Source organism: Squalius cephalus (assembly GCF_949319135.1).
Source record: "Squalius cephalus genome assembly, chromosome: 2".
NCBI classification, from domain to species: Eukaryota; Metazoa; Chordata; class Actinopteri; order Cypriniformes; family Leuciscidae; genus Squalius; species Squalius cephalus.
This window is the reverse complement of record NC_137123.1, coordinates 57,291,213-57,435,391: the sequence shown is the minus strand read 5'-3', so window position 1 is coordinate 57,435,391 and position 144,179 is coordinate 57,291,213. Positions and strand designations below refer to the sequence as shown.

General features: G+C 38.8%; 3 protein-coding genes across 3 annotated transcripts; 2 read left to right on the top strand and 1 right to left on the bottom strand.

Annotated features, from left to right (window-relative positions):
• Nucleotides 1-49,698: 49,698 nt before the first annotated feature.
• On the top strand, nucleotides 49,699-52,818 carry LOC307149539 (zinc finger MYM-type protein 1-like; the record flags this gene model as incomplete). The annotated part of the gene is made up of 3 exons (XM_079855893.1): nucleotides 49,699-50,174; nucleotides 50,276-50,375; nucleotides 52,291-52,818. The coding sequence occupies 3 exons, from the start codon at nucleotides 49,699-49,701 to the stop codon at nucleotides 52,816-52,818; spliced, it is 1,104 nt and encodes a 367-aa protein (XP_079712019.1).
• A 17,194-nt stretch (nucleotides 52,819-70,012) lies between these two features.
• LOC307149530 (interferon-induced protein 44-like) lies at nucleotides 70,013-76,073 on the top strand (the record flags this gene model as incomplete). The annotated part of the gene is made up of 6 exons (XM_079855883.1): nucleotides 70,013-70,095; nucleotides 74,579-74,783; nucleotides 74,933-75,079; nucleotides 75,171-75,342; nucleotides 75,697-75,797; nucleotides 75,903-76,073. 6 exons carry the CDS (start codon nucleotides 70,013-70,015, stop codon nucleotides 76,071-76,073), a joined length of 879 nt encoding a protein of 292 aa, XP_079712009.1.
• An 8,667-nt stretch (nucleotides 76,074-84,740) lies between these two features.
• On the bottom strand, nucleotides 84,741-140,038 carry LOC307173218 (caskin-1). The gene is made up of 21 exons (XM_079896165.1): nucleotides 139,446-140,038; nucleotides 117,756-117,807; nucleotides 115,375-115,472; nucleotides 114,349-114,494; nucleotides 114,155-114,250; nucleotides 111,549-111,670; nucleotides 109,850-109,958; nucleotides 106,217-106,325; nucleotides 105,867-105,961; nucleotides 104,864-104,978; nucleotides 96,631-96,732; nucleotides 94,637-94,827; nucleotides 94,434-94,515; nucleotides 93,861-93,970; nucleotides 92,969-93,079; nucleotides 92,755-92,856; nucleotides 92,254-92,392; nucleotides 88,844-89,787; nucleotides 87,979-88,612; nucleotides 86,883-87,702; nucleotides 84,741-86,736 (listed from the first exon to the last, which is right to left on the bottom strand). Exons 1-21 carry the CDS (start codon nucleotides 139,537-139,539, stop codon nucleotides 86,640-86,642), a joined length of 4,368 nt encoding a protein of 1,455 aa, XP_079752291.1. The 5' UTR covers nucleotides 139,540-140,038; the 3' UTR covers nucleotides 84,741-86,639.
• Nucleotides 140,039-144,179: the final 4,141 nt, after the last annotated feature.

Below are 144,179 nucleotides of genomic sequence, written 5' to 3'. Positions count from 1 at the left end.
CCTGTTAGTCTCAGCCTATTTATACCATGTTCACTCATTCACTCGCTGCAAAGTTTTATATGTTGTTGTACTGCATTTCTGAGCGGTTTCCCTGGTTTCATGTCTCTTGGTTTTTGCTGGCATCACAGTGAAGACACAAGGTCCCCCTCTGCTTCTCTCTATGGACGAATTGGGAATATTAATCGATATTAATTAATCAGATTAGCTCCCTCATGTTCAGTCACTGCATTATATTTGTCATTCTACGAAGGCTTTGCGTTTCATTGCTTTCTTCAACACTTTACTAAACTACGTGATTAAACAATGCCTGTCATGTGACGTTCTATAGACCTTCAATCAGTTAATCATATTCATAGCAGGTTCAAAGTAGTAGCTACAATTAGTTCCAAAATGGTATTTGTAGTAGAAGCACAGTAAAAACAACACTTACCATGCTTTTAACCTCAGTAACCTTAGTTTTACTTTGATGGGTGTAGTAAAGGACAGTAATCACAAAACTTGCCATGCTTTTACCACATTATTGGTAGTTTTAATGTGATATTTGTTGTAAATGCACAGTAACCACAATACTTACCATGCTTTTACCACAGTAACTTTAGTTGTACTGTGATAGGTGTAGTAAAATGATAGTAACAACAAAACTTAACATGCTTTTACCTCAGTTTTGGTAGTTTAAAAGTGATATTTGTTGTAAATGCATAACCACAACACTTACCATGCTTTTAATGCCTAATAATGTAACATCCAATATTTGTCAGGTAAATCAGTACTTTTTCCTTTAAATAATCTTATAGGGGCCTATATTATACATAATGATATTTTCTTTTCTCTTTTTTCAGCTGAAAAGACCAAAAGGGCCTTTCGGACTCAGTCAGCCCATTATTGTTTGAGGAGAAGTAAATGGAGGAGATGGAAAGCTACAGAGGCAAATATTCGCAATGGTATGTATGTGTTGGTTTTAACCATTTTATCAAGCAATTGTAAACCTTTTTTTTTTTTTACAAAACCCATAGCACAATCAGTGCGAACATAGACTCAAAGTCTTAATAATTCACAAGATTTAATACGTTTTCAAATTCGTACGATACTAGTACATAATTGTATACTCGTACATAATCCTGCAGCTTTAAACGTACAGTATGTCATTTTTTTTCGCCGCTAGGGGTCACTAACCTCCTACAATAACAAAGGCGTAGTTTGGTGACGCAACATTTGCTAAGAATTATGGATCTTGTCGTCAACGTCAAGCCGGCCGATCTAATAATGTTTATGGATGACTGAATACATCGATGCTTTTATCATGACTGTGATATGAAGCAGTTCGGGATTGCTAAGAGACAGCTACCAGTTCCACAAGCGACGCGAGTCCCGCGGATATAAAAGGAATGGACATTTCATTCTACCGAACTACACGCGAGTGCAGAATTACTACTCACAGGTCAGTTTATTAGACAAATTAAACTTGTGAGGTAACGCAGCGCTGTTTCACCTGGTCTAACATTACACTAGCACACTAAACTGCATTTGAATGTGTTGAAATGTATGTGTTAATTTGTCTGTATGAGACTAGCAGTAAACTAGATCAACATTAGAATAACATACAGATAATATTCTAACATTTTATCATTGTTGAACTATATAACATTGATTAGTTATATGTAAATGTGCTCACCTGTTTAATAAAGTACATGTAGAAGTGGTCGAAGTCTCGGACGTGGAGCTCTCGTTTATATACTGTCTATGGGAGCTCTCGGCATCTCGAAAACACTGCGCTGATATTGATTCTCTTTTTAGTTCTCCTTTTTTATCCAAAGTCTGCTTGCCATGGTCCATAATGTTTGAACGAAACAACAACAGCGTGCAAATAGACATTGCTAACTACATTGTCCATGTCTGTCGCCTTGGTTACTATCAAACGGCTCTGGTTCATAGCTCTGGTTACCATGGCATTACGAGCGGAAACCAGGGACAACGCGGATATGACGCCATTGACTGCGACAAAACGGAAATAAAGAAACGTGCCGTGTCTTCGAATTAAATTAAAATTTCTCCTGGTTTGAAAGTTGTTGGAAACAGTCGGGATAATGTAAGTACACAACTAAAAAAATATATATAACATAGATATAGTGATTTTTGCTATTTTTAAAGCAAAAAAAGTTACATATTGTGCCTTTAACTCCTACTGCTGTCATTGGCTTAATTGCCTCAATTACTGAACATATTTATCGCAATATTTGTAAATCAGTTGTGCCCCTTCTTGGAAAGTAGTCGGATTTCCCACACACTGTCAGAAAGTTTATATTATTGCATTGTATTCTTTAAAATTATTACAAATTGGACCCTGTCTGTTCATGTTCCAATGATACATGGTGTCTCTCCACACCTCATAACCTACTTCTGCTTGCAAGAGTGGAAAAGCTATAACATAACATCAGTTATTCAATTATTTTGTCATAATCAGAACAGTTACACTGCTGATAACTGTCCTGTTTGCATGTAAATTGTGTTATTTTTAAACAAATTCATATGAATATTGCTTGCTATTAAAGACATTTATTCATAGAAATGCCCACATATCAGTGAACTTATTACATAAAAAAGCATTTTGCATTTAATTAAGTTGATTATCGGATTCAGATATTGCGTCAGATTAGTGACGACTAATATCTGGTGTCAATGTCAAGTGTACTTGGATGCAGAGACGAGTTATTTTCCGTCTAGAATCAGCAAATGCTGTAGATTTGGGTGCGTCTAATTAATTTAATGTTACTTTAGATAAGTGTACGTGGAATGCCACGATCTTGGCCAAGCCAAAGCCATTTTAAGGGAAGTGAAGTTGATCGACTAACGTCTTTTAATGGTAGTCAAGACCTCTACTAAAGTAAAACGATTGAATTTAGTTCAAGAGGGGGTACTCCAAGGGGGCTATTTACATATCTTCAATTGTGTACATGTGAATACGGCAAATCCCAGATATTTAGCCAATTACCTCTGTTTTGATGATCGGGACTGGCGAAATTGTGCGGTGAGGCCTTGCAAAAAAAAGGTACCTCAGAGCGACATAGTTTCCTGGTCTAAGCGGGTAAAATATAATCAGAGTTTAAAAGAATAATCAAATATTCGTTCACGTTTAATGATGCACAGACATCATTAAAATCTTTTTGATTTATGGAGTCAGATGAAATAACGAGTCAATACATGTGAGAAAATATATTGCATTTAATCTTGTTGTGTTGCAAAAAAGGAAAAACAAGTAATGCGCAGAGAAACCTTCCCCATATTATTGAAAACCCTCATTGGACCAATAGACGGGCTTACACCCCTCTCCCTCCTCCCTTCCTCTCCCCCTGAGTCAAGTCACCAAAAGTTCACTAAGAATGTCTATATATCACATATGATATATCTTGTGAATCTATTGTTTTTCTTTTCATGTTTGGTATCATTTTAAATGTCTCTGTGCGATTGGTAAAATGGTCTTAATTTCATTGCAGTCATGGGTATAATGAGAAAGATTGAGAACTTAGGAGACCTGTTCTCCTCTTTGTGTGATGTCTCTTCAAGATATCTCCCCTCTCCCCCGAAACCAGGTGCTACCCCCTGGGGTACATGAATTGACCCAAAACAAGCCTAAAAAATATTGGTATATCCCTTTTGTTCTGGTCTGGGTATTTAAGGGTAGGTGACAGAGCAGTCTTTGGGAACCTGTAACCAGGGAAAACCCCCATGCATTGCTGTGTCAGTGTTTTCTCAAGTCTTACACTTTGAAAACACTTACACACCACTGCATGTCTCTGTCAGGAGTGCATTGCTTACTTTTAGAGTCATCTTTGAGTAATTGATGTCATGTATTTATTATTTCTGAATTGGCTTTTAATCACTTGTGTAATTGGCATGATATATTTTACCTGACAAATAAATGTTACATCTTGATTTATTCTTAAGTTTTCTGAAATCATTCTTCCTAGTAGATTAATGTGCAGTCTGGTGTTTACGCGAATCTCTGTCCAGGATAGATCAAACCGAAGGCACTATGAATGGAGCATGGGGCACCTCATTAAGGAGACCTTCCGATTTCTGACTATCACTGACTTGGCACGTTGCAAGCTCGCAACTATTAAAAAAAATTACACCTTTGTTATGAGTCAGCAGTGAGTGGCTGCTTAGGGTAAAATAGTTGCACTGCACACTCTGACTATAACTGGCTAGTTTGTGATCGTGAGCACACATTCGCGACGTGATGTCTAAAAGCGACACCACGTCCCTAATGAACGGATATTTGAAATTATGGGATACCAAGAGTAATCAAAGATCTAAATTACTACATAATCAATATTTATGATTATTTTATAATAAGAAACACAATCTAAATTTGGTTATCATTTGAAATTGGAGTCTGATTAAGCGTAAAGCTAAAGTAATATTGAAACTAAATTCCAATAAACTAAGTGAACTTCACTGGAGCGCTGAAAAGACATACACGTATTATCCCTTCGCCCATACCGTTGGATTTCCGTCGTTGGGCCAATGGGTGGTCTTTACCAAATAAATCCTACAATTATATATTGTTATGTAATATGCAATTATTCTATTATAATTATGCCTTTTGGTATATGAAGTACTTATGGGTCATAGTAAACCACAATTGTAACTGTATTAAGAAAGTGGTTTTGTAAAGAAAGACACCAGTTGTTGTTGTTAAACAATTTATTAAGAAAGTGTTATAATGTAAGACGCTTGTAATAATCAATGTAACCATATATTGAGAAAATGGTTTATGAAGAAAAACACTGCAATTGTTGTTGTAAAATCATTTATTGAGAAAATGGTTTATAAAGAAAAACATACCACACTGAATGTTGTAAGCATTTATTAAGCATATGGTAGAGTAGAGAAAAATTTAAAATGTATTAGAAAGAGCTTTGCCAAAGAAAGAAGAAAAATGCAATCATTACCGTCTATGTGTTGCGGATGAGATACAGAAGATACTGTGATGAAGAAAAGGTCCAGAAGAAGGAGGACGAAGAGGCAAAGGCTTTAATGACCAAGTCCTAGGGGGTTTCCAGGAGGGAATATACTAATGGACAAGTTTTAGGGAGTTTCCAGGAGGGGATTTCTGAAGATGTCAAAAATTGATGGACTTTAAAAAGAGTTGGAATGACATGTCCAGTCAGACGCTGATTCACCAAGGATGGCCTCTCCGGTGTTAGATGCCTTTCCATTGTGCCTCATGAAGTTAAAAACTTGTAAATTGTTTAGTTTTGATTTACTTTTATTTTTATTTTATAAATTAATACCTTTTATGTAAACTAGTTAATCTGTATTCAATAAAAAATGTATATAATTGAAATTAAGAAGCTCGTCTGCCATAAGTCTCTGTTTTACAAAAGATTGAGCTGAACTGACCACGGAGAAGTCTTCTGTGATCTAAATACTGTAAGTATGGAAATTCAAATGCTTATTATTTAGGACAGATTTGACTTTACCTAACCTGAGAATAATTAAAATAAGGTTAAAGGTGTTTAAAATTACGCACCATAAAACAATATAAACTGACTACTTTCATGTAATGTAATAAAATTACCTTCCTTTCTGTCTTGCAGGATTACAGATAACTTAGTCCTTTTTTTAAGATTTCTACAATATCAAAACTCAACAGCTCTTTTAAGAGCTGTAGCATCTGGACCAATCACACACACACAAATTATTCATTTATTTCATGAATAATCCAGCAAACTCACTCTCCCAACAAAGGCCTGTGAAACTTCCCCAAAAACTAACATCACAAGTGAAGCTAACACACTGGCAGAACGCGGTGTCTTGTTACAGGACACACTGAGACTGATAAGAGTTTTACGACCAAAAGGAATTTCCAGAGAGCTGCGACTCTTACTTAAATTCTTGCAGAGGAAGAGAAATAAACCCTGTTAAACCTATATATTCTATATATAACCACTTGAGAAATGTGTAAACATGTATCTAATTTTCCCATCTCCTGATTTTCCTTTTATGTGGTTTAGCTTATATCCTTGTAAACTCTATTGGGTTAATGTTTCAGACTTTGCATATTATAGTTAATCCTCTCATTGGCTCTTACACCTCCAGAGGGTGTGACATCTTCACACTTTAAAAAGTCACTAATCACAAGATCAGCTCTCTCTCTCTTACTTTTTCTGGAATGCTGACGTGAAGATGATGCTGAACTAGAAGTTTCTAAGGACCCTCCAAGTTTGTGCCAGGCTGCGGCCTTGTCTTTCCATTCACCAAAGATACCCTGACTACCACTGGTTCTCTCTAATCAAGACCAAATCAGCAAAGATCAACTGGAGCCTCAACAAATTGCATCAGGACTGTTTAATTCAAATGGGCGAGACATGCAAGTATCAAACTTAGTCTCATTATTAGATACATTAAGTATCCTTACCCCTTTTAAAGAAGGGCGTGTTAGAACTAAACTGATGGTTTGCTCAAGGCTGTTGATCTGCTGAATTTCAAGCAATGCTATAACTTCTTGCTTTCCTGTATTCTGCTTCAGCTCTCTTTCGCTTGGTAAACTGTATACATGTATGTGTGTGTATGTTAGAATAGTTTAAGTGTTTAGACTAGTTAATAAAATCTTGTTCATGTCACACGTAAAGTTGTCCGTGTCTCAAGCTAATTCACTAATCATATAGATTTTGGCTACTTCTCTTATACTGTAAAATAAGAAAGACATTTCCCATGCCCCGGAAATGTACATTTCTTAGAGTTAATAAACAATTAATCCTGCAGTGTTCACGAGACAAACAGGTTAATTGTTATTATTGATTATTATTTCATACAGCTAATTTGCTACAGACCCAACCCTCACAAGAGCTACTAGTGAGTTGCAGCGAATCTTGCTGTGATCAGCCCTTCCCAGACAAAGTTTCTAGAAGTAAATCAGTATTTACTCATCCAATGCTCTCTCCTGAATATATGGTAAATTAACTTATTTATTACTGTTGTGGGATTACAAATTTAAGATCTGCTGATCCTACATGCTTAATAATATCACATGAAAAATTAAGGTGAACCACACTGTATTGGGCACTCAAGGTGAACATGATGGCATCAATTCACTGATTAGGAGTCAGTTGCAAGTCAGCAGTTGGTCTTTGACCTTCCTACTAAGAGTCAAACCAGGTGTGAATGTTTACATAACTTTAGTTCTTGTGACCATGTGATGTGGATACAAGTCTGGAGTACCATTTGTTTTTGACTCAATCACATTATCACAGTCGGGGTAATTATCTCTATTGTCTTTATGATTAGATTTAGTGGTCATCTCTAAGACTGTGTCTAAGGTCAACATTTTAAGAACTGCCCACTGAATGCCTATAAAATACCATGTAAAGTTCCCTTTGTCAGACTTGGAAGAACACTACAGACGACACACAGCGAAGATCCCAATAAATCACTTCTGCTTATCCCAACGTCTCCTGGTCTTTCTTCGATAAAAGAAAACTTTCCAACACTGTCTTAATTGATATGTTTAAGAACAATAGTAATTATTGTTTTACAGCAGAGAAGGAAGACCAGTCCTTATATAAAAGGCAAGCTAATCGAATAAGTCCTTTGTTTAGGGTGAGGAAGGAACATCTGGTGCCCAAAAAAGACAGAAAGGTGTGTGTGGCCATTGGTATGTCTTGTATTGAAACAATGCTGTAATATGTAGTACATAATTTGATTTTGACAATTTTACATTTTACAGGTTATCACTTGGTTTTTGACCAAGTGAAGTTCTTTAAACAAGTAACAGAAGAGTATGTTGTCTTGAAAGAAATCAAGCATCACTGGCAAAGGCTCAAAAGAGACCATGCCTTTCTAAAAGATCTTTTAAAAATAGGTTAATGTTGATATGGGTAAAACAGCTTAAATTATGTGCTGCAATATTATTATATATTTAATACTTAAATGTGTATGTTATATAATGTACTGACTGCTGCTTTGAAAATTTAAATAAGGAACAGGCAACTCTGGCTCTTTTGTGTTCTCCTTTTTGAGGTGGAGAGTTTACCTCCAACCCTAATTGAGCACACCTGAAAATTGTAACCAAAGTTTTCAGGTTTACTTCTAGACAATAGGCAGGTGTTTGAGGTTGGACCTAAATCTGCAGGACATTGGACGCTGAGGGCCAGAGTAGCCCATCACTGCTTTAAATCATGCAGAACATAAGCTGACCTGACTGTCCATTTAACAACTAATTTGAATTGTTTGTGTTTTTTGTTTTACTTTCAGACCAGGGGGCTGTTCCATAAACCAAGATTAGAGTATAAGCCAGGCTTATTTTGGTTAGTCAGGCTTATTTTTGGTAGATTCGGTTTCATAAAGCAAACTTAAAATAGTTCAAACTCAGTTACCCTGGCAACTTATGCTGGGAAACTAGCCTGGTCCAGGGCAGGCTAACTGTCAGGCTAAGCCTCAGTTGTTACACAGATCCTCTAACACTGACCAATAGGAACACAATGATATTACCACTGACACTCTCTCATATCATTATTGGACTTTATTAACCACTATTAGTCCAAAAATAAATACACAGTATACAAAAAAAAAAAAACTTAAATAAGGCTACAATGATAAATTAGACAATATAGACTTATATATATAGATAGATAGGCCTAAATACAATATATGTACTACAGGTTTTTTTACTGGCTGAATGTTTTGTGCCCAAAATTTAATTAGATTGTTTTAAAGATTTATGAATACATTTCTCTCTGGTTTTGTTTGGCAGCTGTAGTACATGTTTATGATTAGAAGAACATTAGAACACAATCTGAAAAAAGCTTTGTAAAGCAGAAGTTAAAATCACAAAATTAAAAATAAATAATTACAAAAGCAGAGTATAAATTTTAACTGGTAAGATGAATCTGAGCTTAGTAATTGACAGTATATTAGCCTCCATTTGATTTACCCCATTACAATAGTCCCTTTACAGTTATTGCTATCATAAAAATATACACACAGGTTTAAAATTCTAAATAAGGCACATCTAATGTCCAAATAACAAATATTTTAGTATATATATATATATATATATATATATATATATATATATATATATATATATATAAATAATGTACTTTATTATGTCTTTCAATTCAAACACATTTAACACAATTATACAAATTGACAAAAGACATCATATTTTCCCCCAATAAATATTCCTTATTTTTCCTTCTACTTTTTTTCTTTTGTGATAATACCCACCAACACATAGCCTAAAAACACACATGATTAGAACAATAACCAAAAAGTACATAGACACTTTTACATATGATTTAAGGGGGAAAAGACAAAAAACAATAAATAAATAGTAATAAAAATTTAACATTAACATATTTATATCAAACTCTTATAATGACACATAATTCCTAACAGTTATTCAAGTAATATTATTTGAATATCAAATATTCAATATTAAATAAGTAAATAAATAAAATAACAAATAACTAGAAATAAAAGGGCCCTCCCTTTTATTTCTAGTTATTTGTTATTTTATTTATTTTAGGGTTATTTAGGGTTATATAAAAATGTAGTTAATGTAGGCTAATATATATTCCTTTATTTTATGGAATATTCTTTGATTTTAGAGTTGCACATATCTTTTCAAAATGTATACATTTGCTCTTAATTTAATGTTATCCTCTCCATAATGTACTTTAGAAACTAAATCTACTCATTTAAAACTGGGGATTCTTGCTTTCTCCAAAAAAATATTGCATTAAAAGCTGTAATTCTCAGCATTCTAAATAAGTATACATCATCTTTATTAAGTAGCATAGGTCCTATACCCAAAACTATATTTTGTATCTTTATATATTTAGTTTCTTAAAAAAAATCTTCCCTGAATTATAGGCTACTTCACTGAAGTACTTCTGTTCGCTAGAAGTTCACTGCAACTTATCCAACATCCTAAAGATAAATTATTATAATTAGAAGATATTTCTAGTGTTATAAAATATCGCATATTAATTTTCCAAGCAAAATGTATATTTTAGTCAGAATTATTGCGCTCCTATTTGGCGCGCATGCGCGCAGCAGCGCTCGTTCAATATGAAAATTAGCAGCAAAATGGATACATTTGCATGACTTTCGAACATTTACAGATGGAGAATATAACTGTAAAATGTCAGTTTTGAACTAAGGGGGGGGGGGGGGGGGGGGGGGGGGGGGCATGTCACAAACGCATAAAACAGCACAAAATATACGCTGTTTGATGGTGGATCGATTTGATCCACGATCGACCTCTAGGGCTGCTTAAGAAACGCGTGCACACGCAATTATCTAGACTAGATAAACCTGGATCAAATTAGTGAGATTGCGTGAGCTTCAATTACCTTTTATGGAACCACTTTAGCCCCAACTCATTTGTTAGGCTCATTCAAGTCCGGTTTTGGAGTTTAATCCCCGCTTTTCTAAGCGGCTTTTATGGAACAGCCCCCAGGACTGGAGAACGTCTGACAATGGGATATTGAGACTTCTTCCTCTGGTTGAGAAAAAGCTACACCGCATCAGTGATCACATCCACAATTTAACAAACTGTTTAGACGAGGAAGAAGAAAAATGAACATGACAGAGACATTTACAGGGAAGAGCAAGAAACCAGTTTAGCTGTGATAATGATTCACTATTTTCCTACACAATATCAAATCTGTTTTCTGTATCATAGGTGACTGAATGGGATTCTGTGGCACTCACTTGTGTGGCTTCAGCAGCTGTCAATTGATTAAAGGGACACTAGGTAACTTTTTAACCTTAACTGAACAGCTTCGGAGTCAGTGGAATGGTTATATTACTCATTTCGGGTTGAATGGTGGTGGTTTCGCACCCCCCTGGTGCCCGAGAGCGGAAAAAACTCACTTGCAACTTTGGGACGCGGGTCGGTGTCAGGAAGTCTCGCGTGATATCAGGTCTCGCGATGTAACGAATTGCTTGACGGCACTGCACACGTACACGCCCCTATCCAAGCACCGGCGGGCTAGCTATAAGCAAAGGGCAACGATAGATTGAGTTATGGCTGAGGCTGAGCCTGTAAAAAAGAAGCAGAAAGCTAGGAAATCTTTGTCTGAGGACCAACGAAAGAGGAAACGGGAGACTGACCGAGCAAGAAGTCAGACTCGAGTAAATATATCGGACCGGCTTTTTCAGAATGGTGAGAACTGAGAGAAACAGAAGCCTGCAAAACGGATGCTGACCTGGCTGCTGTTGCACTTGTAAGTTAAGTATCTTTGGAATAAACTGTGTTTAATATTTAAATTTCAAGTAATTGCGACCTCAGGATGTTTGCTATTGTCTGTAAAGGTTTTTATTATGATCGCTGTCTGTTAGGGGCTTACTAGTACGCTAGATACTATAACTTTGATGTTAGCATTGTCATTAGCAAACACGTTTGATTTCTGTTAGTTGTTTGGCCATTCCTCTGTCGGTTTTATTTGTGTAACTTACACTTTTATTTTATGTCACTAAGTCAACGCGTCTGATAGTAGGCAATATCAGACGCGCAAAATGTTGCACATATCATGATCGAGCTAGAAAAAACGTTCTGATGTTTTCTTAGACAAGCAAAGGTAAACCATCATTCTACCAGATGAACTTATAGACCTTGCTAATATAACTTTAGACAAATATTAGCCTCCGATATATATATATATATTTTTTTTTTTATGCTCATGCCCATTCTCCCAAAAACAAACAAACAAACATGAAAGCAGTAGTTCGCCTCGTTCATATCGTTCGTTCCCGGTAAAAATACTAGTATGCATGACAACACAATAAATAAAAAAATCGCCATCAGTTGGAAAGAAAGTATTGCTTTACTTGCCTCGGTAGACATAACTGGTTTTGAAATAGCCGGTTCCTCTGCTCAGCTAGGTTGACAGCTGATCAGCTGGGTTGCTCGTGGCGAGGGGGGAGGGACAACAGTTCGTTTTTACGACAGAGTGTTTGAAAGCATTATACTACCAGACACTAGGGGGAGCTCGTAGAGAAAAAACACTCAGACTTGCATAATGCCCCTTTAATATGATAATGAATGTACTTTTGATGACCCATTTTTTATTTATCTTGAATCTCATTTGTCTTTATCCTACTTTATCAACTTTATGCTGTGTCCTCCAATAAAGTGTTGAGTAATAAAGTATGGTAAATATTGTATATTTTATTTGGGAAATTTTAATTTCTTATGAGTTTAGTTCATAATTTAAAAATAACTACATATAATTAATTACCATGATTCTTTTACTTAGGACCTAAATATTTTGATCTGGTTAATGATGTTTGGGACAACAATGCAACAAATGTTACACATACATTCCACCCCAGGGGCCCTGCAACTGCCCCGGAAGAGCAAACAAATGCACAATTCAAGTCCGGTTAGTGTATCAAAGACAAAATCGGCAGGACAACTGCTTATGCTGCCTATGTTTACTAAATTATGTTGGGCACAGTTTTCAGACATATATGGAAAGCTGACATAAAGGTTTTCTCTCAGTAAAATATAAAATTTCAGACTGTTGCTCAAGTATGTCATAAAGGTTTGTACAATGAACATATTTAGATATCCAGTTGTCCATTAAAGATATTATTTATTTAACATTTATTGTTTCAGTACCACATATCTCTGTCATTCCATCAATGGAAAAGGAAACATGGTGCTGTAGTTCATTGAAATGTGCAGACATGCTTAGGGTTAGGGTTAGGTAAAGGAGCAATTTTTCACAACATAGAGACACTTTATAGTTAACTTAATGTATAACTAACGTAATAATAACACCAAAACATACTTTCTAACATGCAGCACCATTTTATATGGGTTAAAATATATAAAAGAATGTCACAGCCAATGACAACCCATCTGAACAGATGCGTCACACTTACTGTACTTGCCCATTTATGGTAAATGATGACAAATCTCTTCTGGTTCCGGCTGCAGGGATAGATACCTTAAATATTTCATATTTGGGCTGTTAAACATGTATTCCTTCTAATTAAATAATAAAACTCACATTTAAAAACCATCCAAAAACGAGTCTCATGATCAATGACACAAATTTGCTTATTTAATTAGACTGATGCATAAATACATTTAAAAGAGAAACTTTTTTCTAAGCAATGGCCTACAGCAGGGGTAGTGTACTAAAGTGCTTCTAACATTTACAGTGCATGTATAATATATCAAAGGTATGTCAATTATATTCAAATAAATGTAACAAAAGCATAATGAATGCACACAATTTTGAAAGCATATTCCAATACGTAATGTCAAACTGTTTAAAGACAAATGTAGTGCCCAAATTACTGCACAACAGTATAAAAATCAGTTAATTATATAAAAAGAATAAGCCAGATACAGAGGCAATCTATTATACAGTGCGTGCAGAATTATTAGGCACGTTGATTTTCTGATAATATTTTTTTTTCCAGTTACATTTTACCTTCCAAACCACATTAATCATAATAACTACTATTCATTTTGTATTTAATCATTTATAAGTGATATAGCCTATATTAAAATTGTAAAGTAAATATATATCTCCATAGGATACAGTAGTCCAAAAATGTACAACACCTTATGTAATGGCTCATGTGAGTATGATCACTGCTACCTTACCTGTTTCAGACACAATATCAAGACAAATAGCAGAACAAACAGCAAAAGACACAAGAGTTACAAACTGTTGTACAGAACATTCATACTGATTGGCCAAAAGGTTCCTGTGCAAAATATTACCATATCAGGTCAGAGTTGAGTATTGCAAATGGACGACTGCTAAGACAGAACAGAATAGTGATTCCGCAAACTCTACGTCAGGAAATGCTTACAAGGATTCATGAGGGACACCTTGGAATTGAAAAATGCAAAAGGAGAGCAAGAGACACTGTGTATTGGCCTGGCATCAATCAGGACATTGAGAAGATGATAAGCAAATGTGAGACCTGCCAGAAACACCACAATAAACAAGCAAAAGAGCCTATGAAGGTGGCTGATCTGCCAACAGCACCATGGCAAAAGGTTGGTATGGATCTCTTTCATTTGAATGGTAAAGACTATTTAATTGTGAATGACTACTATTCCAACTTTCCTGAGATGGCACTTCTCACCAGCATCAGAGCAAGCAGTGTCATAATACATGTCAAATCCATATTCGCCAGACATGGAATTCTAAGGATTGTCGTCAGTGACAATGGGCTATGCTTTAACTGCAAGGAATGGCAACAGTTTGCAGGGCACTATGACTTTCAACATGTCACATCAAGTCCCTTGTATGCTCAGTCCAATGGCAAGGCTGAGAAAGGCGTCCACATTCTAAAGCAATTGCTGAAGAAAGCTACAGACAGCAAGTCTGATCCATATCTTGCTCTGTTGAGCTATCGAGCATCGTCTCTGGACTGTGGTTCATCGCCTGCTGAACTGTTAATGGGTCGTAAGTTACACACCACACTACCCTTCTGGGTAAAGGAAAAACAGAACAGACAACTGAGACAAAGACTCCAGCTGTTAAAACAGAAACAGAAATCACATTATGACAAGTCAACTAGAAGTCTCAAGCCACTATCAAAAGATGATGTTGTCAGGATTGAGGATCAAAATGCTTGGAACAAGAAAGCCACTGTTCTTCAGGAAGTAGGACCACGGTCTTACACTGTCAGGACTGAGGAAGGACAGATACTCAGGAGGAATTGCCTTTCCCTGCTCAAAACACAAGAGGGATTCCAGGAGCACACCAGTGACACACTTGAGTCTTCACACTTACCACCAGAAGACTCAAATGACACACGTCATCATTCAGAGACAAACGCACCAAACTCACCTGTGTTGAGGAGATCCACACGTGTAGTAAAAAAACCTGAGACTAAATCTTTAAAAAGAATAAATACCTAAATAGAATGTTCATGTTGTTATTGTTCATGTTGTTACTTACACTAATGCAAACGCATTCATATGTATGATAGAAAACTAAGTTGTGTTATTGATGTCATCTTTATTATTTCTTAGAAAATGTTGATTACTGTGTTAACTCAAAGGAGAGGGGAAGTAATGATATTCAGTAACATGTAATATATCCATGTAGACACAAGGTGGCGCTGGGATAATTTACTGTGTTAACTCAAAGAGAGGAACTGGGACTTTTATGTTATCACAGGGACAGGATGTTTTAAAAGATAAAATAAATGACTAGCACAAGCTAGCTGTTCATCACAACAATGTGTCATCATTGAAAAAGGAATGAACATTACACCTAAATAGAGGTCGTAATGTGCCTGACAGGAAGTTAAAAGAAGAATCTATGCCCCTTTCTTTTAAAATCCCTCCAGAAAACTTGACACTGATAAAATAACTAGGAAATAATACAATAAAGAAATTTTAGCATTATTATGCATGCAAAAACTAACCAACTATAATAGCAACATTGGCTCAACCAATGGCATGTGTTTGGGGTGGGGCTATCTGTTTTTCCAACCAATGGAAGATGGGGGAGTGTTTGGGAAACCTTGTATTCTAAACAGTGTTTAAGCTAATTCTGAATATTATTTTTGGAAGACAATTGCATATTATTATGCATATTTTAAGCTACCTCAAATAAAACCATAAAAAGTTTCATAACATTCCTTTAATATGATTCAAACCAAAATATAATGTGATATAATATATGGCCAATAATAAAATATTTTACAAAACTCTCAGATGTCACTATGGTTATATTCATAACAATTTATTTATATTAATTCCACATATTCTCAATGCTTTTTACATGGAAGAGGTCTTTGATGATTTTTTCACCAGGGTCAGACAAACACATTAGCCATCTGAAGGTTTACACAAAATAACAACTAATTATTACACAGTTTTACACTGTAAAAGATTTTATACTCCAACATCTATTCCATTGACTTTGCAGGGTCATAATCAAGGACAAAATTGTCATGATTGTCGGAAAATACTCAGTTATGTTGTATCCCAGATGGCTGGTTTTAAAGTATTACTTATAAAGCTAAATTAATAACATGGTGCATGGATCAAAAATATTGCTCTGTAGTCTTATACATCTTGCAATGACAGTATTAAATGATCTAATTTTAGCCACTTGTATGGAATATGCAACTTCTTCTGTCAGCAAGTCTTTTTTGTTTGCATGACAAAACAGGAATAATTGCACTGTCCAAGAGATCAATACTCTCAGCCCTTACAAAAAGTACTGAGCTGGTACTGTGGTATCAGATGGTAATACAACAGTACTTGGTACTGTACCATGGTACTGTATGATCACCATATTCATGTACTGTAGAATATACAATACATGGTCATCCAAGATACTTCAAAAATACCATGGTAGCATGTCCAAAAACATGGTACATTTTTGTAAGAGAAGACAAACATACTATCTCTTTCCTAGAACTATAAACACACACTTCCTTATTCTCTCACTCTCAAACAGACCTCCCCTCCAAACACACAAACAAACACACACATAAACACTTATTAGAGCACATTAGGAATGAGCAGGTGTCTGTATCATTCCATATTGATGCATTCCATACTCTCTAGACTATCAATGATAACTATAACCTATATGTCATTTATACACTACTCTTTTCCAGCGTCTTATTCTGAATTCTGTCTATATCTATGTATTACACCTTGGGCAGGGTGGGATTTGTCAATGCAAAAACTACACTACACAGTCAAACATTCACACACACTGACAACAACAACAACAACAGCAACAACAATAACAACATAGATTACAATATACCTCTTTAAGTCCAAAGCTTTTCGTCATTATACTTCAAGGGATCAAAGAAATAGTCCAAAAAAGTCATAATATTTTCAGGGTCATAAATGGGACTGTGCTCCTCAATTTTTTAGTCCAAACCAAGTGTTTTTCAGTAACTTGTCCAGCTGAAGACCACAAGGTGAAATTCAAAGCTCCCCTTTACTTGTGGACAAGCTCTCAGCAGAGATTTGGAAAAGAGCAATAGAGCTTCCTAACATCATCAAAGAGAATATGATATACATTTACTGCTCTAAAGTAACTCTCCAGAGTTAGATAAGTCCATACATGCCATTTTCATCTCCGTGCCGTAACTCTGTCTGACGCACCCACCGCTAGCCTAGCTTAGCACAAAGACTGGAGGTAAACGGCTCCAGCTAGCATACTGCTTAGAGCCTTGCACGGGGCAAAAAATCCAGCCCTAACCGAGACCTGGCCCGTGGTGTTCAAGCCCTAATCCGGCCCCAGCCCGAACCCGACCCGAGACCAACATCAATATCCCTTTAAGCTCTCTCTGACGTGCGCTCTCTGATGCGTGCTGTCTCTGCTAGACGCACACACATACACACACGCTACTAGGTAAAATTTTATTATAGGCCTCAAACATAACTACCACCACCGACAATTATGCCCACAAATATTAATTCAGACTGCCCATTACAGAGAAGCATAAGCATGCAGTAGAGAATATTATATAGCCAAATGTGATCCAGCAGTAAATAAAGATTTACGGCCTACCTTTTTTTGATGTTAAGTAACTTTACTGAAGAACAACGTTTCAAAGAACTCTTCGCCAACTGGCTAACGTTAAATAATAATAAAAATATAATAAATAAATAAACAAGTAATAAAAACTCGGTGAGTGTTTTAGCGCAATTTTCTCACCTCATGGGATCACAACACTAAGAGATAGTAAATCTTTTCCTGGATTTTTTTTGTGCGTTCCCAAGATTAGACCTCCCTTAACATAATGCCGAAAACCCGAAGTCTCTAGGTGGTCTGGTTGAGGAGTAGATAGAAGTGCAAGATTGGTGCGCACAGACGCACAGAACAGAAATCATGAGTTAACAAGCGCAATTTTGTACGGTGGAAAATTGCGCTAAAAATCCGTTGAACTCTGCATAGTCAACTGTCACCTAATGCATTGCACGTGCGTCGCGTTACTCGCGTAATCGCATATTGCGTTGCATATTTATAATATTATCAATATAACAATATTTCATACAGTAGTCTGCGCTCTGCACGTATATTATGGGCACGATGAAAGGAGAAAAGCTAAATGAGCCCGAGTCCAACCAAAGCCCGATCTGTAAAAAATGACCCGACTGCTCCCAATAAGTGACAAAACAACGCCAACATTTTCCTATTTACATGTGATTTGTATAGTCACAGCGTGTACAAATAACATGGTCACATGAGACACAGACATCTTCTAACCGTATACATGGGAACTATATTCTCTGAAGGCGAAGCACTGCTACTTGGGCGGAGTGATTTGCTCGCAGCACCTGAGAAGCCCCGTGGTGAGGAGCAGAGAGTTTGCTCAGAGTTGGAGTAAATCACTCCGCAGAAGTAGCAGTGCTTCGCCTTCTGAGAATATAGTTCCCAGTATGTATACGGTTAGAAGATGGCTGTGTCTCATGTGACCTTGTTTTTCGTACACGCTGTGACTATACAAATCACAACATGTAAAAAGGAAAATGTTGGCGTTATTTTGTCACTTATTGGGAGCAGTATGCTAGCTGGAGCTGTTTACCTCCAGTCTTTGTGCTAAGCTAGGCTAGCGGTGGGTGCGTCAGACAGAGTTACGGCACGCACGGAGATGAAAAGGGTATGTATGGACTTATCTAACTCTGGGGGATACAGAGTTACTGTGCTTTCTTCTATCTGGCTCTCCTTGGTGGGAATGTCTGCTTCTGGAGATTCACTCAGTCGTTTGACAGCTAACATCAACTTCTTCTGGTGTCCTAAGTGGGAAAGAAAAAAAGAGGTGGACAGTAATTATTTTTGTTTGTTACTTTTCCCTGATGAAAAGACCAACATAAATACTAAGGGTGGATCAGTGTAGTCATATTGTTTATTTAGGAAAAAAAAAAAAAGGACTTATTTTCATTGTTATTTTACCAGCATTAATGGCACCTGGTACCCTGACATTGGCATTGGGCACAAATGCATCTTAAACATTAAAACAGATATATGTAATATTAGACAAAAACATCATGCATAAAAGAAGACTCAAAGAACCCATATCCCTATTAACATTCAGTAGACGCTATTATCATCCTTCTCACAAGTGAGGAACATTAACAGTTTTTCACACAAGATCCAAAAGTACTCACAAAACCACAATGCTACATTTTTTTTTTTTTTAAATTAAAACATCTAAAGCAGAAGTAAAATTACATAACGTAAGAGAAAAACATTTAGTTTAGTAAGTGCTTTTGATTGTGGTTTAAGTAAGGGCTGAGGGAAGATGTGTGTCAGCTTCTTCTTGAAAGTACTCGTGTCACCACAGAACGTTTTAAAACGTAAAAGAACGTTTTAACTTTATGGCCACATATAATATTCAACTTGTTTCATTTCTGTGCCCCTGAGCGTTTAAATGTCCTCTTATTCCTCATGCTATTCAATACGGCCATGCTTGGCCATATCAGCACATGCATCCCCCACTAGAGAACATCATCCAAAACATAATATACTAGTGACCAACTATGCCAGAGTAATATCACTAATGAAGTCCATATTGTCACACACACACACACACACACACACACACACACACACACAGAGAGAGAGAGAGAGAGAGAGAGAGAGAGAGAGAGAGAGAGAGAGAGAGAGAGAGAGAGAGAGAGAATTTACATTTATAAGTGAACTATTCCTTTAAGTTGAAGAACTATTTGCAAAAATGAGTACAGTATGTAACTATTTTGATTATTATTATAATGCACAGTGGCCCCAAAAACAATCTGGACCACTTAAGTCACTCTCCAAAATATAATTATATATTTTGAGTGTTAAAATACTTTTTGAGGCCACTGTATTTTGAAAGATGGCAGCTGTTTATGGTGGTAAAATATAGCAGAAAAAAAAAATGGATGACTAAATATAGAATGAAATATTTATTCCATCTTTAATACAATAAATAATTGATCACTTTGTTTATTTATGGAATGATGATTGACAGAGTTTATCTTAGTGTTGTGCTTACCGTGTCATTCTGCTAATGGTCTGCAGGTCATAACCAGCAGTGAGAAAGTTTGCCGTGTAGAACTGCAGCTGTGCACTAGTGAGCCATTCAACAACAGCCTCTGAGCTCTACAACACAAACACACACACACACACACACACACACACACACACACACACACACACACACACACACACACACACACACAAACAAACACAGTATGGCAGGGAAAGACGGAAACACATCAATAATTCAGACATTGCTTTGACAGTATCATGATTCCAAGTCCTAGAATGAAAGTGTGTTATGTAGTACACACTAAAACCACTGTGTGGCAGCAAAAAATATTCTTGCTTCAAAATCATAAATCACTAACCAAACATACCATATTAATACAGTGATTTTTGGATATGTTCTTTGAAACACCTTAACGTAAACCCTGATATATCTGAATTGTAACGCTTAAACAGACATCATGCACAAGTGACAATAAAGACATGTATAATCATAATGTTGTAAAGGATTTCTATTTCAAACATGTTATATTCTTTTGAACTTTCTATTCGTCAAAAAATCCTAAAAATGTATCACGGTTTCCGCAAAAAACCTAGCATAACTTTTTTTTTTTACATTGATAATAATAAGAAATGTTTCTTGAGCAACAAATCAGAATAGAATGATTTCTGAAGGATCATGTGACACTGAAGACTGGAGCTTTGCATCACAGGAATAAATTACACATAAAAATATATCCAATTAGAAAAGTGGTGGTTTGAATGTTGGTTTTAATGTAGCAAACATGGAATCAAAAACAAGAAGGACGAGAAAGCCCAACTGGACAGAGGAACAGTGTTTACCGTAAGCCCAGTTAGTGGATGAACACAAGGCCATCCTTAAAGGAAAATTCGGGCCGGGTGTCACAGCACGGGGCAAGAAGCAGACGTGGGAGCCAAGAGGTTGTGAAAGTGCTGTAATTGTTTGTGTGAGCACTCTGCTTACAGAAGGTTGTGACCCAAATCATCACTGCTGCACTGTTGCATTTTCCCAGTTGCCAAATATCTTAATGTAGTGATTACTTTCATTTCTGGTGCTATGGCATTTCTGCGCTGTGTCGGAGATGTTAGCGCGTCTCTAATAAGATCTGTCACAAACATGATCCCTGCACGATCTAATCTATAGTGTCTTATAAAATCACTGTCATCCATTGTCTCCAACACGTCTTCTCCTTCGTCTTTCTGCCATTTTCTCCTCTGCTAAAGAAACTCTTAAGCCTCTTAAAAGTCCTCGTCCGTACTCCTAACAAATTTGACCTTAAGACCTCTTTTAAGGGTTAAGATGCTTTCTAAATGACTTTTTTCTTTACTAAGATTTTTATTTAATTTTAAGAGTAAACACCCATATTTCATAGAATTTTGTCACTAGGAGCTACGTACTCTTTGCATTAAGATTTATGAAAACATGCCCTGGTCTTTTAGCGTTGTGGCTCCCAGGTTGTGGAATGCTCTTCCTCAAGACATCCGTCAAGCATCCATCCTTCTCATAAAAAAATAAAAAAACTCTTAAAATCACTTTTTTTTTTTTCTCTGAATATTACTCTTCAGCTCACAGTCTGTAAACTCAACCTTATTATATGTTGTTTGTTTGAATCCCTCTTTGTTTGTATCTTTAGCCTAACTTTGTAAGTGACCTCTGTATTACTTTCTGCCCTTTGCAGTCACATCTTTTTCAATAAGGGACAATATTTGCAAGTTCATAACAGGCAGCATTCCCTGGAAATAGAAACTGAAAGTAATTTGGAAGTAAAATGGCTTGACTTTGCACAATCATTCTGTTTGCAGTTCATCATGATTCAGTTACAATAGAAAATTAGTATTTGATTTAATTTGTATGCAAGATGTCCTTATCTATTTCATAGATGAAATTAGGTTGATAAGTGTAAAACTGAAATGTAATTTTTTGGGGTATTACCCCTTTATGTTAATAGAAGAACACAGTCAATGCAACCAATACCTTAGCAAAGCAAAGTGAATGATCGAACAATTTGAAATGTTAAATTGTTCCTATTGTTGTTCCTCTAAATCTGACTTGATTTTCCATTTTCCTGCAGTTCACGATGAGCTCTCAAAATACCAGAGAAATAATACATTAAATTAACATTATCAAATGAGTATTTATTTAATAATATAATTCAATTTATTAAATAAGATAATTCACACAGAAATTAAAATGTACTCATCCTCACCCAAATAAAATGTTTGGGTCATTCTACCCCTTTAATCTTTTAGGGTAAAATCAGTGACAAAAAAAGAATATACTCATGGTATATATATTATATTCATAGCAGACAATGCTTTATTAAAGTTACAAGCTAGTTTAGAGGTGATCATGCAGAGAATACATTTCAACATGAATTTCAAGAAAGTCATGCTTTTTCTGTCAATCTAAATGTACACATTGCTCCAAATTCACTGTTTTTGGGACAGGCTAAATACATGTATTGTCAAGAAAAATGAACAATTCAAGATTAAATAGTATTTATTCAACAGATCTCAATAAGTAAAAGTTATTTTGTTCATAATTGTTCTAAAGAATCTAAAAGAGTGTCACTGCATTATACCCACATTACTTATTTGTGTAATTTAATAGTTTTAACTTTTTTTAATGTTGAACGATTTTTACTTCATAACTTTTCATTTCTAAAAAAAAAAAAAAAAAATCTGAATCTTTCAATTAATTTTCAGGTTTACATTAGATTTTTAGTCCCAGATATTCATTGACTTTGAACCCCACTGTACATTTATTTATAAAAGTAAACAGAAAACATAATTCTCTATAGTAATTTTAATTAGGGATGTCCCGATCAGGTTTTTTTGCCCTCGAGTCCGAGTCATTTGATTTTGAGTATCTGCCGATACCGAGTCCCGATCCGATACTTAATACATAAAAAAATAATAAAGAAGAGCGAAAAAACAGATCCAGGATGTTCCTTATTTTTTATTTAATTCACCTTATTTTAACATTCAACAACTCTGTTAACAAACAGAGCACTTCTGTGAGGTAGCTTGAACAATCAAGTAATACATAAATTCTTCACTTTTGGACTTAATGCAACAGTAAATATAAAAAAAGTCTAATATATAAACAAATAGCAACTCAACTTAAAATACCCGGCAGGCATGTAAACAAATAAAAAATAAAAGTGCTTCAGTGTTTGCAAAGCCAGTAATGTGCTTTTAGGAACTGCACTCCTAACGGTGCGTTTCCACTGGCGCGTTGCGAGCGGAGCGGAGCGAGCGTTTTCAATTCATTCCTATGGAAGTTGAGCTTCACGCTCGCGCAGTGCATTTTGGGATTGCCAGCGGACCGGAGAAAGCGTTGAGAGCGACCGAGAGCGTCAAAAAGGTTGGGCAGTTTTTGACTTTATGCAAATATCAAGCGAAAAACGCGGTCGGCAGCCAATTGCTGTGAGGTTCGTGATGTGACATCTGTTTTGAGAGTTTAAAATTATGCAAATTTTGCTGGAGTTTATGCTGGATTTAGTGCGTAAATCATTTTGTTTACAAATTAGACGCTTTGCAGTTGTTATATATATGTTAAAGATTTTATTTTGGATGTGTTCATTGTGATTATATTGGCTGGGTTTATAAAAGTTTATAAAATTGAAAGGATCTTTGCTTGATGCATTTGGAAACAAAGCTTGTCTATTTGTAAATGTAATCGCGTGCATTTCTGGTGATTATACTGTCCGTGTGTTGAAAAAAACTTCGATTAAACACACTCGCAATGACACACCCCAAAGCGGAGGCGTTATAGCGTTACCAGCGGCACTGAGCGGACTTTTGCCGCTGTAGTGGAAACGCACCGTAACTCTTACGCCGGTTTCACACTGCACTGTTAGCAGAGCGTGCAGCGCGTATTTTTTTTTTCGCCGCCCATGTTAACAGATTAAACCAAGCTTTAGAGCATTCACACCGCGCGCAGAGGCGGCGCGGCAGTGCGTAGTAGAGCAGAGCAGCAGTGCCGCGATCGTTTCGGCGCCGAGTCTATTTTTGCTGCGCCGCTTTTGCTGAATTAAAGTGACAATACATTGATCATGGCCAAAATACACCGCAGTTTTATCCAAAAAGTGCATTGATGATATCTATTGTGTTTTAAACAGTCAATCAAATGACCAACAGCAATTTAAAAAGAAAACAAATGTCCAAAAACAAACTTGTTGCCATAACAATAAAATCAAAGATGAAACAAAAGTTATATAAATGAAATTATTAATAAAATAAGCTTCTTGACAAGTCTTTTCTCTTAAATGTATTTGAAAACGAAAAAAGCAATGCCAACTTATCCATTATGGAGTACTCTGTCTGTAGCCTACACAACCCGCGGTTCAGCCGCGCGTAACAAACGCTGCCAGTGTGAAAGCAAAACGCACGTGTCCTGTTCCTGCTCACCGCTCCTGCGCTGCTTACTAACGCGTGCAATGTGAAACCGGCGTAACTCTGTGCCACCGCATAAATATTGATGTGTTAAAAAATAATGAGAATATATATATATATCCGAGTCCTGATCGGGAGGTAACGTCCGATTCCGATCGAGTCTGAAAACACGTGATCGGGCCCGATTTCCGATCATGTGATCGGATCGGGACATCCCTAATTTTAATCCACAATCTTTCTTAAATGATAAATAAAATGTATCACATTCAAAGAATGACCCACTCCAAGTGCATCAATAACTGTATAGATGTGATTTCTGTCAGGTACACTATCGTCAAATACGACTGCCAATTAGCATACAGTTTGGATTGGCGGTATGGTTCTGTTCTGGGCATGAACTCTCTGCGCATCCATGCAGCGCATGGATAAGAGCAGGGAGAGCAGCAATTACCACCTTATGGTAAACAGAACATAACCAACTTGAATATATTGCAGATATATTAGATATATATTGCAGGAGCTGGGGATGGAGGAGGGTAATTAGCTCCTGAGAAACACGATAGCTGCTGATAATACTGAAAAAGCTTATATAAATACAATGATATGCTTCGTATTCCTATAGGTAGACGAGGATCAGCTGAGAGTCAGATGATGCGAGCTTGACTAACGTGACCTGCCAGAACTGACGTTATACGCTTGATTTTTGTCAGTAGCTTTCATTGTCCACCAATCTATCATTGGCAATATAAACAATCTGTTCAAGTGCCTTTAGTATCAGAGCATCAATGTCATCCTTTGTGTCAATCTCTTTATGGTAGTTCTTCACTGGGAAGATGTTTGACAATGGCAAACCAGTTTTGTGACTGCACATCTCCATCTGGACAGGAGCACAATGTTAGGTCAGAAAATTAGATATTAGACAAAATCAGTTCAACATGGGCAATACTTGCAATATGTAAAATTGAAACGTGTATGTCTTTGGATATCACATACCTTCTCTTTGATCTTCTTGCTGGTGTAGATCTTCCTTAGATCCATGCTGACCAGCGGACATGCTTCATCCACTTTGGTCATGACAACCACTTGAGGAATCCCTACAGCAAATGCAGAGGCAATGTAAAGGTTCTAAAGCCTTTTGAAAGTTGTTTTCCTCAACAAAATTGAGCACATTTATGGCAGTTTGTTGTACATCTACATAACTGACCCACATACATTGTCTGGGTCATATAAATAATTAGGCAACAAAGTTGAGCCTTGTAACATGCCCTGTTTGCACTTGGCATTAAAATGCAGCCTGTATCTGGATTTTGTATCTACGCATTGAAAATACACACACAAACCCAATTCGCTTTATGCCCACTTCTCCCCTGTGTAAAGTAATGTATGTGAACTTATGAATAAATTTAAACATTCAGATTTACCCTTATCACGAATTCTATGGCGGATGATCTTCAACTTGTCAAAAAGTTTATCATCTGTGAATTGGACTGTATCTGCGGGTATGACGTACACCAGGCAGAAAGCCTGATCGGAGAGGTTAGGGTCACTGGTGTAATGTTGATCCTTATAAGTGAGTGCCTTCTCCTCATCGAACTAAGATTGGAAATTCAGAAAAATATGTTAAACATCAAACCTATTGTACACACACAAACTTTGTCAAAATATTAATTTAGTGGTTATACTTTATAGCCATCCTTCACGTGTCCAAACACAGTGTTGATGATGTCATCTGGTTGTGATCCAGCCAACACTGCAGGTTCTAAGCCCATTACGTCCTTGAGGGTGAAGGGCAAAGTTTTTCCCCCACTTCTGATGGTATATGCTTTGAGCTAGTGAAGACCAAATAGAAGCACAAATTTTTGTGAACAATTTCCAAGAAATCCTCATACAACAATTAGCTAAAATGCTGAAAGCACGGTCACCAGACATGTCTGGGTCTTTTAGAAAACATTAAACTACTGTATATGTATACCTCTTTTGTGTAACTACGACTGCAACCAGAAGATACATTAACTAGCGCTCTAGCGATGATCCGTCCTTGAAAGACACTATCGACTGAGTTAATAAAGCTGGACTTTCCTGCTCCAACTTGTCCAGCTACCAGGATCTTGATGTCCTTTACATTTGGATCACTAGGAGAGAAGTTTTCCAGGTCTTTTTTTAGAGCTCCTTTTTTTCTGTCAAATCAAAACACAATTTTACAGAGCAGAACTCAAAGCAGATTTGTTTTATGTGGCACAATGGAGTCTTATTTGGAATAGCATTACCACTTTACAGTTTTTGAAATTAAATGATATAATGCTAATTTCGTTTAAGAAGTAACAAAATGTTGTACTTCTTTTGGGATTTTAGGTCATTTATACCTTTTTTTAGATCTTATGTAAATTTCTCTATTTCACCACTGTTTGAATAAGCAAGTGTGCAAACTTTTGGAACTTCACTACAATAAAAATGTAAAAAAAAAAAAAAAAAAAAAAATTCTCAAAGAAAATATGACAATTTCTCATTTATGTGGGCCAAACTGCTGCTATTTGGTGAAAAAAGAAAAGAAAAATAACTTCACATCAGGTCAAAATCATGTTGTGACAATAATGGCCAGTAGATGGCTCAAGTGTTCTGCGTTCATCCTGTGCAAGAGCTCTGAACTTTCATGCTTAAAATTTACATTTGAATATTTATTTTTAAATTATATATTTAAATTAACTTTCATTTAACAAAGTTTGGTGCATTTAATAATAATAATAATAATAGTTTTGAATCTTTTTTGTGCAGTTTTTGAAGTTCTGTCTTTTTTGCAGTGGCGCATGCAGACATTGACATTAATTTCCCTTTCTCTGTGTAAGTGTGTGTGGGTGTACTCTGGATGTTTTAGTCTCACTCCTACATTTATGTGTGTGTTCATTCGGCATTGCTGCTGATATATACATTTTACTCAACTTATATTACATATAAAAAAAAAAAAGACCAGACTCATCAAATGAAATCCAGTTTTTATTTTTCAGATTGCATATTAAGGTATTGAATCACTCAAGATGAGGAAACCATTTTTATATGAGCATATTCATCATTCATTAGGCTAATAAATTTGATTATACTATGTTAAAAAAAAACAAAAAAAAAAAAAAAAACATTGACCTCAAAACATAAGAACCATGTCTTACTGTGTTTTGAGGTCAATGGTTTATTTTTATTTAAAAAAAAAAAAACTGAATGAAGGGATTGATATCACTTATTGTTACCAAATTACTTATCTAACAGTTTCAATGCCAACATTGTCATTATTAATAAAAACTTCTGATAGTCATTAAATTGATCAAATTGACCCTTTTCTACTTTTTGTTATTTTTACCAAGTAAAATGTTGGATATATTTTAATGATAAAATAATTAATAAAATTATTTGTTATAATATCATATGTTAAAAAATTGCACCACACATGATCATCATGGCCAATCATAATTTTTCACTTCCAAGTGCTTGAGTCCCCTTTAGTGCCTTGCTATATACAACTCAAGACTTGAGCAGAATTACTTCAAGTATATTGTTATGCACAAGATTTTGGTGCTTCTTACAACAAATAATTCTAATTGGTAAAATGTACGGGGAGAGATACCAATAATATTTTACAAGGAAATAAAATTCTTAGCTTACACAGTATTTGCACTTTTATCTGAACAGATTACTGTTTTGACTGCTATGTACATAGATAATATATAGCCTGCATAAAAACCAAATAAAGTATAATAGTACTATTAGACAATACTGTTTCCCAAATGTAGGGCGAACCCCGAGAGCAAAACTTACATGGTGTTGCTTTAATTATTCAATTCAATGTTACTTGTATTTCTTCTATTAAATCTGATCCGGCCCTACTCTTCCTTCCTTTTATTGCCATTAAAGCTGCAGTTGAGTCTGAGCATATTACTCTTTTACCAGTACCATTTTCCTCCACCCATCCAAGGGCCCATAAAATAGCCATAAGCTCTGTAGTAATGACACATTATCTGAAACTCGTTTTCCATTCTTTATATTTAAGTTTTTCTATTAATTGTGTTAATTGATCCATCTACATATATTTGCATACTCTGTCCAATTACTTTTTAAATAATTGTTAATTGTTAAGGACTATGAGACAACAAAAGTTGTTGTCAAATGTTTGCATCGGAATGGACTATAAGTACATAATTTATTAAGTGGAGTTCTTCAAGTGGTCTGTAGAGGGCAGCAAAACGTCTTAGATACTTGAAGTCCTGCCGCAAATAACAAAAGAAGAAGGAGAAGAATAACTCCACCCCACCACCTCTATCTGGAATGAAGTGACACAAGCAGTTCGGAGCATCTCTGCTTATTCACGATGCAAGGGTAAATAAAGAACTGCTTCTTTCAATAAGTAACGTTACAGAGTTTTCTTTACTTAGTTCAAGTTCATTTATAGCACATTTACAATAGCCACTAGGCTGACCAAAGTGCTTTACAGAACAACAGGATTAAAAGAAGATAACATAACAACAAACAAATAAATAAAAACGAGAGCAACATAGAGTAACCATAAAACAGGAATAGCAGTATCAGACTCAAATATAAATTAGTAAAACCAACCGAAGAAAAGAATCAATATACTAAAGAAAACAGGTAGGTTCTAATCTCTAGAGGCAGGGCGTTCCAGAGTCGTGTTTTGTACAAGCTGAAGACGAGCAATTTGAGACTTGGAGATACCGCAATATAAAGAATTGCAGTAATCTAGCCGAGACGTAACAAAAGCATGAACAGCCATTTCTAGTTTTCGGAATGAGAAAGCCTTTGATTTTAGAACAATAAACGAAGTTTATATAAGATGGATCCGATTACTGAGGAAATATGTTTGTCATACAGTAAGTCTGTAGTAGGCTAAGTCTTAATATATATATATATATATATATATATATATATATATATATATATATATATATATATATATATATGTAAAGCCACAATATCAAATTTGATGCTCTGCATTAACTTTTTAATTTTACGTGGTCGGTCAATTTTGACCGTGAATATCCAAGAAGTGACTTTTTTTTTTTAATGACCGCTTAGACTCATCAAATGAAATACAGTTTTTATTTTATTATTTTCAGATTGCATATCTAAAAAATTATTGAATCACTCAAAATGAGGAAACCATTTTTATAAGCATATTCATCATTAATTAGTATGTTAGAGTATTACCCTGTTAAAAAAAAATAATAATAATTTTCAAAAATATAATCAATATTGCCATTAATGATCTCAACATCTGAGGATAAAATGGATAATTTTCTACTTTTTGGCATCTTCACAAGTAAAATGTTGGATAAATATCCATGCTAAAATAATTTTCCACTAAACATATTTTACAGGGAAATAAATTCTCACCCCACACAGTATTTTCAGTTTTATCTGAACAGATTAGTGTTTTGACTGCTGTGCTCAAAGACATGCCTGCACATAAAAAAGAAATAAAGTAGGCTACTGGTCTGCATACAGAATCGCTTATGCACATGTAAGGCTTACCCCCAGTCAAATTCCCTCCATGGTGTATCCAGTTCTATGGAAACACATTTAGCAATTAATTTTAACAATAATTTAGTAGTATCTCTCTGAGAATGTATCTATATGGAAGAAAGACCCTCTCACCTGGATCTGGTGACGCTGGGTTTGAGCCTCCATTTCCCATTTTGTTTTTGCTTTTTTTCACCCCCTTGAATATAATTATATCAGCTCTCTCCTGGAGTACAGTTGACTTGTATTAAGCAAGGGAAATCAGAGCCGTTATATACTGTAGGCTACATTTCAATTTCACTTTCATTTTTGCAAGCATACATGCATAATTAAAAATGCCCACACCCATTCTTGTTCTTTTTGTCTATGCTGTTGATCACACATTGATATGTATATTATTTCAAAGATACCACACATAAATATGAGTCTAATGATGCACTGTGCACATTATGTTGTTACAGCCTTATGCTTAAATTATTTTTCACATCAGTCTACACTCTACCCATAATGACAAAGCAGAAAACTGATTTGTTGATAACTTTGCAAATTGATTAAAAAGAAAGAAACAGAACAGAGCCAACATATTTGTATTACATTGATCTTGCAGACACGTCTCTTTGTAACCTTTTTAAATAAAACAGTTCTAAATATAATTTCATATGTACTTTATAAGGAAAAAACAAACACTAAAACACTATTGTCTTAGAACAAACACTAAATTAAAAAAATACAGATGAAAGCTGTTGAAAAAAAAAATATATACAAGCAGAGGGAACTATGGAGTGCTGTGTTATCGTGAGTTGGTGATAGTGAAGAGCAACAGCAGTGTAGGAGTAATCAGTGGATTCATTGTAATGGGCCTGGTTTATAATCTTGCACTTGGAAACACTTTGGCCAGGACAACACTTGATGATCACTGGTGAACGGTTCTGTGTGGAACCTGCTTATCTCAAACAAGCCTAATGAGTGCCATCATGAGCTGGATAAATCATACATAAACTGCAGCCATTTTACCCTCAGATATCCCCCAAAACACTACACTTAGTGTTATATTACCTTGCAGGCCCGGGGTGGGTAATCGGGAGAATTCCCGGTGGATTTTTTATTTTATTTTTTCACATTGGTCACGTTAGTTACATTAGGCTACACACGTTCCGCATTCTGACACCGCAGCGCGCAGCCTCTGTATGGGTTGTACCATGTGAGGGAGTTCTCCCCTTCCCTCCTATAGCCCGTCTTTTCCAAAACGTTTTCTCAGATAGGCTTCCGCGGGCCGCGACACCGCCGGCGCCTACCGATAGCTGGGCCGGCCTTACCTTAACGCGTCAGGGGTAGAGGCCAGGAGGTATGGAAGCTTGTTTCCGCCACAGAATAAAACATTTTAAAAGATAATTGCGACTTTTTATCTCACAATTGCGAGTTTACATCTCAATATAAAGTCAGAATTGCGTGAAATAAAGTCGCAATTTCGTGTTATAAAGTCAGAATTGCGAGATATAAAGTCAGAATTGCGTGAAATAAAGTCGCAATTGCGTGTTATAAAGTCAGAATTGCGAGATATAAAGTCAGAATTGCGTGAAATAAAGTCGCAATTTCGTGTTATAAAGTCAGAATTGCGAGATATAAAGTCAGAATTGCGTGAAATAAAGTCGCAATTGCGTGTTATAAAGTCAGAATTGCAAGATATTAAGTCAGAATTGTGTGAAATAAAGTTGCAATTGTCAAGTCAAGTTTATTTATATAGCGCTTTTCACAAGAGGCCTACAGATTGTATCAAAGCTGCTTCACAGTATTAAATTAAAATAATACATCAATGTTTGTTTCTAGTGGAAAACGTCCACGTTTGGTAATGCTGATCAATAGTATTGTTGATTGATTGATTAATTAAATTAAATATCCCCAACTGAGCAAGCCAAAGGCAACAGTGGCAAGGAACCGAAAAAACTCCATCAGGTGACCTGATGGAGAAAAAAAAAACCTTGGGAGAACCCAGGCTCAGTCGGGGGCCAGTTCTCCTCTGGCGTCTATGAACTAGAGGTCGGATTTAACTGTAAGATTAAAAGTATTATATGAATTCCTGGTTGAAGAGATGCGTCTTTAATCTAGTTTTAAACTGGTTTAAAACTTTTTCAATTGCTTCTTATAAAGTCTAAGTGAATTATTATTTAACCTTTACATTATTTGTTGAACCATGGTATTAATACAAACTACACAATAGTAAGAGCTGAACTGTTGCTTCATTTATCCAATTTGGAAAAAGTGCTAATTTGGAATTCCACCATGGAAAAAGTGGGCCGGTCTTGGGCCTGAAACTCCCGGGCTGAAAAGTGGCCCCACTCCGGCCCTGTTACCTTGGCATTAAATTGCTTGCATTTCTTACAGATTAAACAAACCAAGACACTATTTGGCTAATAGTAAGTGAATAAGTTTGTAATAATAATATGACTTAAGAGTTCCACAGAAATGTTCCTTACTTGAAATCTGGCTCATGTCTCGACACAGACAAAAAGAAGTCCTGAGTTTGTGCCATAATTAAACAAACAAATCCAGCATTTTGCAAACAAACTCGATCTGCTTTGCAAAGGAAAACTCGACTGGCAAACAAACAGAAAGCAATGTGCAGGTACAAAGGTCAATTTGAGTGAAAATTATTATGGCACAATATTAACATGCCTAAAAGAGTTCTCTGTGAGTGATCCAGATGTGCAGTTCATAAAGATCCTGGTAGCTGGAGAATTTGGAGCAGGAAAATCCAGCTGTATTAACTCCATCAATAACGCCTTTCAAGGCCGGATCACTTCCGCAGCTCTAGTTGATGCAGCTGCTGGCTCTAGTCACAGTTTTACACAAAAAGTAGGTATTACTGTCTGTCAAGTGTCAAAAAGATATCAAAAAGATAACAAGGAATGTAAGGATAATTAGAAATGTTTTTTTCTTTTTTAAAGTCACAGTAATCACGGTTGAATCAGTAGTATGAGCTTTGCATTTTGGTTACAAAACTTACATATAACAGAACATTAAACAATACAAAATAAACAAATACAACAAAATAAAATAAAATTATATTAACAAAACAATGAAACTAAGTAGAGGGTAACGAATGGTATATTGCACCACATAAACAGGATAGTATCCACACATCTATTATAACTGATGTTATGTGTGTACATGCACTTCAGCAGTCCTTTTAAAATAAAAGTCAGGTTACAATCCACTTTACATTTTACTATGATACAGCAAATGTAATCAATAGACATTCAGCTAAATAGCACAATGTAAAGTAACTGTGGTACTACATCATATTACGGCTCAGTAATAACAGGGTAATACTATGGTAATATCTACATTATTACTTTAATGTTTCCCCTACAATGTATTAAGCAGCGGGGCAGCGAAAATCTTCACATGATCAGTAATATCACAACATTCACTTACACACCTAAAAACACTGAAACATGGCGACCGGCGGCGCAGCTAATTCGATGGCTCTGAATCCACTTGTTGACAAGAAAGGAGGAAAGAGCCACAAATGGAAATATTTTTGATTAGGCTAATGTCACTTTGCCATAAGGGGCCGTTCAAATTCATGTTCACATGCAAATATTTCAAATGTGGGCACGCGGCAAGCGCGCTCATAATAGAACCGACACGGCGCGCTTGTTTTCTGGCGGGCCTCTGTTCATGGTTGCATAGCAACGACAGACGTGGCGAGCAAGTGCTTGTGGAAAGGAGAAAGCGGTAAGAACTTCTCCGTTGAAGTCTATGGGGTCGCTGACGCGGTGTTCATTTTTTTTACTGTCTATGGAAAATATGCTGTCTCGCCCCTCCGTGTTCGGCGATCAGGTTTCATTCTCGCGCAGCTTCTTTAGTAACTTCACGTGGGGGTCTTTTCCGCTCCGTGTTTGTGTGTGAGTGTGTGTCGGCTCAGTGCTCAATGTTCCGCTCCATGTTTGCGCTGCGCGTTCTGCTCCTTAACGGCCCAAACGCTCCAATCATGTAGGCTACCGATCATGCACTGGAAAAGCAAAGTCCGCTCAAATAACGTGAAATTTCTCAGTAGTAGACTTCTGTTTGCTGAGCTGGCATAGCCATGCTAGGCAACAATGGTAAAATGACCTGCTCTGATCACATGCTCTGGTAATAATAGCTTTGTACTTTATTTTGATAATTAGTCAAAAAATAAATCTGTTAAATCTGAGTATGTTGCAATATATAACTGAATGAAGAATAATATATTGATGTTTTATATTTTAATATAGGGGCTTTTTTCTGTCCAATTTGTGTGGACATTTTTATATATATATATATATATATATATTTATATATTTTTTTTTTTTACATATTGCCCCTTTCTTACATTTGAGCCCCTGCCCCTGATGAACTCTTTGCACGTCCCTGGAGGTTAGTGAAGTAAAATAGGCTATGCAAGCGAGTCACCTTTTAAACTAATGAAAAGTTTAATTTGGATTTTAATGTTCAAAATGTCTACAGGATAAAATAAATGAAAGTACTGGTTACATGATGATGTATCTAAGTGCTAAAGTGTGTTACAGAAAAAAAGATCAGTAGTGCAGGTGAGGGAGGAAAGAGTTTCATTTTTCCACTATCAATTTCTGCCTTACAGCTGAAAATTAACACAAAAGAAAAACATGAATAATCCTGTCCTAATCCTATTTGTGACCAGTTCAAGGTACGTGCTGCAATAATCATGCCTTCTGTTGATGGTATGTCAAATTTGTATGTCTCAAAATGTCCATTTCTATCCACAAAACTTGCCAGAAGTCATGGTTTAAGAAAAAATAAAACCCCACGAGCGGCTTGGTAACAACCTCCGGCACGTAACAGCACCGCTGCTGGAAAAATTTATAGGAGAAACACTGTACTTATTACATGGTAATAATGGAAATTGCATGTCATTTCCTAGGTAATAATGTAGATATTACCATGGTATCACCCTGTTATTACCAAGCTGTAATATGAAGTGGTACTGTGATGATAGCCCTTTCTAACCTTGAAGAACTGCGGCCTTTCTCTTAGATGTTTTCTGTTGCTCTCTCCATAATTTGAGCCGATGTCTTTGGTTTTGCTCATTCAACTTGTGAATTCTTTTCCTTCTTTCCTTTTTCTGCCTCCATCTCTCCCTTTCTTTCTGAAGATGTTTCTCCTTTCTCTCATGGTCTGCATTTAGTTGTACCCGACATTGCCTTTGTCTCTCAGCTGCACTAACTGGAGCCATCTAGCTGCAATCTGTATGAATTGGAATGATTACAGTCATCATTACACAAAGCTTACATAAATGATAATTATATCTGTATATTAATAATGATATAAAGTGCAACCTCAAAAGCAGTGCTACATTAGCCTAGGTAAAAGAGGGACTAAATTCAACAAATTTTGTATAAAAAGCTTCAAAAAGCATAAAAAGCTTCAGAATTACAGAGTAATGTCTATTTATTCAAATAATGTTTTACTATGGCATGCGTTAAATACATATGCTGTTAAATACTGTGTCACAGGACTGTCAGACCCTGTCACACAGGGATGTGATAGGGCCTGACGGTCGGCCATTTTAAACTGCCATTACTCAGCCTGCTAGCATGCTAGCATAAAAACTGTTAACATGCAAGCAAGGAATTTCAGTAACCTTTTTAGACATGTTTTGTTTTGGATTTAAAACATGTTCATTATTTTCTGGGATGTTTTACCATGACAGGGCCTGACCCTTTAGCTCGTCCTCCTCCTCCTCAAAAAAAAAACAACATACAAAAACAAGCTTAAAATCATACAATTCAATGAACTCACCCTTGATCAGTGTCAGCTTCACCTTGGTCGAATGATGTCACTTCCTCTGAGTCACACCCTTAAAGGTGTATTTGCACACATTTTAGAGTTTTATGTAACGCGACAGGACTGACCGAAAACATGGGGACAGTTGTAAAATAGTATTTAATTGTAGAATTTATGTAGAATTTCAGGTTTTTAAGACAATTAAGTGAATAATTCAATTAAAAGTTTTGTTTCTTCTTTTTTAATGTGTTTGTCATTTACTCCCCCTAATTTCATCTTTGAAACACAAAAGTAGACATTAAGAGGTAGAACCATCATCTCGTTATATGCATCATATTGAATACTCATTTGCTACTACTGTATAACTCATTTTAACTGTTATTTTGTATTTTGTGAGCCCAATACTTTTTGTGAACTGCAGGAGACAGGAATATGTCAAGTCATGCTTTACTTCCAAATCACTTTCAGTTTCCATTTACGGTAAATGCTACCTGATCCTGTAAATAGATAATGCCTCCCTATGATCTTATTTCCAGTAAAGTTGGGACATTTTGCTAAATGCAATAAAATCAATAATCTGTGATTTGTTCATTCTCTTGAACCTTTATTTAACTGACAAATATACAAAGAAAAGATTTCCAATGTTTTCACTGACCAACTTTATTGTATTTTGTAAATATAAACAAATTTTGCTTTTGATGGCTGCAACACAGACTAAAAAAGTTAGGACAGAGGCATGATAATCACAATGTCACATCACCTTTCCTTTTTTAATTACGCTCAGAAAGGGCTGAATGTTCACCTTTCAACAGGACAAAGATCTCTTTAGTGTTTCATTTGACAGTTGACTGATTGGTTGGATTGCAGAATGAAATCCAGTGATGGTTGGTTGGTTAAAAGTGTTTGAGACTTTGGACTTGTACACAAAGACATGTCTGTACATAAAAACGAATAAAGTATGTCTGCATATAGAATAGATTATGCACATGTAAGGTGTCACGTTCTGGGTTTTGTTTCTTGTTCTTGGTTCTCGTCTTGTCATGTGATTCCCTGTTTGTCATGTGATCCTGCCATGTGTCTTGTAATTGGTTAATCGTCTGATTATTATTCACAGGTGTCCCTTGTCTTGTCGTTAGTCTTGTGTATTTAAGCCCTCATGTTTGCCCTGTGTCTGGGTCTAGTACTGAATGTTTCTAGTTGTGTTTATGCCTTGTCCAGGTTCTTGTTTTGAGTTACCAGTTTACAGCCTTTATGTTTGATTTTGTTTATTATTATTAAAGTTGCATTTGGCCTGTCAGTTATCTCCATCTTGCCTCCAGAGGATTCATTTGTTACAGAATACTAGACCAAAACATGGACCCAGCAATTCGCCTGTTCCGTCTCTGCCAAGATAGCCGTCCAATGGTTGAGTATGTGGAGGAATTTTGCAGGCTTTGCCATGGGGTGGAATTTATTGATGGCGTTTTGAAAGATATGTTTCGCCATAATATGGACGATCCTATTTATTCGCTGATGCCTGCCAATACCCCTCACTGCACACTGATGCAATATATGGACATGGACATCGCCATAGATGGCTCTGGCCTGCACTGCACTCGAGATGGTGACAGGAGCCGAGCTCCACTGAAAGGCTTTCCTATTGGTTGTCGTTCGTGAAAATCGCTTCTCATTTGCATAAAGTTGAAATTTAGTTGCTGTGTGTGGTTGTTAAAGGGTAACTAAACCCTAAAACAACTTTTTTTAGTTAATGATCTGTAAGACTGGGGCTTTATTAATGCTGTTCATTGATTCAAGTAATTGTTTTGACATTTGTGTTTAAAGTGTTTTGATTCTACAATATATGGTGTAAAAACGTCTGAGTGCTGCCCTCTTCAGGTTGAATGGTGGCTACTGCAGTTGAATTTTCTTATTGAAAGTTGTGGTACCCTCTGACGTCAGAGGGCACCAGCTAACCACACCCTTGCCTACAGAGAGACACGTCTCAGATGCACATCCCCCTGCCAGTGGGTCACTTAGAAATCATGGAGGGGTCTGAAATTGTCATCGTAGGTGCATGTCCACTGTGAGAGACATAATCTAAAATCAAAAAATCCAGAAATCACAATGTATGATTTTTTTAACTATTTATTTGTATGATACAGCTGCAAATAAGTATTTGAACACCTGAGAAAATCAATGTTAATATTTGGCACAGTAGCCTTTGTTTGCAATTACAGAGGTCAACTGTTTCCTGTAGTTTTTCACCAGGTTTGCACACACTTCAGGAGGGATTTTGGCCCACTCCTCCACACAGATCTTCTCTAGATCAGTCAGGTTTCTGGGCTGTCGCTGAGAAACACGGAGTTTGAGCTCCCTCCAAAGATTCTCTATTGGGTTTAGGTCTGGAGACTGGCTAGGCCATGCCAGAACCTTGATATGCTTCTTACAGAGCCACTCCTTGGTTATCCTGGCTGTGTGCTTCGGGTCATTGTCATGTTGGAAGACCCAGCCTCGACCCATCTTCAATGCTCTAACTGAAGGAAGGAGATTGTTCCCCAAAATCTCGCAATACATGACCCCGGTCATCCTCTCCTTAATACAGTGCAGTCGCCCTGTCCCATGTGAAGAAAAACACCCCCAAAGCATGATGCTACCACCCCCATGCTATATATATATGTGTGTGTGTGTATATATGAAGAGTTCAGATGCAAAAGCCTCTAAATGCCATCTGAAATTTTCTTCTAGAATGATCATTTTTATGAAGCTTGTATATTTAAGTTAGCTATACGCTGATTTCACGCAGCCGTTATTTTGAAATCGAAAGCGAGGCTCCGGTGGGAAGAAAACCGGAAGTGTCGCCTTTAATCACAGGAGAGTCGTGAATGCGATGGCGTATTGTTGTGTTTAATGATGTTGTGTCAATTCTAAAACTGTACATACATTTCTTTTATACTTTAGACTATATACAGTGACATTCATTTATAAATAATTTTTTTTTATATATAATTCAGAAAGTAAAAAAAAGAAGCAGGAATGAACTATATACATATCCTATATTGATTATTAACATCCAATAGTGTAAATCGCGGCAGCAGCTTCAGGTTGGTAGTCCAAAGGCATTGTTGTTTATCTTTACTTCCGGGGTTTTTCCCACTGGAGCCTCACTTTCGATTTCAAAATGGCAGCTGCGTGAAATCAGCGTATAGGTGACACACCTGAATGAATGGCTCATTAAGTATGCAGGGATATTGTCTCATCAGGTGTGAACTACTAAATATGCATGATCGTTTACGCCCCATCCGCATATTGCCTTTCCAAACTAAAAGTGTTTCACAAAACTTAAATCAATGTATCGTTTTATGTGAATGATTAGGCAGGATGATTTTCACATCATTTTGAAGAAAAAACTCTAGGCGACGACATCCATCAAAATTCTTATTGACATATATTTAGTATGTGTTTTGTGGCCTTATTTCAGAAACTTTCATTTTTAGTTTTTTCAATAACCATGCATAAACATTATTCTCTCAAAAATGAAAACATGTACATACATGTGGCTCACATATATTGGTAGTCCTGTTTGTGCTAAATAGAGTGTAATTTTTTTTTTGCCATTGATATGTTTATAAGCAACTGAAAAAAGCACAAATGTCAGGGCATGTCAGAACATCTCAAGGACCCCAAAAACACCCCAGACCTCAGAGGGTTAATTAATGTTGTTGTATTTTTCCTTTTTTCTTTTATCTGTCAAACTGATTCATTGTATATTGTTTGATATGTTGTTTTACAAGTAAGAGTTAAAAGTTATAAGATAATCCCCTGGTTTCACAGACAGGGCTTAAGACTAGTCCTAGACTAAAATGTAAGTCTGAGCTGTTTCCACTGAAATAAACTTGCACTGACTGATCTTAAAAATATATCAGTGCCTTTTTAGTTTTAAGATGCACATCGGTAATGTTTTTTTCTGAGCATGTTTATAAAAATTACTTAAATGTCCTAATTGATCTATGGTCTAATCCTGGCTTAGTCTAAGCCCTGTCTGTGAAACCGGGCCAAAGGGTTTTAATTTCAAAGTCTTCAGTGCCATGGACCATGTTGTCAGTAGTTGCCCATTGACTTTTCATGGTAGTAACACATTGAGAAAGACGCAGTTAAGATTATCCAATATAATCTATTGCCTATAGGCTACTTTGTTCATTTTTACCATGATTTCATCTTCATTCTGAAATTTACTTTGCTGACTCCGCTGACTCTTGGGCTGCAAGACAGTGAGTTCCTCTAACATAACAAGATGTTGATGTTTTTTTTTTACTCTGATGAACTCTGATATATAAATTCTGTCATAGAGAGAGGTCATGTAAACACTGTTTCTAACATGCATTTTCACTGTCTCTCGTGCTCTCATCTTGTAAACATATTATTGAATAAAGCCCTAAAGGGGCATAAAGTGGTTTGCAGCATGGCATTATAATCGTCCAAAATCCTTGTTAATAGGCCTACATAAAGATTTCTGTATATATATATATATATATATACAGTGGTGGTCAAAATTGACGGCACCCCTGATAAATATGATAAAAAATGGCTGTAAAAAATAAATCTGCATTGTTTATCCTTTTGATCTTTCATTCAAAAAATTCACAAAAATCTAACCTTTCATTGAAGTAAAAGAATTGAAAGTGGGGGTAAATCACATTATGAAATAAATGTTTTTCTCCAAAACACGCTGGCCATAATTGTTGGCACCCTGTTATTAAATACTTTTTGCAACCACCTTTTGCCAAGATAACAGCTCTGAGTTTTCTTCTATAATGCCTGATGAGTTTGGAGAATAACTGACAAGAGATCAGAGACCATTCCTCCATACAGAATCTCTCCAGATCCTTCAGATTCCCAGATCCATGTTGGTGCTTCTTCTCTCCAGTTCACTCCACTCATCAGGTCAGGGAACTGGGACGGTCATGGCAGAAGCTTCATTTTGTGCTCAGTTACCCATTTTTGTGTTGATTTTGATGTTTGTTTTGGACCGTTGTCCTGATGGAAGATCCAACCATGGCCCATTCTAAGATTTCTAGCAGAGGCCGTCAGGTTTTGATTTTTTATCTGTTTGTATTTGCTAGAATCCATAATACCATGTATCTGAATAAGATGTCCAGGACCTCCAGCAAAAAAATAGGCCCACAACATATAAGATCCAGCAGTATATTTAACCGTAGGCATGGGGTACTCTTCATCCCTGTTTGCACCAAACACATCTGCTGGGTTTGCTGCCAAAAAGCCCTTTTTTTTTTTGTTTCATCTGACAACAGAATCCGGTCCCTTTTGAAGATCCAGTCGTGTCTGACAACTGAATATGCTGGAGTTTATTTTTGGACGAGCGAGGAGGATTTTTCTTGAAACCCTCCTAAACAACATGTGGTGATGTAGGGGTTGTTTGATCATTTTTTTTTTTTAGGCTTTCTGACCCCAAGACTCAACTAATCTCTGCAATTCTCCATCTATGATCCTTGGAGAGTCTTTGGCCACTCAAACTTTCCTCCTCACCGTGCATTAAGACAATATAGACACACGTCCTCTTCCTGGCAGATTCGTAACATCTTTAGTTGATTATAACTTCTTAATTATTGTCCTGATGGTCAAAATGGGGATTTTCAATTCTTTAGATATTTTCTTACAGCCACTTTCTATTTTGTGATGCTCAACAATCTTTTGATGCACATCAGAACTATATTCTTTGGTTTTACTCATTGTGATGGATGATTAAGGGAATTTGGCCTTTGTGTTTCCTCATATTTAAACTCCTGTGAAACAAGAAGTCATAGCTGGACAATTTCATGTTCCTAGTCACCCTGGTGTGCTAAAAAAGGTAAATATTAATGGGAATATACTTCAGAGATATTTTTCTCATAAAAAATTCTAGGGGTGCCAACAATTATGGCCAGCGTGTTTTGGAGAAAAACATTTATTTCATAATGTGATTTACCCCCCAATTTCAATTCTTTTACTTCAATGAAAGGTTAGATTTTTGCGAATTTTTTGAAGGAAAGATCAGAAGGATAAACAATGCAGATTTATTTTTTACAGCCATTTTTTATCATATTTATCAGGGGTGCCATCAATTTTGACCACCACTGTATATATATATTGTCACGGGTGAGAAATCACACAACAAGGTAGCTCAGTGCAATGGCCCCGGAGGGTGGATTTTATTTACACTTGAAGTGAAGGTGATGGGGAAAAAGGTGCTCGGCGTGATCGTGTCTGGTGTTTCTAAGGTGTCCTCGTGTCCGTGAAGGGGTGTCCAGGCGTGCGTGCTGAGGCCGTCGGTCACTCGCTGCCTTCTGCGTACAAAGAGAGAGAACGTTAGTACCAGAGCGATCTGCATGAGACGTGAGTCTGCTCGAGTGAGAGCGGCGGCGGCTTCTTAAGCTCTGTGTTGACGAGCGGCAGCTGGGACCGATCGGCCGGTGATGAAGACGTGCAGGTGCAGCGTGTTGGTTGCCAGGGCGACGCTGATGAGCCCAGAGACACTCGTCACATTCCCCCCCCCCTAAGCGTCGTTCTGGCCCTGGGAACGAAAGGAGATAGTAGGGGTGAAACAAGGGGTGGGTGGGGAATGACCTCTGACAGACCTGCGTAAGCTGTCCATATCCGCGAGAGCCCATCTGCGTTGGCGTTGGCGAACCTCGAAGTGGAAGTCCTGGAGCGCGAGGAACCAGCGGGTCACCCTGGCATTGGTGTCCTTAGCCCGGGCCATCCACTGTAGGGGAGCATGGTCGGTTACCAGGGTGAACTTACGGCCGAGGAGGTAATACCGCAGCTCCAGGACTGCCCACTTGATGGCCAGGGCCTCCTTCTCAACGGCGGCGTAGTTCTTCTCAGCCGAGGACAGCTTCCTGCTGATGTAAATAATAGGATGCTCCTCACCTTCCTGGATTTGCGATAGAACGGCTCCGAGTCCGGTGTCGGAGGCATCCGTCTGCAGCAGGAAGGGGCAGCTAAAGTCGGGGGCGCGGAGTACTGGTGACGAGGTAAGGGCTGTCTTGAGCCGGGCGAAGGCCTCCTCGGCGGCTGTTGTCCACTGTATCTTCTCCGGCTGCCCCTTCCTGGTCAGGTCTGTCAGAGGGGCGGCTAAGGAGGAGAAGTTGGGGATAAAACAGCGATAGTACCCCGCCAACCCCAAGAAAGCTCGTACCTGGGTCTTTGTCTGGGGCTGGGAAGCGGTAAGTATGGCCTCTACCTTCTTTTCCTGTGGTCGGATGAGACCACGGCCTACCTGGAAGCCCAGGTACTTCGCTTCGGAGAGCGCTAGGTGGCATTTTCGGGGGTTGGCGGTTAGTCCAGCCCGCCGGAGCTCCGAGAGCACCCTCCGCAGACGTTCCAGGTGTTCCTCCCATGCCTCGGAGTGCACGACGACATCATCCAGGTAGGCGGCTGCATAGGCCTGGTGGGGTCTCAGGAGGATATCCATCATACGCTGGAAGGTGGCGGGCGCCCCGTGCAGGCCGAAGGGAAGGGTCCGGTACTGCCAGTGCCCAGTGGAAGTGGAAAACGCTGTCTTCTGTTTGGCAGACGGGGTGAGTGGGACTTGCCAGTACCCTTTTGTCAGGTCGAGAGTGGAAATGTACCGGTTCCTCCCCAGCCGATCCAACAGCTCATCTACCCGAGGCATGGGATAGCCGTCGAACTCGGAGACTTCATTGAGACGGCGGAAGTCGTTGCAGAAGCGGAGGGTGCCATCCGGCTTGGGTACCATCACAATGGGGCTGGACCATGGGCTGCGTGATGGTTCGATTACCCCCAACTTCAGCATTTGTTGTATCTCCTCCTCAATAGCCTGCCGACAGGCTTCTGGGACTCGGTAGGGCCGTTGCCTGACGATCACTCCAGGGGGCGTCCTGATGTCATGCTGGATGACGTTGGTCTGCCCTGGTTGGGAGGAGAACACATCCTTGAACTGACTGACCAGGTGTTGCAGCTCGGTCTTTTGGGCAGCCGACAGATGGGGATTCATGTCGACAACCACGGGATCGGTGAGACTGAGGGCGGCCACCTGCTCGTTGGTCCCTTGCTTCAGTAGGTTAATGTGATACAGTTGCTCCGCTTGTCGTCGTCCAGGCTGTCGTAGTCGGTAAGTTACCGGTCCAACCTTCTCCACAACTGTATAGGGACCCTGCCAGGACGCCAGGAACTTGCAAGCGGAGGTAGGGACCAAGACCATCACCTTGTCTCCCGGCTGGAACTCCCGTGGTTGGGCTGCCCGATTGTAGTGGCGTTGTTGGGCCTGCTGTGCCTTGCTGAGGTGTTCCCGGACTAATGGCATGACCCGGTCGATCCTCTCCCTCATCTGCTTCACATGCTCGACGACCGTGCGGTGGGGTGCCGGCTGCTGTTCCCAAGCCTCCCGAGCGACATCCAGCAGCCCCCGTGGCTGGCGGCCGAACAGGAGCTCGAAGGGGGTGAAACCAGTTGAGGCCTGGGGTACTTCCCGGATTCCAAAGAGGACGTAGGGGAGCATGAGGTCCCAGTCACGTCTGTCTTCGGCCGCTACTCTACGGAGCATCCGCTTGAGGGTCTGATTAAATCGTTCTACCAGTCCGTCGGTTTGCGGGTGATAGACAGTCGTCCTCAATTGTTTCACCCGCAGCAGTCTACAGAGGTCTGCCATTAGCCGGGACATGAACGGTGTACCCTGGTTAGTCAGTATCTCGGACGGGATGCCGACCCGGCTGGCCAACAGAAACAGCTCCTGGGCGATGGCCTTTGCTGTTGCTTTCCGCAGGGGGACTGCTTCCGGATACCGGGTGGCATAGTCGACGATGACAAGGATGTGTTCATGACCTCGGGCAGACTTAGGCAACGGCCCAACCAGATCCAATCCGATTCGCTCGAAGGGCACCTCAATGATGGGTAAAGGAATGAGCGGACTGGGGGGAGGAGACCTGGGCGCGGTGCGCTGACAGGTAGGACATGCCTGGCAGAACCTCTTCACTTCCGCTTCTAAGCCTGGCCAGTGGAACCGGTCCCGGATGCGCTGAGCGGTATTCGTGGCTCCCAGGTGGCCCGCCATAGGATGGGAGTGTGCAAGTTCCAGAATAGTCTCCGTCTTGGTCCGTGGGACGACTAACAACTCCCTCTCCTCCCCCCTTCGCTGGGCGACGCAGTATAGCAGGCCTCTTCGGACGATGAAGTGCGGGAGAGGATGGGGCCGTGGGAGGACGTCCTTACCATCCACAGCGCGGACTTGCCCCCAGCAATGCTTCAGCCGATCGTCCTCCCGTTGTTCTTTGGCAAAAGAGCCCCCCTCACTGGCCTGATGGAAAACATCATAAAAAAGGTTAGTAGTTTGAGAGGGGGACTCACCATCTCTCCCGCTGTACGAAGCAAGCAGGGCCGGCCGGGAACGGGGTCTTCGTGGCCGCCTGCGGCGACGACGGTTCCCTTCCTGGCTGGCGGGCTGGGCGGCGGCAGCGAGCAGGCGGTCAAACCCGGGCCAATCCCGGCCGAGGAGTAAAGAGACCGGAAGGTTTTCCATTATTCCAGCCTCCACAGGCCAACTGCCATGAGCTGCAGCGACGTTGATACGACGAGCTGGAACCTGTTGGGTATCACCGTGCACACAAGTAATGGGTAGTAGACTCTTTTGGTTGTGATGTGGAGGGCACAGTCGAGCTTGGATGAGGGTGACCGCACTGCCCGAATCCAGAAGCGCCCGTACTGGTTTGCCATTCACGGTGACGTCCGCTTCTGGGGCCGCAGGTGGGACGCGCTGATGTACGATGCAACCCGCCAGCCAGGTTCGCGGAGACGTGTTGGGATCGGCGGTGGGCATTGGCTCGTCCATCGGTGAGGGAACCGTCGGCCTGCCAACTGCGCGCGGGGTGCCCTCCGGCGTGCGTCGCTCCTGGACCACCCTCCGGGGAAACGGCGGCGCTCTCTCCCCAGCCTCCCGGTGTTGGACAGCGTCCGCCAGCTCGATCGCCTCTATTAGGTCCCGGACAGTGGTGGGATTCCTCATTCCGACGGCTTGGCGGAGGGCTCGGGGCAGGGCTCGTTGGAGGCGATCGACCACCACACGTTCCACTACCTGGGCTGCGGTGGGCTCCCCTTCCAGCAGCCAGTGTTGGGCTAAACGGACGAGTTCGGCAGCCTGGGCTCGCGCTGGCACCCGGGCTTTATATTCCCACTCGAAGAACTGTTGCGCCGCGCAAATGGAGGAAAGCCCCAGTCGGGCAAGGATTTCCCGTTTCACCTCTCCATAATCATCAGCCCTCGCTGGGGGTAGCGAGAAGAACGCCCGTTGAGCCTCACCCATGAGAAGGGGTGCCAGCGCTGAAGCCCAGTCGTCCGATTCCCATCCCTCGCGGTGAGCTGTGGACTCGAACATTTGAAGGTAGGCTTCCACATCGTCATGCACTGTCATCTTCGGCAAGAGCCGGACCGCTTGCATCCGGGGGTCAGGTAGTGGAACGCGCGGGGCTGCTTGGGCGCGGAGGGCGGCGAGTTCTGCTTCGGTCCCGCCCTGCCGAGTGGCCAGATGTTCCATAATCTGTTGCTGGCGGACGCTGACTTCAGTAAGGCGTTGCAACAGGTCATCCATTTCCATGGGGAGAGAGGACGCCGACCGGTGCTGGGGAAAGTGAACAGAAAAATATATATTTTTTTTTTTTTTTTTTTTTTTTTAAGTGCGGGTGAACGCAAACACTTGTGTGTGATTTCTCATGCACTTGCCCGCATTCTCCACCAGAAGTCACGGGTGAGAAATCACACAACAAGGTAGCTCAGTGCAATGGCCCCGGAGGGTGGATTTTATTTACACTTGAAGTGAAGGTGATGGGGAAAAAGGTGCTCGGCGTGATCGTGTCTGGTGTTTCTAAGGTGTCCTCGTGTCCGTGAAGGGGTGTCCAGGCGTGCGTGCTGAGGCCGTCGGTCACTCGCTGCCTTCTGCGTACAAAGAGAGAGAACGTTAGTACCAGAGCGATCTGCATGAGACGTGAGTCTGCTCGAGTGAGAGCGGCGGCGGCTTCTTAAGCTCTGTGTTGACGAGCGGCAGCTGGGACCGATCGGCCGGTGATGAAGACGTGCAGGTGCAGCGTGTTGGTTGCCAGGGCGACGCTGATGAGCCCAGAGACACTCGTCACAATATACATACATATATATATGTCAGGGTTTTGAGATATGAACCCAAGCACAGACAGAATTAGGTGAAACAGTTTATTGTAGTGTTGAAAACAAGGAAAGCAAAACCCACGAGGGGGCAAAACATAGGCAGAGCAAACAAAGAGAAACAAAAGCAAAAATACTTTTCTAACAAATGTAACAAGTAGAAAAAAACTGTCATATTACAGTTTTTCTCAATTGCTTAAACACATTTCTTGAAACTATGCCTCGTATTATCAAAACTGTAAACACAAATCCATAACGTCTCACCCAATTCCCCAAACATCCTATTTTCAGGTCAAAATGAAGCTCTACACTCAAAACCATTCACTCTTGCTGAAAAACCAAACTTTGCCTTTAGACAGGACACACAAACCCTCAAAATCACACACACTACAACATAGACTTACACACTGGTGCAATAAATTCAAAACAACATTTCCAAAACTGGTAAGTTATGTTGCTTGTGGTTCCCCCCCTCACAAACCTTTTCACATGATGAACACAAAAGACACCACCAATGGATACATTGGCACATTTTTATTCATTCACGTACACGGTACAATGCAAAAAAAAAAAAAAAAAAAAAAAAAACTTTTTTCTCTCCTCTATTTTTTTTTTTTTTTTTTCATATTTACGCAAGATGTGTGTGACCATCATATGACAGTAAAAGAGCGCACACAAACCTTATTCTAATATGGAATTGTATTGGAATGGTAGAGTTGTTGGTAGGTGACAGGAGGGCCTCCACTCAAGAATACAATATGATGAACATGTCTAAGAATGTTCCACATATGGTTGAAATACCATCATTGGCCTAGAAAGATAACATTCTGTGAGTCAAGACTATAAAGGAGAAAGGATGCCCTCCCTTCACTGTCACACTCTGCAGCCACTCTGTATGACTGTATGACTGCTGGCATTTTCTTTCAAGAAAATAAACCTCATCAAAGACTATTGGAAATGTTTGTCTCTTATTCAGTGATAGAATTTTGTTTGCCACCACACCTCCCTGAAGGTTCTCGAGGCGACGGTAAAGCGACTCAAATTTGGCCTTACTCGTAGCCGAGCCTCCCTCATAGTCATACCCAGTGGCGGCTTGTCCATAGGGGGCGCTGGGGCGCCGCCCCCATCAACATTTCAGAAATTAACATGTGTAAAAACATTATATTAAAATTTTAAAAATAAAATAAAAAATAGTTTACTCATGTGCCGGCTGGTAGTAAGAGCCTCAGAATTTAATAAAAACTGTCTTTAATCGATTAACTATTTACTATGTTTTTCAATACGTTTCATGGGCGAGGGACGCCGGACACATGGGTGTCTATGTGAGTACACAAATTCTCGGGCAGCATGTGACCTGAAGCTGGTCTCTGATTGGTTTCTTAAAGATACTCCTCGGGGCGCAAGTCGTTGCGTCCCTGGCCAATCATAATTGGATACATGTTATTTTATCCAATCTGATTCTCCGTCTTGGTCCGTGGGACGACTAACAACTCCCTCTCCTCCCCCCTTCGCTGGGCGACGCAGTATAGCAGGCCTCTTCGGACGATGAAGTGCGGGAGAGGATGGGGCCGTGGGAGGACGTCCTTACCATCCACAGCGCGGACTTGCCCCCAGCAATGCTTCAGCCGATCGTCCTCCCGTTGTTCTTTGGCAAAAGAGCCCCCCTCACTGGCCTGACGGAAAACATCATAAAAAAGGTTAGTAGTTAGTAGATTTATCCAATCTGGTTCTCGTCACCTGTCATTCAACTGTACGCGGCGGGAAATAACCTTGCTTGCTACTAGGCTGATCATCACTCTTTATTACGCAATGGCAGCAGTTAATCCAAATTCTGTTATTTATTTACAAAAAAACCCTTTCTCAAGACTTTCGCTTGAAGAAAAAAAAAAGATTAAGGATCTCGGACCGGAACAACCAGATTTACACATCCAGCAGCAGGCAAGTGACAGAGGACGAAGCTACAAACGGAGCTTTACCCGCGCTTGTTACGAGAAACGGAGCTGGCTGACTGGATGTGACGTTAGCAATGCCTTGTTTTGTTTTCCCTGTCTTCTTTTTCAAAGTGTCGGCACTGAAGTTTTGTGGACAACTACGGGGGTAAGCGACCTCAAACATCTATCTGACAAATGCAAACGTCATGAAAGTAGCCGCAGCCATCTTGAGAATAGCGTGCAACTAAAGTTTTTGGGCAAAGTAAGCATTGCGGAACAACTAGACGAAGGCTACAGGATTGGCATTAGGAGGCACAACGAAGAGGTGACAAAAAATCGACACATACTGTCCAGGATAATAGACTGTGTAAAGTTTTGTGGAGCATTTGAGTTGGCTTTACGTGGTCATGATGAGAGTGAGAGCTCAGATAACCCTGGTATATTTCGCGGGTTGGTGGATTTTGTGGCCTCTCTTGATGGAGCATTGAAAGAGCATCTTGACAGTGCTACTGTATTTAAGGGAACGTCGAAAACTATACAGAACGAGCTTCTGGACTGTATGTTATCTGTTACAAGAGAAGAAATAATCAAAGAAGTCCAGACAAGTAGTTTTTTATCAATCCAGGCAGATGAAACCACAGATATTGCCACACTGGCCCAGCTTGTGCTTGTTTTGCGCTACATCGACGACAAAAATAACGTGCAGGAATGATTTTTTGAGTTCATCCCTCTGCAGTCAGCTACAGCTGAGTCCATTGCTACTGCACTAAAAGAGCGTTTTGCTTCTATCCTCCCTGAGGATCAGAAAAGTAAGCTCATCTGCCAGGCATATGATGGGGCCAGCGTGATGAGGGGTGCCACTGCAGGTGTACAGAGAAAAGTACAAGATGTGTATCCAAATGCCCACTATATCCACTGCTACGCTCAACCTGATTATGCAGCAGGCCACATCTCACATATCCAAGACGAGAATTTTTTTTTCTAACATTGGTGGATTTGCCAGCTTTTTTTCTAAGTCACCCAAGCGGACATGTTTTCTGGATAAAGTGGTTGCCCATAGACTGCCAAGATCCAGCAATGTCAGATGGAACTTTCATAGCCGTGCCATTAATACAGTTTTTGAGCACAGAGAGGATCTCATTCACTGTTTTGAGAGCATACAAGACTCAGGTGACTTTGACCCCAATACTGTCAGAGAAGCAGGTGCCCTGGCCATGCTACTGGAGGATGATGATTTTAAGTTCTTTCTGGAACTTTATCACCACATCATGCCACATGTAGACTTCCTCTATGCCAAGCTCCAGAAGAAGAACATTGATTCGGTCCATATCAAAGTGAGCATCCAACAGTTCCAACAGGAAATACAAAAGATCAGGTAACTGTATTTCTGTAATATGGTCATTATTTGGTTTCTCTTTCATTATTAACTCTATCTCTTTTGCCAATATTATAATAAATTAGCTTTGTCCTTTGCAGAAACTCTCTCCACTCCATTGGTGAACAAAGCAGTGGTTCTCAGCCAACAAAGAGACGGCGGGTGCTCAGTCCGGAAGAACGTGAAAGGATTGGAGCAGAGGTGAGTTTGTTATAGAAATCAGTCAAAATACTATTTTACAATATTGTTGTGCTGCAGAAATGTCCTGCCTGCATATCATATTCTACAGACTCAAGAAAACAATTTTAGTTTGGTATAAATCCTTACAAAAATCATCATTTTAATATTATACAACAGCATCCCAAAAATAATAAATTGGCAACATAAATATAAATGATCAAATTAGGGATGCAAGTTATCGATTAATTCATTAATCTTTAGTTGATTGACCTTATCGATCGATTAACGATTAACTGATAAGGGGCTATTTTCCTGAGAATGTAAATTTCTTACGGTATCAATAGTGTCTTAAACATAAAAAGCAAAATATTGTTTATATACTGAATAAAAATGCATGTTATATTGATGTTTTATGTTTTACAGATAATGGCATTTATGTAGTTTAAGAAAATAAATTTTGCACAGAAAATTAAAATGCATAAAAAATAATTGTGGACTGGCACCTGTTGCATGTGAAACATTAAACAACATAACATACATTTTAAATAAAAATCTATATGGGTTAGGGTTAGCCTACACAATATTAAAGGGGAAATGAAGCAGTCAATCAAGTTTACATGATTTACTAGATGGATTTTTACTTTAATCAACAATTATATAAGAAACATGACAATGTAAACATATAAAAGAAAAACTTTATATATTTCGCGACCAAGGAGCCGGCATTGTGCAGTATTCTAACCTATGACGTCACGGGGTTGGTTGGCTCAGGAATATAATAGGAATATCCCGTCATCAAACTGTCTACACCACGACACTTTGACCACAAACAACTAACGTTAGGTACAGTCATTATTAGCTAACAGCTGTAAGCATGAACTAACTCATGCTAACTTAGTGTTTAGCTAACTTAGTGAAGTTTATTAGTACCAGACAAAAACACAGCATGGTAAGTGTGTGCGCCATGGTGATGCAGGATTGACTGACAGCAGATGAACTCTGACACGGTGGGCATCGCAGTACAACAGCCACGTTACAACAAACACATGCTAACTTACGTGACGTTGAAGAGAGACAGGAATATGATGGCAGACATCGCAAACATATGTTTCAATGTGCAGTTTGTTTACATATAACGTTAGATGTCGTATTTTTGTCTGGTACTAATAATCTTCTCTAAGTTAGCTAAACACTAAGTTAGCATGAGTTTTATTTATTTAATATTTATTTGACTGGGACAAATGCATAGAACATTGCTTTATAAAGAATACAAAGTAGATGCCATGCATACAGGTTTATAGCCATGACTAATTTGCAACCCCTGTCCCTGGTTAGGCTTGTAAAAATAAAACAGAAATTACAGATTATTGAATTAAAAATGTATAACCATTAAAATACATGTAATAAATACACCCCATACATGAAAATAAGAGATGGGCTTAAATAGTTGTAGAAATCAATATAAAACTAGTCTAGACACATTTAACAATACAAAAACACAAAAATGTGCATATGTCTATGGCTAACAACTTTGTTTGTATGCATTGTTGTATACTGTACAGTCAGTGTTCACACAGTTGTTTTAAATGTGTATTAAAAACCTTGAGTTCTGTCAATGTTTTAATTTCTGATGGCAAAGTGTTTAGTTCATGCTTACAGCTGTTAGCTAATAATGACGTTAGTTGTTTGCGGTCAAAACACAGTTTGATGTCGGGATCTGCTGAACAGAAAGGAAGATATTTAGAAGAACGTCAGTAACCAGACAGTTTTACATGGAAGTCAATGGTATCTAAAACTGTCTGGTTACTGACGTTCTTCTAAATATCTTCCTTTCTGTTCAGCAGAAGAAATTAATTCATACAGGTTTGAAAAAAACATGAGTATATGATGACAGGCTACTACCTTACATTTATGTATTGTTTAATTATCTCTATAGGTCTGTGACACAATCCTGGGACACACTAGGGAGCGTTTCTCCTTCACAGACCACCTTGTCTGTGCCACCTTGTTGCAGGGGGACAGGTTTGACGAGTACAAGGATACCTTTCCTGACGATGCATTGAGCAGCACCATCAGAGCGTACCCGATGCTCAATGGAAGCAAGCTCAAGACAGAGCTCAGTCTTATATACAGCAAGCAAGAGTTCAGTGCCTGCCGTGGTGCTATGGACCTATTCCAGCTGTTTATGGAGAATAATCTCGAAGAGGTCTTTTCCGAAACTGTGACTCTCCTAAAAGTTATCATAACCACACCCATGACCACGGCTGAAGCTGAGAGGTGCTTTTCAACCTTGAAAAGAATTAAAACCTTTCTCAGAAACACCATGACCCAGGAGAGGCTGAATGCACTGGCATTGCTGTCCATGGAAAAGAGACTTGTCACAGAGATGACTGACTTCAATCAGAGAGAAATTGAGAAATTTGCTGGCCAGAAAGAGAGAAGAGCTAAATTTATGTTCAAGTAGGAAAGATGCTTTTTGGTACTGATTTGTTGATCTAAAATGTATATAAAGAAGAGCATTGTTTTATGTTCAAGTAGGAAACATGCTTTTTGTTGCTGCTTTGTTGGTCTGAAATGTACAGACCCTTTCGTCTGAGATAACGTAAATTCACTTAAGAGACCTACAGACCCTTTCCAAAAAATTAGAATATCATGGAAAAGTTAATTATTTCAGGAATTCAACTTAAAATGTGAAACTAATATATTATATAGGCTCATTGCTTGCAAAGTGAGATATTTCAAGCCTTTATTTGTTATAATTTTGATGATTATGGCTTACAGCTTATGAAACCCACAAAATCTAAATGTCAGAAAATTTGAATATTACATGAAATCACACAGTAGTTACACAGTAATCCCATGGTCATTGAACCAGGTTTTGGTTATTTTGGCAGTGTGGGCAGGTGCAAATCCTGCTGGAAAGTCATCTTCATCTTCATAAAGCTTTTCTGCTGAAGGAAGCATGAAGTGCTCTAATGTCCTGGAAGTCCAGAGTCAACGCAGCCGTCTACCAGGACATTTAGAGCACTTCATGCTTCCTTCAGCAGAAAAGCTTTATGAAGATAAAGATGATTTTCAGCAGGATTTTCACCTGCCCACACTGCCAAAATAACCAAAACCTGGTTCAATGACCATGGGATTACTGTGTAACTACTACTGTGTGATTTCATGTAATATTCTAATTTTCAAAAATTTTGATTTCGTGGGTTCCATAAGCTGTAAGCCATAATCATCAAAATTATAACAAATCAAGGCTTAAAATATCTCACTTTGCAAGCAATGAGCCTTTTTTATAAAATTAGTTTCACATTTTAAGTTGAATTCCTAAAATAATTTAGCTTTTCCATGATATTCTAATTTTTGGAAAGGGTCTGTATATAAAGGAGAGCAACATTATGTTCAAGTATGAAAACATGCTTTTTGTTACTACTTTGTTGGTCTGAAATCAAAATAGCCTTTTTGTTTCTGCTTTGTATTTTGCCCCCCCCCAAAAAAAAAAAAAGCGCCCCCCCAAAAATAATTATCACCAGCCGCCACTGGTCATACCATTGACTAAGACATGGGCAACTAGAGTGGCTTGAATTTCATCTGAGACTGCTTGTCTTCTTGCCCTTGCCCTTCCTCCTCCTCATTCTTATCCATCCTCAATCTCTTCCTTCATGTCTTTCTGGATCCATTGTTCCAAAACTCAATAAACTGATTTGGGCCCTTTTATCTATCTATTGAAGGACCTGATTGATGTGTGTTAAATTTTGACTCTTAGTGTTTCCACTTGGGTAATTGTGTGCTAACTGAGCTGAAGCTGTGCTGACTTGAGTGAACATTGAATGCTAGTGCTTTCTAAATGACAACATGGTGTAGGCAATGAGAAATGAAGGGATTTGTGTGTAGAGTTTTGCAGTGACAGTTCAACAAATCTGACTCATGTGTCAAAACAGGGAATAGTGTTTATAGTTTAGGGAAATGGGTGTGCTTTTTGATAAATGGCATTATGGTTTTGAAATTTTAGTTCAAAAGCCTGGTTATAGTGTTTAAGCAATCGAGAAAAACTGTAAGAACCTTTTTTTGTTGATAGTTAAAGGGATACTTCAGGATTTAGCATTAAGCTTTGTATTATTAGAAAACCTGTAGGATTTTCGAATTACCATGCTTTCCTCCCTCATGTCCCCCTGAGACGAGAGACTCCTGAAATTAAGTCTGGGTTACATTATACACTCTTAAGGGTATCATAAAGTAGACATGTAGGCCGGCTTTGTATTTGAAATGTCAATTTGTCTGATATAAATGGTCAGCATATTTTATGTAGCCTACTATATATAATTAATTTCCTATTATTTTTATATTTAGGTAAAGCAGATGGGATACTGATTGCAGTTTTTGCTGCATTTGAATACGCTACAGCGTATATTCAATAAGACACATTCTAAATTAGATCTATTCCCGATTTAATGGGAGATGGAGAAAATTTATGTAGAATATCGTGCTTTTCCAAAATAACCGTTTAAGCATGTCAAGTTTGTCAATAATATTTAGCCTCTGCTATATTTAACTTTAATAATACACCGTACATAACTTTCTAAATCAGCCATTGCAGTAATCACATGTGGACTATAGTTAGAGGATACAACCGAAGAATAGGAATTTAAACTAAGGTAAAAAAAAAAAAAAAAGTGTTACAACGTGTCTTCGACGTACAACACGGGAAGACGATCAGTTACTCGCACTTCCGACCGGTCGCCATGGGAACGCGTTAACAACGCGTAAGCACATGTAGGAACATGGTACATATGGGCCGTTTCTCAATATGCGTTCTTGTCTGTACTTCTGTTCTTGTGGACTTGTGAAACGTCATCAGTCGCTGCCCAAGTACTGTCCCAATACACAAGTTTGCATTTTGGCAAGAACGGTTAAAAATCCCGGAAGTGTTCATGACACGCCCATTTTACCGAGGAAGCATCGGTTGGTAACTTGTGTGAACTTAACGGCTGAAATATCCCAGCATGCATTTCGGCATTCGAAGAAGGAGGAGAGGCAGTCAATACAAGTAAGTCATTTTTCTACAATTTCGTACGCTATTTAATCACTAAATTCACTTCTGAGAACATTTGATGCGAGAAAGCAACTGTGTAGATTTCAAATATTGGCATTTTTACGAAAATTTATGGCGAATCGAAAATGTGCTCAAACGTTTTCGGAAGTGAGAATCTCCGTAAGCGCCTGCTAGCTTTAGCAGCTCACAGACTCGAGCAATAATGGCAGATGACAGAGCAATAATGGCAGAAGAAAGCCAGACCCACAACTGTAAGAAAGTTTTACTTTTCGTACCGCTGTTATTATGTAATTGCCTTCTGAATAATGTGATAACATTTTAATTGAAACCAAGGGACATCTGAGGAAACCGCTGTGTAAGGACATTAGCTCTAAGGGGAAATATTAATAATAATCCATAATTACCAATTATGATTAATTATTAATATTTGGGTCAGTTAATCAGATTAACTTTGAGGTAAGCCAAAGTAATATTACAATCAATTAATCAGTTCCAAAGAACTCTTTGATTATTCATTTATTCTAAGGACAATGTATTGTTCATGGTCGCTGAAAAATAATTATTCCTTATGTACAGCAATTAGCATGTAGCAAGATCAAAATCGTAAAAGGGACTTTGTATGCAAACAGAGGATCAGAAACCAAATTCATAATCGTGCACAAATTTTATTAACTAAATCACAAACATAACTAACACTAAACAAACATAAATACATTCATACATCCATACATACATGCATAGGTAAAGGGGTGAGTGGTGTGGAACAGGAAATAGAACTATGGAATAAGATCTCAGTATGAGAAGAAGAACCATCAGCTTATTTCATAGCAATCTCATCAAAGAATACTTGCATGGCAGTTGCAATCGTGGAAAATTCTTGGATTGGATTGGATTCGTTGATTGGGTCTATGGCCTTGAAGAAAAGCATGGTGGCTTCGAGCACATGGCTGTTGTGAGTCAAAGCCTGCTGTCCTGGCTTGAAGACCAGGAGTGGATCGTTGAGTCAGTGATGGTAAAGTTGCAGTTGTTTTCTAGATTGAAGAAAAGTCTGACTCCCTTTTTGGAGTATGAAAGCATGGCAGGCATTGCTCAGGCCTGTTTGGGCCCAGGGAGCTGGGCCCAAGTGGGGGGGGAAGGGGTCCAGCCCCTCCCCCAGTAACAGCAGAAGCTGCCTTGTTGTCGGATGAGAAGCGTTGAGAAGAGAGAACGGTCACTGTGGTCAGTCTCTAATAAAGCCTGAGAATGGCCACCCCTCTCTGGGTTTGCTGTACCAATGAGAAGGGTGGACTGTCTGGCGGGAGTTTCTTCTGTCACCAGGATTTACAAGCCTTTGTCTTAAGCGTGCTCACTCGGACTGGCATGCTGGATTGGTGTTTAATGACACTACTAAGGAAGATTCTTAGTAATTCTAATGTGTTGCACAGCTATTGGCATATCATGTACACAATCATTTCGATCTTCAAAGCACCAATTTATCGAGACCAAACATGGTTACATAGACAGTTGGTCTTGTAATAACTACATAGTATCAAAGAGATCATAGTATCAACAGAATTATTAAAAGACAAAACACACAACAGTAAATCATTCTCAAAATGTTCTGGAATGCCTGTTCATTTCATGTCAGTCAGTTCATCAATAAATGAATGCAGGAGAGTTTGTTCTGATATCTGTGGCAGAGTTAGTTACTTGTTAGCATTCCTGAGAGTCATAAAACATCCTATCTGATCGCGGCCATGGCAACCAGGCCCCTTTCACCCCGCCTGGGGGTTGGGACCCTGCTCTCGGATGGAAGTTTTAAAGATTGGTGTGTGCATATGGCAAATAATTGTGTCTGATTTGTCTCAGTCGCTACAGATTCCCCCCCTTTCGGTCGTTGTTGTCCCTCTCAAGGACAACCACGAACGATGTTGAAAGTGCAGAAAGATCAGACACTGTCATACAAGGCTGGAAGGCCATGGTGGCCTCTGGTTGCTGGTGTTTCCTGGAGCGGTGGTCGTTCCACCAGGTGTTGTAGACAGTAGCCAAGTACAGGTCTTTGAGTTGGTGCAGCAGGTGCCGAGGCAGCAGGTGCCTTGACAGGGTGTCACCGGTCATTCTGAAGTTAATTAGTTTCGGGGCAGGTGTTTGCCTGTGGTTGCAGGAAGGGGTTAGGGCTCTATGTAGCATAGAGAGGTTTTCAGGCCGACCTAGTGCTGGTGGCAGGAGGTCAGAAGGTAGTCTGAAGAATTGAAGTGTTGCTCCGTCCTTATGGCGGTGCTGATGTGAGCTTGCCTAAGCTGGGGTAGGCAAGGAGTCAGATGCTTGTATTTTACAGGACTCCTCGGGTGAGTCCTGTTCAGGGAGCTGGTTTGCGTGTGTCAGCAGCTCCTGTAGCTCTGAGTCAGGTGTGTCCAGCTGTCCTTGTGGAGCCTCCGATTGACACCTGTGTGAATGGTGTGGAGGAGGATGTTGTCGTTGACAGCCTATGGTCATTTTGTGGTGTTTGCAGGTGGAGGGTGCTGTCCTCCATGGCTTCTCCAAGAGCTTGACTGTTACCTGGGTTACCTGGACAGTTCTGCGCTGGTGCTGGGCATGCTCAGTCCAGCTGCGTTGAATCTGGTTTGAAACTCAGTCTCTAGCTGGTGTGTGAGGCTTTGAGCACAGGTCCGCTCCTTGTGGGACGCTGTGATCTTTATAGAAGGTTGTGTACCTTCTGTTTCCCACCCAAAAGGTGGGGTAAGGAGATGATACTCTTGATCAGCCTGGTGAGGCTATAACTCTGGCTTGGGTCATGGGTCGTTGGTCCTCTTCTCTCAAGGTTCAGTAACGTTTGGCTCTGGTGCTGTAGGATGTCAGCAGCCTTGGTGGAACAGTGTTCCTTGTGAGGGCTTGTCAGTTCTTTCGGTCTCCTGTCTGGTTAGGGTCAGATTGAACAGAGGATCTGCGACATTTTTGACACCCTAGGGGTGAGAGGCTAATGCATGACCCTAAAGAGTTCAGAGCTAAGGTTTGATAGGTTAGCTAGGTATGTAGCATAAAGCTAGGTGTTTATGTGTAGCTTGTCAAGTGTGTCTTGTATCCTTATCATCTTAGCTGTGGGTGTTAGTGTTAGTAGACCTTTTTTTTGAAAAGGGCATAAGCCAAGAGGAAATAAATGACTTAAGATGGTTCTTATGGCTAAATTATTTCTCTGGACTTAACTGGTTGTTCACAACGGGCTTGGCGAAGTGAATGATAGTAGGAAAAGGACAGTTTTCCTATTCAGATTATGCTTATTATCAATCCTCAGGACTATAGTTATGCCCTAGTAATCGTTGAGATTACTTGTTTTGCAGGGTCATAAAAATGAGTGCACTTGTTGAAAATAAACAAAATCACAAATAAAGGTGTCTCTGGTTCCTTTCTGGGCCCTATGGGGACTGGAACCACATTAGAACAAGAGGGGAAATGTAAATAAATCAAATAAATGAAAGAATAGACAAGTGAATAGCTGACGGCTATTATCAAAGTAAAATAATAAATAAAAAGGACTTAAATAAGTGATAAAAACAGCAGGAATCATCTGAAATTGGGAATAATCAATGGCACGAGTGGCTAAACTTTGCACTGTGCACAGCACAAGCTGTAGAAAAAGGCTTCAAGTAAATGATGCTAACCGCTAACTGTAGCAGTTATTATTTAGCTTGGTCTAAGCTGAACGGACGCTAGGTTAGGTTGGCTTAGCTCTCTAGGCTGATTTGTTTACAATATGACGTTATGCGTTTGCACTTCCTGTGACAAGTCGTTGTCAAGGGAACCATGTCAGAGCAATTCAACAGTCTATGACGAATGTCTGTACATTTGAAATGAGTCATACATGTTTAAACAAGTTAAAATGTGGCGCCTATACTTTGAGTCTTTCCAAAACTTGATGTTACATTCAGTAAAATGCAAATGTGGTTTGGCATTTGAAACTTTTACTCATGTAATGCTTCTCTTTACTTTAAACAACTTCTTCTAATTGTTTAAAAGTGAGGAAATGGATTTGCTGTAAGTTAAAGCTTGTCTAAGCATACAAGGTTACGTCCATCTCATGCATAAATATTGACTTTCAGCGAGTGAAACAATCTTGATCACTAAGTAGCTCTGCTTGTAGATGCAGCCCAAAATCTAGATGAATTACATCAATCTAACAATAATTTGTAAGGCCTTTACATTGTAGAAAGGAGGGGACATCACCCAAGTCTACGTGTATATAACACTGTACTGAGATTTCTTCGTCCGAACAGATTAAACAATGCTGCACTTTGGATTTCTCCAGTCAAGGCAGAATAATAAATACCGGCACAGCATGCCGCTGAGTTGAGCTTCCTTTGTCAAACAGACTTAAGCTTTAATGCTGAAATTGCCGATACTAGTTAAAAATCTATGACTTTTTATTCTTAGTAGAGATGTCGATTACAGCTATCGTTTTATCTGCACTTAAACAAGCCAGTAACTAGTGATCAAAGTGCGTATCGCAGGTTGTATCCTATTTGGATTGCAATGATCAAATGTCTGTATGGTTCAAAAGCAGTGCATAGTCTGTTGGCGCGTTGGGCTTACGTATGCATTCAAGATTTTCTTTAAGTCAGTAAAATTCTAATTTTACTAATGCCGCTTCCTGCTTCTTTTGAGCACACATTTTCATCTACTTTAAAAGTCCTATGTCCTATGCTGACTATGAACTTTGTAGCAGCGGTTTACATTATGGTCGGGCTTTGTGTCTTCTGATCTTTGCCGTTCAGAGTCAGTGGGGTTTATGAACCCTTTCTGATGAGGCCTCGTGTGTTAAAGGCATTCTGCGTCAGGTCACACATTGTTGAGTGGGCATTGCATGGAGCTGCCAGGAATGGTGACTAACTGGTTTTGGAGAAAAAGGTTCTTGGAGCATCGCTTCATGTGTCGTTTCAGGGTTTGTCTGAATTAAACCTTTTCCTCTGCGCCTGCAGAGCCTCTCAGGACACTGGCTGGTGACTGTCGAGCCAAGGGTTTGACTCCTCCCCCCCTTTGTACAGGGCTGGGGGAGCTTATGCGGCTGATGTGAAGTTTAGATTTAGCAAACTTTAGAAGTTTATGTGAAGTCCATTTGCAGGTGGTTGGACTGTTTCAGTTCTGTTCAGGGTCACATTCTGTTTGTCTATAATGTTGCAGCATTGTTGAGTCAGTGTTTGGACTTCAGCTCTGACTGGACACTGATGGCTTTAGTGTCTCTCTTTGAGCTCAACCAGTTTTTTAAGTTCATTTACCTCCTGTTTAAGGCCTGAGGGAGCGTGGCTAAGGAGAAGATGATGCTGGTCAGCTCTTGGTGACTCAGGCTGGGTGTCAGACGTCCGCTTTCGTTGTCGTCTAACGGTTCCCTTCTCTGCCTCGGCAGGTCGTTGTCTGCTTCAGGCTGGAGGATGTCGAGGACGTGGCTCTGCCGGTCTCCAGGTGGTTCTGGTGGGTGGCAGGGCTGGATGTCTGAGGCCTACTGGCATACTTTGTGGGAACACAAGAGAGAAGTGACAAAGGCCAATGCAAGTTTCTACAGAGGTGGCTCTGTGGGCCATTAAATTTAGTGTTGGTGAGCACACAACAAAAGGGTTTTGAGTATTCAAGTTGATGTGCTTTAAGCAGCATCGACTGATGACTGGCCTCTTACATGTCCTAAAACTATTACTCAAAACTGATGGTTCTTTTCACGTTTTACTACGAGAGTAGCAAATAGAGAAAAACAAAATAGAAACAATAGAAATCTGAAAGGGAAGGGAAGGTGTGTTCTACCTATTTAAGTTTAGCTAGGAGACATAGGTAAACAGGTGTCACGTATGGGTTAAGCTGCTGTAAGACGAAGCTAGCAGGGACACATCAAACATCAGACAAAAAGGTCAAAAGAAGAAGAAACAGCGGGAAGTGTCTCCCGTTCTGTCTTTTGCCTACTGTGCGTTTACATTAACCGTACTTCATGTACTTAACTTGGTGCTAAGGAGTAAGGAGGGTTAAAGCACAGACAGGGGTTAGGATTCTAATGACCTGGGTCGTTACAGAAACAACAGTTGCTATAATTACTGTAATCCTATAGAGAGAGGGAAGATGTCGATAGGAAGTACCTAAGATAAGGTATAAGTAAAGGTAGAATGTCCTTATAGCTCAAAACCAAAGGAAAGGGAAACAATTGATTTAGTTAAATCTCAAATTTAGTTAAACTTTATTTAGCTGAATATGGAAATTCAGGCTAAAATAAAGTAAGTAAATAAATTGAATAAAATCAAAATCAAAAGTAAACAGGGATTGTCCTCATAGCCCTGGTAACTAAAAGGGAAATTGAATAAGCAAATTGATTTAATTAAATCTCAAATTTAATTAAATTCAACTTAACTGAATAGGAATATTCAGGCTCATCAGGTGTAAATACACAAAATAAAATAGGGGTAGACTTAAGTCGAAATAAATGAAACACAAATAAAACCAAGGTATCTGGGTTTCAACTAAAGTGAAACCAAAAAGGGGGGGTCGAGAGAGAGAGAGAGAGAGAGAGAGAGAGAGAGAGACAGAAATAGAGAGAGGGCGGAGTAGTTTAAACCGCCTATGATACGTGCTTCGTGAAGCTCGGAAACCGGTGTGAATCATTTGTCTCAAATCAGTGATTCTGAGCATGTATCAGACTGTTAAAGTCACAGGATTTCAGTAAACGGGCTTTGTTGCGCGTCATAGATATTTAGAAATTATTCTAAATTTCAACGGTTCGTGAAACAATGTGTATTTGATTTCTATGTGATCTTGTATCACTTTATAGATTCGTACACATTTAATGACACATTTGATAAAAGGAAGAGGCGAATTTAATAGTCTCTTTCATAAACGAGCCCTACAGTTTATTAAATTATTGTGCCTTGAAAGACACCTCATAGTATTAGATAGTTTGTGCGTTGCTATAACATGCTTACACCTTTGATCAAACCTTTGCGATTGGTTTGTTAAAGGTGTTTCATTACGCTGAGTTCTCTACACTTACACTGTTCTGACCAGCAGGGGTCGCCAAAGAGGGCGCTTCAAAACAAAGAATCATTTGTGATGCAATTGACTCCTTTGATTCAAAGCCTCGAGAAGCTTTGACTCTTGTGTTCCAAACACTACCCCTTTGTTTCAAGGGCCACGGTCCAAAGTCTGTAGTCTTTGGTTTAAAGGTTACACTTTACGCTCGCACGTGTCTAAGTTTTAGTCAGTGCTAAAAGCTATCACTCGAGGTAAAGGGGCTTGTATGCGCGTAGGGTTGCTAGCGAGCTGGCTTTGGCTACACGCATTCACTTGTTTACACAAGGGGTCTGTGAGATTGGTGCTGTTCTTCACGTAAACAGAAGTGCCTGCTCGCACTTCAGACACACTGCCAACCAGCAACACAAGTCGAACGGAGCAGCGTTTGCATTGTGCTGAAGGTTTGCACTGAGTCAGAGATTGTCTAGTTTAGACACATGACGTTGCATGTAAGTGATTCTTTCACAAATCAAACAGCACCGTTCTTTCACAGACAATGGCAAATTCCTAGTTAGCTAGGCTAGAATTTATACCACTAAATCGACGCGATTGTTTCATATGTGCGGTTTAGCAGTTTACTATGAATACAATGACGTGACGAATAATAATAAGGCCTTAAATCGGTGAGGAGGAACATCGCTCAAACACCTTAAAAATTGCTGAAAATGGGGATTTCTTCGCCCATCTCAGACTAATTTGTTCTGGTACCATCTATACGTGCGGCTAATCTGAGATTTCTTCGTCAGAGAAGGCTTACGATCACTTTAGAACTGAAATTAGGGTTGCTTCGCTAATATCAGGAACCATTTATACGCGCGGCTAATCTGAGATTTCTTCGTCAGAGAAGGCGTACGCACGATTTATATCTGAAGTTAGGATTTCTTCGCTAAAATCAGAAGTTTCTTATTGTACGATTTAAACATGCATAGTAGCATTGAGAAACTTTCTGCCATTCGTAGGAAGGCATATTCAAGCAATAGTTTTGCTGATTTTATCAGAAACTTGTACGTGCATGTATGAGATGTTAATAAAAACTTATGGGACAACATATGATTGATTAATGTCTGCTTGCATACAATGTTTAATACAATGCCCGCATTCTCCACCATATGTAAGGACATTAGCTCTAAGGGGAAATATTAATAATAATCCATAATTACCAATTATGATTAATTATTAATATTTGGGTCAGTTAATCAGATTAACTTTGAGGTAAGCCAAAGTAATATTACAATCAATTAATCAGTTCCAAAGAACTCTTTGATTATTCATTTATTCTAAGGACAATGTATTGTTCATGGTCGCTGAAAAATAATTATTCCTTATGTACAGCAATTAGCATGTAGCAAGATCAAAATCGTAAAAGGGACTTTGTATGCAAACAGAGGATCAGAAACCAAATTCATAATCGTGCACAAATTTTATTAACTAAATCACAAACATAACTAACACTAAACAAACATAAATACATTCATACATCCATACATACATGCATAGGTAAAGGGGTGAGTGGTGTGGAACAGGAAATAGAACTATGGAATAAGATCTCAGTATGAGAAGAAGAACCATCAGCTTATTTCATAGCAATCTCATCAAAGAATACTTGCATGGCAGTTGCAATCGTGGAAAATTCTTGGATTGGATTGGATTCGTTGATTGGGTCTATGGCCTTGAAGAAAAGCATGGTGGCTTCGAGCACATGGCTGTTGTGAGTCAAAGCCTGCTGTCCTGGCTTGAAGACCAGGAGTGGATCGTTGAGTCAGTGATGGTAAAGTTGCAGTTGTTTTCTAGATTGAAGAAAAGTCTGACTCCCTTTTTGGAGTATGAAAGCATGGCAGGCATTGCTCAGGCCTGTTTGGGCCCAGGGAGCTGGGCCCAAGTGGGGGGGAAGGGGTCCAGCCCCTCCCCCAGTAACAGCAGAAGCTGCCTTGTTGTCGGATGAGAAGCGTTGAGAAGAGAGAACGGTCACTGTGGTCAGTCTCTAATAAAGCCTGAGAATGGCCACCCCTCTCTGGGTTTGCTGTACCAATGAGAAGGGTGGACTGTCTGGCGGGAGTTTCTTCTGTCACCAGGATTTACAAGCCTTTGTCTTAAGCGTGCTCACTCGGACTGGCATGCTGGATTGGTGTTTAATGACACTACTAAGGAAGATTCTTAGTAATTCTAATGTGTTGCACAGCTATTGGCATATCATGTACACAATCATTTCGATCTTCAAAGCACCAATTTATCGAGACCAAACATGGTTACATAGACAGTTGGTCTTGTAATAACTACATAGTATCAAAGAGATCATAGTATCAACAGAATTATTAAAAGACAAAACACACAACAGTAAATCATTCTCAAAATGTTCTGGAATGCCTGTTCATTTCATGTCAGTCAGTTCATCAATAAATGAATGCAGGAGAGTTTATTCTGATATCTGTGGCAGAGTTAGTTACTTGTTAGCATTCCTGAGAGTCATAAAACATCCTATCTGATCGCGGCCATGGCAACCAGGCCCCTTTCACCCCGCCTGGGGGTTGGGACCCTGCTCTCGGATGGAAGTTTTAAAGATTGGTGTGTGCATATGGCAAATAATTGTGTCTGATTTGTCTCAGTCGCTACAGCTGCATTAATTGCATGGCGAGCGGCCAACGAGGCTCTCTTGGTCGGAGGAATTCCTCCAAAAATGGATGGGAGTGAGTAACGTTATGCATAATCTGTGTTTGTACTACAGAATGTTTTATAAAAAGGTTTGTACGCTAGGGGTAGTTGGTCGATTGGTGTGTTTGGTTGTGTCTGCCAGCCTGTCAGAAGAGTTTTATGCACCAAAATGAAAGAAAACAAATAAATACTATAAAGCTAAGAAAGCAAATATAAAAATAATAATCAAAGAAGTTGTGTAAGTTACATTTTAGTCTGTTGAATAGATGTGATTTAAAGTGGGTTATAGTGTGGTATGAAACACTGCAAAATATTAGTGACAAGCAAAATAAATAGTACAGGTGACATTTATGATTTGGTTATGATATGAATGCAGAAAGTTATATGGAGGCAGTATTGCACTTAAGTGTATGATAGTACATGCATGCAGGGAGTAGAGGTGTGACAGTAATACAAATAATAATTATTGATAGTAGTATTATTAGTAATTGTGTTTAAGTTGTCCTCTCTTCTTTTTGCTTTTTTCAGAGTATTTGTGAACAAGTCTGACCTGGCTATCACAGCCAAACAAGCTATGAAAAAATGGAATAACCTCAAAGAAAAATACAAGGTAACCTACCATTTAATATATTTTTCAGTAATGTAGTGGGACTAATTTAAGCTAGATTTACCTAGTTAATATGCAATTATTTGTACAAGTGGGGTACAAGTATTATAGGGCAAGGACATCCGTTATCAAACACTTTTAGGAAATTGTAAACTAAACAACATATCCCAACTTTTTTTCTTTTTTTTTTCTGTGTAGAAAATTAATATTATATGTTTGGCATCAGTATTATAACTTCCATCATTATTGCAAGATATCTTAAAATAACTGTTCACTTAAAATAACTTGACATGAAGGGAATTTATACAGGATAGCATTGCAACAAACATTTGTGAAACCATTCAAACTGTGGAAACTTTTTGGGACTACAAATATGTTCAATAACAGTTTTCACCGTTTTCATTTATACATTATTTTTTAGGAACTTAGGGATCCTCCAACTAGGAAAGGGGTGGAGGCAGGTGGGGTGACTGCTGCTACCTGGCAGTGGTACAGTCAGATGGATGCTGCACTCCAGGGGCAGCACTCAATAAGTCCGCCCCTGGTAGTGTCAGCAAATCTGACTGCCACTACAGGTGGCGTTGTCACCTCTCCGTCCTCTGCCCCTCCCAAAGAATGGGCCAACCCACCACCAAGAAGAGGGCCAGGGTCAGTGAGGCACTCCTGGAATTTATGAAGGAGCAGGCAGAGAGGGAAGAGGAGAGAGAGCAGGAGGAAGTGGCGAGGGTAGAGGCGAGGGAAAGAGCAGCCTCTGACAGGGCAGAGAGATACTTGACTCTCTTTAAGAGACTTGTAAATAAATTGTAAATAGCCTGTATTATTTGTAATGTTCTTGGTTTTCGATTGTTGTATTGGATTTTCTTCTATAAATATTTTCGAAATTGAGTTTAAGTTGTAGTTGGTAGTGGATGGTAGTTAAATAAACATTTGTAGTACATCAAGTAGTAATATGCAGGAAAGACAAATAAAAAAGAGAAAGCAAATCTTACAACGGCAGTCAGAGTCATGCCTTCTTTTTGATATTATTTGTAGACAGCCATCAAATTTGGCATGTTTCTTTTCAACTAAAATAGTTGGTGATTTAATAGGTATTTTTTTTTATTGTCATTGCCATTCTGCTAGGTGTGTTAAAAAAAACAGTCAATGACCATATGCACAGTATTTTTTTAATTATTCATCAACTAAACATTTTTACAGTCTAACTTATTATAATGATACAAATAAATTTTAAAATAAATTCATTTTCATTTATTCACTATTTATTTGACAGGGACAGTGCACACTTTGCAACAGAGTTAGCTAGCAGCTCATTTGCATCTATTGTCCCTGGGCATTCACTCAGGTTTGTCCCCTCAATCGTAATCATGCTCCCTCAGACATGCAGGCAGCTCTCCAGGGGCAGACACCTGTGCAGCAAGTCTGGCACGGAGATTATTTCCTGAGAACTCCCTATCCTCATCAGGAACGTTCCCCCGATCTTCATCCTCATCGTGAAGTTCCTCCTCCTCCTCCTCCTCCAGGATATCATCTGTCGAGAGACAGAGGTTGTGGAGGATGCAGCATGCTGCAATAACTTTAGGGGCAAATAGAGGCCGAATCTCCAAAGCCCTCAGGAAGATGGCTCGCCAGCGGGTTTTTAGCATTCCAAAGGTACGCTCAATGATGTTCCTGGCCTTGGCATGGTGCTTGTTGAAGCGTGCTTCAGCTTGGCCTGATGATTAAAATACAGGTAATGTAAAAATATATGTGGTGTTTCAAATGCAAAGTAACAAATCCAATAAAAATTTTCTCTGTGTATTCTTACCCGCTACAGGCTGGCGGTATGGCGTCATGAGGGTGAGAGGATGCTGCAGACATGGGTACCCCCCGTCTCCAAGAAGAAAGAAGCCAGCTGGTGGATATAGGGACTCCTTGTACATTGGAGATCTCCGGAGGACAAGGGCATCATGGACTGACCCGGTGTTGCCAATGTAAATATCCAGAAATTTCCCTTTGCCATCACACACACCCTGGAGAACCACTGAAGGGAAGAGCTTGCGGTTGAAGTAACACTTCTTTTGTGGTTCAGCAGGTGGAAGTATTCTGACGTGGCACCCATCTATTGCTCCAGCCACACAGCGGAATGCCTCATGGCCAGCCAAGCGAGCAAAGCCTGCCCCGACCTCCTCCATCTCTTCTGGCTTGGGGAAATGAATCACCTTGTGAACAATGGTCATCATGTCATCCACTATGCTGTGGACTATTCTGCCAACTGTGGCTCTCGGTATGGCGAAGATGTCTGCTGTCACTCTGTATGAGGTGCCACATGCAAGCCAGTAGAGACAGACAGCCATCTCGATTTCGTGGCTCCATCCATGTGGCTTTTGCCGAGGCAACATCTGGACCAGCAGGTTGATGGTTTCTCTGGAGAGCCTAAAGGCTGGTTTTAGGTCAGCTTCAGAGAAAAACACTCTGAGGATTGGCACGTAGTTATTTATTTGTACATACCTCCGAGAAGGCATTTGTTTTATGGTTATGTTGCTCTCGTTTTTATTTTTTTTTTATTTGTTGTTATGCATGTTATCTTCTTTTAATCCTGTTGTTCTGTAAAGCACTTTGGTCAGACTAGTGGCTGCTGTAAATGTGCTATATAAATTAACTTGAACTTGAACTAAGTAAAGAAAACTCTGTAATGTTACTTATAGAAAGAAGCAATTCTTTATTTACCCTTGCATCGTAAATAAGCAGAGATACTCCGAACTGCTTGTGCCACTTCATTCCAGATAGAGGTGGTGGGGTGGAGTTATTCTTCTCCTTTTGTTATTTGCGGCAGGACTTCAAGTATCTAAGGCATTTTGCTGCCCTCTACAGACCACTTGAAGAGCTCCACTTAATAAATTATGTACTTATAGTCCATTCCGATGCAAACATTTGACAACAACTTTTGTTGTCTCATAGTCCTTAACAATGAACAATTATTTAAAAGGTAATTGGACAGAGTATGCAAATATATGTAGATGGATCAATTAACACAATTAATAGAAAAACTTAAATATAAAGAATGGAAAATGAGTTTCAGATAATGTGTCATTACTACAGAGCTTGTGGCTATTTAATGGGTCCTTGGATGGGTGGAGGAAAATGGTACTGGTAAAAGAGTAATATGTTCAGACTCAACTGCAGCTTTAATGGCAATAAAAGGAAGGAAGAGTAGGGCCGGATCAGATTTAATAGAAGAAATACAAGTAACATTGAATTGAATAATTAAAGCAACACCATGTAAGTTTTGCTCTCGGGGTTCGCCCTACAGTTGGGAAACAGTATTGTCTAATAGTACTATTACCAGCCACTTCTCTTTCCATAATATCTTGGGTGTCGAGTGCTATGAGGTCATGATTCGCTGATAAGAAGGGATTTCCATGGGTTTCCATAACCTCGGTAAAGGATTTGACATCCTTCCTGAACATGACTTGTAAGCTGTGTGCCTCTTCTTGATGAGATGTTGATGATGATGATGAGCTGCTATCATACACAGCTTGAAACTCTTGTACTAATCTGGCACAGTCAGGCCCTGCCAGCATGAAGAGCGTGAGGGCTTCAGGGTTTTCATAGAGTCCAGCTGCACCACCACAGGATTGCAGGATTTTGTTTGACTGCTCATGGGACTGATCTTTTGCAATCAAGCTGAACTTGCGCTCTGACCGCTGCACTACGAAGTTCCCCTTCATGAACTCTTCATAAACGGAAGGATGTTTTTCAGGCAGCTCAACCATGTCTCGCACATCCATCACATGAAACCAAGCACACAGTTCATCACAAACTTGAACATAAAGCTGAAAGTTTCCTTCCCGAAGTGACAGAATGAATCGACAGAGTAGGAACTCCACCTCCATGATGGTAGACCAATACTTGAACTGTGGGAACTCGGCTTAGATCGTTGGTCCCACATTTCGAATGTTTCCGGTGGGCCTAGAAGATCTGCACAGTAGGTAGTGTATGCTTTCTGCTTGAGAATATAAAGAGACATGAGTGACCTGGTGGGAGTACTGTGTTCGTTTGATATGGTGCTCATTGAGGACAGACTGAGCACGTCCTGTAGTTAGGACCTGTGCCTGGGAAAGGATGGTGGTCCAACCTGAATCACGGAGCAGCTTCCCCATCATAAGATGAGCTTTGTCTTCGATATGTAATGCTCCCATCATCAAGATGAGCTTATCTTCACCAAGTGTCTCAGGATATTGCCATTGGAGCTGATTTGCTATGGCATACAATGGTTGATCAGCACCAAGGACAGCAATCTGGCTGGGATTCAGGAATGATGTGCCTTCCTGTGCTAGCTCCATTGCATGCTTCATCATGGATTCAGAGGCTGCTTTGTCTGGGAATAGGGGATACACTCCTATCTCAGCACGGGGTTTCACTGTGTCATCATTCAAAAGGTGTGAGTTAAAACCTGACCATGTAATAACATCCTTTTCACCTAATGTATCCTGATCAAGTATGCTTTTGCCATGCAACAAACAACTCTCATCTTTCACTTTGGCTCCATGCACAAGATCATGCGATGGTCGGATAGGACCAGTGCCACTTCTAGGTGCCATTATATCTCCTTTATTGAGTTCTGCTGGCTTCAAAAGTGTATATGAGTCTGGAAGTTTGGGTGTGGATGAATCTTCAGAGTCTACCTTTATTTGAGGACGCTTAAGTCCCAGATTATCACGAGAGAGGTGATTTGTACGACTCAGTGCAGTTCCATGGAACTCGTCTTGTGAGAAGTTTCCTTGCTCTGGCCATCAAGGTTGTCAACATCATAAGTGGTAAAGACATGCTGACGAAGATTAGTAGGAAGAACAATGCCGTCTTCATTGTGTCGTTTAAATACTGCGCGTGCCAGTGACTGTTTCACTTCCATGATTCGTTTATATGACACCGAGAGCCCTTGTGCATGTGCTTCATCGATGTCCCCTTTCCGGCGTCCACTTCCATGCAATTTGAGGCCACAATAAAGTGGAAATGGCATCTCTCGTTCCTTGCTATGGCGAATTGCAGCAGTCTTGGAGAGGTGTCTGTTGCCGATATATGCATTGTACTTCTGACATTGGGTGATGAGGCATGCTATGTTCGTTCTCCGTTTCAGCTTGGCATCCTCTATATTTGCTGCACTGGGTTTGAGGAGCGCTGGTCCCTGAAGTATGATGTCATTGAACACTCGTAAGGGTTCAGTAACAGACGTTGTTAGACAGTTGGACGGGGCCATCGAATATGTAGCCTGGCTGTAAGCAATACTTGTGTAAGATCAAAGCACCCCTCATTAACAGCAATGCTTCATCCTGGTTTATCTGGTTGGAATCGTGAGCGGTAACTACTCTCTCAGACGCTTGCGATATATGTGTCCTTGCCTTTCCAGTGTACTGGACTCTGTCCAGTCAGGAAGATGGCTGAGGAGGTATTCCTTAAACCGTGTTGTGTGTGGCTCATAATAAAGACATGAATGCCTGTGGTCTTCCATAAGGTCCCTGTAGAGTTGTCGTAAATAGGAAATTGTAAAAGGATTATTTGAATGCTCAACTAGGGCAACTATTTGTGCAATGGTTAGATGGTCAAACGTTGTCCCCCACTCATTGGAAGATGGTTTCCCTCTGACACCCTGGAAGTGTCCTGAGATTGCCGCCTTGCTGTATCACGCAATCTAACATAGCATTTGGTGTGATAAACGTCTGCTGCGTGCACATCGGATGCTTGGGTAAGGAGTCTTCCAAGAAGCTTAAAGTTTTTACTGGTTTCTGCCCAGGACTTCAGATTAGAATTAACATTATCTGTTACTGCCTTGTGAAGGTAATCTGTATCCTTCCCCTCACATATCACACAGTGAATAGGCCTACCACCTGCTTTAGGCTGGCATGATCTAAGTTTTTTTGGACTCACTAAAGGCGGGGAATCATCATTATTTTGCACTCTTTTAACACGAGACCTACTGCAGTAGCTTCTACAGCGTTTATGATACTTAGCATTGTGTGTTTTTAGTGTTTCTGCAATACCTGATCCATTATTCATCTGATCAATAGTTACATTCACAGAAGAAGGGAGAACATTAGCAACATCAAGGAAACCTTTTAGATCCCTCTAATGATAAACTTCCTTCCTCTTTGGGTGTTTGCAGTGGTCCATTAGCTTCTTGTTGGCATAGGCAGCATAAGTCCCTCCATCAGCATAAGATGATGTTGCTGCTGGTAACATTACTACCAGAGGTAGAGGCCATATTGGTGACACAACTTCTAGCAGTGGTCAATCCCCTCCGTTCCATCGTCAAGTAATAAATGAGAGTGAGAGAGACAAAACTGTGTGTTATTCCAGTGGTCCTCCCTGTGTTGTCTGAGGATGCGCCACAGTCGTCATGGCAACTCTCAACTCCCAACTGCCACTCAGAATTCAGAAAATGCAACTGAACTGTTCAATGCAAACTCATTATAATTAAAGTAATTTTTAAATAAAACATATATATACGGATAAATTTGTGGGAATATTTGTACAGTATGAATGCTCAGGTAGTTGCTTTCTTGTAAATGCAAATGTGGGGTATAAACATAGGCAATCACAAATGTAAGCATTCCCGTGTGTTTGTCATGGTAAAAAAATTAAATAGACATTAAGTTTTCATTTGGTTGAAAATTTGTAGCCAAAACCGTTTTTCGGACAGCGGCCATATTGAATTTAGGAAATTTGGGGGGGTCCTGATATACCCAATCATAAATGTCAGTATTTCTATGGGTTTTCCATGGTCAAATAAGGTAAAATAGACATCAAGTTTGTATTTGTATCTCATCTGCCTCAAAAGCTATAGCCGAATCCCTTTCAGGCGGCGGCCATATTGGATTTGGCCACCATCTTGGTCTCAGGAACCATTGGCTCGGGCACCCTGGCTAAATCATTTCAGTTTCCCTTTAGCTACATCTGTGCCAAATTTGGTGCTTGTAGATGAATTTGCGCGAACAATGGGGTGTAAGGCCCCATACTACGGCCCAAACTGCTTTTTTGGACAGCGGCCATATTGGAATTGGAGGATCAAGGGGTCCAGATATAATACTGGGTCATAAATATAAACATTCCTATGTGTTTCTCATGATCAATTAAGCTGAAAAACATATCAAGTTTGTATTTGTAACTCATGTGGTTCAAAAGTTAAAGCCGGAAACCTTTTCGGGCAGCGGCCATATTGGATTTGGCCGCCATCTTGGCCCCCAGGGTCGCTGGCTCCGGCGCCGTAGCTAAATCGTGTCGGTATGACCTGAGCTACATCTGTGCCAAATTTGGCGCTTTTAGATGAATTTGCACGAAAATCTGCTTAAGGCCCCCAACTATAGGCTACTTTATTTTGTTTTTATGCAGGCTATTATCTTTGTACATAGCAGTCAAAACAGTAATCTGTTCAGATAAAAGTGCAAATACTGTGTAAGCTAAGAATTTTATTTCCTTTATTTAAAATATTATTGGTATCTCTCCCCGTACATTTTACCAATTAGAATTATTTGTTGTAAGAAGCACCAAAATCTTGTGCATAACAATATACTTGAAGTAATTCTGCTCAAGTCTTGAGTTGTATAGCTATAGCAAGGCACTTAAGGGGACTCAAGCACTTGGAAGTGAAAAATTATGAAAAGCCATGATGATCATGTGTGATGCAACTTTTTAACATATGATATTATAACAAATCATTTTATTAATTATTTTAGCATTAAAATATATCCAACATTTTACTTGATAAAAATAACAAAAAGTAGAAAAGGGTCAATTTTATCAATTTAATGACTATCAGAAGTTTTCATTAATAATGACAATGTTGGCATTGAAACTGTCAGTTAAGTATTTGGTAACAATAAGTGATATCAATCCCTTCATTCAGTTATTTTAATTTTTAAAAAATAAAAATAAACCATTGACCTCAAAACATAAGACATGGTTCTTATGTTTTGAGGTCAATGGTTTATTTTTTTTAATTTTTAATAATCAAATTTATTAGCCTAATGAATGATGAATATGCTCATATAAAAATGGTTTCCTCATCTTGAGTGATTCAATACCTTAATATGCAATCTGAAAAATAAAAACTGTATTTCATTTGATGAGTCTAAGTGGTCTTTTTTTTCTCTTTTTTTTTTTTAATATGCGTTGAGTAAAATGTATATATCAGCAGCAATGCCGAATGAACACACACATAAATGTAGGAGTGAAACTAAAACATCCAGAGTACACCCACACACACTTACACAGAGAAAGGGAAATTAATGTCAATGTCTGTATGCGCCACTGCAAAAAAGACAGAACTTCAAAAACTGCACAAATTTTTTTTCAAAAATATTATTATTATTATTATATGCACCAAACTTTGTTAAATGAAAGTTAATTTAAATATATAATTTAAAAATAAATATTCAAATGTAAATGTTAAGCATAAAGTTCAGAACTCTTGCACAGGGTGAACGCTGAACACTTGAGCCATCTACTGGCCATTATTGTCACAACATGATTTTGACCTGATGTGAAGTTATTTTTCTTTTCTTTTTTCACCAAATAGCAGCAGTTTGGCCCACATAAATGAGAAATTCTCATGTTTTCTTTGAGAATTTTTTTACTTTTTAATTTTTTTTACATTTTTATTGTAGTGAAGTTCCAAAAGTTTGCACACTTGCTTATTCAAACAGTGGTGAAATAGAGAAATTTACATAAGATCTAAAAAAAAAGGTATAAATGACCTAAAATCCCAAAAGTACATAATTGTGTTACTTCTTAAGGAAAATTAGCATTATATCATTTAATTTCAAAAACTGTAAAGTGGTAATGCTATTCCAAATAAGACTCCATTGTGCCACATAAAACAAATCTGCTTTGAGTTCTGTTCTGTAAAATTGTGTTTTGATTTGACAGAAAAAAAGGAGCTCTAAAAAAAGACCTGGAAAACTTCTCTCCTAGTGATCCAAATGTAACGGACATCAAGATCCTGGTAGCTGGACAAGTAGGAGCAGGAAAGTCCAGCTTTATTAACTCCATCAATAGTGCCTTTCAAGGACGGATCATCGCTAGAGCACCAGTGAATTCATCTGCTGGTGGCAGTCGTAGTTACACAAAAGAGGTATACCTATACAGTAGTTTAATGTTTTCTAAAAGACCCAGACATGTCTGGTGACCGTGCTTTCAGCATTTTAGCTAATTGTTGTACGAGGATTTCTTGGAAATTGTTCACAAAAATTTGTGCTTCTATATTTTGGTCTTCATTTGTAGCTCAAAGGATTCACCATCAGAAGTGGGGGAAAAACTTTGCCCTTCACCTTCAAGGACATAATGGGCTTAGAACCTGCAGTGTTGGCTGGATCACAACCAGATGACATCATCAACACTGTGTTTGGACACGTGAAGGACGGCTATAAAGTAATAAACCCCTAAATTAACATTTTGACAAAGTTTGTGTGTGTACAATAGGTTTGATGTTTAACATATTTTTCTGAATTTCCAATCTTAGTTCGATGAGGAGAAGGCACTCACTTATAAGGATCAACATTACACCAGTGACCCTAACCTGTCCGAACAGGCTTTCTGCCTGGTGTACGTCATACCCGCAGATACAGTCCAATTCACAGATGATAAACTTTTTGACAAGTTTAAGATCATCCGCCATGGAATTCGTGATAAGGGTCTATAAATAAATATCGATAAATAAACTATAGATAAATCTGAATGTTTAATTGTATTCATGAGTTCACATACATTACTTTACACAGGAGAGAAGTGGGCATAAAGCGAATTGGGTTTGTGTGTGTGTTTTCAATGCGTAGATAGACAAAATCCAGATACAGGCTGCATTTTAATGCCAAGTGCAAACAGAGCATGTTACAAGGCTCAACTTTTTTGCCTAATTATTTATATGACCCAGACAATGTGGGTCAGTTATGTAGATGTACAACAAACTGCCATAAATGTGCTTAATTTTGTTGAGGAAAACAACTTTCAAAAGGCTTTAGAACCTTTTGCCTCTGCATTTACTGTAGGGATTCCTCAAGTGGTTGTCATGACCAAAGTGGATGAAGCGTGTCCGCTGGTCAACAAGGATCTAAAGAAGATCTACAAGAGCAAGAAGATCAAAGAGAAGGTATGTGATATCGTTTAAATTTTACATATTGCAAGTACATATTGCCCATGTTGAACTGATTTTGTCTAATCTAATTTTCTGACCTAACATTGTGCTCCTGTCCAGATGGAGATGTGCAGTGCCAAAACTGGTTTGCCATTGTCAAACATCTTCCCAGTGAAGAACTACCATAAAGAGATTGACACAAATGATGACATTGATGCTCTGATACTAAAGGCACTTGAACAGATTGTTTATATTGCCAATGATAGATTGGTGGACAATGAAAGCTACTGACAAAAATCAAGCGTATAACGTCAGTTCTGGCAGGTCACGTTAGTCAAGCTCGCATCAGCTGACTCTCAGCTGATCCTCGTCTACCTATAGGAATACGAAGCATATCATTGTATTCATATAAGCTCTTTCATTTAATTCATATAAACTCTTTCAATGATTTTACAAGCTCAAATCTAATGTAAACCTGAAAATTACAGTTTTTCTCGATTGCTTAAACACTATAACCAGGCTTTTGAACTAAAATTTCAAAACCATAATGCCATTTATCAAAAAGCACACCCATTTCATAAACACTATTCCCTGTTTTAACACATGAGTCAGATTTGTGTCACTGCAAAACTCTACACACAAATCATTTCTCATTGCCTAGACCATGTTGTCATTTAGAAAGCACTAGCATTCAATATTGTCCACTCAAGTCAGCACAGCTTCCCCTTACGAAACATAAGTTTATTCAAGTGTGCTATTAGTATACTTCTTTTAAACCAAAAATAAGAAAGTATACTTTCAGTCTACTTTTTATGTACTTCTCAGAAATATAATTTATGTACTTCTCAGAAATATACTTCAAATTCAAGGATCACAAGCATCTCACAAACTTGTCCTTTGTCTCTGTGATACTGTAATTCTTGTTCTTTGTTGATATGAACCTGCAACCAGTCAAAATCTATTGAGCAGTCATACTGTTAACAAAGGGAAAGCACAGTGTTCAGGCCGTACAATTTGTTCATTGTACAGTATACAGCCTACAATGCACTGTACTACAGTATACAATACTAAAAGGGAAAAAAATCAAAGGAGTAAACATGTGATCAATGTGCTTCTTCTTGTCTTTGGGCTGGGTCAGTCCAGGCCAGAGCACCTCATCGACATCACAAGCAATATTGTCCCTCCTCCTTTCTTGCCCAGAGAGTCTGATCGAGAGATCATCACATCATCACATAGCCTTCACCATACCTAGAGATTGGCATGGGGTACTTTCCATAAGATCATCTCTCAATGCAAATCAAACTAGCTATTAGGCTAACTGAAATAAAACCATGCCAATCTCTAGGTATGGTGAAGGCTATGTGATGATGTGGGGCTATTTTAATTCCAAAGGCCAAGGGAACTTTATCAGGATGCATAGTATCCTGGATCCATGAAGTAACTGGCCATTAAAAATAAAAATCTGCCTGCCTCTATGGGAATTTAACATAGGGGTGTCCAAACTTATGCACCCTGTATTTTAAGGAAGAACATTTATTTATTTACGATACATTATTCATTCACAAAGAAAATTAGTGTCCTTAAAGGTTGGATTTTTCCTAATTTTTTTAATTAAGGCATTAAGTTCAGTTTCCAAAAGATGATTTTTTATTCCTCTTTTTAGTCAACTTTAGTATGGGTGTCTAAACTTATGCATAGCACTGTATTTAGCAGTTTAGATCTTTAATGGTAGCAGAAGACACTATAGCCAGGTTTAAATGCCAGATGCGCAGGCATGGGCACGTTTTAACTCGCCCACTATTAAAACTATAATATGGTATTCTATAATGTTAGCAATGCAGTTCACGGTTACAACTTTTTTGAAATTTTATTGAGAAACCATTACAAACAGGTGAATAAAGACTGGTAGTCAACATTGAATGTTCAGAAATTGTTATATCAGAATATTTGAAGCATCTCCTGATCTGAATATATATACAGAATATATTTTGTGTGTGTGTGTGTGTGTTCTTCATCTGTTTGCCCACATTGTTTTGTTTAGTTGTGTTTTGCAGTGTGTTCATAGTCAACCAATTTTTAACAAATGCCATTGTTTTATATGAAAAATTAATATTCTATTTTATTAATATTCTATTTTAATAATATTGTATTTTATTGACAAAATATTTTAGTTTGTCATGTATATATTTTATTTGATCAGATAACATTTTAAACTGTCATACGGTCATGTTACAACGTCTCCATATGGGGCATGTTGTCACCGTGCACTTCCATTCTTTTGGGGTAAATAAAGAAAAAAAAGTATAAAACAAGACCACATAGGCTAATTGTAGCCTACTAGACGTGTGAAATTAATGTGGGAACCTAAACATTGTAGAAAGATGGAGAAACGTTGCCACTAGGGGGCAGTTGAACATAGAACCGGAACAATGTGACGCTGAAGAATGAAGTGAAAGTCATGAACGCAAATAAAGAATACATTGTCCTTGTGTATGCTATTGACAAATATCAAATAGCAAAACCTTCTACAAACGCTTAATGTCACAACTGATTAATGCTGTCTGTCAGTTGCGTAAGTTATTCTATCCACCTTTTTACGATCCAGGACACTTAGCTATAGATATTCGTAATTTTACAGCCCATTCAGTCCAACTGACGGATAAGTATGATTTGTTGTAGCGCAACCTTATGATTTGTTTTTGTGAAGTGGAATTTCCCCAAACCGAAGAAAATTCTGCATTTAATGAAACTTCTTAAAACATTCTCAATAGCCTACTTCTATTAATATTATCACAGCGGTAGGTGTCTGTGTTGCAACACACAAGCCTGTGGATGTCACCGCTAGGGCCGAGAACAACCACCACTCCGGAGGAGCTACACCAAAGTACACCCACGAGGCAAGACAACGACGTGATATAAAAGCTTGATTCTTTTTATTGAATGTAAAACAAACATTTTAAGAAAATGTCACTGACACAGGACTCCTCGTAGGGGCCGCTCGTTGAAACAGGTCAAAGGGATCTTCAATGGAGGAAGACTCGGGACAGCCGGCAGTTGATCATCTCCTTTTACAGAACAGCATGTGAGGGGACAAAGGGCGTTGGCTTTCAGGTAAGTAGCAGCGGATGACTGAGTATCTCCGCTTGTAGGACCACAGTGGGGGAGATCTGACAGAGGACCAGGACCTTCCAATGAAGAGCAGCAGACAACAATATGGGGTGGGCAGAGAACAATGACCGTCAGATAAGGCACAGCAGACAACAGTAGGTGATGGGCAGGACACAAGGGACTACAGGTAGGTACCGGCAGACAGTGGGCTTTCTCTTTTCACAGGACAGCATCAGATAACTGAGTGTCACCTTTCTTTCACAGGGCAGCAGCAGGCAGAATGCAGCGGCGGATAACAGGATCTCTCTGTTCACGGAACAGCAATGGTGAGTGCAGAATCCAGCAGTTAATAACTGAGTCTTCTCTTATCACAGGACAGCAATGGCAGAATGCAGCGGCGGATAACAGGATCTCTCTGTTCACAGAACTGCAATGGTGAGTACAGAAACCAGCAGTTAATAACTGAGTCTTCTCTTATCACAGGACAGCAATGGCAGAATGCAGCGGCGGATAACAGGATCTCTCTGTTCACAGAACTGCAATGGTGAGTACAGAATCCAGCGGTTAATAACTGAGTCTTCTCTTATCACAGGACAGCAATGGCAGAATGCAGCGGCGGATAACAGGTTCTCTCTGTTCACAGAACTGCAATGGTGAGTACAGAATCCAGCAGTTAATAACTGAGTCTTCTTACCACAGGACAGCAATGGCAGAATGCAGCGGCGGATAACAGGTTCTCTCTGTTCACAGAACTGCAATGGTGAGTACAGAATCCAGCAGTTAATAACTGAGTCTTCTTACCACAGGACAGCAATGGCAGAATGCAGCGGCGGATAACAGGTTCTCTCTGTTCACAGAACAGCAATGGTGAGTACAGAATCCAGCAGTTAATAACTGAGTCTTCTTCTTTCTTTACCACAGCGGCATAAACTGGGACACCTGTACAAAGCTTTACCCACAGCAGTTCAAATTATTTCCTGACGCCCCACCGGGCTAAACGACCCCCGACAAAGATTTCAGAGTGCTGGTAGCGTTTAATTCTCCCATACTCGTGCATGCATCAAACCACTGTAAATCTTCACACGTTCTCACTTCAATCTTCAGACACTGCAATGACACACCACTTCACAGTGAAAAGTGTACCTTCACTCCATCTCGTCGGGGTCTGCCAATCCACCGTCGTGATCTTCAAAAAGGGGGACATCAGGTTGCACGAACGATCCAAAGATCGGGTCCCACTCGTCTGCCTTGAAGACACCCGCGCCTCAACCGCACTTTATCCTTCCCATCTCTGCTGCTGCCCCACCGCTTTTGCCTCTCTCCCCCTGCTCTCTGCCTTTTTGTACATCTTCAAGCCGCCACTTTCAAATCCCCCGTTGGAGACACGCGCTCCAATAGCTGCTTGATTAGCCGCTGCAGCTGCCGATTGTCAACACGGTCGGCCATGACAGGGAGCCTCTCTAGCTGTTCGGTCATATAGACGTTTGTTCTTCTTAGCAGCCGTGTCAAGATGATCAGAGACTCTCTGATAGGCGGCGTGGAGTTGTCGATGGTGTCGGTATGCCCATTCAGTAAGGTTCAGCTCTGGTCCGGGCCCACCGTACTTCTGGGCCCACGGAACACCCATAAACACAGGTGTAATTGGAAGCCGAATGGCTGGCAACTCTTCGTCCGCCATCGTGGGTCCCTGGCTGCTCCACTCCGAGTGGTATCCTGCCGACTATGCCAAATTTGTGTCACCGCTAGAGCCGAGGACAACCACCACTCCGGAGGAGCTACACCAAAGTACACCAACGAGGCAAGACAACGACGTGATATAAAAGCTTGATTCTTTTTATTGACTGTAAATAAAACTTTAAGAAAATGTCCCTGACACAGGACTCCTCATAGAGGCCGCTCGTGGAAACAGGTCAAAGGGATCTTCAATGGAGGAAGACTCGGGACAGCCGGCAGTTGATCATCTCCTTTTACAGAACAGCCATGTGAGGGGACAAAGGGCGTTGGCTTTCAGGTAAGTAGCAGCGGATGACTGGGTATCTCCACTTGTAGGACCACAGTGGGGGAGATCTGACAGAGGACCAGGACCTTCCAATGAAGAGCAGCAGACAACAATATGGGGTGGGCAGAGAACAATGACCGTCAGATAAGGCGCAGCAGACAACAGTAGGTGATGGGCAGGACACAAGGGACTACAGGTAGGTACCGGCAGACAGTGGGCTTTCTCTTTTCACAGGACAGCATCAGATAACTGAGTGTCACCTTTCTTTCACAGGACAGCAATGGCAGAATGCAGCGGCGGATAACAGGATCTCTCTGTTCACGGAACAGCAATGGTGAGTACAGAATCCAGCAGTTAATAAGGGATTCTTCTCTTACCACAGGACAGCAATGGCAGAATGCAGCGGCGGATAACAGGATCTCTCTGTTCACAGAACAGCAATGGTGAGTACAGAAACCAGCAGTCAATAACTGAGTCTTCTTCTTTCTTTACCACAGCGGCATAAACTGGGACACCTGTACAAAGCTTTTCCCACAGCAGTTAAAATTATTTCCTGACGCCCCACCGGGCTAAGCGATCCCCGACAAAGATTTCAGAGTGCTGGTAGCGTTTAATTCTCCCATACTCGTGCATGCATCAAACCACTGTAAATCTTCACACGTGCTCACTTCAATCTTCAGACACTGCAATGACACACCACTTCACAGTGAAAAGTGTACCTTCACTCCATCTCGTCGGGGTCTGCCAATCCACCGTCGTGATCTTCAAAAAGGGGGACATCAGGTTGCACGAACGATCCAAAGATCGAGTCCCACTCGTCTGCCTTGAAGACACCCGCGCCTCAACCGCACTTTATCCTTCCCGTATCTGCTGCTGCCCCACCACTTTTGCCTCTCTCCCCCTGCTCTCTGCCTTTTTGTACATCTTCAAGCCGGCACTTTCAAATCCCCCGGTGGAGACACGTGCTCCAATAGCTGCTTGATTAGCCGCTGCAGCTGCCGATTGTCAACATGGTCGGCCATAACAGGCCGCCGGAACCGGCCTAGTGTCGCACCGGAAGTCTTCCCCCGGGCAATTCGTTCCACTCTCATAGTTTCCTCTTTTTCACCCGGTGACATGGATGTGCGTGCATATGCCCTAAAGAACATATAAGAAAACGCAAAGAAAACATACATCAGAAAAGAAATGTGTATTATATTTGGAAGTAGATGTGCTATGTCATGCTGCTCAGCCTGATTAGGAGTGTTTTAAGATAATGCAAACATAAATAGGGTAGACTGTGTAGGCCTAGTTGAGACATGTGTACAGTTGAGACACCTTAAATAACTTGCGTTCACAGCAAGCACAAGTTGTGATTTTTGCTGTGCACATGCGTATTAGTGTCATCTTTGATCGTGGGAAATTTGAACAACGGACGCATCTCCGATCCGAAGATATCGGGAAAAGGTTTTTTTTCTAAGGTATGACGTTCACTTCACCATGCACTCTCCACAATGAATAGCTTATTATCCTTATGTGACTGTTAAACGTAACTGCTATCACAACAAACGTTATTCTGTGCCCTAAAAACTGGCATATTTCATGGTATTGTGTCATGCAAGGTAATTGCAAAATCTAGAGAAATGTGCGAGGTGGCCAGCGGGGGATAGTTAAGACACACGTGTATCAACTGTACCCCCGATAGAGTTCTATTAGGTCACACACTGTTTAGTTGTTCAGTGTTATGATAACAGGTTAAACGTTGTTATTAGCCAGCATAAGACGCAATAAAATTTGATATTTGTGATATTTAAATTGTATATTATTAATAAATATTGTTTCATATCTTGTTCCTGCTTTATACATTTTAACCAGTACTAATTTAAATAAAATTAATGAATATAAATGGACGAATAAACAAAAACGTTGCCCAATTGTTATTTTCTTTATTTGTCTTTATTTTTTTAATATATTTACAATGAATAGTTAGTTACCTTTACATCATTAAAAATGGGACAAAAAGCACCTTATTTTTATGAGCTAATTGTGGAAAATATAAACTACTTGTGGGTATTATTGATTGATAATATCTTAGTCTAATGAAGCTAATGAAATGTCATGTGGCATGTCATGTGGAAATTCACTTCTTTTCAGTAAATCAAAACACAAAAAGTGTCTCAACTGTACTCAGTCTACCCTAAATACTGAATGAATTAAACAACAAAATCTCACCTAATTCTGTTTCTGTTGATTGTGATCCTCCCATTTTTTTTATCTTTCTGTTTTTTCCTTTGTATTCTCTTTAAATACCAAGTCTATATATGATAAAGAGGTTATGTAAATTAAAGATTAGAGAACTCCTCTGAATGTGTTCTTCTGCTCCTCTAGCCTAATCATCAGGGGGCGTATTTATACCTTTAGGCCTGTAAACTTTCATTTTCACTTTTAAACACAACACAACAAACAATGTGTAGTACAAGAACATGATGCATAAAATTATGTCCAATTTACAGGGCACCCAAGGAGGGTGTAAAAATAGAAGATAATCTGGAATGCACATAGTAAATGTTGTTTAATACTTCTCTTTCTCTTTTCGTGCAGGATGAGTAACAAATCAATTGCTAATATAATGTTAGTGATCTAAGTTAAATATGCTTGGTAATAGCAGCCTAGGGAACAAATAATCTTTGTTCAGATGTGATGTGGAAATGTTGACACATTGTAGGGTGTGTGAACAAATTTGGGTAAAATTGTTCTGATCTTATCAACATCTATGAAGCTACTGTACGTTTGTAGGTGATTCGATTATAACATTGGCTGCTTCACAAGTCATGTTTTATGGTGTCATTCCCAAGCACTATAGCCAGGGGAAAATGTGAGAGTGAATACAGGCGGCCCAGAGCTATTGGGGGGGGCCACAACATTCATTGTGAGAAGATAACCCCATTATAGTTCAGATCACCACATTCAGTTCATTCAATGATGATCTTTCAGGTTGATTGAGACACCTTTACACAGTCATTTCATTGGCAAAAAGTATCCCAAACAACATTAATTCACACTGTATAAGTGAACTTTCCAAAGTGTACAGTTGTGGAGGTGACCATAGAAAAGTATATTTTAACTTTAACTGCTATTCCAATCTCCATTAGGGTTGGGTATCGTTTTTTTTTTTTTTCTCGATACCAGTGCCAAATCAATACTTTTAAAACGGCACCGGTGCCTAAACGGTGCCTGAACCGATACTTTAAAAAAAGAAGAGAGAACCTCAAAACGATGGTGAATGACATTAAAGAACGGCTTTTTTGTTGAAAAAATAAAAATAAAAAATCTTAAAATTTAATAGCCTATATTAAAATTGTAAAGTAAATATATAAATATCTCCTTAGGATACAAAAATGTACAACACTTAAATAGTGGCCATAATGACAGGAGGTTAAAAGAAGAATCTATGCTCCTTTCTTTTAAAATCCCTCCAGAAAACTTGACACTGATAAAACAACTAGATAATAATACAATAAAGAAATGTTAGCATTATTATGCATGCAAAAACTAACCAGCTATAATAGCAACATTGGCTCAACCAATGGCATGTGTTTGGGGTGGGGCTATCTGTTTTTCCAACCAATGGAAGATGGGGGAGTGTTTGGGAAACCTGGTATTCTAAACAGTGCAGAAATAGCACACTGCATGCAGCCACTTTTTATGGTATATGGATCCACAGAGTCTAAAGTTTTAAGCAAGAGTAAAACATCTAAAAGTGAAACTGATTCCGGTATTTTTGTAAGCTAATTCTGAATATTATTTTTGGAAGACAATAGCATATTATTATGCATATGTTAAGCTACCTCAAATAAAACCATAAAAAGTTTCATAACATTCCTTTAATATGATTCAAACCAAAATATAATGTGATATAATATATGGCCAATTATAAAATACTTTACAAAACTCTCAGATGTCACTATGGTTATATTCATAACAATTTATTTATATTAATTCCACATATTCTCAATGCTTTTTACATGGAAGAGGTCTTTGATGATTTTTTCACCAGGGTCAGACAAACACATTAGCCATCTGAAGGTTTACACAAAATAACAACTGATTATTACACAGTTTTACACTGTAAAAGATTTTATACTCCAACATCTATTCCATTGACTTCGCAGGGTCATAATCAAGGACAAAATTGTCATGATTGTCGGAAAATACTCAGTTATGTTGTATCCCAGATGGCTGGTTTTAAAGTATTACTTATAAAGCTAAATTAATAACATGGTGCATGGATCAAAAATATTGCTCTGTAGTCTTATACATCTTGCAATGACAGTATTAAATGATCTAATTTTAGCCACTTGTATGGAATATGCAACTTCTTCTGTCAGCAAGTCTTTTTTGTTTGCATGACAAAACAGGAATAATTGCACTGTCCAAGAGATCAATACTCTCAGCCCTTACAAAAAGTACTGAGCTGGTACTGTGGTATCAGATGGTAATACAACAGTACTTGGTACTGTACCATGGTACTGTATGATCACCATATTCATGTACTGTAGAATATACAATACATGGTCATCCAAGATACTTCAAAAATACCATGGTACCATGTCCAAAAACATGGTACATTTTTGTAAGAGAAGACAAACATACTATCTCTTTCCTAGAACTATAAACACACACTTCCTTATTCTCTCACTCTCAAACAGACCTCCCCTCCAAACACACAAACAAACACACACATAAACACTTATTAGAGCACATTAGGAATGAGCAGGTGTCTGTATCATTCCATATTGATGCATTCCATACTCTAGACTATCAATGATAACTATAACCTATATGTCATATATACACTACTCTTTTCCAGCGTCTTATTCTGAATTCTGTCTATATCTATGTATTACACCTTGGGCAGGGTGGGATTTGTCAATGCAAAAACTACACTACACAGTCAAACATTCACACACACTGACAACAACAACAACAACAGCAACAACAATAATAACATACGTAAAGATTACAATATACCTCTTTAAGTCCAAAGCTTTTCTTCATTATACTTCAAGGGATCAAAGAAATAGTCCAAAAAAGTCATAATATTTTCAGGGTCATAAATGGGACTGTGCTCTTCAAATTTTTAGTCCAAACCAAGTGTTTTTCAGTAACTTGTCCAGCTGAAGACCACAAGGTGAAATTCAAAGCTCCCCTTTACTTGTGGACAAGCTCTCAGCAGAGATTTGGAAAAGAGCAATACAGCTTCCTAACATCATCAAAGAGAATATGATGTACATTTACTGCTCTTAGCACTGCCTTTAAAAAGAAATATTCATCGAACTCTCACCCCACATATTGTACACACATATACACACACTCACACATATAAGCATTTCTCTGCTTAATGATATTTAGAAAGCTTGTCACATAGTCTCTCTTAAAATTGTGCTTATCTCTGGAAGCAGCAAGACAGCAGGCCGTATTTGCAGGTCAGTGTATGTACTTGCAGTACCTATTCTGGCCACTAGAGAAAGACAAAAAGCTGGTGGAGAATGAAAAGGTGGAGAATGATGTTAGTCAAAATTTAGATCTTAGGCTTTTCTCAGAGATGCTCAATTGTAGACTTTTACACACGTTAGAATGGAAGAGCTTAATTTGCCCTATCGAGATTCCAATACTGCTGAGGCATCAAAGTTGGTTTCGGTTGTCCACACTGAGAAAGTGAAGCTTGTGTGTTTCACACTTCCTAAGGAATCTAATATATTTTTTCATTTTTAATCTAACATGGCATCCAACTGGTCCGCAAGGTCATCAAACATGCTGCCAATGTCATCGAGAATGTTAACTGTGCTCTTGTTGTCCACAATGGAGCTGAAGAGGAAAAGAAACAGAAAGTAGAAGAAAAAGAATGGTGAGTTTCAACAAGTAACATCATCATCATGCAATGAAGAGACTGCTAAGTGCCAAGGAGGAAGAACATAACTTGTTTTAGTGTCTAGAAACATCTACTTTTATACCTGTCATCCTTCTTAATCTTCTCCTCCACTACCTCCAGAGCAGCAGCCAGGGACGCACTGGTCTCCTCCAGTCTGAGTTGCACCATGTTCCCTGAACCAGCTATCAATAACCCTTGGCTTTCCACCTCTGTTTTTCCAACTCCATCTTGTGGTTCACCCTCTACTTGTGTCTGTCTGGCTACGCCTACCTTCCTTCTTCTCATTACCACCGGTTCTGCGCCCTCCCCTGTCTCTTTGAAATGACTCCCTGCTGAGGAACCTGAAATCAGGCCTTGTTCACCTTGAAATGTTGGATCAACCTGTATCAGACCTGCCCTTTCCATTCTAGCAATTCCGACTTCCTCTACTCTTTCTTGCTTCCTCACTTCATCTTCCTCTCTCTGTATTTCTACTTCTCTAAGCCTCTTTTGCATGTCTACTCCAGGCAACTCCACTTCCAGAGGGCTTGGGATGTCCACTGAGAGACCAGCCATGGAGGACCTCGGGGGCTTCACTGGAGCTGAACCTGGTGTAGAGGGTGTTTGTGGGGTTTGGGGTGTCTGGGGTGTCTGTGGGCTCTGAGCTGGAGAAGTTGCTGGACGTGGAGACAGCATGCTTCCCTCCATTGGTTTTGGGGTGACCGGACTCAAAGTCTGTGGTAGATGTTCCAGTTGTTCAATTGAAGCAGGGCTGAAGGAGGCACTAGATGGGCTGAGAACATCAGCCTGAGGAGAGCCGGGAGTTCCAGTGGTATGGATTGGCTTGATTTTTACAGGTTTGGGCAGTGTAGGAGGTGGACTTGGCTTGGGAGATACTGGAGGGGGGATTTTCTTAATCTCCACTATAAAGAGACAAAGAAACCATGTAATGTACAACTTAAACCCATTCAGAAAATATATTTTACTACTTCAACCTGATATCAGGAAGGTCTCTGTTGATATCAAGCTAAACAGAGGACCTGTTTCATTGAACTACTGTCTAAAAACACCCATGAATTTCATGCATGCATGAATTTCTATGTTGGCTTGCTAGGCTGATTTATGCTTGTTTGCCAGTTTGCAGGACAAAGGGTGAGATAATATGAGGAACACAATGACCTCATAGATAACATTCTTACCTGGGCTATGTTGACCTTCTGGTCCAGGTAATGGAACCCTCCTTGAAGGAGTTGGGGGATCGAATTTACGAAGTGCCATTGCTGGTTTAGGTGAAACTGGGGGTTTCAGTATTTGTCTGGGAAGAGAGCCAAAGCTGTCGTGTTGCAGTTCTGCCTCCCTACCACCATCTCCAATGCAAGCTTCTGATACAGGTCTTCTCCGAAAGTTCTCTAGCCCATCTCCATCAGTGCCGTTACTCTGTGGTGGAGCCAATGCTTTGGGCCTTCGCTTTATCGTACTCGTTTCTGTCAGGTTAAAATGTTCACTATCTGAATAATGTGGTGGTCGTGGTCTTCTCAAAGTTGCAGTGGCATCCATCCGTGACCACTCCTCTTGTGGCAGAGAAGAAACAACTCCTTCCAGATGAGTGATCATGGAACGTGGACGTGGCTCAGGGGCCTGTTTAATTGGATGGGATTCACAAGGTGCTGGTCCATGATGTGCGAGGTCCTGCATGGCTCGGCTCATCTCAGCCTCTTGTACATCATTGTCAGGCTGCTTTTGAGAGTCGTAAAATTCACTGATAGTGCGGCGGCGACTATCTGCGTCGGAATTCAGAACTTCTCGGTTCTGCCGAAGGAGGTTTTGGCTTGCCTGAAGAACAGGTAAAACATCAAAACTTAGTTAGGCATCAATACGTACCTAAGCATGCGTAAAACATTGCTATTTAACTAATAAAAATGAGTCCAGGAACTTTTTAAGACAGTAAATAGGGACAATTCTGATGTCAGGTAGATTGAAAAAAATTTATCAGCAATAATTGCTCTGAATCTTAAAGTTGACCACAGAATGATTGTTTTACTTTGAGAGTAACTGTTTAATTACCTGCAAATAACCACTTCCTTTACCACTGCTTCCAATATTGGACATTTCAAGCATGGCAGCAATGTCTCTAACGCTGCCCCCAGATGAAGTTTTTTCAGAGGCAATTCCACAATCGCTACGTCTGCGCTCCCTGTATGTCACATTGAGTAGCAAATTGTTAGCCCTTTTTTCGCCAGACATTACATCATCAGCCACAGCCTCATCAGCCAGGTTACCAGTGGAAATGGAAGAGCACGAGCGTTTAGGTGGAGTTGGAGGACGAGTCCGTCTGCGAGGCCGAGCTGTAGCGAATGACTGACTGCGATTGACACTGTTGATGTCAAGGGATTCACCAGAGGCTTTCGCTGAACTGCAAGGAGTGACCCTGTGTCCACCTAGTGTTGCGTATTTCACAGAGGAGTCTGGCAAAGGTAAGTCATGCTCAGCATCAGTAACGATATACTGTCCACTTCTTGGCTGGGATGGAGTTTGACCATTGCCCTCTTCGGTTTCTCCTTCAGGTGGTAGGCAAAGTAATGGAACGCTACGAGCGTGAGCATGCGAACGGGGAGAGTCACAAGGCCCTCTGGCCCTGCTCTGTGTTTTTAATGGGGAGGAAGGGATGTGTGAAGGAGAATTTGAAGCAGAAGATGAGGTTCTGCCTTTAGTAGGGGTGTGTGGAGGTGTTGGGGTGGGACTCTCAATTGAGCTAGGTTTTCTCAGAGGAGGAGGGGCATTAGCTCTTTGTATGCCTCGCCCATGGGTGCTGTGCCGGGGAGAGCCACGGCCTTCTGTTCTTTTGCGTATTCGAACAGAGGGGACGGAGTTCACATCTGGTTCTGTGCTGGTTTCTAATGATTGTTTTGAGTCTGTGCTTTCTTCTATCTGGCTCTCCTTGGTGGGAATGTCTGCTTCTGGAGATTCACTCAGTCGTTTGACAGCTAACATCAACTTCTTCTGGTGTCCTAAGTGGGAAAGAAAAAAAGAGGTGGACAGTAATTATTTTTGTTTGTGAGGTTAAACCTGTAATCTTTTCCCTGATGAAAAGACCAACATAAATACTAAATACTTATTTTCATTGTTATTTTACCAGCATTAATGGCACCTGGTACCCTGACATTGGCATTGGGCACAAATGCATCTTAACCCTCTGAGGTCGGCAATCACGCCGGCATGATCTGCTCGCTTTTTTCCTTATCAGTTGAATTGAGACCCGAAATACTCTTTTGACTTTGATTTTACAAACAAGTTTCATACATCAATCGATTATGTTAAATGTGTATTATTTTTGTGTATACTCACAATAAAAACAAAGTGTTGTGCTTTTTGCCAAATAAAGAAAAATAAACATGAAGCGAGTTCTGCCTTCTCTCTGTCAGTGTAGTCCATTCTGAAACGCGTCCGAAAATGAACAATAACTCGGCGAATACTCAGTCAAACAGACATACAGACACACAGGCTTGAAGCTTGAATTCTCTTCTTTTAAATTAAGTAATTTATATAAAAAAACAAATATTCTCATCTTGTGAAATCTGTATTAAAAGAGAGCGATTCCAGTCGAGCTCATTACAGCTGATTCAAATGTAATGTGACACGCCCACGGAGAGCGCGCGCTATTCAAACGCAAATGGCTGAGGCAATCCTGCAAACCTGTGAACGCCCCCATATCAGCTCGAGAAACACAAGTTTATTCAGATCATTACTTGTTTACACCTTCTCGCAGCGCTGTGAGGAATAATAATAATGGAAAATGTCCCTCAGAAGTGCGGGTATTTCGAGGAGCAAGGATCAGACTGAGCTGAGGAATACAGTAGTAAGCTTTTTTTCCTTCTCACGTGAATCGGGTTTCTGTTTATGAATGAATGAACGGCAGAGATGCGCGCTGTTTACCACAGCTGGCAAAAAGACAGTTTAAATTTAAATCGCGTTTCTGTGTGAATGAATGATGATGTTTTAGCAAACTGTATTGCTATACTGAGATGAGTAAAAATCGACTGAAATATGTTGAAATAAAATGTAGGCTATTTGTATAAGCAACGTATTAAACTGCAAATTAACATTTATATGCCCTAATATTTCATAAAGACAACATTACAGTCAGGCGAAATATGAAAGACAACATTTTGTTGACTAGATTTGGGTACAGTTTTTACTGTAGAATATACTGTAAGATTACACTTCAATTGTTGTTGTAATTGTAACCTTTTTAATAAAAAAATATATTTACAAGGTAGATGTAAACAAACTATTAAAAGGTAAATATAATTTGTGTGTATATAATGTGTGTATGTATGTATATATATATATATATATATATATATATATACATATGTATGTGTGTGTGTGTGTGTGTGTGTGTGTATATATGAAGAGTTCAGATGCAAAAGCCTCTAAATGCCATCTGAAATTTTCTTCTAGAATGATCATTTTTATGAAGCTTGTATATTTAAGTTAGCTATAGGTGACACACCTGAATGAATGGCTCATTAAGTATGCAGGGGCATTGTCTCATCAGGTGTGAACTACTAAATATGCATGATCGTTTACGCCCCATCCGCATATTGCCTTTCCAAACTAAAAGTGTTTCACAAAACTTAAATCAATGTATCGTTTTATGTGAATGATTAGGCAGGATGATTTTCACATCATTTTGAACTACGTCACCACGTAGGCTCACTATTGGCCGACGCTGGTCATGTGTGTCATACGTGGTGACGTGCAACACAGACGCGCTACGCTTAAACACTACATGAAAAGACTCGAGGCCCAGATAGAAGGAAATGAAAAGTGGAATAAAGTAATTATTTTTGTTTGTTTTTGCGCACAAAAAGTATTCTCGTCGCTTTATAAACTTAAGATTGAGCCACTGGAGTCACTTGGACTATATTAACGATGTCTTTAATACATTTTCTGGGCCAGCAAGTTTCAGTCCCTTAGAAGCCTATGGAGGAGTGAGACAGCTCTCAGATTTAATAAAAAATATCTTAATTTGTGTTCCAAAGATAAACGAAGGTCTTACGGGGTTGGAACAACATGAGGGTGAGTAATTACTGACAGAATTTTCATTTTTGGGTGAACTAACCCTTTAAGTAAGGGCTGAGGGAAGATGTGTGTCAGCTTCTTCTTGAAAGTACTCGTGTCACCACAGAGGAAAAAAGAAAAAATTTTTGGCTAAAACCTGCATAGGATATACATATAATATCCAACTTGTTTCATTTCTGTGCTCCTGAGCGTTTAAATGTCCTCTTATTCCTCATGCTATTCAATATGGCCATGCTTGGCCATACCAGCACATGCATCCCCCACTAGAGAACATCATCCAAAACACAATATACTAGTGACCAACTATGCCAGTCTTTTCAGCAGGGATATCAAGAAAAAAAATATGTATTATAAATATTATTAAATATAAATATTTGTAGTATACATGCCTAGTTTAGTGATGCCGATCTCCTTTAGGTCCTCCAGAGTAATATCACTGATGAAGTCCATATTGTCGTAGCCGTTCTGAACCAGAGTCTGGTAATATTGATTCAGACCAATTGCAGACAGCCACTCAGCCAGACTGGGCTACAAAGTTACACAGATATTTAGTAACAGATTTGAACAGCAAGTTTGTACATGTGTATATATACATACAGTGGACTTTTCAAAGAAAAAAAAAAATATTATCAGCAAAACACTTTTACTCATATTTGGACTGTCCTTCTTTTGCTTCAATGACTTCACAAAATCTGAAAATCATGTTCTACAATAAACATCACAAATGTGCTTATTTGATGTGAAACAAAAATATTATACAGATACAGATTTTGTATTCATTTTCTCTTTTTTTTAAATAATAAAGCTTTCTTTTTTTATTTTCTTTTTATTATATGTTTAAATTATATTATGAGTTCCAGACTTCTGGAACCCGACTTTATTTCTCTTACTGGTTTCTCTTGAGGTATCCAGTCTGGGATGTTCATTTTGCTGATCTCTGAAAGCATTTTCTTCCTGTGCCCTGGTTTTGTCACCCCAATAGCAGTGAGGTCCTGTGGGGCACACACACACACACACACACACACACACACACACACACACACAAAAAACAGAATTTTAATTTAAGTGAACTATTCCTTTAAGTTGAAGAACTATTTGTATTACCTCTGGTGTCATTCTGCTAATGGTCTGCAGGTCATAACCAGCAGTGAGAAAGTTTGCCGTGTAGAACTGCAGCTGTGCACTAGTGAGCCATTCAACAACAGCCTCTGAGCTCTACAACACAAACACACACACACACACACACACACACACACACACACACACACACACACACACACACACACACACACACACAAACACAGTATGGCAGGGAAAGACGGAAACGCATCAATAATTCAGACATTGCTTTGACAGTATCATGATTCCAAGTCCTAGTATGAAAGTGTGTTATGTAGTACACACTAAAACCACTGTGTGGCAGCAAAAAATATTCTTGCTTCAAAATCATATCTCACTAACCAAACATAGTAATACTGTGGTTTTTGTATATATTCTTTGAAACACCTTAACGTACACCCTGATATATCTGAATATAGTAACCCTTAAACAGGGACGTCATGCACAAGTGACAATAAAGACATGTATAATCATATTGTTATACAATATTTAAAATTAGTAATGTTATTTTGAACTTTCTATTCATCAAAGAATCCTAAAAATGTATCACGGTTTCAGCAAAAAAAAGTAGCATAACTTTTTTTTAACATTGATAATAATAAGAAATGTTTTCATCACAGGAATAAAATACACATAAAATATATATCCCATTAGAAAAAAAATATTTTAAATTATAATAATACCTCACAATATTACTGTAATGTTACTTTAGAAAAGTAGCCTATCTGTTTATAAGTGATTAATCCATTTTTTTTTTGTAATTTTTGTTGTTCAAAATAAAAATAAATAAAGAATATTTATTCTCATTAACACACTAACAAATATAGACACATTATGATTCACATAAACAAATCTGTGCCACCACACACACACTTGCCTTGCTCTCTGCTGAAACTTCATCTTTCCTCTGGAGCAATGGATCCACAAAGGGTTTCTTCTTTTGCTGGCGCGGGGCAGCAGATGCACTCTGAGTGCGCTGAGAAGACACTACAGCAAAAAAGTAAATTAAATAAAAACCAATTAACGATTCATATTTTTAATTAACAGGACTTTGAATACACATATGGGCTTATTAAAACATTTGGAGGCATAGAACAATGGATATATGAGATGTGTACAAATGAGACATAATGAGACAAACCTGTATTCTAAGATCAGTCTAATATTTGAATGTAAATATTTAAATGCATAAAATAAAATATAAATTACAATGGCTCCCAAAAGTATTTGCACACACATTTAAAATTGATCTTATGGCATTTTATAGCAAAACATCAAGCCAGGGGCATTTATTTGAAAGAAACAAAGTGCAAACACACTCTTTGAAAAATTAGAAATCAGTAGATTGTTTTGCTGACTTCATACATCCTCTAAAATTCACTTGGACACCAGTAATCGTACAAGAAAAGTGAAGTTAGATCTGAGATTGTTGGTATACATTTCGTAGTACCTGAATTAGGATCTAAAGACTGTGATTGGTCCATAAGATGTTCTTTTGCTTTGGCTGACTGGGACAGCACCGTGGCCAACAGCTAAAACACACGCAAATGCACACACATGATCAGTAATGTGAGAAATAGAAAGAAAGACAGACAAAGAGAGAATTTACACATCTGTCCTCGTGTGCATCTATGGTCTTTGTGTGCGCCGCACCTTCACGCCCTCGGCCTGAGCATGCAGTCCCGGCACATTGAGGCCATGTGTGTTAACTCCGGGTGAGTGTGTGGGGGTGGTCGGCACGGGCACTGGTGAGTTGGTGAGGTGAGCGTTGGCATTACTGCTTTGTCCGCTAGTAGATGAACGTCCACTGGTCAGACTGCCTGTGCTGCCCATGCTGCCCCCTGCTGGCAGGTACAAGTTATCATGCAAGAAACCAGAAATAAAAAAAACGTTGAGTATGTCCATGTTTGTGCGTATGCTTTATTTCGATCGATAGACATTCTACTAACTGTAAGTAACCTTGCAACTACATGTCAACTAGCAGTCATTACAGTATAAGTTGACTGTCACCCCTAACCCTGACCTAACAGTCTTCTAATACTAAGTTGCAAATAGTCAATAGTCAGTAGAATGTCTAAAGTGGAATATTGAAATAAAGTGTAACCGTATTTAGGTTGTTGACAGATAACTTAAAACAAACTTCTCTGAATTTATATGACTGTATAAGGTAAAGTTTTTGGATCTTCTGTAATTTCAAAACATTTAAGCGTATTATGTCCCGACATGCATAAGAGCCACAAATAACATCACTGATGTCTGTTGCGACGGCTCTTAAAGCTCCACAAACGAATCCAGAAATGAGATTTGATGATATTTTCAGTGAATAACCACTTAAATGTCTTTTCATCATACTATGGTATTGTATTGCTTCAGAAGACTTGGAATATTGTGCATTGTACTTAATGTGCTTTCTTCCTTTTAAGAGCTTGACCATGTAAATCACTGTCCATTTCTTTAATTGTATGAAAAAGAGCAGGTCAAATATTCTGCAATATATTTCCTTTTATTTTCCATGGAAAAAAGAAAATCTTAAAGTCCCCCTGTAGTCAATCATATTATCCCTTAAAACTCACCTTTGATAACCAAAATGACATATTTACAAGTTTTTCCTTGAAAAAGATTTCTTCATAGCTTGCATGTAACTCTATACCCTTGCCTCATTTAGAATATGGGGTTCTATGAATATGCAAATTAGCCCCACCTCCGCCCAATCACACCAGCTCAGAGATCCACTCGTTGACGATCACACATTGATCTGATTGGTTACAAGGTAGTTTGTGACGTCAGAAACAGGAGAAAATACTCAGCAATGCTGTTTTGACTTTGCACATGGTTTGTCATTAATAACACCACATAGACATATAAACGTTTTTCACCACAGGGGGACTTTAAAGGTTTGGAATCCAATTAAATAGTCATTTTTATTTATATTTATAAACTACCGTTCAAAAGCTTGGGGTCAGTAGGATATTTTTTGTTGAAAGAATACTTTTATTCAACAAGGACACCTTAAATTGGTAAAAAAATACAAACAGTAAAGACTTTTATAATATTACAAAAGACTTCTGTTTCAAATAAATGCTGTTCTTTTAAACTTTCAATTCATCAAACAATCCTGACAAAAAAAAAGCTATACCACAGTTTCCACAAAAATATTAAGCAGCACAACTGTTTTCAACATTGATAATAATAATTGATAATAATAAGAAATGTTTCATCAAATCAGCATTAGAATGATTTCTGAAGGATCATGTGACACTGAAGACTGGAGTAATGGAGCCTTGCATCACAGGAATAAATTACACTTTAAAATATATTCAAATACATAACAGTTATTTTAAATTGCATTAATATTTCACAATATTACTGTATTACTGTTTTTCTGATCAAATAAATGCTTAATGACCATAAGAGACTTCTTTCAAAAACATTGAAAACATTTTACTGACTCCAAATTTTTGAACGGTAGTGTATATTTTTAAACGTGTAAATATCCCATGTAGTTTCCCAATTAATATGAGACCATATTAGCAGCAAACATAATAAACATAAATAAATATAAATAGTTTTAGATAAAGTATGGCATATCACGCTACAGGTCACTGCTCACGTCACATCAACTGTCCATTGAAAAACGGTGTCTTTACCAGCTAAAGGTTTTCTCAGAACCCAAATCTCCTCATTTGCGCTGCTTTGCTGGCCGCTGAGAGTCGGGGAACCATGAGGGCTGGAAACGGATCCCCTTGAGCCTGAAAGATATCACACACACACACACACAATCATAGTGAGGTAAGAATGAAATACATTGCTTTGCAAGCTCCTAATTTGTAAAACCAGATACACACAGAGGAAGCAGATAGTAAAGGGATCATTTGGGGGCAGTTCAAATGGACTGTAGCATATCCAACAGTAATCTGGGATCCTTGCTGATGAACATGTGTGTTATATTTGTAATTACAGTACCAAATAAGTACAGACCCCTTAATGAATTACAAAACTTTAGTTAGCTGTGAAATGTAATGTCTAGCACTGAAATTCTTGCACTTTATTTTACAGTATGTGTACTTACAGTGTACTTAAAGTACTGGGTAATATAAAGTACAGTAACTACATGGTCAGGTTTAAGGTAATAACCTAGTTATTACCCAGTTATTATAATTATAATAAGTACATAGTATGTACATGGGAAACATGGGGACTGTAAAACAAAGTGCTACAAAGATTTCTCAAGACTGTAATATAATAATTTCTGCAGTATTACTGAAAAAAAGGTACTGTAACAATTTGTTTTATTTAAATAAAAAGGCTAATAATACACTACTGATTATACATGATTATCACTTGTAAAATATGCTGGGGTGTATTTCCTGAACAACGACGTAACTCGCTGCTTAACTACCATACTACGATGCATTGTTGAAGAAATCAACTAGCTAGTCACGACTGTTTCTCGAAACTGTATTGTCGCAAAGTGGTCGTTCAACCACGTTAGTTTATGACGTCACGCACGTGGTGGAGTAATAACTTCTTTTAATGAAACTGTTTGAGATTGAATTAACGCTAGATGTTTTGCTATAAATTACAGACATGACATCTGAGGACTATTTCTCATTTTTCTCAGTTATTTTGCTTTATTTCCAGATTCAGTCATAGACTCGTTCTTACATAGTAGAGCACGTTCGCACATGCGCACTCTTCAAAGACGGTGCTTTAAAACTCTTAACAAACTAAAAGACGTAAATTACATTTGTATGTATTCTAAATAAAAGACACAGGTTGTACTGAATATCATCTTGCTTATTTTGCTCAATATAAGGATCTATTTAGTCCACATGTCATGCAAACTAGAAACTATGCTTCTAACCACAGCTCGAGAGCTGTCGTTCCAACCACACAACTTTGCGATGCTGTTTGCGAATGTTCGTTAGAACGATGGTTTTGGGAAACACTGACTCGTTGAACTATGCTGATAACGACGGAACTTGCGAACATAGTTGGCTAACGATGCTTTTGGGAAACGCACCCCTGGTTAGATGCTCAAGAAACATTTCTTATTATTAATGCTGAAAATGCTTAATATTTTTGTGGAAACTAATTTCAGGATTCTTTATTGAATATAAAGTTCAAAAGAACAGAATTTATTTTAAATAGTTTTTTTTTTTAAACAATAGTGTCACGTTTAATCAATTTAATTCATCATTGCTGAATAAAAGTATTAATTTCTGTAAAAAAATATGTATATAATATATAATTATATCCTTTTTCAAACTAATTGTGATAATTTTTGAACTACAGTGTATGGTAAAAGAGAATTGGGGGAAAATATGCTAAATAGACATTTAAAAAAGTCACAGTTTATACCAGAAAACTTGGAAAACATTATGTTTTTTACTTTTTTCTTGGGGTGAAATATGGCCTGGACATGTTCTTCACACAAATATCTCTGATACTGCTAATTTTGTATGTTACACATCCAACTTTCTCAAAGACATTCAGATTCACATCTTGTTTACTCCATTTTACTATGGTCATGAAGTTAAAAAAAAAAGCCAGGTGTATGATATGATATGCTTATGACGGGTAAATGTGTATTTTTCTGACTGTATGTGTGTGTTTATACCTGTCTCTTTTTGTGGCTCCTCTGAGCAGGAGGAGGCTGGTTCATACCCAATTGTGCTGCAGGTAGGCATATTATAGCCAAATGAGGTGAAGAGGGGCTGATGGGTAAGGGGCTGGGTAGGAGGGGGTGGGGGAGTGAGGGGTAGAGAAAAAATGTGGGAGCAGTCACCGTTCACCATGACAACTGAACCAATTGCTGGCGGACGGATCTGTATCTTAAGATACTGTTGGGTCGAGGGACCTGGGCACAACAGAACAACAGGCGACACCAAAAAACCACAAACAACAACAACAAGAACAACAAAAAAACAGGAAAGGAAACACAAAACAAAACATGTTCAAGCAAAAATATCTAACTCTATAGCTAAGCTTATATTTACCCCGTAAGTTAACATGCAAGGTGAAAATTAACACTTTAGAAAACTAAAAAAAGAACTATACTCATGCATACTATTTTCACAAAACATACTTGAAATGCATTCCCAAAAACACCAAATTTATAACTGATCTATGTGTTATGCATGCAGACTACATTCATGCACGAAAAGGGAGAAAATGGGGATTTGAAGTGTGTTGGAATGTGTACATCAATCAGTATAACATTTCAATATTGGTGCATTTCATTATTGCAGTGGTGTAAAGTATTTGAGTAAATGTAATTATGTGCTTAAGTATCTTTTTGGCTACTTTGTACTTTGAGTATCGAAATATGAAAGCTTTAGCGTAGGTTCTACCAGAAAGACTCTAATGCTACGTCATTCATTCATAACTATGAGGTCTGGCCAATCACTGCTTGACACTTGGAATATGAGTGCTGAACTTTCTCTTTTACATTGGCAGTTGATGAGGCTGACGTCCCTCTCCATCCTCCCCACCTCTGCCAGGTCGGTCCCTGTCCATCCGTCTGGGGTGGGCTCTGCCCCTGCCTTCATCTTTCAGCAGGATCAGCCCGAATCTGCTTCCCCCAGGATCTGGATTAAGGACGGGGCCTAAGCCAAAGAACTTTTTTTATAATAATAACTATATATGAATCATTGTAGCTCACTACCATCTGTTAATACTTTATGGAATAAATATTATGTAAACGTTGCCCTCTGAGTCTCTCTGGTAGAAATTAGCAACCTTTTGTCTCTACTTGACTTCATTTTTGAACATATTCAAAATATTCCAATGCATTTGTGATGAGATATGGAGTTACTCATTACATTTTGCAAGCACCTGACTTTTTTTGCAGTAGTTTATTTTTCTTCTACATAAGAAGCGATATCGTCATCTACAGGGTATTGAAGGTATTATATCTTGTGCGTTTTGCCCTTACTCACACCAACTTGTCAAAAAGTCTACTTTACGCAAATGCGAGTGCATTAGCAGGTAGTTGCTGAATCGTAGGTGTTTCATATATGAGATGAGGATGTGGCTTCAGCCGTAGATGAGGCATAACAATATTTCTACTTTGTAGATGAGGCATAACAATATTTCTACTTTAACTTTTAAGTATGGTTTTCAGGTACTCTTTACACCAATGCAATATTAAAGTAAACATTTTTAAAAAGTACAAAGTAATAATGGATTTCATGGACACATGGCCCATAGAGTCCCACTTTGAGTCTATGGCACATACCTGTATTACTGATTTTAAATGATGCGAATATTGATGCTCATCCAACAAGAGGCTCTTAACACACTATTTTGGGTCTCAGACTTCAATGGAAGTTTATGAGAGAAGTTATGTGTGATATATATCGAAATGACAGCAAAATGAAAAAAATAATACAAATAACTATTAAACAAATTAAAGGGCCCCTATTATGGATTTTTGAAAATGACCTTTCATGTAGTGTGTAACATAGCTCTAAGTGAATGAAAACATCCTGCAAGTTTTAAATCTGAAAGTGCACCGTATATAAAGTTATTGTCTTTCAAAAGTAAGAGTCGACTCTTGAGTCAATTAAATGAATCGTTTTTCAAACGAGTCATAAGCTGTTTCATTGTGACGTCAAGACGAAACATTAGCATATTGCCCGCCCACTTATTGCGCGCAGACACCAGGGAAAACTCAAACCTGCAGCTGATTCCTGTGGATACTGGATAGCATCATGTCAAGAAGACGCTGTGCTCTACAATGTGAAGGTAAAGCCAGTTTTTTTTCACTGCCCAAGGAGGAGCATGTGAAGAATCAGTGGTTAAAATTCATCTTTACCACAATACCACAGCAGTATAATCCTAAACTTTTGCTGTGTTCCCTTTATTTCACTGACGACTGCTTCTCAAATCTCGGAGTTCAATGCAGGATTCGCAAACCGCTAGCTCTTGAAAGATGCTGTTAAAAGTACTTAGTTTTGAGTTTTATATTGAGTAGGTCTCTTGCTAACTGGTTAACTCATATTATTACTGCCTTACTGAAATAATTCTGCTAAACAGTTGTGGGCCACTATTACCTATAATTGTGTCTATTAATGTCTGTCGTTCTCACTACTTTGAGGAAAGATTAAGCATGGAGCAAGATTTGTTTTACCAACCTTTATGTTACATCAGTCATTCACGCTAGAGCTCGGCTAATGTATACATTGCGTACATGCACTATTATTGATACAGTTTCCACGTGTTCACCGCAATATATTAGAAAAATACTTGGTAAATAAATGATTACAAGTAATAATAATAATATAATAATTAATTACATTTATATAGCGCTTTTAACGCCCACCACACACCAGCTTAATGGTGGAGAGGAGACAGAGTGATGAAGCCAATCAGTATATGGGGATGATTAGGAGGCCATGATGGACAGAGGCCACTGGGCAAATTTGGCCAGGATGCCGGGGTTACACCCCTACTCTTTCGAAAGACATCCTGGGATTTTTAATGACCACAGAGTCAGGACCTCGGTTTTTACGTCTCATCCGAAGGACGGTGCTCTTTGACAGTATAGTGTCCCCGTCACTATACTGGGGCATTAGGACCCACACCGACCACAGGGAGAGCACCCCCTGCTGGCCTCACTAACACCTCTTCCAGCAGCAACCTGGTTTTCTCAGGAGGTCTCCCATCCAGGTACTAACCAGGCTCAGCCCCTTAGCTTCAGTGGGCAACCAGTCTTGGGCTACAGGGTGACATGGCTGCTGGTAAAATAATTGGTTTGTTTGATGTACATGCACTTGTTAATGCTGATGGTGAGGAATTACAGTTGCAACATCTCATAATGTACCTCAAACTGAGTAGTGTATCACTGAGAATCATTCTGCTCGAGTTGTCCTTGTGGTGTAGTTTCGGGTTCAATAACTAGTTCTTCCAATGTTTCATCATCAGATTCACACTCACATTGATATGGTAAAATCAACGTCATTTTTCATTACTGTGTTTAGTTTACAGTGAAGGAAGCCTCAGGACACACAGACCTGACGTTGTTATGGCAATGGGCGTTTTTGTTTTCGACGCGCACGCTGTACACGGTAAACCAATCACAACAGACTGAGCTGTCTGGCCAATCAGAGCAGAGTAGCTCGTGGAAAGGAGGGATTTAGAGAGATTGATTCATCTGACTAGGAAATTAAACAGTTTTTTTTTTACTTTGATGCATGTAAACCAGTTGTAGAAGACTCCAAAACAACATCAGGAAACTTTAAAATAGCAAAATAGGGGCACTTTAAGAAATAATATTAAAACAATTATTATACACTAATATCACACCATAAAAAATGGTATTCAAGAAAATAATAATTTCTGGCATAAAACCACAGGAACCCTTAAAGCTTCTCTTTTGTTGGCATAAGCTGGTTTATAAGCACTTCTAAAGTTTGAGAAGATTGTTGGCACATGCTGCATTCCCAAACACACATTAAGCGACCCAAACTCAGAGCAGATGTGGAGATGGAGAGCAGCTTTTACTGTGTGAACTGAGCCGCTCTGAGACACAAAAACTATGTAACACAGTGCCGAAATTAATTCTGAAACATGCAGCCCATATATTTATTTAATTAAATCACAAACTTTGGGATTTGTTAAGCGCACTAAGCCACATCACAATTTTGTTTTTCTTTCAATTAATCACGCAGCCCTAGTTTTAATCACTGTCATTTTTATCTTGACGAGAAGCTCAGCTTCTCTTTAATGTTTTTTATTAAATAGCAAATTACAAACACCAGAACAAAGTAAATCTGAGTACATATTCTGACAGTGATAAGTGATGTTGTTTCTTCACTCTTGAGAAGCAGCAGTTGTCACTGATCTGCATGTATAAATGTGTGAAAGCCTGTTTGCATGTGTGCGAATGTGCAGAAGTGTGAATCCACTGATGTGAGTTGAAAGGAAATGAAGGAGGGCATGGAAAGATGGTACAGGTGGACGCAGAGATGACCGAACAGTGACAGATAAATGAGCCACTCTCATCTGCCCTCTTTTTCACTCCCTCTCTTTCATGTCTTCGAGCTGACGCCTCTAATTAGAATCACTTGACTGGTGATAAAGGGCAGGGCAGTTGGATATAGAACAGTGTTGCCAAATCTGTGGTTTTACACTTTTGCCGCGGGTTGTTTTTGTAGTCCGCCGGTTGAAGCATTCCCCTCCCCGGAATGCGGTTTTTACTGGGGAATGCGATTGGGATAGTTTTGAAAGTGATTGGGATAGTTTTGATTTAGCAGTTGGGATAGTTTTCTTGTGCAGACCTGGCAACCCTGGTATAGAGTGAATGAACAGCCACCCACACAACCACACACATACACTAGGATTGGGCTTGAGTAATCATGTATTTAAAGACACAGAAGACAGCAGCTCCATCAAAGTTTATAATCTTCTAGGGAAACAATCATCTGATCACTTTGTTCAGCAAGCTTCATCATTTGAGGTATCATTTATGTCAGTGGCACAAACAGTAGTTTTTGGAAGTTTAATAGAGTGCAACAGCTGGGTTCCGGATACAAAACTTTTTGATTTTGAACGATAACTTATAAACCCTTAAAGACAGACCTAAGGGGGTCGCACACCGGACGCCACGTCTTTTAAATTCGAACACATTATTCTCTATGAGAGTACACACACCGGCAGCGCCTTTCGGCGTCTGTCCACGGCGCCCAGCAACGGCTCAGGACCGTGTTCAAAATCCTGCCGCGCCACAGAGCGCCATTTACATAGTTTTATATTAAATTTACATTTATGTGTCTCAAATCGTAGTTAATGTATACGGACTTCACCCCGTGCTGCAATATACATTTAGTTTTATATTTATTTACAGAAATCAGAAAATTGCTGATGCTAACGGATTTTTAGGTGAGAGTTATCTAGACGTGGCGCGGCGCGGCGCTGAGCTGCGCGTCCGGTGTGCGACCCACTCTACTGTGAGCTACGAGGTTATAATTCAAAGGCATTTGCTTCTACTGAAGACGTCAGCCCACATTATTTCAGCTTATTTTTAAAATAATAGTGTTTAATTGAGAAATTCCTGGTGAAAAAACAACATTACGCATGATATGACTGTATAGAAAATTACACCAATCAGAGAGTCAAAAAAGCAACACGCACCAAAAGATCTTGTTAGCGCCGCCCACTCCCATGAAGCAATGCAAATGGCGTACTCAAATCAATATCTATACACTCTCAAAATACTTAAATGTTTGAATATATATGTATATTTTGCAATAAACTTAAAATATTTTGTTTTTAACAACAATTGTAAATTAGCTGTTTTATGTTTTTAATCCGATTATGCTATTCACAATGCTTTATGGGATTGTAGTTCTTTCCCTCAATAAAGATATTAAGTACACAGTCTTTTACCTTTGTATTTTTTTCCTGCTTTTCAAATACTTTTTTTGCTTCAAATCAAAGTTTGTAGTGTTGTGATTCACCTCGTAGCTGATTGTCTTGGTTCATGGCTTATAACTCTTTTTTTAAAAATCCCTATGGGAAAAATGAATGGAAAAAATATGCGGCGCTGAAAAACGGGATGGGCGCTAATGCACTCTATACTTAAACTTAGAGGTTTGTTCCAATAGTAACAGGTTGATGTACCAATTGAGTACTCAAGAAGACGAAATGAACAAAATGCTCATCCCTAATCTAAACACACAACAATAAATACACAAACACTCATATATATGCAGAAATGCATGCACTAAATACAAACTCACCAGAACCCACACACACATGAACATTTAAATGCCAGGTAGATGAGCTTCAGATTGACCTTGATTTTAAAGTGGATTAAAATGTGCATATGTGTCACATGACATCCTAGAAGGCTCATGTGACGATGCGATGGCACACCTGCCCTTTTGATGACTTCCACCATGTTGGACGGAAAGTAACCCACGCGGTCATTTCCTGTGCGGTTATCATGGATACAGCCCTTCCATCGTCCATCAGAATGCTGCTCCAAGACCTGAGGAGCAAACAGACATGTTGCAGATGTGCCTGAAGTTGAAAACAACCAAAACATTGCACTGCACTAACATATACAGTAGAACCTTATTGTATAGTCTTACCAAAAGGATAAAGCTATAAAGACTATTAGGTCGAACCCAGGTTTCCAAAAAGTATACGACTCATGTCTTACACACTACTGTTCAAAAGTTTGGGGTTAGTAACATTTCTTTTAAAATATTATTATTTGCTCACAAAGGCTGCATTTATTTGTAAAAATAAAAACAGTAATATTATTACGATTGTTACAACTATTTTATATTATTGTCACGAACACTCGTTTTTGATTCTTTTTCATGGACTTTTAGTTTTGTCTTCTGAAGTCCATGAAAAAGAATCAAAAATCTATGAAGAATCAATTATAATATAACTTTAGAATGTAATTTATTCCTGTGATGCAAAGCTGAATTTTCAGCATAATTTGTCAGTCTTCAGTGTCACATGATCCTTCAGAAATCATTCTAATATGCTGATTTGCTGCTCAAGAAACATTTCTTATTAATATCAATGTTGAAAACAGTTGTGCTGCTTAATATTTTTGTGGAAAATATGATGCATTTCTTTTAGGATTCTTTGATGAATACAAAGTTCAAAAGAATTTTTTTTCAAATTTATTTGAAATAGAAATCTTTTGTTACTTTATAAATGTCTTCACTGTCACTTTTGATTAATTTAATGCATCCTTACTGAATAAAAGTATTAATTTCTTTCTTTTTTTTATCATACTGACCCGTACTTTTGAATAGCAATGTATGTAAAGAACCACTACTCCTGCATACAAAAAATATGTGCATGACTCAGGGTGTAAACTTGCTTTATTGTTACAGTAAAATAATTGCTTCTTTACCGTGATGATGTCGCCTGTTTTAATATTGAGGCTTGTAAGGTCATAGTTGTTGCAGTAATCCTTCAGAGCCTTCACTTGCATAGCAGCCGATGCATCTGTATGCAGGAACACACACACACACACACACACACACACACACACACACACACACACACACACACACACACACACACACACACACACACACACACACACACACACACACACACACACACACACACACACACACACACACACACACACACACACACACACACACACACACACACACACACACAGATACCAGTGAGTTCAGAAAGCCTTTGACTCTACCTTTCTGTGTAAATTTATGTTTTTTTCTCCCATTGTACCTCTTAGCATCTGTTTGATCTCCTTGCTGGCTTGGGTAGTGGTGAACTGGTTAACAATATCCAGCGCTGTCTGACAGAATGTGTTCCTCACCCCAGCACTGATACCACTCTGAAGAGAAAAGCCAGAATACACATTCACTTGGTACATAGTGATTACACTGACAATACAGACATGAACACATTCACGTATATAACGATCATTAACATACCAGCAAACTCCCAAACACGACCAGTGTTCATATCAAACACACACAGATTTGGAATGTTTATCACCTTTATGGAAGGTTCACAGAGAAATGGAGACTGACTCATCTTGTACAATGCATGATGATTTGAGTGACTTTGCGTGATGACGTAGTGTGTGACAGCATACACGGAAGCTACAAAGGGACGCCGACACATAACAGCGTTAGCTTTTGCTCTTCAACAAGCGCTCTCTGTTGTGTTAATCGTCTATTTGGTGTTGTTTGTGATATATATATTGTGAAATGGCAAGCGAGCAGTTTAAAAAGGGTGTGCATCCCTGCTCTCGTTTTATCACGGGTGGGGACACACATCATGATATGTGTGTGCACTGCTTCGGAGCGCAGGACGCCCAGGCAGCCCTTAAGGGGGCTGCTTGCGGCCACTGTGAAGCACTATCTATCAGAGTGCTGCGCTCGCGCCTAGCTGTATTTGATGAAGCCGGCCAGGCTTGCACTCCCCGCGGTGGGTGTCCCACGTCTGCCGAGGCAGTGCAGCAGCTCAGATCGCGGGGCTCGCAGAGAGAGTTAGCAGAGGCTGCTTCGGCACTTTCTCGCTCGGGTTGAGAGCCCGGTGCTGCAGCTGTCTGACTCAGATGTAGACGTGCTCAGCATTGCGGCGGGGGATCTAAACGAATCAAACGTGCCATTTCAATCTGCACATGAGCATATGAGGAGCTTGTGGAGGTTGTGACGCGTGCTGTGGCCAAACTTAACATCAGTTGGCCACAAGAGAGGCAGGAGGCGCAGGCTACAAACAAGCTTGATGAGCACTTCCTGCAGCACCGATCACAGCCTTCCGTTCTGGAAAGAACATGTTTGCCATTCTTTCCAGACTTACACAATGAGTTGTGTAAGGCATTGTCCGTTGCCCGACAAAATTCACCAACGGAACAACCCTTCAACTGACACCAGCTCCCAGGGTTGTTCCCTTGGTGAATTTTGTCGAGGCATGGCAATGCCTCCCCAATATATCTCCATGGGTCCTGCGTACTGTAGAAAGAGGGTACAGGCTGCAGTTCCGGGTCCGCCCACCGAAGTTCAACGGGGTGGTCAGAACTGCAGTAGACCCAGAGCAGGGTCGGGTTTTAGAACAGGAAGTTCACTCGCTGCTGGTAAAGGAGTCCATAGAATATGTTCCTCCACCAGACAGGGAGTCCGGGTTCTACAGCCGGTACTTCATAGTTACAAAGAAGGATGGAGGGTTGTGTCCATTTGTAGATCTAAGACATCTGAATCGGTCCACCGTGATACCTTTTGGCCTGCTGCACATAAGAGCCCTACAGTGGTGGTTGAAAACCAAGGGGTTTTCCCTGAGGGGAAATCCGTTCCACATGTTAAGGGTTACGTGCAGATGCCTTTGTTCCCTATCAATGTGGAAGAAACCTTGGTTTCTGTCCCAAGGTCCTGTGTTTGGAGCGTCATGTCGCTGGAAAGCCGTTTCGACAGACACATCCCTTATGGGCTGGGGCGTGATCATGGATGGGCGCTTTACAAGAGGTCTGTGGCAGGACCAGCATTCTTCTTGGCACATAAACTGCCTAGAGATGTTGGCGGTCTTCCGGGCTCTGAGTAGCTTCCTACCAGACCTCAAAGGTCACCACGTTCTTTTGAGAACAGACAATACGTCAGTGGTGTCCTATTTAAACCACTAGGGGGTCTGAGATTGCGCACTCTTTCCAGACTGGCGCAACAGATCCTCCTGTGGTCCCACATGGGACCTGGCAGTGGTCCTTGAAGGGCTGGTTGAGGCCCCCTTCGAACCTCTGGAGTCGGCTGAGGCCAAGAACCTGTTACTTAAGGTAGTCTTTTTCCTTGCCATCACCTCTCTTAAGAGAGTAGGAGATCTCTAGGTGCTCTCCATATCTCCGCAATGCCTGGAGTTTGTTCCTGGGAGAATTAAGGCCATCTTGCACCCTAGACCGGGCTATGTCCCTAAGGTGCCATCTAATATGGCGAGGTCGACGGTTCTGCAGGCATTTCATCCCCCACCTCATGTGACAGCGGAAGATGGAGGACTTCATTTACTCTGCCCTGTCAGAGCACTAAACATCTATGTTCAGAGGTCTTCTCAGTGGAGGAAGGCTGACCAGTTGCTGGTGTGTTTTGGTTCGGCCAAGAAGGGGCTTCCCGCATCCAAACAGACCATCAGTAACTGGATTGTTCAGGCTATTTCCCTGGCCTATCAGGTGCGCAGTTTGCCTTCACTTTTAGCCGTGAGGGCTCACTCTACCAGAGGCATGGTGTCCTCTAGACCCCTCCTTTCAGGGGCACCTATTCATGAGGTATGTGATGCGGCTGACTGGGCCACTCCGCACACATTCATTAGATTTTATAGTCTGGTCCTCCCCTCTACACACGGCGCACGAGTGCTCTCGTCCTAGTTGTGCCTGAGACAGCTTCACACTGGGACAGGCAGTTTTCGTTGTGGCATAGTGGGTATTTTGTTCCCCATAGTGTCGTCATCAACACAGTGCGAGTTCCCTCGAAAGGGAATGTCTCGGGTTACGACTGTAACCCTTGTTCCCTGAGAAGTTCCCTTTGCCACTCCTCCTCCTGCCTGGGAGCGGCTTGCTTCATCGGCTTGCCAGCGTCTCTTTTTAGCTTCCATGTATGCCGTCACACGCTACGTTCTCGTTCCCTAAGAAGGGTTACAGTCGTAACCTGAGACGTTTTCAACATTGATTATAATAAATAAATAAAAAACGTTTCTTGTGCCACAAATCAGCATACAGTATATTAATGATTTCTGAAGGATCACGACACTGAAGACTGGAGTAATGATGCTGAAAATTCAGCTTTACCATCACCGGAATAAATAAAATAAAAATATTACAAATAAAAGATTGTAATAATATTAGAATTTTACTGTTTTGACTGTAATTTTGATCAAATAAATGATCAGACAATCTGTGGAAGACGCGGCGTGGTTTGGCAGCTGCAGGTGGAAAGCGAGAGCAGGGGAATGGTAAGGGAATGGTAAGGGAAACGCTCCTGGTTAATGAGAACTAACAGGTATTTGCACTTTGCAGCGAGTCGAGAGACGGGTGAAATGCAGAGGGCGTGAGTGCAGAGAGTCCCTGTCTGGTAAGTGAGCTGTGCACGTGAAAGCCGTGCTAAAGTGTTGTATACAGAAGTCTGAGTTTCAGCTGAAAAGCTCTTGTGATATATTTTTGTTTTTGAAGTGTCTGAATAAATTACATGGGCTGCACAGTCACTCTCCGTCCCCTGTCTCCTTCATCTCCACCTCAACAAGCTTTAGCTTTCCCACACAATCTTACTGACTGGTAAATATTTTATATACAAGCATATTTAAAAAAAAAATGAATGCATGTCATTGGTGGTAAAAAGTTCACACATAATATAATGCATATAATAATGAAATACTCACATCCAGCAGCAGTCGTACAGCCTCGATTTTCCCGCAGAGAGCAGCTTCATGCAACGCTGTGCCTGATTTAGTCTGTCGGTTTATATCTATACCAGCCTGGATCAGTAACCTGAAAACATTCACACACAAAACACTTTATAAAAGCTTTTTTTTAGTTAAACACTTAAAAAGGCTCTCTTTCACAACATCATTCTATAGCTAGTACAAAGTATATCAATATGAACATAAAAAAGAAAGTTAAGAGTCTAAGATAGACTTTTTGCACTCTTACTTCCAGGGAAAGATTATTAAAATAAAAAAGCAAAGGGGTCGAAACACATCAAATGTAAGTATCAGTAAGTAAATGTAAGTATTAAAGGAGAAATATTCATTTTGTTTTTGGGGTCTACTAGAATAGGTTTTCATTCTTGAATGTTCCATAAAAAAATCACATATTTGACATTGTTGCAGCACTTCCCTTCCAAGTCTGTCTGAAATTCTCTGTTTAGTTCCAGTCTGAAGCCCCTCCTCCCCTTTTCTTCCCGTTATGCCTTGGCCGGGAATAATTTAAATAATTAATATTGTGATGTGTTCATTCCCAGAAGAAAACTCAAGACTACAATCGAGGCATTTCAGGGAGTTCAGAAACAGTGCGCACTTATATAGAGAATAACTTCCTTTGGAGTGACTTTGTGCTTTGTAACTTTGCAGACCTTTTTCATGTTAAAACAGCAACATTACACACTAAAGAAATTTGAAAATGTAAAAAAGCATAATAGGACATCTTTAAAAATATAATAATTCCTGCATAAAACTAAGGTAGATGACCTGTGGCCAGGACAAGTGCTTGCTTGCTCCAGATTTGTGCAGCGGATTTGGCATGTTAGTTGAGAAGCTGTGATGTAGGAACTGATGTCCAGAATGGGCATTTAAAATGTGTCTTTCATATCCGTCAAACCATACACACATTCATACTGATCCACAAGCAGCCTAAAATGTGTGATGAATGATGAAATCACTAATTAACGACGTGCGTCACTAGGCAATGACGGCACTGTCCATCAAAGGGAAAAACGAGGACACTCGGTTTGAATGTGTGTGTGTGTGCGAATCTAATGAATGAAGCCTCCAGGGACTGATCGGACAGCTCACAGTGCCTTTCATTTCTCCCATCATCCCCGATCCCTTTGCTCCTGACCTGTCTTGCCACATCAGTCATGCAACAGAGACAGTTTTGTGTCACTGAGCTAAATGCTGTGTCAGGATTTTGCGCCCGTCAATGTCTGTCCCCTTGTACAAAATTTATAACTGCTAAATGAAAGCAATATAAAACACTTTATCGTAAACATCCTCACATAACCTCCTCATTTGTTTTGCAGACTTTGCATATATTCTAAGATATATTCTTAAAATAAATATTTTAACCAAATACATTAATTATATTCAGAAATATTGATGATAATTGTGTTCTCATCAACACATCTAATCAGCGGATAGTTTGAGAAAGTTGTAATATAATCATGTCAAAGCCTTGATCTGACTATAGGATATGTGCAATGTGTTTTATAATAATGTCTTCACTTGAATGATGTGACAGCTAAAAAAGCCCATGCAGTTCAGTAAAGATAGGTTGACTAACCTAAATGACAACATGCAGAAATAAAGTGGTAAGAACCAAGTCATCGTAGTTGCAAAGCCAAGAAGTCCAGTGAGCACCTACTTGATAATTTCGATATGTCCATTCTTGGCAGCCAAATGTAGCGGGCTGATGCCATTGGGATCAGAGGGCTTCGGTTCTAACATAGCAGCACACATGTTACTGCTCAGGAGCAATTGCACCACCTGTAGAACACACAGAAAACATGCATGCATTCACACACAGCTTAAACGGGTGTGTAGGCCTTATCCCAGAACAAAAAGCAGATTGTGGTAATACCATGGTAAAGTTGTTATGTGATTGAAAGATACTTTGATATATACCATAGTTGCTGGATGATGCCACACTCATATACAGCATGGTATTTGCACTACCGGTTTGGGGTAAGTGGGTTGTTGTTGTTTTTTTAAAGAAAGAAAGATATTAATACTTTTATTCAGCAAGAACACATTCAATCGATTAAAATGAGTGACAGTAAAGACATTTATAATGTTACAAAATATTTCTATTTCGAATAAATGCTGTTCTTTTGGATCAAAGAATCCAGAAATTTGGTTTCGACAAATATATTAAGCAGCAAAACTGTTTTTAACAGGTTTTAATGTTTTACTGTATTTACAATATTACTGTTGTAAATAGTAGTAATCCAATTTACAACAATTTACAACTAATACAATATTACTGCATGTACTGTATTTATATCAAATTAATGAAGTCTTGAGCATAAGAAACTTATTTCAAAAAGATAAAAAAAATCTTACTGACCTCAAACATATGAACGGTAGAGTAAATGGTACTTCAGTGAATTAATCGTTTCAACTATAAAAGTGCATTAGGCGTTTCAGTGTTTTATTTTAATTTGTATTAATATGTATAACTAATAATAATTATTATTTTTACACTGTAAAAACTACATCAGTTAAAAGTGTTGTAAATATTTTTTTCTAGAATATGCAATATATCACTGAAATGGGTATCATGAGACATCACACCTGTCTCTGTGACGCTTTAAGCTCTGTGAACAGCAAAAACGAATTTGATTGCTATTGTTTAGTCAATCAGAGAACTTTGAGGCGCTCACCGCCTGTCAGTCACTTTGAGCGTTCGAGTAAGCTGACAGGTTCGCTGACATGTTTTAGGAGCAAAATATTTTGGAGAGAGGGAGTGATCTAATTCAGATTCTGAGTCTGGCTGGAAGTTAGTGAAACAGAACGTCACTTACAGCAACTTTAACATAAAAAATGTGATTCATGACCTAAGAAATGATCTATTAGGACAAATAAAACAACAGGTCAGCAAAAAAATATGTAATATGTCAAATAAAACAAAGGTGAATAGTAAAGAATAATTCCCTCAATGACTCTCTAAACCCATATGAATTTATTTCTTCCATTGAACACAAAAGAAGGATTTTAAACTTCAAAGGGATGCCAAATACCAAGTATCAAACTCATAAATTCACTTATGGACTCATGTATAGTGCAAGACGTCTGAATAGGTTTAAGTGAGGAACAGATAAGTCATTTTTCAATGGATTTACCCAAGCTTTCATTGGAGTGTTTATGAGCAAAGCAGTGATTCATTTGTGAATGAATCATTCTTTTGAGTGGAATCTCCTGATTGAATTGGTTGCTCCACTTCCCAAACGTGGGTTGTGTCTGAAAAGCAGCAGACCTGTTGCCTCGCTGCCTTATCAGGCAGTGACTTTGTAGGCACACGAAGATACCTCATGACGGTTTAATGATCTACAACAAATTAGTGCAAGCTTTGGTAATAACTAAGCAAATATTTAATTACTACAATGAAGGTATCTCAGGAGACTGGAAAAGAAGCTAACATTGGATTTGGACGTGCCTTGATGCCTTCCTAACTTGAAACGCAGCCTCAGAAGGCAGCATTTTTAAGTTTTCGGACGCAGCCGTGGACTGAATGAGTCGTTGCCAAATCAGACTGATTTAGTTCACTGAAGGATCTCAGTGAACTGAATAACACAGTTGCAATGGTTGACGTGAAGATTATCAGTGTATAATGATTAAATTTTGCTCTGTTTCTCACACAAAACTATGGCTAATATGGCTTCATAAGATTTGAAGTAAAGTGTACATGGACGTTTATAATACATTTATGGTTATTTTGCATGAAAGAGGAGATTTGAAATGATTAAATGAACAAATAGAGATAATAATCAAATATGCATAAAAACAAACAAACAAAGACATTCATGCATAAATAAGTGAACAAGGTGATTTGAAATGATTAAATAAATAATAATACAAATACATACATACATACATACTTCCAGTTGCATGAAAATAGCATCCAGTACAATAATAAAAAAAAAGAATGCTCTTTTTGTTCAATGGAAGAAAAAAAGTCATATGGATTTGGAGTTTGTAAATAATGACAGAATGTTAATTTTGAGTGAACTGTACCTTTAACAAAACCCAAGTCTGAATAAACTGTTACGTAGGAGTCTCTTGTGCTCATTTGCAAGCAGTGGAAACCAGGGTGTGAGTGCATGTCGGGCTTCCTATTGTACATTTGGCTGAAAACGTGAGAAGAGGTTTCTTGTCCCTCATTCCCACTGCGGAGCACCGCTTCTCATCCATCTATCACAAACCCCTGCGTGCCGTACACAGAGAGACACACACAAACACGGCGTAACTGACCGTGACACGTCCAAATTCGCAGGCCAAGTCTAGAGGGGTTTTCCCAGCGTGGTCTCTGAGGCAGGGGTTCGACTGATGTTGGAGCAGCATCTCACTCTGCAAACACACACAGTGCAGTACAGTGAGTATGTGTGTGTGTGTACAGCATATGTGCATAAGCACGCAAGTCTGACTGTTTATGTGCATTTACTCACTCCTTCATAATGGCCGTGTTGTGATGAGAGGTGTAAAGGGATCTGTCCCTCATCTGATTGGCTGTTGACTGATGACCCTGCCTTGAGCAGCATTTTCATGGGCTCACATTTGCCCTGCCAAGCAGCGTAATGTAAGGGCCGCATCCCTTCAGAAAACAGGAGGTAGTTTCAATGAGAAACATATTCACTACCATTCAAAAGTGTGGGGACTATGGAAGCTTGTTTCCTTCACGGAATAAAACTATTTAAAAGACAATTATGACTTTTTTCTCACAATTGTGAGTTTACATCTCGCAATTCTGACTTATTTTCGATTGCGAGTTTCAAAGTCCAATTCTGAGGAAAAAAATACTTTTTTTTTCAGAATTGCGTGTTATTAAGTCAGAATTGTGAAATATAAACACGCAAGTTTACAATTTTTTAAAATAATTTTCTATTTTCTATCTAAAGAAAAACACTGTACCCTATGGAATCTTGTTTCCACAAATTAATAAAAAATAAAAAAGGTAAAGGCGACTTTTCTCACAATTCTGAGAAACAAAATTCAGATGATTTGATTTTGAGATATGATTTTTATAACACGCAATTGTGAGTTTATCCGCAATATTGACTTTAAAACTAGCAATTGTGAGTTTATAACTCGCAATTCTGATTGTATAACTCGCGATTGCGAGTTTATATCACGCAATTCTGAGAAAAAAACGTCATAATTGAGAAATAAAAAGAGATTTTTTTATTTTTTATTCATTTGTGGAAACAAGCTTCCATAGGGGACAGTATTTTTTTTAGATAGAAAATAGAAAACAATTATTTTAAATTAAATAATATTTTACAGTTTTAACTGTATTTTTGATCAAATAAATACACCCTTGGTGAGTAAAAGAGACCTTTCAAAAAATATTTAAAACTCTTAGCGATTTTGAACGGTAGTCTAACTATTTTAATAACTGATTCATCTGTATATTGAGTAAATACTGTACATATTGTACATATGAGACTATTAAAAGGTACTGTGTGTGTTTGTACCATTTTGGTCTTTGATGTCAACGACGGCTTGTGACTCGAGCAACAGCGCAATCAGCTCCACGTTACCATTAAGAGCAGCATGATGAAGGGCAGATAACCTATAAAACAAGCACACAAACACAATATGCATTAACCATTTCTAGTGACATATAGAATCTGCAAAAAAATAAAAATAATAATAATTATTCACAGGTTTTTTAGGAGGGAAACCTTTGGAATCGATTTAAATATGGTAAAAATGTTGAAGGGGGATCTTTTGGTATAAGAAACATTCATATGGCAAAAGTACCGAGCCAATAAATGACTCAAATTTAATAAAAGGTTATTGGTGCAATAAGAGTGGTTGGGTTTAAATTAAAATAACCCGTTGTACCATAATATGGAAGCCAATTTCTGTCACATAAGAAAAAAAAAGTCAGGCTTTGGTAAATCATTATTATATCAAAGTCATATTATCATTGCTTTAAATGTATTAATTAATGTTACTGAATTTTTTTCACCTTTATTTGGTACTAAATCTTTTAGCATCTGTCATTCATGTAAGCATCCAACCAGCGTCCTACTAGAGATTAGATAGATATTACTATGGATTCAAAGACAATAGAAGTTCAGGCAGCAGAAGACTTCTCAAAATCTGTTTTTGATGAAATTTCTCTCAAAGGCATTCATTTTTCTCAGTTAGAGACAGAACTGTGCGTGTCCTGAAATTGTAGAAATTGCCCCCGTAATCACCTCTACTGCACTGTTATTGATTCCATTTAGAATAGACAAAAATAATGAAATTTGATGTTAAAAAACCTGTATTCAACATGTATTTAAAATAGAATAGAATAGAATGAGGCATTTATATAGCGCTTTCATATGTACTGCTGTACACCCAAAGCGCTTTACAATCATATCAGGGGATCTCTCCTCAACCACCACCAGTGTGCACTTAAAATGTAAGTTTAAGTTAGTTAAGTTAACCACTTGCACTTAAAATGCAATTAAATAAGGATAAACTAACTCATGGTCGGTGATCAGAAACAGGTGAGTGAATGACAGGCATTACTATTCTGCAGAAAATCTTGAGGTTTATCTGTGTGTGTACTAATTTCTAGGCCTGCTATGGTCAAGATATCTTCTTCAAAACAGTCTAATAGCTATATGTCCTCATAATACCCAATCCTAATATGTCAGTTCTTATTTCCAATCCAAGTGCCCATATTTAGCTATTTTACAGGTTGCCAATAAAAAAAAAAAAATTAATTTCAACAGGTCTGCTGCCTAAGTTTTCAGACGCAACCCACGTTTGGGAAGTGGAACAACCAATTCAATCAGGAGATTCCACTCAAAATAATGTTTCATTCACAAATGATTCACAGCTTTGCTCATAAACACTCCAAGGAAAGCTTGGGTAGTTAATTTTCTCATAAAAGCTATTCATCGCAGCATCACCTCTTTTCTCACAGTGTTTGAAATGGTTTGATCCAGTCTCTCTAAACCCCTCCTTTCCGAGAGCCTGCTCTGCTCTGATTGGTCAAATGGCCCAGTCTGTTATGACTGGTCTGCCACTTACAGTGTGTAAGAAAACCAATCGCTCATTACCATATCTGAATTTTGAAATTGGTCAAACCTACATAGGCTCGAGCAGGAAGTACAGTAAGAATTACTGACGACTCGTTTTAGGCAGTTCAGAATTGGTTCTTTCTTTTGGGAGACAATGACTGCTTTTATCATGCACTTTGTTCAATGAAACATTGAAGACATTTTACATTCACAAACAGATATATTACACACTATTATCCAAAAGAGCATAATGGGGCACTTTAAGGCCGATGCGTAACTTTTTAGAGAGTCCCTAATCTGACTTCATTGCAGCTCAACTCTGCCACTTTACTCCGATCCCTCACTGTCTAACTGAGCAGGAGGCTATGACCTACTTCCATGAGTAAGAGATTTCTCTCTGCCAGAGACCCAAACCACGTGTACACACACACACACACACACACTATCTCTCTCTACTACTAGCACACTGCAGCATTCTAATAACAACACACCTCTGCTTTAGCTGTAATCTGCACTGTCCACTAGCTAACTTAACCATGAACTCAAAATAGACTGCATGGCACTGATGTCATCAATCACTCTTAGTTTTCAAGCCCTTCCCTCCAACCACCTAATGGCCAATTCGTATAACATTCACTTTTCGAAATCCAATCAAGTGCCAAAGAATAAAATAACGTACAGCCATGTTTCACCTGGAAATACCTTACATTAAGTTGCAAACGCTGTTTCCTTTAATATAGGCGCTGGCCACTGAATAGCCCATATCATTTGATCACTACTCAATTTAATTGACTGACATCATGTGATGTCACTGTAGTATAGATGAAACTCACCCGTCTGTGTCCTGGAAGTTCACATTCACCTTCTTAGCAGCACCCAGGAGCTCTGCAGGAGAAAACAGAATATTCTGAACTCTGAACAAACAATAATGATAAAGAATTAATGCAGTTTATAATTGTCAAGGGAGATGTTCCATTAATTTGGCCAAACGGACACATTTGTTAAACATTTGTTACCAAAAAAACATTCTTGGTCAGACATAAACATAATGCATGCAATGGTTATATATGAAAAGATGGCAGGAAAATATAGTCAATCATAATAGCTTTGTGTTTACTTTTAATAAATATAAAATCATTTTAAAACAATAATTGTATAGACCTTATGCGCCAGAGAAACGAGGGCGCCGCCATCTTTAGAATATTGTCTTTTAACTTCCGTTTTGTGGTCGCTCTGTATATTTTTATGGCATTGCTGTCCAGGAGTAATTAGCTTTTGCAGTGGATTTACTTAATGTAAAGTTAACGAAAGTTATCATGAGGACTGTAATGTTTAAAGCGGATGACTAAGCAAATGTCAGTCGACCGGGAAGATTTTAAAACGAGCCGTTCATTAATAAACACGCAAAATCGCTGTGAAAATACAGACCGGAAGTCAAAAGACAACGAGCGCAGCGCTGAAAAGGGGCGGGCTACATAAGGTCTATAGTATAATTAATTTTTAATGAGGTGTTAATTCCACAAGGTTCCACAAGGCAATGACAAGGTTTAATTCCACCTGGTCATCTAAAATAAAATGTTTTAAATATAATACTTCTAAATATGTAGTTTACATTTCAAAATTTTAGCATTTTTAATGTTCCTGGAAATATGCATATGATCAAATGTTAATGGATACTTCATGCTGAAAAATTACAAAAATCACACATAAAATTGCACACTAAATTATGTGAATATATTCCCATTTAAAATGTATTCTTCTATGATGTCATACTTCAGTAATGCCTGCTTTAGTAATGCCTGCGATTTCAGCAATCCTATAAGATCATTACAAATCGCACTGTACAACATGGATCTAATAAACTTGGGTAGGACATGTGTGTAGACTGTATGATAATGACACCTATTGAATCGTAGGCTACGACGCAAGTTATGCTGCATCCCAGATGAGGTTGGATGTTGGAATATGTCAAATTAAATATCCCACTTCAGATCTCGGTGAGTTCCAGGCAATCAGACGTCCGAGCTGTCTGGAACGCAGCATTAGTATAGAAGAATAAAACATCATCAGCATACGCTCATGGTAAACAAATAGAGCCAAATGAATCGCAATTTGGCAATTGTGGTTTTTCCACAGAAATCGGCACATTTGGTCATCTCTCATGTGGGACAGCCCAAAATCGTACAATGTATACAAGGAATATGAGGCTATCTGGGTTTTGTGCCTGTTTGGGTGGGTTTTGCATGTGATTAGTTCTGTTTCCTGTGTTTTCAGTTGGTTACCTTGGTTATTCATTGTTTGATTATCAGTTACACCTGTTGCTCATTTCGTTGATTGGTTTGTTCTGTGTATTTAAGCCTTGGTTTTCTTTCTGTTCTTTGTCAGTTCTCGTCATGGTATTACGGTTGTTCTGTTCCCGTTGAGTATTTTGAGTTTTGTTTAATAGTCCTACATATAGGTCTGGTTTCACAGACATGCATTTTAGTCTTGTCTGTGAAACTGGGATATATTGACACTGCTGCAAATAGATCCTTTCCTCACGTTTGTGCAACCATTTGTGACAACGTTGAAGCAGGATCCTAGTTAGCAGTTATAAAATACTTTCCCACCATGTTTATATTGAGGTCAAAGATCAAAGTGGATCAGTCACAGAGGGATTCCTCTCAGCCAAACCCATGAGCAGGTAGAGTTTCCATTCATTAAACTCAAACAAAACTGTTTAATCACAGCTGGTTATAAGCTACCCATTCACACAATGACGTATTACGGCAAAACACTGACAATCCTAATCAAAATCATGCATTAAATTCTGGGTGATATTTCCATCAAATGTCTATGGCTTGATACATTAATCTCCAGATGTATGTGTATGTGTGTGTGTGTGTGTGTGTGTGAGTGTGTGTGTGCTCTAAATGAAAGTGGTCCAGATGGCAGCCTTCTCAGAGGGTGAGACAGAGATGGGAGTGTAGAGACAGACAGAAAATGACAGAAATTTGAAATGCAGAAAAAATATCACTATTTTTTGTGAAATAAACAACCTGTATGTGTGTGTGATGCTCGTTTGACCTTAATAGCAGTCTTATTCTACTAAACGTGCTTAAGAAGCTATTAATTATGTATGAATGACATTATTATTCATACTCGCTGATCACAGCCTAATCAATTATGCTTATACGGTGGTGGTGATGATAAATTAGTTCATTAATTTCCTTATTCAACTTTATCTCTAAATTAATAGATACATAATTATTGCACATTTAATATACAACTAATTAAGCATCTTATTTTCGACAAACACACTCCCAGACACCTTCAGAAACACAACGGAATGGAATGAGAAAAACGCAAATGAGCATTTCCATGACGACTCAATGTCACTGTGATGCTAATTAGAGAATGTGACAGAAATACCATGGCAATTCCTCACCTGAAGTTGCCATGCAATGTCTGTCTAGTAACGGTGGTGATGGTATCACGATAAAGGAAGAAGTTAAGGGCAGAACCATACATTTTGCATACATACAAACAGGTGCACATACAGTCACACACCATGAGGTGTTTTGGAACTCAGTCATAATCCTTCCATGTGATAAATTATTCATACCATTATCACTGCAACCTCAATGGTGCCTGTTGCTATGGAAACCTTGACCTTAACCATGACAAAAAAAATCAGTGTTGCCCAGCCCCTGCTCACGAGCGCACAAAACCTCCTGTGTTTTAAACATTCTTTATTACTCATCTTCCCTTGGATCCTCTTTCAATATTGCATAGTTTATTCACAGCAGACCCAGCTGGAGTGTTGCAGAGTGTGCAAGACTTGGGAATCTACAAAAGGTTAAAGGTTAAGATGATATAATCCATCATCTGTCATGGCAAATGCTGAAATCATATATTTCCCCTGAAACCCAACAAGACTTCTCCCCAAGTAATTCTCAAAAAGAACTCAATCCCTGGCGTTATATTGCCATACAGTTCACGGCCTTTTAAAGGATTACTTCTCCCATGATCGAAAATCTTGATATCATTTACTCACCATCATGTCGTTCCAAACTCTTAGTTTCATGGAGCACAAAGTGAAAGATTTAGCGGAATGTCCGAGTTGCTCTCTTCCTTATAATGAAACAATGAATATCAAGTTCCAAAAAGCGGTGTAGATGCATTAAAACTAGTTCATTTGACTTGTGCACTATATTCCAAGTCCTCTGCATTCACAGAAAGCTGTGTGTGAGAAACAGGTTGAAATTTAAGTCGGTAAAATCCAGCTTTGCATCTGTGGTCACCATTCACTTTCATTGTAAGAAAAAGAGCCGCTTGGACAAGCTGGTTACTGTTTTATGTTCTACAGAAGAAAGAAAGTCATATTTTGGAAAGACATAAGGATGAGTAAATGATAGAATCTTCATAATTGGTGGATATAATCTGATAATTAATGCTAGTATGTGGATGCCTTCATTGCCCTCTATTAATGGTGAAGAAGCTGTATTGTTTATTTTTAATAAATCCCTCGATGCGCAGTGGATGTGATTGGATAACTGGACTAACCAGCGGACCTTTCTCATTGCACAGCATCTCAAATGTTGGTTTGATCATTCTGAAATGCCTGAGCCAAAGTCTGTCATCAGAATGATTTGATTTAATTCCCTTCCAGAAGTGTCCCACATGATTGAGTTCCCAAACACCAGGAATCCGAAGACAAGATATTATGAAAGCGTTTATTGCGTTTCGTCTGAGAGCTCTGAGATGCCAGTCATTTATGATGCAGGAAAAAAGAGACACAGTGGCTTCCCTGATTGCAGCAACTTCCATTTTTAGCGCCAATTTCCTTTGAACATAACGCTGCTTTATTCGCAAAAGTTAAATTCACAACTTTGGATGGAAACATAGCTATTGTGGGTATAAGGCAATGTTTTTGGACTTAAATAGGTATTATTGAGCCATCATGACATGAACCAGTTAATTAGCTATGCAGCACACTGATAAATTTAGAAAGTCACAGCTGGGAAACATAAAAAAAATTGCTCTAATAGTTCCTAATAAACCTACAGTCTCTCACTGCAGAGATTCAAGTAGCCCTCAGACCCTCTGATAGCCATGACTCTAGGTTCTGTACCTTCTCTGGCTTTTGAATACCAGTCTCTTCACCACATGAAATCAAGACAGTTGTTGAAACATCCAGCCAATGGGAGGCCACCTGTAGCATGGCGATTTCATGCTACATATGGTGGATAAAATGTAGATGCCCTCATTGCCCTCTGTTAATGGTGAAGAAGCGGTACTGCTTTTTTATATTAAATTAGGCAAAGTTAGGCTGTGGGCCAGATTAACCATATGGGTAATTGGGCACATGCCCACACAACATCCACAGGACAGTCATTATTTTTGCATTTACAGTTGGTGCTGCTAGTTGAACAGAAATGACACACTTTACCTTCAAAACACACAGTTTTTGTCTAGCCTGTTCTGCACTTTCTAATCCAACTCTAGTGCTGCATGAAAGCCTATAAATTACCTAGGCTCTCACATCTTGTTAACACTATTGAATCTCTATCTTTATCACTATCTCTTGTTCTCAAGAAAAAGGGATAATCATTGCACTAAAGCAGCAGTTTTAAAGCCCCTACATTGTACTTCATTTTGTTAGTAATTATGTAATCAATTCATTGACAGCCTACGACACAGACGCCTAGACAAGCATGTGACTGACTGACATCAGATTCACAATCACAGATCAATTCTAGAGCAAATGCTCAGCCCCGCAGGTTCTGTCTAGATCCAAATGACAGTAATGTATCAGTATATTGATACTTCACTGTAATTCACCCGGTGTGGCTTACAATAGGAACATTATGGATGAATACTAAAATAACACTGGTAAAGAACAGAGTTAAGAGAGTAAAGAGTGGGGAAGAAGCTCTGAATTATGTGAAGAAACATCTTATAGGTAAATCTCAATAGTAAAACATATATATATATAATATTCTTTAAAATATCTTCTTTTGTTTTCCACAGAAGAAAGTTATAGGGGTTTAGAATGACATGAGGGTGAGTAAATGAAGACAGAATTTTAATTTTTTTTGGGTGAACTATCTTTTAAAATTGCAAAAAGGTTGTGGTAAATACTAATTTACAAATGTACCCAATGTGACAGATACCCATGTTTATTTTAAAGTGCCCCCATTATGTTATTTTAAAGGTTCTTAATTTTGTTTTGGAGGTCTCCTACAACAGGTTTACAAGCATCCGAGGCCAAAAAAACGCTTTAATTTTCTCATAAAACACATTGCACATCATCTGAAACAGTTCCAATCACAGCGCATGTCAGAAATGAAACGTCTTTTACCATATCAGAATGTCATCTCCAGAGACTTTCTCAGCGCTTGATACACAGTGATACAAACAGTAATGTTGGGTTCATATGAATTCCATAATTCCAGCATGAGTCTTCATCCTTTTGAAGTGCATGCAGCGCAGAAAACAGCGTCTTCTCGACATGTCGACAACATGAACCAAACTCTTCCAGTCACGACCCTACAGTGTTTTAGGGCGGGTCAAATTAGTGTTTTTAATGAAATGTAACATAATTGCAACCAAAATGCAACATTCTTGTTCTTGCTGCATGGGACGTAAAGGTAATAATCTTAATAACTTACTCTTAACTTGCTTGTCTAATGGTATAAATCAGCTGTTTTATGTTTGAGAACCTCATAGTTAGTGTGAAGAAATGTTACATTTAATACTCAAGGAGCTCGGAATGTTCAACATTCCAATCCAATGCAACATTAATCTGTCAAGCTGCATGATATTGATGCTATACGCGCGATAGGGTGAACACAGAACATGACTTACTGAGCTTCAAATCCCCTGCAGGGACGAGCTAAGACTTATCCAGCCTTATCAGTGGTTATGAAGATAGTGAAGGATACAACACAAGTTCAATACAAAAGAGGTGTCGAGAGCTGCACACCTTTGATGGAACTGACATTGAGGTTAACATTCACAATTCAGGAATTAGATTAAGGTTACCCAAGTGTACTCCCACAAGAGGAAATGGAAAGGTAGTATAATTTATAGAGGATAAGATTCGCTCTGGAGGCGTGATATGCTTTATGAGTGAATCTCACCAAACCTTTCAAGAACATGTCCAGGTCATAATTCAAAACAAAATCGAAAAGAAGGGGGGTGGAGTGCTGATATTTTGCTTAAAGAAATTCAATTGTGGCATTATTTTCATTGCAATGAAGCCTCAATTGTCAATAATGTAATTTAAAAAATAGTATATAAAATATATTATTTAATTTAATTGTAATGTGAATCTAATGAGTCTTATTTGAACTCTTATAACTCTTATTCTCATTAGAGTAATGCTAAACAAATTCTATATTATTTCAGTTGTATTCATTCATTAATATATAATAATTAGATTTAATTTAATAATAATCTAATGAGAAAATTGTCTTCCTTTCTTTATGCAAAATGTAATGTAAAAATATAATCCCTTCATTTTAGATGGATGTGAGATTCACCTTTAAAAACATAAAGAACTGCACACAATGGCACAGTGAGAAAATTATTTGAGTGACCTAATATATAATTCAGAAAGAAATGCATATAATAATGGCATTCCTCCATGCTTGTTTTCTTTTTTTAAAAAGGAAGTAATTTAATCTCTCAGCTCTGGAGCATAATCTGGGACAAGCACAATAATCTGAACAACACACACACACACACACACACACACACACACACACACACACACACACACACACACACACAAACACATTGTCTCCCCCCATTCTTAGGCTCTAACCCATAGCTATAATTATATTTAATGATTATCATTTTAAAATGACCTGAAAGCATGAGCACTATATATAGGAAGAATTGCAAAGCACATGCTGAACATATACTGCCACATTTACCACTTTACTCCCTTTGAATTCTGCAAGTTATATTTGGTTCTTTGTGTCAAAGTAAATGTACCACGGTCTCTTCAATACCACCAAAAAAAGGACTAGTGTGCACTGCATATTTACACACACTCTCACAATACACACACACAAACTCTCAGCATCCCTCAGCATCATCTAACTGTGCTCAGTTTAAAGCAGCCATGCCCTGAAGCTGAAGCAAGCTGACTGTGAAAAGAAAATGAGAGAGAGAGAAACATGGAGAGAACAACCATTTTCTTCCACTAGTTTGGCCTCACATGCCGTACACGTGACTGTCAGTTTCACACTAGACTCTAAAAATACATATGAGGGAACCCATAGAAAAGTTCCTCCTAGAGAAGCAATGAGATTAAATAGACTTGTTTAAAAAGTTCTCCAGAGAACAATATATTGATTATCAAAAAATCTTCTCTGTGATTTTAGTCCCGTTTGAATGTGCCATCTCAGTAATCATTACGGACAATGTCAGTAAAGATTACGGCAAATTTTACCTTCAGTAAAAAGCTCCGGAAAAATTACCTCAGGTAATACTAATCCTGTGTGAATAGACCCGCTGTAAATATGTATGTAAACATTTCATCATTTCCTGTTTAAAAGTAGTTTTCCGCAGTTTTTCAATTATGGAGACGCTTGAAAAAGCATTCAGTTGTGTTCTAGACGCTGGGACGAGTCTGTGGCAAAACTCAAGTGTTTTCCACATACCACTCAGATCAGAAAGAAGATCGAAAGCACTTGTTAGAGGCACAAAACATCTTTTAGCGTTAGGTAAGTGCCTATTACCAACACAATCCAATCTGAAGTTAATTAATAGGCCTACATCGTTCGACCGGACATAACTGTTTTATATATTACAGACGTCCTGTTCTAAAATTACATTACTCCATCTACCCTTGTAAAGTTAATCCCGTCTGAATAGGGCTTTAGACAAAGTTATATCTCATCAATGTAAATCCAAAAGTTTTGTCCAAACTGGTTTCTATTTTCGAATGTGTTGTGCTACATAGCCCCGCCCACCATGAAAACTCATTGGTCCAAAATTCCTCTCCACTCTAGACCTCATGTAGCCCCGCCCCTTTTCAGCGCTGCGCTCATTGTGTTCGGTCTTCCGGCTTGTATTTCCATAGCATTAAAGGAGAACTCCGGTCAATTTTAACATTGAGCTCATTTTTTTGTACATTTGGAGTGCTGTCAGTACAGAGAACAACGACAAAAATCTGTGTTGCCTACACCGAGTTATTCTATTTTTAAAATTTGCACCCTGTTGACTTCAATGGGGCAAGTACTAAACCTGCTTTTAGGCTCTTAACATCCTTGATGTGTCATTACAAGTGCACAGCCATGTGAGTGATTCCTTCAGAGTAAACACGAGTGAGTCTGACTGCAGTAGATGTGAAAGATAAGTATAAAAATTATGTTATTTAAGCCAGCGCAAATACCTTTGTTTACATCCTGTTTTTCGGTTGAAGTCCAAAGTAGTCGATTGCCGAGTTCACGCGCATGATCATAGGTATTAAACCTATGCGTGTGAACTCTGCAATCGACTACTTTGGACTTCACCCGAAAAACAGGATGTAAACAGGTATTTGCGCTGGCTTAAATAACATCATTTTTATACATTTCTTTCACATCTACTGCAGTCAGACTCACTCGTGTTCACTCAGAAGGAATCACTCACATTTTCTGTGCACTTGTAATGACACATCAAGGATGTTAAGAGGCTAAAAGCAGGTTTAGTACTTGCCCCATTGAAGTCAACAGGGTGCAAATTTTAAAAATAGAATAACTCGGTGTAGGCAACACCGATTTTTGTCGTTGTTCTCTGTATTGACAGCACTCCAAATGTACAAAAAAATGAGCTCAATGTTAAAATTGACCGGAGTTCTCCTTTAAGGTAAGATCTTACATATTTATGAATGAACAGCTCGTTTTAAAATCTTCCCGGTCTACTGACATCCGCCTCAAACATTACAATGCTCATGTTAACTTTCATTAACTCTACACTTCACCAGTAATAGGGGTTATGCGCAACATATTTCCGGGTTCTACAAAACAGATATACTGTAACTACTTCCGGTCATCAGCTACTGAGGTAAACACAGCGTAGGAATGGCAATCTTTTATAGCCGGTGTTTACAGGAGCTACCCATTCTATCCATTTCAGATGTACATCATATTGCCAAACGGACTTCCAGAGCCCCGAGTACTCCGTTAGATAAATGATTTAAGTTTTTACGCCTCCTCATTTATTCATGATTATATGAAGGTATGTAAGTTAGTATATGTAGCTTTTGCTAATGGCACCCGATGTAGAGTTAGCTAACTATCAGTAAGTTAGTTTCGACTTGTATGCTATCATAGTAGTTTAACCTTTTATATTTGCTTGCAGATGATTAAAACAATCAAATGAAGACTGCATTTTATTTTTTTATAAAAAATTTTTTTCTGATACTTAAGCATTCGTGACATTTTAACTAAAACAGAAATAAGAATTGTATTCTAAAAAAAGCGCAAAATAAGTTACGTCAGAGATCACCTACCGCTGCAGATGCGTACGGTAATGCAAACCGGAAATGTTTATACCTGTTTTCCGGTTCGAACGTTGGGCATTCCACATAACCCCTATTACTCTTCAACAGCGATGCTATAGAAATATACAGAGCTACCGTAAAAACGGAAGTTCAAACGCAAAATTCTAAAGATGGCTGTGCGCTTGTTTCTCCGGCGCATGAGGTCTTTTTAACAATAACTTTTAAAATGTTGAAGACAGACCTATAGTGACTATACTGTGAGCTCTGAGGTTGTTTATCGATGATGCTTTTGCTGAAGCCAGCATTATTTCAACTTTTTTTTTTTTTTAAATAATCATGTTGAACAGTATTATAGACCCCTTTTGCGCCGACGTCATAATTCTTGGTGAAAAACTACATTACCCATGATTCTGCAAAGAAATCTCCAATAAGTCAGTGTAATGGCCCTCAAAATTGTTTGCATATATATATATATATATATATATATTGCAATAAACATAACATATAGTGATTCTATAAAGATTTATAATCAATATCTTTAAATCAATAGCTTTATATTTCTCCATAATTTTTTATTTGATTACGTCATTTGCAATAGTTCTTTCTCTCATTAACAGCCTTTATGTACACAGTCTTGTACCTTTGCCTTTTTGTCTAAATTTTTGCTACAAATCATTGTTGTGGTTCACCTCATATCTAGTTGGTTTGTTTCAAGACTAACAACGACTTTTTTTTTTTAAATCCTTATGGGAAAAATTAATTGGAAAAATACAATACTGGAAAAGTGGGCATTGTTGCACTCTGTTAAATGTTAAGTACATGCTGATTGGCAGACATGCTTCTTGCTGGTGTATGTGCACCATAGTAATGAGATAAGTAATTTAATATTAATAATATCCAATGTAACAACAAGAAAAGGCAGCTTCAGATCTCAAGTTCTAGCAGAAACAGTGTTGTTTTTGTTCCTCTGGTCATTTCTCGTCACCTCAAGGATTAGCCTACCCCACCAAAACACACACACACACACACACACACACACACCAACACAGAGCCTTAAGAGGATAAAAAACGGATGTGCAATATGCCGATGCCCAGACACACGGCTCTAGTCTGAGCCAATACAGATGCTCAGCATTGCCCTGGTCACTCAATTGACAAATAGTTTTATGCATAACAGTACTTAAGCATGTACAATGTCTCCACATACACGAACACCAGTTGTTCATCTCAGGAGTAAGAAAAACAACATAAAGCATGGAAGTGAAAAACAATGAGCAAATTCTTTCCTATATAGCCTTAAGGGCCGTACACACCGGGATGAATATCGGTGCGCGTTATTCGCCAGCGTTTTTCAGCGCGTTTTTTGTGTTCACACCCAAGCGATTTTCGCTGACGATGAGCCGAGTGAACATGCAAATTCATTCCCTGACATTAGATGGCGCTTAATGTAAAACAGATTTTTTTCTTTTATCAAGATTTTTGTAGTCGCTGTCGCGTTTGTCATATAGTTCTTTAAGTTCCGACACCAACGAGACCACCAGCTCTACATTCATCTTGCCTTGCATCTTCCTCGTCTTATTTCTTCCCGGCAGTGTAGACGCTACTCGGCGTATATCTTCTTCGCCGTGTATGTGTGCTCGGCAAGACCGTTTTGTGTTTTGAGCGCCCCCAAGTTGTGTTTTACGGTAACTTCAGAAGCTCCAGACACGTGAACAAAAGCGCCAATCTCATTGGTCGGATAGTTTTTTCATCAAACGCCGAACCCGAGGCGTTTTTTGAAAAAAATGGCGCTTTTACGCGTGCCGTTTTTCACGTCGGTGTGCACACTCACATTGGCGCCCTTTGTTTAGTCACGAGGTGTTAAACGTCGGCGAATATCGCGTGAGAAATTCGTCCCGGTGTGAACAGGCCTTTAGACCTCAAATACTATTTCACAAGCAATATCACAATATTTTGAGTATAAAATATATTTGAAATATGATATATCATATGAAATATATTTACTGGAAGAACTGTTGGAAGAGCAAAGCAGCTGGGCTGCTTATATTCCCTTTGTGTAGAGGATTATTTAAACATGCTCCCTATGTTTTTGAGGGTAATCTCCCTATTATTTGAGTCAGATTGATAATATCCTCATTAAAGTCATTTTATTTCAGAGTTATTTAAGAGACAATCCTAGCTGAGGACAAAATCACAAATGAGTTGAAATTATGTTTGTAGGAGATTAAGTACTTTCATGCTGTGTTCTTGTTGCCATTTCTCCATAGCAGAATCATCGAACAAAATGTGAAGCTTCCTTTGAAGTCAGCACCAAACAAGAATTCTGTTATCATTTATTCACCCTCATGTTGTTCCAAAACTGTTTGACTTTGTTTCTTACATTAAAGTCAAGTCAAGTCAAGTCAAGTCAAGTCAAGTTTAGTAGTGATATAAACTAAACACAATTGGCTATTTTAAAAAAGGGGAGGGGCTGTTTGATATGTCCCGCCCTGTGGAAATTACATCAAAATACTGTATAAAGCTGCGCGTTTCAAGGCTCTTCGGTGGGACTTTACATATGACTTAGTTACAAACCAGCTAGTATTAATGTGTACCTAGTGAGGACTTTACGTTCCAATTTAAGTAAAAACTTACGAAAGTCTGGTGCAACTCTACCCAGGCACTGACAAGTTCCAAAAAATGACAAAAAAGCAACATTAAATGTATATGTGCTTAATTACAATTATTCTGAAGCCATAAAATAGATAAGATTTTCTGTGAGTAGCGACTTAAATGCTGTCCTGTTTGGAACAACATGAGAGTGAGTAAATTATGGCAGAATGTTTATTTTGGTGTGATGTTTCAGATGTTATTTTCCAAATCTCAGAATGAACCCACAACAGCTTTACAAAATGACACAAGCAGAACCAGCACAAGTCATTTTACTGAAGGCCTGCCTTGTTCTGTTTTCATCTCCAAGACAAGACCTGTCAAGCTCAGCTCAATGCAGCAAAAGCTGTGCTGTCCAGACTCCAGCTGACCTACCATAACCTCTGAAATATCTTACTACACATTAACATCAACAGCTTCAGGTGCTAGACAACACCCACACCACACAGCCGCTGCCTGCTGTGCAAATGTGTGTGTTGTTTTCCTATACCTTTACTTCTGCCAACATGTGGACGGAAGGGGTTTTCAATTGCACTTCTGAGTAAATAAAAAAAAAAGAATGTTTGTTACTCTTTTGAAGAAGCAACTTTAGACCAATATTATTGCCTAATTTAAGTATGTATGTCATCTGAATACTTAAAACAAGCTAGTTTGTTATACAGGGTTCTTTAATTAAAATACAGGGTCAATTAAAATAAAGCTGAAATAAAACAAAATATATTAGTTAAAAATCTAAAACTAAACAAAAATGTGAAATGTTGCCTTGGCAAAAAACTGAAATAAGTTGAAGTTGAAGAACTATAATTATTAACCAGAAATGAATAGAAAGTCAAATTAAATGAAAATAAATGACACCTAAATAGCAATATTTTAAAATAACAAAAGCACATAATGAAATAGCTAACAGCTAACTAAAACTAACATGAAAACAAAAAAATAAATAAAAGCTCATTCAAATTATGAATAAAATTATAATTAAACTATAACCGCTGTTATCCCATAATTACCTTTTTTGTATACCCATAGTATTTGGTAGGTAAGTAGGTAGATAGGAAGGAAGGAAGGAAGGAAGGAAGGAAGGAAGGAAGGAAGGAAGGAAGGAAGGAAGGAAGGAAGGAAGGAAGGAAGGAAGGAAGGAAGGAAGGAAGGAAGGAAGGAAGGAGGGAGGGAAGGAGGGAAGGAAGGAAGGAGGGAGGGAAGGAAGGAAGGAAGGAGGAAGGAAGGAAGGAAGGAAGGAGGGAGGGAAGGAGGGAGGGAAGGAGGGAAGGAAGGAGGGAGGGAAGGAAGGAGGGAAGGAAGGAAGGAAGGAAGGAAGGAAGGAAGGAAGGAAGGAAGGAAGGAAGGAAGGAAGGAAGGAAGGAAGGAAGGAAGGAAGGAAGGAAGGATACACATACACTTTACCAAGTAAATACTGGGCTGTTGTTAAAGTCTACTACCTTCACATAGCAGCAATGTCTCTAGAAATACCACAGTGAAGTGGACAACTAAAGTCAACAGAAGAAAAAAACAGATGAATAATTAACATAAATGAAATACATCTGCGTCCAAATGTTTCATATTAGCCATGAAAAGGACCATCTTATATGAATCTGCAATTTAGACAAGGGAATGGAGGTTGCAGAATTAAATTTGTACTGAATGATCTTCTTTTGCCATTTTCACCTTTATGACTTGGATAGATACTGAATACAGGAGTAGTGTTTTTCTAGACTCTAACAGGAACATTGATACACAGAATGGAGCCAAAGCAAAAGGTTAAGTGCCCTTCTCAAGGACACAAGGGCTCTGGTCAGAGTAACCGGCCTGTGCAGGAATCTGTGTCACCCTGTTGAAAGTGCAGCACCGCACACATTTGTACACAAGTGTGTACACACAGATGAATCTTCTGCGTTCACATTCTCAACTCCACATTTGGCCTCAAGTCCACTGAAACCTTGTCTGGGAAAATTACGGCCCAACCAATCAGTGTCAGCTTCAACGGCGGACGGATCAGTTTGTTTACAATGCGAAGATCTGACAATGACAACGACAAAACCAGCACAGGGGAAGCCATCGTAAAACCCACTTTAAAGATTCGACAGTTATGGATGCGTGAACGAGCTGGATGCAAGTAATTGAACTGCTACTAAACACACTCACTCCATCTTCTGATTTGATCTAAGGTCAGACAGCATTCAAGGAACCAATGTAAATGTAAACCATGTAAACAAATACACAATAAATGTTTGAATGAACAAAGCTAAATCATAACCTGTGGCCTTACAACTACAATTTTGGCTGAATAACCAAGCTAATAAAACATCAATTGAGAATGTCAGTGCTTTAAAGAAAAGACCCAAGATGGCAGAATTAACCCTGTGATGCAGACATTTTTTAAACACAAATATTAAAAAATATTTTTTTTGGTTTTATAATGGTTTTATATACTATTATAGTATTTATTAATCATTTTAACTGACTTTTATATTTTAATATTTGTTTAAGTTTAAATCATTTTATTATGTGTTTTTGTCATTTTTATTAGTTTTTATTTAGCTTTATTATTTCAGTTTTAGTAATTTTAGTACTTAAACTTAAAGGGGGGGTGAAATGCTCATTTTCACTCAATCTCCTGTTAATCTTGAGTACCTATAGAGTAATATTGCATCCTTCATATCTCCAAAAAGTATTTTGTTTTATTAAATTTTTAACATAAAGATAGGCTGTACCGAGTCTTTCCGGAAAAAACCGAGCGGCTGGGGGCGGGCCGTGTGGGCGAAGCTTAGCTGTGCTAACGCGCCAAGCTAGTGACAACACACAGAGACATTTGTTCAACAAACAGTTTTACTCACCGTCCGGTTCCAACGCACGACCGCGAACCTTTATCATTGTGACTGTTCGATCCTTAAGCATTAGACGATCTGCAAATCCGTAGATCTGGGCTTTGTTTATAAAACAATCATCGTCGAAATGCAGGGAACAAAAGTCTTACACAACTCCATTTATGCTCAGGAAAACAAACTGCCACGGGTTCCTTAACGCTGGGTTCTTTGGGAATCTGTGCAGGGTTGTCTTGCCCTGGCAACCAAAAACACACTTCTTTGGTGACATTGACTTCCCAAAAGCCGGGCAGGGCGCTTTGATGGCGAACTGTTTTCACTCTCTTGCTCTGGTCTACGAGTGCGCGCGCGGCCGCGATCTTACCGGAGAAGTGCCCTTAGGACCCATATAAGGAAATTCCGCCCTATCTTACGTAAGACAGAGCCATACAAACTTGTGACAAACCGGAAGGAGTATTTTTGGAACAAAAATACTCCTTCAAACGTACAACTTAGTTTTTGAAACTTTGTCCATGTTTAGCATGGGAATCCAACTCTTTACCAGTGTAAAAAACTCAGTATGCATGAAATAGCATTTCACCCCCCCTTTAAACTTATTTTATTTCAGTTAGTTGCCAAGACAACATTTCTAATTTTCATTTGAACTTATTTATTTCAACTTTAATTCAATTTCAATTAAAAATAACAATACTTGTGTTTATTTAAACTTCTAAACACAAACATAATGATTCCATATCTTAATAATATGGAAGTAATAATTCAAAAATGATTCATTCTGATAGAGTTACACATCTGTAGTGTTCACCATGCATCAGAGAGTTAAATGCAAAAGATGTAAATATACCAGTGTGTAAATGTACCAGTCTCAATTGAGGTGAATATATCTGTAGGGTAGTGATATATAGTCCCTGGATGTGAGATACGCATACAAACATTTCTGTCTATGAAGTCTTGAGTGTTCTCATGCGTTCTCCTTTAGGGTGAGATAAATGGTATTTCCTTCTCTGTCTCTCACTCCCTCTTTCTTTTTCTGAGAGTGCATTGATGTTTATGGTTGGTTGAGCTGATGTGTTCTGGCATTTTCTTTTCGCTGGTTTGGGAATGTCCTGCTCACACCGTACACGGTGGCTATAGTACACACACACACACACACATACACACACTGTGCAAAGATGAGGCCCTGTGAAGAGGCACAGTTGCAGAAAAACAGTTACACATGAATATAAATGAAGTAAGTTCACGTTAAGCAATGTAACTGTAGTCCAAAAACATCACTCAAGTTTGTGAATCTGCAAACACAATGCCCGTTTTCACCTCGAAAAGGATTTATCTGATACAGGGGAAGCATTTCCAATTGTCAAGCATGGGTTTCATTTTGTTTGTGTATGCGATAATGAATGAGTCAGTGCTGGAATTTGTTATTTTTAATATTTTGCTGACTGCTCAATGAGGTTGTTATCAGTAAGCAGAAAGCATCAGCTTTTTTTTCTCCGACTCGCTATCTGTTGTACTGAAATCCCAAAACAAATGTGCCGCCACTCCTGATAAACATCCACAGAAGCAAGTTTGGTTCATTAAAACAGAAAGATTAAGAAAATAAAATACCTCATACACAAAGTGATAACACTTGCCCAAAGGATGCCAACATTTTCCAACTTAGGAACCTCTTCCGAATAACTTCTATTAAAGAGGACCTAGTATGCTTTTATGCTACATTTTCAACTTTCTTTAGTGTTTAATGTTGCTGTTGCTTGAGGTCTGATTCTTCTCTATATCAGTGCGCACTCTTTCTTAAACTCTCTGAAAAGCCTCGATTGTAGTCTTGAGTTTTCTTCTAGGAATGAACATATATTCCTCATTTAAATCATTTCCGCCCAACACATGCGCAAAAAAAAAAGCAAAGGCCTGGTTGAGTTGCATTAGTAGTGTGTTGAAACTCGCAGTTATGGTGAGGGGCGTGACATTTCCCAAACACGCTCGAAGCGGATGACCAATCACAACAAACTGGTCCAGCCAACCAATCAGAGCACATTACACTTTTCGGAAGTATAGACTGGAACTAAACAGAGCGTTACTGGGGTGCTGCAGTATTGTAAAATATCTGAAAAAAATAATGTGTTTTTTGAACATTCAAGCATGAAAACCAATTCTAGTAGACCCCAAAAACAAAATCGAGGCTTTGTAAAAGGGCATAATATGCCCCTATTTATAACATTAGCAAACAGTACATGATGTAGCTTCTTTCAATTAAAAAACAATAGAAGAAATGAACTGCATTTAGAAATAAACAATGCTAAAATAATAAATTAATAATTTTTTTTTGACATTTTAGTCCACTGACCCAAAGCAGTACGTTCAAGAACCCTCACAGACCCCCAATTGAAAATTGTCACGTAAGACAGATGATTAATACTTGACATTCAATCCTCATATTCAACTCCACTGTCCCCATTACTTCTTAAAGTGACAGTCAAGCATTTAACCTGTCAGAAAATCACATTTACAGAAAACTAATAATCCGGCCAAGAAAACTAGCCTCAAGCTAGTTTTCTGCAGTCAAATCTGATGCAACAATCCATCTTTTATATTATGGCTATATTACAATATACTAATCTTTAAATGCAACCACAAACCAGCATATATATAAAAAATTACTATTTAAAACTATTACAAATGCTGTTAGCTGGTAAATTATCAAACATCTGGTCCGCTTGGATTTTCTTTTATCTCTTAAGACCTTGTGGGAAACATGAACATGAAATCACTGACAGAAATATACTAAAAATAGGTCAAATTACTAGTTCACTTACTTCATATAAGGTCAATTATACGCAAATCTACATGTTCATTCTTAAAAAGAAAAAAATACAAAACTATTACAAATGCTGTTAGCTGGTAAATTATCAAACATCTAGTGCACTTGGGTTTTCTTTTTTTCTCTTAAGACCCTTGGGAACCATGTGAAAATGAAATCAGTGACAGAAATATACTAAAAATAGGTCAAATGTGCTTCTTTGTGCATGGCTTTTTGAAAACCATTTATGCTGTGAACAAACATTTCTGAAATGCTTTGATTTTTCCCTGCTTTCCATCTGTTCTGCTGCTTGAATGAATCTGCGCGTAGCTTGTCATTCATAAAAGATCTGGAATGACATGAGAAGTAATGAATTATTTCACATCTCCGAATCAAATAAGACTTTGTATTACACGCACAAAAAGTTAAACTATGTGTTGTTACTTACTGAAGATATTTTTTATTAAATTACATGAATTGATGTATCTGATGTAGTCAAGTTAATTCAGTCATATTAAACAGGAAAATTCTTGGAAATGCTCAAACGGAACTGGAAAATACTTACTGCTCTATATGCTAATCGCAGTAGCAGGTGTTTTAAGTGCCCTGGTGTCAATGATCAGTGATCACTGCCCATGCAAGAACAACATTTAACAGCTCAAGAACAAGAAGGAGTTTCTCAATGCAACGGTGTCAAATCAAAGACATATGAATCTTTTACAGGCACTAATTTAATCTTTTTGGAGGTCTATGGACATCTGCTCTACTGAATCAATTTGTTCAGATAATGGTGAGCAACACATGTTGTTTAAAAGAGATCTAGGACAGAAAAAATACTTTATGTGGAAGCACAAAAGCGATTTATCTACATAGAAATGACTTGTTAAATGTACCTTATATCAGGTCAGTTATACACAAATCTACACGTTCATTCATAAAAATTACAAATATAACACAAAAGCAGACAATGCTTCAAAAGAAATGTTGGAATGTACCCAGTATCGCCAACAAATTTAAGGTTTATACTGATTAGAAGCGCTAACCTCCATAATGGTGGCTTCAAATAAAACAGCATAAATTAGCACACAACCGCATCATTAACACTAAACTGAACTTTAAAAGCAACTATAGCCTTATTAATTACAGCATCAACTATTTACAATCCTTATTTTTTGCCCTGCCTACCTAATTAAATATCCATATTCAAGAGTCAATAGCCACTCCCTCAAACACCAGTTAAAACAACACCACAGTATAATATACAAGATATTATATATTGTAATTAACAGAGCAGAATTTGTGCTAAATTCACTTTTTTTCTGTTGTAGTTTCAGGGGAGCATAAGGGAGATGGTATCAAAGGTCAAGGGAAAGAACGTTCAAGGAGATCATGTAATAAACCTTTAGAGAACATACATTTTAATTTATGAGTCTCTTGAGAGATGATGTAGCTTTCTGAGATGAGAACATCTACAGCCCAACAGCAGAACATATTGGACATTGACATAAAGGTGTTAGCAAGGGTTTAGCAACTACCACAGAAAGGATGTATGCAGTCTGGCATACCGACACATCAACTGATCCTCACTATGCCTTCAGAGGAAAACAACAACTACTCTCTTAAAAGAATATCTACAAAGGTAAATATGTCTTCATTCATGTCTTTATTCAGCACACACGCAATCTACAGGTATACAGAGAGAGAGTGGCCTGCTTTCATTTCAGGCCGCCCCTCCTACCATAGCAGGAGATGCATCTCTGACCACCTGGGATGTTACCCAGCACTGGAAGTGGTAATTGCATTTCAATTATAGGCATGTGTCCGCGTATGTTTGTGTGGCGTGTGCCTGATCTTGTGCAACAGTCACTGTATGTATAGTATAGGACTGTATAGGAATCATTGTATAAATAAGAGGAAAAGCTATTCCAAACGAGCATGATTTGTGACCCACCAAAACAGTCATCTGCATCCTCAATATGGATGCAGATAGATAAAACTGTCTGTTTTAAGGCCCGTTAACACCAAGAACGATAACTATAATGATAACAGAACATTTTAAGGGATGTATATTATACGTTGTAATTATACAACAGTTATAAAATCATTCTAAATGTAAAGGAATAGCAGTGTTCACACCACAACTATAATGATAACGCCACAGAGGAATTATATCATGGAATCACTTTCAAAACTATTTTTCCAGCTGACGAAAGATCAAAACACGGACAGCCAATCAGAATCCATCCTACTTTAAAGACCTTGAACATTTAACGTGACAGATCACAAAACTGCAGCACTGTGCATTGGTGTGGATGCTAGTATAGTTATTGTTATGGATATGTTTATAGGTATTGTTCTTGGTGTGAATGGGCCTCTATACTTGCCTCAGAAAAAAGCATGTGGTCATGCAATAGCCTACCAAAAGTTCACTAAAAACAAGCTGATATACGTCACTAAAATGATGGCACCTAGCAATACGTGTACCTATTTCAAACAGTAATGTGACCTGACGACCTCCAATGATAAAAGACTGTCAGCGTGAACGCCCCTTTACACGTCATAATGGACAGACGCCCAAACAGCTGAGTCTCTCTCTCTCTCTCTCTCTCTCTCTCTCTCTCTCTCTCTCTCTCTCTCATATACTCACACACTTTATTACTCTGACATCTGGCGCTTTTCACTAATATAATCCCTCTTCCCTTCCCAAGCCTCATGCTTCCCAACATGGACAAACAAGATGGTATCTATCTATCTATCTACATACTATCTATCTATCTATCTATCTATCTATCTATCTCTCTATCTATCTATCTATCTCTGTCTGTCCGTCTGTCTGTCTGTCTATCAATCTGTCTGTCTGTCTGTGTCTGTCTGTCTATCTATCTATCTATCTATCTATCTATCTACCTACAGGTAGCTGGAAATAAAATAAGGACAACGTTTCTAGCTCTCTGATAGGAATAACAGGTACTTTGATATAATATAAAGATGGTATCTATTTATCGACATTATAAATCTATATAATATGAATTATATGAATAGTCAGGTACTTAATGAGCCATAACTGTAAAATGTCAATATCCATCTGCACATGTTTCCTTCAATACTCCATCTCTTTAATCTTTGGCGATCTTGAGCCACCTGCCATATCAGAGCGCGCGCTCATCTGGGCATCAAAGCGGATTTGGCGCGGCCCGCCACAGCGAGCATCAAGTATTGACGATCCATCTACACTGAGCGACGCGACAAAAGTGGAACGCTTCCGTTATAATCAGCGAATGTAGATGTCTGCGCTGATAATAACAAAAAAGAACCGGCTCACGCCAGAGTCATTTGGATGACCCTGCCGCGCTGTATGATTTTGAGTCACTAAAAGGAACGTTTCGTTTAGATATCGAACTGGACGTAAAGGGTGCTCCGAAAAAAAAAAAAAAACGCACGAGAAGCGTTCGTGAACGCTACAAAATAATTTAGTTTTGGTACGTTTTAAAAATGTAAGCGGTCCTTAACCAGAAACGATTCTCGGTTCCCAATCTAGACGCGTAGCTATACATACAGAAGGCCTACAAAGTCATTTTTCTACATGCTCTTAAGAGGTAATTGATTGAAAATGCACGAAATTGTTCACCACACATTTATTTATTTCGCTAAAGCAAAGTGTTTTGCCATATAATATCACATATTCAAAAGCCGCGTCGGTTTAAGTGGTCATTGAAGCAATAGCAAGGGGGTGTGTGGAGGGTGTGATGAGACATTTAAGATCGGTGGGTGTGATACTCACTCGCTTTGCCCTGTTTGGGTCTCTGGAGGAGCCGTTGGACGGTAATCAGATCCTCCGTCTTCACCGCCTGCAAGAGTTCCTGTTCTTTCCCCATCCTGTTCAATCACACACTCAAGCACCCTCTCTCACACATGCGGTCATTGCTATACTTTTACATCCAGCGCATCTTCAGGGGACCAGGCGACCTAACGGTGCCGTTAACGCCAGCACATCCTCGCCGTTCATCGTTAAAAGGTCGAGTGCGCAGAGAGGCGCAAGACGCGTTTACATGCCCAGTGAAGTGACCAGTGGCGTCCACGCAGTCGCTAACGACGAAAAGAGGTCTTAATGCGTACTGAGGTGACAGAATCCACTCGTTTTCAGGTTAAAGGGACGGCGCGGAAACCTTGCGCGTATTTACGCACGGTGACATGGCTCGTTACAAAAACATCAGATGTTGTGTAAATCAAAACAGAAGCCGTCTCTTTGACCCGAAGCTCGTAGAGAGACCGTATATATTACGTAAACATCCAGGCAGATGTGCGCGCGGGCGCTGGAGGTTGTAATCCGCTGTCGCTTTCTCATGTGCGCATGTATGTGTGTGTGTGTGTGTGTCTGTGTACTATCTGTGTATGTATGGCAAGCTGATTTAACATTTATTCTTTAAAAAAACTGACTAGAATAATATATATATATATATATATATATATATATATATATATATATATATATATATATATATATATATATATATATATATTCAGTTAGTACTAAAAAAAAACTAGAATAGTTTATAGTAAAAACACAATCAGTTACCAAAAAAAAAAAAAAAAAAATATATATATATATATATATATAGACAGTATATATGCATGCTATCTGGAAGTGAACATGTGGGATCTGAAACAAAGAACTGCAACTAATCTAACTGCAATTAAACCATCAATGAAATTATCAAATGAAATTATGTTCATCCAACAAATAACTGTGAGTTAGGGGAACTTAATCATTTGTAGCATTAAATGCAAGTTTTTAATATCATTAAGGCCCCGATATACTCACGGTGGAGTTATTTTTCGTTCTTCACTTAGGGGCTGCGAACTTCGAAATACGTGGCCAGCGACATACTGTAAGCGAACATCTGATGCCGCCCACTCTGCTGAGAGTGACGTTTAGATGAATATGTAAATATGTGCTGTGTACTTTCCTCTCAGTAACTAAATAAACACAACAAAAATGAAAAAACAGCAAGCATTTTATTTTTTTATAAAGTATAAGAAAATCATCTGATCATAGCTCAAGCTCTGCATTTCGGCACTCTAAGTCATGTCACATTTATTATTTTCAGTTAAAATAAACAGCTAACATAACACTAACTTATTTAACATAAATCTAATGAACAAATTAAAGCTGCAAGCAGCGATGAAAGGGCCCTCGCACTCGTGCCATCGTCACTCGGTGGCTTTAGGAAGACAGAGCATGGTTGGGCAATGTGCATTTAAGGAGGTATATATAGTAGTTGCTAGCATGGTTAGTATGTTTCTAGCATGCTTAATACACAATAGTTATGTGGTTAGTACTGCATTACTGTGTTAACCATGTCAGTTTCTGTTGACAGTAGGTGGGGCTATGTCTATATCTGAATATCGCTATGTAGATGTGTTCGGTGCAGGACTTTTATCAAACATGTGAAGTTTGGGGCAGATTGGACATTGTATGCTTGAGTTACAACAACTTCCTTTAGCATTTCTAGCATATTTTATGATGTTTCTAGCATATTACATATTAATTTTGGGGTTGATTGGACATTGCATGCCTGAGTTACAGAAAATTCATATTTAATTGCAGTAATATCATGCTTTAACACTTAGCTAAGTATTTGATAGCATGTTTCTAGTATGTTGCTAACATGTTTAGCAGTTAGTGGCACTTTTTTATATGTTATTAAGAGTCCAGAACAGTGTTTAACATGTCACTTCCTGTTGCCAGCAGGTGGCGCTATGACTAACTGAATATGAGCATGGTCATGTGTTCAGGACAGAACGCTTATCAAAAGTGTGAAGTTTGACGTAGATTGGACATTGCCTTCTTGAGTAACAACAACATCATGTTTCATTGAATTAGCATGCTTTAGCACTTAGCTAAGTATTGCTAGCATGTTTTAACATGTTTCTAGCATGTTTAGAAGTCAATGGCATTTTTTAACATGTTGCCAGAACGGCATCAACGTGTTAAACGTGACACTTCCTGTTACCAGTAGGTGGCGCTATTACTATAACTGAATATTCTCATGTAGATGTGTTCAGGCCATGACTCTTATCAAACGTGTGAAGTTTGGGGCAGATTGGACATTCTGTGCCTGTGTTACAGCAAATTCCTATTTAATTGCAGTAATAGCATGCTTTAGCACTTAGCTAATTGTTTGCTAGCATGTTTTAGCATGTTTCTAGTATGTTGTTAGCATGTTTAGCACTTGCTGGCACTTTTTTATATGTTATCAGGAGTCCACAACAGTGTTTAACATGTCACTTCCTGTTGCCAGCAGGTGGCGCTATGACTGTAACTGAATAGGAGCATGGTCATGTGTTCAGGACAGAATGCTTATCAAAAGAGTGAAGTTTGGCGCAGATTGGACATTGCCTTCTTGAGTAACATCAATGTCCTGTTTCATTGAATTAGCATGATTTAGCACTTAGCTAAGTATTGCTAGCATGTTTTAACATGTTTCTAGCATTTTTAGAAGTCAATGGCATTTTTAACATGTTGCTAGAACGGCATCAACTTGTTAAACGTGACACTTCCTGTTACCAGTAGGTGGCGCTATTACTATAACTGAATATTCTCATGTAGATGTGTTCAGGCCATGACTCTTATCAAACGTGTGAAGTTTGGGGCAGATTGGACATTCCGTGCCTGTGTTACAGCAAATTCCTATTTAATTGCAGTAATAGCATGCTTTAGCACTTAGCTAATTGTTTGCTAGCATGTTTTAGCATGTTTCTAGTATGTTGTTAGCATGTTTAGCACTTGCTGGGCCTTTTTAAATGTTATCAGGAGTCCACAACAGTGTTTAACATGTCACTTCCTGTTGCCAGCAGGTGGCGCTATGACTGTAACTGAATATGAGCATGTAGATGTGTTCAGGACAGAATGCTTATCAAAAGTGTGAAGTTTGGCGCAGATTGGACATTGCCTTCTTGAGTAACATCAATGTCCTGTTTCATTGAATTAGCATGATTTAGCACTTAGCTAAGTATTGCTAGCATGTTTTAACATGTTTCTAGCATGTTTAGAAGTCAATGGCATTTTTAACATGTTGCTAGAACAGCATCAACGTGTTAAACATGACACTTTCTGTTACCAGTAGGTGGCGCTATTACTATAACTGAATATTCTCATGTAGATGTGTTCAGGCCATGACTCTTATCAAACGTGTGAAGTTTGGGGCAGATTGGACATTCCGTGCCTGAGTTACAGCAAATTCCTATTTAATTGCAGTAATAGCATGCTTTAGCACTTAGCTAATTGTTTGCTAGCATGTTTTAGCATGTTTCTAGTATGTTGTTAGCATGTTTAGCACTTGCTGGCACTTTTTTATATGTTATCAGGAGTTCACAACAGTGTTAAACATGACACTTCCTGTTACCGGTAGGTGGCGCTATGACTGTAACTGAATATGAGTATGGTCATGTGTTCAGGACAGAACGCTTATCAAACGTGTGAAGTTTGGGGCAGACTGGACATTCCGTGCCTGAGTTACAGCAACTTCCTGTTTCATGGCGAAACATCAAAATTTGTCAGGCCGCCGAGGACCCGCCCTTCGACGAAAACTCAAGATCTTCGCAATTTAACGTCGCAAAGGCCTTAAGATTACACTCACCAAATTTGAAGATGATCAGATAAAAACTGTAGAAGGAGTTCGTTAAAGTACGAGGCCTGAAAATGGCAAAAACTGCACAAAAATCTGAGAGGAAGTTGAAAATGGCTGACTTCCTGTTGTGTTTAGGGCTATGCTCCGAGAGACTTTTTTGTAGGTATTAGGTCCGTACATATATGTACCGAATTTCGTACACGTACGTGGAACACAGCGGGAGGCGCACTCCGTTGAACTTTTATAGGTGGCGCTATCGAGCCATTTTGGCCCGCCCAATTCTGAAACCTATATCAGATGTAAATTTTCGCCAGTTCTGACGCGTGTGCAAAGTTTCGTGAGTTTTCGAGCATGTTTAGGCCCTCAAAAATGCGATTAAATTCGGAGAAGAATAATAATAATAATAATAAACAGAGCAATTCCAAGAGGGTCCTCACACCATCGGTGCTCGGGCCCTAATAAAACATTTTGTCAATGGCGTTAATGCAGTCATTGCTCATTTAGTCATTGTAGTGTATATACCTTCATGCACATGCACAACTCTTCAGCACAATAACCACAAAACTTCAACCTTACAGAAAAATGAAGTAAATCAATACATTCAAATTTTTAACTTGCAAGTAACCATGTATTTATTTAAGTTGCAGAAATGGGTCTCCTGGATTTCTTTTTAGACAGTAGTGAAATAAAAAAGGGATACTAGTCTGGATGACACACTAGTAATTATAAAGTAACTATTAACATAAAAACACATTAAAGGAATTAATATTAAAGCAGCTTGCCACAGTGTGTGTATGTGAGAGAGAGAGAGAGAGAGAGAGAGAGAGAGAGAGAGAGAGAGAGAGAGAGAGAGAGAGAGAGAGAGAGAGCTAGAGAGAGCTTGG

Bases quoted from the DNA above. Each gene is read 5' to 3' on its own strand.
- LOC307173218 (XM_079896165.1), bottom strand. From the start codon at position 139,539: ATGGGGAAAGAACAGGAACTCTTGCAGGCGGTGAAGACGGAGGATCTG. The intron at 115,473-117,755 runs GTGAGTTTCATC...CTTGTTTTATAG, and splicing joins AACTTCCAGGACACAGACGG to GTTATCTGCCCTTCATCATG. The intron at 94,828-96,630 runs GTAAAGACACCG...TGTACCTGCCAG, and splicing joins TCTGAGAAAACCTTTAGCTG to CAGGGGGCAGCATGGGCAGC.